The sequence below is a fragment of the Acomys minous genome (genome assembly GCF_964271855.1).
Source record: "Acomys minous genome assembly, chromosome: 8".
In the NCBI taxonomy this organism is placed as follows: Eukaryota; Metazoa; Chordata; class Mammalia; order Rodentia; family Muridae; genus Acomys; species Acomys minous.
The window spans coordinates 101191314-101335492 of NC_140489.1; the positions used below are offsets into that span (position 1 = coordinate 101191314).

Below are 144179 nucleotides of genomic sequence, written 5' to 3' on the forward strand. Positions count from 1 at the left end.
CCCACATGAAAAGCAAGATGCGTCAGAGCAAGCCTGTGATTCCAAGATGGGAGAGGTGGGGAGAAAGGAGAAGCCTGGGACTTACTAGTTAATGTAACTGAATAAGCGAACTGCAGGCTTAGGGAGAAACTGTCTCTCTTTTAAACTGCGCGTGTGTCTGTCTGCGCGCCTGTTCGTTTCTTTACGTTGCTCGGTGTCACGGCATGCACTTGGAGGTTAGAGGACAGCACGCCTGAGCTGGTTCTACCCAACCATGTGAGGCCCAGGGATTGAACTCAGCTAAGCAGGCTTGGTGGCCAGCACCTTTACCCAGCGAGCCATTTCCCCAGCCTGAGAGTCATTCTAAAACGATGAAGGTGGGGCGGGGGCGGGGCGGGGGCGGGGGGGGGGGCAGAGAATATGGATATGAATGTATCTGCCCAGTAGGTGGAAATGCTCTCCTGGGAGGTCTGTGCCAGGCCTGTGGGAGCCGCCATTCACCCTCCATGACAGCAGCCCCTGACCAGAATGCTGAGTTATCAGCTCACCTCTGAATTGGTGGGGGTTCCTCAGATTAGCTGTCAGGGATTAGACAGAAAATAATTTGTGGAAAGCACACACATGTGCCTGGCATGTGGGGAGCACTAAGTTCCAATACAAAACTAGTTTCCGAACTGGGTGGAGCTCACTGAGAGAACACAGGAGCACCATGCCCAAGGCCCTGTGTTCCACTTACAGTCCACAGAACAAACACAAAAGACCCAAGTCCCTGTGTGTCTGTCTTGGAGGGAATGAAAAGCACTGACTGAAAGCCTCTTGCCCCGCTTCACAAAGCAGAAGCACCAGTGAGCAGTTTCCGAACTGAGATTTTTTTTTTCCCAAAGGAATTTCTTGCCCCTTTGCTTTCAGGCCCGAGTGTCACCCTGGTGCTGGGGACATACGCCAGGGGTTACGTCGGGCCCTTTGAGAGAAAAAAATAAATCAAGGACTGGAGAGAGAGCTCAGAGGTTAAGAGCACTTGGCTGCTCTTCTAGAGGTCCCAAGTTCAATTCCCAGCAACCACATGGGGGCTCACAACTATCTGTAATCAGATATGGTGCCCTCTTCTGCTGTGCGGGTGTACATGCATGTAGAACGCTGTATATGTAACAAATAAAAAAATTTTTAAATGAAAAGAGGGGCTGGAGAGATGGCTCAGAGATTAAGAGCACTGTCTGCTCTTCCAAAGATCCTAAATTCAATTCCCAGCAACCACATGATGGCTCACAACCATCTACAATGAGATCTGGTGCCCTCTTCTGTCAGGCAGGCACACATGCAAGCAGAATATATATAAATAGTAAATAAATAAATATTTTTTAAAAAAATAAATAAAAATAAAAATGAAAAGAAAGGCTGGGAAGTGGTGGTGCACGTCTTTAATCCCAGCACTTGGGAGGCAGAGGCAGGCAGATCGCTGTGAGTTCAAGGCCAGCCTGGTCTACAAAAGCGAGTCCAGGACAGTTAAGGCTATGCAGAGAAACTCTGTCTCAAAAAGCCAAAAGAAAAGAAAAGAAATAAAAAAGGAAGGTCATGACTGCTCCTAGGTATGGTGGGAGAGAGGTTTATTGTGGATATGAGGGAGAACATAGGCCACTGGTGTACTTTTAAAATCTATTTTTATTTTGAATTCCTTATATATCTTTTTCCCTTCTCCCCAATTCCTTCAACACCCCAACATCAGGTAGGAGGTTATAGGGAGAAGGGGCATAGTTTTCCTTAACTACTTTTTTGGGTTCCTTGGGGGCAACTCCAATCTTCATTCCAGGATATCTCCGACTTCTCATCAAGAGCAACTGCATCAAGAGCAACCAGGAGCAGCAGGAGGGAAGCACCAACAGCCTTCTTCTTTCTTGAAGCCCCCAGGATCCCCCGATCTCTCTCTGTGTCTGGTATTTATTCCCACTGGCCAAGACCACGCCCCCGCACAAGGCAGTTCCCAGCTGACAAAGACCACATGCCCTCTCAGGAGGCAGCTGTCAGCAGTCGACAAACTGGAGCAGCCCCCATATCCCACACCTGGGATTAAAACAAAACCATGTTCCTTCCACAACACTAGGTAGAGACCAAGACATCTGAGAAGAATCCAGAGTGAATGTGACCCTGAGCCAGGACATGTGAGGGGAGAGGGGAGGGGAGAGGAGCTGCTGACCAAGACGGGTGGCCTGGGCCAAAAGACTTGCATAGCCAAAACAGCTGAATTATATAGGGTCCAGAAGAGCTGCGGGGAGGGAGGGCCAGCCCCAGTACCTGCACTGCACAGTTAAGGGTAGGGAGCTGGGTATGCCAGCCAGGAGGGCCCAGGTAAAGACTTCACTGAGCCATTTCACCAGCCTGAGATTCATTCGATTCTCATTTAAAAAAAAAAAGATTTATTTAGGGGTTGGAGAGATGGCTCAGAGGTTAAGAGCACTGTCTACTCTTCCAGAGGTCCTGAGTTCAATTCCCAGCAACCATATAATGGCCCATAACCATCTAGAATGGGATTTGGTGCCCTCTTCTGCCCTGCAGGTGTACACTATATACATAAGAGAGGAGAGAGGAGAGAGGAGAGAGAGAGAGAGAGAGAGAGAGAGAGGTTTATTACATATACCATGTTCTGCCTGCATGTACACCTACATGCCAGAAGAGGGCACTAGATCACATTATACATGGTTATGAGCCACCATGTGGTTGCTGGGAGTTGAACTGAAGACCTCTGGGAGAGCAGCCAGTGCTCGTAACCTCTGAGCCATCTCTCCAGCCCCTGATTCGTTCTCAAAAAGGAAAAGAAGAGACTGATTTTGGCTTCTATATGCATGCACACATTACCCTTACCACACACACAAGATGAAGGAGGGGAGAGAGACAGACAGACAGACAGACAGACAGACAGACAGACAGAGACAGAGAGAATGAATTGAAGGGATAACCTGGCAACCAGCATCCACTGTGATATTTTAGTGGGTATGTCAGTTAGCCATCTGTCCCAGGTTTGAGACCTCACACACTTAATACACAAATGTCTGAGAACTCTTCCCAGATAGGAGGTAATGTCACTGGCTCAGAAGAGAGTTGAGGAAATTGACAGCCTTGCCTGTCCACACAGTGACGGAGCTGACCCTCCTCACCCACAGCCTCTGAGCATACTGCTTCTCCAGCCCACGGGTTCCAAGGGAAACGTTTTTGTGGTAGGAAATGTATCTTCCAGCAGCTTCCTGCTGATGTGATCCAGTCACAGGCTCCAGAGAGGTGGGATCTCAATCTATAATGTGGCCTGATGCCCTCTTCTGGTCTGCAGGTGTATGTGCAGGCAGAGCACTGTATACATAACAATAAATCAATAAACAAATAAATAAATCTTTTTTAAAAATTACTAATTTTTTTTGTGTAAATGTGCGCGAGGCACACTCACCCACACACACATGAAGGTTGAAATACAAATCAAGGAAGCTGGTTCTCTTCCAACATGTAGGTCCAGCGGGTTGAACTCAGGTCATCAAACTTGGCAGCAAGCACCTTTACCTGCTAAGCCATCTGCACACAACTGATATTTTTTATTTTTATTATTATTATTATTATTATTATTATTATTATTATTATTATTATTATTATTATATTTTAAAGATTTGTTATTTTTATTTACATGTATGTGTGTGTATGCCTGCATAGGTCTATGTGTACCACATGCATGCAGATGCCGGGGGAGGCCAGAGGGCATCAGATCCTCTGGCACTGGAGTGACCTAATGTGGGTGCTGGGTACTGACTCCTGGACCTCTGCAAGAGCAACAAGTGCTTTTATCCACTGAGCCGTCACTCTTGACCTACAACTGATGCTCTTGACCACTGATGTAGGATAGCTTAGGACAAGTCTAATGTGTGCTTATTGTAGTCCCCTGGCTATTTTTCTTACAGAGTGGTCCAAGGGGTCCCTGCGTTGAGATGATGACCCTCAGTTGGGCACAGTGGCCTGTACCTGTCATCCCAGCATTAGGAAGGCAGCGGCAGGATCATTTCAAGTTCAAGGTAAAAGTGATCTACATAGCAAGGTCCAGGTGAGCCTGGGCTGTAGCACGAGACCCTGTCTCAAGAGAGCTAATTAGTGTGGGGCTGGAGGGACTGTTCTTGCTGAGGCTCCAAGGTTGGTTCTCAGCACCCCCGCCAAGTGGCTTACAACTGTCTTCAACTCCACCTTCAGAGGATCTAACACTCTTCTGGACTCCAAGGACGCCTGAACTCACCCATAAACATGATTAAAATTAATAAAAATAAATATAAAAAAGAAAAACCAGGGCCGGGCGTGGTGGTGCACGTCTGTAATCCCAGCACCCAGGAAGCAGAGGCAGGTGGACTGCTGTGAGTTCGAGGCCAGCCTGGTCTACAAAGTGAGTCCAGGACAGCCAAGGCTAACACAGAGAGACCCTGTCTGGAAAAAAATGCAAAAAAAAAAAAAAAAAAAAAGAAAAAAAGAAAAGAAAAGAAAAAAAGAAAAACCAACCAACCAAATATCCCTTCTCCACCCCACCCCCCCAAAAAAACCCCAGAAAGATAAGAGAAAACAGTCTAGAATTGGGAGATGGTTGAGTGAGTACAGTGCTTGTGCAAGCATGATAACCTGAGTCTGAGCCCCAGTACCCACATAAAAAGCCAGGCACTGGGGGCTGGAGAGATGGCTCAGTGGTTAAGAGCACTGCCTGCTCTTTCAAAAGGACCCGGGTTCAATTCCCAGCACCCACATGGCAGCTCACAACTGTCTGTAACTCCAAGATCTGACACTCCCACACGAATGGACATAAGTTAAAATTAAATTAAATATTACAAAAAAAAAAAAGCCAGGCACTGAGCATGCGTGCATTGTTAGCATTCGGCTTCAGTCGGCCTACCTGTGATGTCATTGCTTACCTGCCACGGGGGCGTGGCCCTGCCCAGGGGCGTATAAAAGAACAGCCCATCCACAAAGTCTTCTCACTCTTCTGTTTCTCTCTCTGGAAGCACCCTTACCCCCTTTCTCCCCCCGCCCATGCTCATTTAATAAACTCCTCTACAACATAATATCTGGTACCTTATACCTTATCTTACCTTATATCTAATTAGGTGCACGCCTATGCCTAGATATATGTCACACACACACACACACACACACACACACACGCACGCGCGCGCGCACACACACACACACACACACGCACACACAGGCATCCATGCAAGCGAAAGCTAAACTATAAACTGTCTAGGGAATCATACAGAAAAATGCATCATTGAGAAAGGACAATGCATAGAGGAAAGTGAAGTGGCCTTGGATTGAAAAGATCTTCAGCAGGAGGTAGTTGGTATACAACGGCCCCACTCCAGGCCCCAGGGAACTGGCAGCAAAGCAAGTTAAAATTGACCTCTAAGCAGGGTGGTGATGGCACACACCTTTAATCCCAGCAGAGGCAGGCAGAGATCTCCAAATTCTGACGCCAGCCTGGTCTAGAGAGTGAGCTCTGAGATAGCCAGGCCTACACAGAGAAACCCAGTCTCAAAAACCAAAACCAAAACCAAACAAAACTGACCTCTAAGTTCTCTTGGCTGATGCAAGAGTTCCAATGTCATCTCCAGAAAGAAAACAATTGATCTACTTTTTATTCCTTACCTTGCTACCTAGTAGCACACCCCCTCTCTCGGGATTTCTGACTGTCTTACTCACCCTGGAAGCAATGATTCCGGTCTCAGAAACCCTCTTCCATCCCTCCTGAGCATCCTCAGCAGAGGGCTGGGACAGCTCTCTTTGATGTGCAAAGCAGGCTGCCTCTCTCCTCTTTGTTACCGCTGACGTCAAGGCTGGTAGCTGCCATTGTTGTGACAATTTATAGTTGTTCCTGGCCCTTTCTCCTCATCAAATTAGACACATATGTTGATTGCATTTTGTTCCAGTTAGTGATGAAAAAAAAAAAAAGAGTCAGTGCAGAAGACTGAACAGAATAAACTGATTATTGCTCTTGGTGCCTAGCGCCCTCTTCACTCAAAGCACCCAGGGTTCCCCACTCCCAGCCACTGGAGGCCCTGGATACTTACCAGCCCTGTAGCTAGAGGAGCTTTGAGTCCACCCCTCACCCGGTTTGCTTTACAAAGGGAAATTATTCAGGAGGAGCCTCTGAAAACCTCCATTATTCTGGGTGGGGCGAAAGAGGTGGAGAGGGAGCCTGAGTGTGATATTAAAAAGGGAGTTAGAGAGAAGGCAGGCTATGGTATGCTAGGAGAAGTTTAGTAAAGCACTTCAATGAACATACTCACCCGCGCCAAGAAGCACCTACACAAAAGCGCAGAAAAGGAAAGAAAATGGAATCCAGTTGGGGGAATATTTATAATATTCCTCACTTCATCGGTTAAGTAGAAGATTATAATCATTCGTTTGTTTCACTGGTGGTTAAATGCCCATAATGTGAAAGGCTTTATGTTTTATGAATAGTGTTTTAGGCAGCATGTCCTCAGGTAATATTGTCCTGAGGCAGAAATTCCACTCTAGGGGTCCCAACAAATTGAATCCATCACCTAAAAAACAAACAAACAGAGTAATGGTGACAATTGGGAGGAGGGGAGGGTGAGATGTAGTGTAGCACGCTGAGGCTTGCTTACCTGGCACTTGGGAGGCCCTAGGTTTGATCTTCAACAGTACATACAACTGGGGGTGATGTAATACTTAGGCAATGCAGGCAGGAAGATCAGGAGTTCAAGACCATCCTTGGCAACATAGTGAATTCAAGGCCAGCTGGCGATACATGAGATCTTGTCTTGTTTCTCTGTGTAGCCTTGACTGTCTTGGACTCACTTTTGTAGACCAGGCTGGCCAGGAACTCACAGCACTCCTTCGTCTGCCTCCCAAGTGCTGGGATTAACAGGCGTGCGTCACCACACCCGGCTTAGGTTTTGTTTTTTGTTTTTGTTTTTGTTTTTTACATAGAGTCCTTCCTCTCTTATTAACCCTGGTTGGTATGGTGCTTTACTATGTGGACAGGCTGGCCTTGAACTTGTGTTAATACACATGTTTCTATGCCACAGGTGCTGGGATTACAGTGTGCACCCCCACAGCTGACTTCCTCATCCAGTCTTGACCAGAATATTGCAAGAGCTTCCTAAATGGTTTCTACCGTTGCTCTCACTCCTTGCCTGTCCTTCTCCTTCGACCCATCAGTGCTGTCCTCCATAGACTAACACATGACAGCCAGCCTTGGAGGAAGGTGCTGGTGCATCTCTGAGTTTGAGGCCAGCCTGGTCCACATGTGGAGTTCCAGGCCAAGGCTGTACATAGTGAGATCCTGTTTCTAAGAGCCAAAGAGAAAAGGGAAAATTATGTGATAGGGGAAAAGACATGTTATAACAAAATATTATATTTAAAATGTTGAGTAGAGGCTAAGAATGGCATTCAAGTGGTAGAGTACGTACTTGCCTAGTGTGCATTAGGCCCTGGTTTCCAGCCCCAGAACTCCTGAAGCAGAGGCAGGAAGGTCAGAAGTTCAAGGTCATCCTTTTCTACTATCAAGTTCCAGGCCAGTTTGATACAGGAGATCTGTCTGCTCTGTCTCCTGGTTGCTGTGGTCCCTTTTATCCCTCCCCAGACTCCCTCACTGGGCTCTCTCTCTCTCTCTCAGGATTTGTTTTATTATGTATGTGTGCTTGTGTACGTGTAAGTACAAGTGCTAAGGAGGCCAGGTGTGTCAGGTGCCCTGGAACTGGAGGTACAAATGGTTGTGAGCTACCTGATATGGGTGCTAGGAATGGGTCCTCTGCAAGAGCAGTACCTTTTCTTTTTTCTTTCTTTCTTTTTCATTTTGTTTTGTTTTGTTTTGTTTTTGTTTCTTTTTTTTTTTTTTTAACTTTAGACAGGGTCTCTCCGTGTAGCCTTGGCTGTCCTGGACTCTCTTTGTAGACCAGGCTGGCCTCGAACTCACAAAGATCTGCCTGCCTCTGCCTCCTGAGTGCTGGGGAGATAGTTTGTGTGTGTGTGTGTGTGTGTGTGTGTGTGTGTGTGTGTGTGTGTAACAGCCTTGGCTGTCCTGCAGCTCTCTCGGTAGCCTTGAACTCTCAGAGATTCACCTGCCTCTGCCTTCCGAGTGCTGGGATTAAAGGCGTGTGCCACCACTACCTGGCTGAGCAGTATACATTTTTAACCTCTGAGTTATCTGGCTGGTCTGAGACTTGCTAAGCAGACCAGGCTGGCCTTGAACTCAAGAGATCTGTCTGCCCCTGCCTTTTGGGCGCTGGAGTCAAAGGTGTGCACCATAATGCCTGGCTTTATAAAGTTTTTTTTTTATTATTATTACTTTTAGTTATGTGTAGGTATGTACACCTGAGTGCTGGTGCCTGAGGAAGCCAGAGGAGTCAGATCTCCTTGAGCTGGAGTGACAGGCAGTTATAAGCTGCTTGGTATGCTAGGAACCAGATTTGAGCCCTCTTCAAATACAGCAAAGGCTCCTAACCACTGAGCCATCTCCCCAGCCGTGATGGAGGGCTCTGTGGCAAATGAAAGGGAAGTGTGTGATAAACTTGGTATAAACGTGGAGGCTGAGAGTGGCGGGTCCTGCCTCTAAGCAGACAAGACTTTGGGCTTGGGTCAGCGCGCCATTTATAATAGCCTGCTGGCTCCCAGGTTTTAGATTGTTACAGAGCCAGGTGGCCTCAGAAAGCCAAATGAGGAAGGCAGGCAGCTGAGAGAGGATCTTGCAATGACATGCCTTTTTTTTTCCCCCCCCTGAGACAGGGTTTCTCTGTGTAACAGCCCCGGCTGTCCTGGACTCACTCTGTAGACCAGGCTGGCCTCAAATTTATATTGATCTGCCTGCCTCTGCCTCCCAAGTGCTGGGATTAAAGGTGTGCGCCACCATGCCTGGCTTTGCCCAGACATGTCTTAAGTTCAAGTTTGTCTTGTTCTGCTCACATCCCCCTCATTCTGTCCCACATCAATGCCTGTCTGGTATCAGGATGTCCAAAGCTTAGAGAAAGAGTTTCCTAACAAGATCAATGAGACGAGCTGACAGGGAGGTTCAGGGTGTGTTCTGCCATTACTGCTTTATAAGGGAGAGTGCAAGAGATGTTCAGAGTTGGGTACAGAATTGTTCCCTGGTACCAAATATTTTGAACTGACATTTCAGAATATCTTGGAAGGTTACCAGGATATAATTTCTGAGTGCTCAAAATTATGAAAGAGAGGCCAGGCATGAAGGCAGCACACACCTTTTATTTAGTACGTGTGTGGCAGAGGCAGGTATCTCTTTAAGTTCAAGGCTAACTTGGCCTACATAGTGAGTTCTAGGACAGTCAGAGCTTTATAGTGAGATCCTGTCTCCAAAAAAAAAAAAAAAAAAAAAAAGGCACTGTAAGACTTGTGTCGGGAGAGTCTTTTTCTGGAAGCCCCAAACGAGAGAGTCCGGAGAGTCCGAGATCGACGTAAACAAGATCCATGGCCAAGGGGTCTACCTGCCTTCGAGAAGGAGTAGACCCGGAGTAGCAAAGGCTGTGAGTTTTTATACCCTTTACAGAAGCAGACTTCCGCAACAGTGATTATTACAAACTTGATTGGCCAACAGGGTGACCTTTAAGCTGATTGGCTGCGTGACCAGGGCAAGGGGACCAGGGCCCGACCACAGGAGGGAACTTTTTGTTTGTTCTGGTCACTGACCTGTAGCTCTGATTGGTTGGCCCCAGCAAGCTCCTAAGAACAGTTGTTAGCTGTGTGTTTGTGGCTCTCCCTGGAAACTCCGGGTGTATATGTGTGAGTGTGTGTGTGGTGGGGGAGGGGTCAGGTGCTCAGGCCCTGAACACAAAATGGTCTTGATTTAGTCTCTACAGCACGGACTAGGGAGATAATGTAGTCAGTAAAAGTGCTTGCTTCATAAGCATAAAAACTTGATTGAGTCCAGGACCTGGAGAAATGGCTCAGAGGTTAAGAGCACTGACTTCTCTTCCAGAGGTCCTGAGTTCAATTCCCAGCAACCACATGGTGGCTCACAACCATCTATAATGAGATCTGGTGCCCTCTTCTAGCATGCAGGAGCACATGCGGACAGAACACTGTATACATAATAAATAAATAAATAAATCTTTATAAAGAAAAAAAAACAACAACATGAGTGGCGGGTGGTGGTAGCACACACCTTTAATCCCAGCATTTGGGAGGCAGAGGCAGGAGGATCTCTGTGAGTTCGAAGCCATCCTGGTCTACAGAGAGAGAGTTCCAGGACAGCTAGAGCTGCTACACAGAGAAACCCTGTCTCAAAACAAACAAAAAACAAAAATAAATAGACAAATAAACTTGAGTCCAAGGCAGAGGCAGGCAGATCTCTGTGAGTTAGAGGCCAGCCTGGTACAAAAAGAGTTCCAGGCAGGGATGTTACACAGAGAAACCCTGCCTCAAACAAAGAGACAACAACAACAACAACAACCACCACCCCCAGGGATCCACCTGCTTCTGCCTCCTGAGTGCTGGGATTACAGGTGTGCACCACCACCCCTGCCTTTGAGTTCAATTTTCAGGTAAACACTCATGTAAACAAAAGGGGTGGGGGGGGGCAGGGGGCGGGGCGGTGTGTGTTTATAATCCCAGTGTTGGCCAGCCAGCCTAGCCTAGCCTAGTTCAGGGCAATGAAAAGCTATGCTCCAAAAACAAGGTGGACGGCACTTAAGGAATGACATCTAAGGTGGCCTCTGATCTCCACAGGAGCACACACATGCACACAGACCTGCACGCAAACAAACAGATGAAGGTCCTGGTATGGTGGATAACACCTGTAGTTCCAACAGTCAGGGGACAAAGGCAGGGACGTCAGGAATTAGAAGCAATCCTGGGCTGCATGACAGAACTGTCTCAAAACAGGGAAAAAAGGAAGTTTTGCAGAAATGTGAAGATGAGCCAAGTTCCTGTATTTGGAATACAAGGAAGTGATTCTACCAGAGACTGACTAGATTTACTTCCAGTTTATTAGACCACAAGAGCAAAACTCATAGCATTTTGCATTAGGTGTGCAAAGTCACGCAGGCTAAAAATATCCAGATGCAATAAATGCACTTTAAAAGAAAACCTTAAAGGGTCAGAGTGGCTCAGTTGGAGAATGCCTGTATCGTGCACAAAGCCTAGATTGGATCCCTACCACATGATACCAGGCATAGTAACCTGTGATTCTGGCGCTCAGGAGATAGAGGCGAGAGGATCAGAAAAGAAGTGCTAGGTCATCCTCTGCTACAATGTGAGTTCAAGGCTAGCCTGGATTATACGAGACTACCTAAAACAAAACAAACAAAGCAACAATAAAAGCCGGGCATGGTGGCGCATGCCTTTAATCCCAGCACTCGGGAGGCAGAGGCAGGCGGATCACTGTGAGTTCGAGGCCAGTCTGGTCTACAAAGCGAGTCCAGGACAGCCAAGGCTACACAGAGAAACCCTGTCTCAAAAAACCAAAAAAAAAAAAAAAAAAAAAAAAAAAAAGAAACAATAAAAAAACAAAAGAAAGGAAGACAGACAGACAGACAGACCTTTAAGTTAGGTATAGAGGTATGTAACCATTTTCCTCCCTGTGCCCAGTTATTCCCTGACTAGCTCATAATTTATATTGCCTGTTCTATTCTGTGTGTGCCACATGGCTGATTACCTCTCCTCAGTTTCATGTGTCCTCCATGCTCAGAGTCCGGGGAGAATCCCCTGCTCCTGACTCTATCTCAGAGTTCCTCTCTTTCTCTTGGAACTCCCACTCCTATTTCCTGTTTCAGCTAAGAGGCCATCAGCTTTTTATTAAGAGGTGATGCTTCCGGGCCAGGCGTGGTGGCGCACGCCTTTAATCCCAGCACTCGGGAGGCAGAGGCAGGCGGATTGCTGTGAGTTCGAGGCCAGCCTGGTCTACAAGGCTACACAGGGAAACCCTGTCTCGAAAAACCAAAAAAAAAAAGAGGTGATGCTTCCATATAGTACACAGGAGTTCCACTGGTTGGCCTCGGGCTCAGCTGGGATTTAAGGCATGCATCAGTACTCCTGGCCCTAACAGCCTTTAATCTTAAATCAAAGATGGATAGAAATGGTATATTACTAAAATGTTTTTTGTATGTAATTTTAAAAAACATTTTATTAAGTGTATATGTGTGTACATGCACATGTGCCATGGTGTCTTAGGATTTCCATTGCTGTGAAGAGACCCTATGGCCAAGGCAACTCTCATAAAGGACAACATTTAATTGGGGCTGACTTACAGTTTCAGAGGTTTAGTCCATTATCGTCATGACAGGAAGCATGGTGGCATCCAGGCAGACACGGTGCTGGAGGAACCAAGAAGTCTACATCTTGATCCACAGACAGTCAGGAGGAGACTGTCCTTGGCAGGCAGCCAGGAGGAGGCTCCCTTCCACAAGGGGCAGAGCCACCCACTCGGTGACACACTTCCTCCAACAAGGCCACACATGTTCCAACAAGGCCACACGTCCTAATAGTGGCATCTTTGTAGGCCAAGCATTCAAGCACGTGAGTCTATGCGGGCCAAAGCTATTCAAACCACCACACACAGTATGTATATGAACAAAGGAAAACTTACAGGAGTTAGGCCTCTCCTCCAATGGAGTGGGTTAACAGGCTTGCTGGCAAGCAGCAGCTGGTCCACCCCGCAGCCCCACGTGGCATATTACTTATCTCTTCTCTAGGTTGCCAACTGTAGCAAAAGCAAACAGATTAGCTTAATTTTCCTTATTCCAATACAGGCTGCTTCTTTGTACAGCTAGCTAACATTTTTAGTATCTCTATTAGAAACTGCCACTCATTTTTTAAAAATATTATTTTTATTATTATGCATACAGTGTTCTGCCTGCATGTACACCTGCAGGCCAGAAGAAGACATCAGATCACATCAGAGATGGTTGTGAGTCACCATGTGGCTGCTGGGAATTGAACTCAGGACCTTTGGAAGAGCAGGTGGCGCTCTTAACCACTGAGCCATCTCTCCACCCTCTTTCCACTCTTTTTTTTTTTGTTTGTTTTTTGAGACAGGGTCTCTCTGTGTAGCCTTGGCTGTCCTGGACTCACTTTGTAGACCAGGCTGGCCTCGAACTCACAGTGACCCGCCTGCCTCTGCCTCCCAAGTGCTGGAACTAAAGGCGTGCGCCACCATGCCCGGCTTTCCACTCATTTTTTTTTTTTTTTGGTTTTTTTTTTTGGTTTTTTGAGACAAGGTTTCTCTGTGTAGCCTTGGCTGTCCTAGACTCGCTTTGTAGACCAGGCTGGCCTCGAACTCTCAGCGATCCGCCTGCCTCTGCCTCCCGAGTGCTGGGATTAAAGGCGTGCGCCACCACGCCCGGCCTTTTCCACTCATTTTTATTTACCATTGGAAACAACTGCCAGCCAGTTCTAGTTTAAATTCATGACTATGCAACTCTCTATGCTGCCAAGCAACCTTACTGCTTTCCCGCGCCCAGCCGCCGAGACGCTTTAATATATTTCCTCATGTTGTGGTGACTCTCCAACCACAATTTTATCTTTGTATACTTCGTACTCTTGTTACAAGTCACACTGTAATAATTCATAACTCTAATTTTGCTAGTTATCAACTGTAATGTAAACATCTTTGGAAATAGAAGTTTGCCAGAGGGGTTGTGACCCAAAGGTTGAGCACTGCTGGAACATTCCATGCCTTGCTCTGTGCAAGGCTAGGCCTTGCCATCTCTGTCTTTTGCCTCAATGTAACATCAAATTCTGAGCGGCTTTTCTGTGTAGCCGTAGCTGTCCTGGAACTCGCTCTGTAGACCAGGCTGGTCTCAAACTTCAGAGATCCGCCTGCTTCTGCCTCCTGAGTGCTGGGATTAAAGGCGTGCACCACTACCACTCAGCTTGTTTTTTTAACTTTTAATTCTCCTGAAAACTTCCTAGTGTTGAAACTAAAGTTGTGCCCCACCATGTTGGTTTTGTTTTGTTTCCTGAGACAGGGCCTTGAAGTGCTGGACTCAAGCCATCCTGAGTCACTGGGACTTCAGGCATGCATCACCATGCCTTGCTAAAAATAAATTTGGTGCTTTTGTTTGTTGGCAGCCAGGTCTAGTTATATAGCCCACCCTGTTCAGAAACTTACGGTGGGTGTAGGCCAGCTGGCACAGAACTCATAGCAATCCTCCTGCCTTTGCCTCCCTGAATACTAGGATGACAAGCGTGAAACATTATGCCTGACGTAAAAATGAATACTCATTGAATAAACCAGTCCGTCTTTTCAGAGATAACATTGGTGGCCAGCCTGAATAATCTAAAAGTCTTACTTTTGAACCCTAACAAAGATCTATGGGGAGGAAGAGGCAGTTTCCTATGCAGGTGTGGCGTCTGTAGTTGCCGCAATCCAGTGGATGGCCCTGCATCCAGAGTTGCACGGATAGCGTATGTTGGACATAATGGGTCTAAATAAAAAAAAAATACAAAGTTGGAGGAGCTTAGGGTGGTGGTGGTGGTTGGGGATCTGGGAGGAATTATGGGAAGAAGTTGGGTGTGACTAAGACCAAAATATGCTAAATGAAATTTTAAAAGAATGAAAATATCTTTAAAATTGTTTAAGTTCAATCAGTAAAAGACAAGGTCAGGATCAATCTAGGTTTAGGCTGTGTTTCCTCTCTATGTAAAAATCTATAATGAGTATATAAGAACTATTTTGGGGGGGGGGTAAAAATACAGTGTAGTTTAGAGTACTTTCCTAGCATGAGCAAGGCCCTCCATTCAGTCTCCAACACAACATACTGTCCAACTGGAAAATGTATTTGGCCTCTGAGTATTATGAAGAACATTTAAGACAACTTCAGAACCAACAGTCAGATTCCTCAGGGGTGGTGGGAGATGCTGAGGCCATCTGGCTAGACGAAGCCCATACTAACTAAGGAGTCACACAGCTGGGCTGGCCTCCAGGTCCTCTGCTTTCCTTCCTGTTTCCTCCAAGCCCAGAGCATTCAGCCACCTGCAATCCAGTCTGGTTGAAGTCATTGCTCAAGTTTCTCGTGGTGCCCCTGAGACTAGTTCATCCTTATATAGGCAATCAATTACGAAGTGCATCTGTGCTAGTGAGCCCGTGTCTCTACAAGCAATGAAACGAAAAGCATCTGCTTCCAGTAGGATGGCTCAGCTGGGGGAAGGCACTTGTTGCTGACGCCTTGAGCTTGATCTCTGGGACCCACATGATAAAAGAAGAGAGCTAACTCCTTTTTTTTTTTTTAATATTTATTTATTATGTATACAATGCTCTGCCTGCATGTACCCCTGCACACCAGAAGAGGGCACCAGATCTCATTATAGATGGTTGATGAGCCACCATGTGGTTGCTGGAAACTGAACTCAGGACCTCTGGAAGAGCAGCCAGTGCTCTTAACCTCTGAGCCATCTCTCCAGCCAGAGAGCTAACTCCTTAAAAGCTGTCCTCTGACCTCCACATGTGTGCCACTGCATGCGTGCACCCACCCACCCATACACAGAACAAATAAAAATGTAATAAAAGACATAAATAAAATCCTAACCATTTCTGTTTCATGGTGCTGCAAATACAATAATGACCAGGCAAACATGTCCCTGTTCCTCTCCAGTGTTTAATTCAGAGTTGAGAATGACTCTAGAACTTGTTATGGAGCCCAGTCTGTCTAGAACTCACAATCCTCCTGTCTCAGCTTCCCACTGTGTCTGGATTATGTCCAAGTTGTATTTCTTTTCTTTTCTTTTTTAAGATTTACTTAATTTGTATACAGTGCTATGCCTGCATGTACACCTGCACACAGAGGGCATTAGATCACATTATAGATGGCTGTGAGCCAAATGTGGTTGCTGGGAATTGACTCAGGACCTTTGGAAGAGCAGCTAGTGCGTTTAACCTCTGAGCTATCTCTCCAGCCCCTCAAAGTTGTATTTCAACAAACCATCTCTCTTCTCTTTTGCTCTAGGCTCCTGAAGGCCGTAGTCCCACATAAGCTAAACCTTGTTGCACTTAGTAGTGAAGTGGCAAAAAAGAGTGGGGATTTTGCACTTTTTGATTACAAGGTATAAAAAGATACAATCGTTCACATTCACTGACTTGCCAGGCATTTTTAAACATGCTCTCCTAACCAGAAACCAGATCTCTCTCTGTCTCTGTGTCTCTCAGTCTCTGTCTGTCTCTGTCTCTGTCTCTGTCTCTGTCTCTCTCTCTCTCTCTCTCACACACACACACACACACACACAAACACACTAGCAGAGAAAACTCAGCCTTGAAAAGGTGAAGTGGGGTTGGAGAGATGGCTCAGCAGCTAAGAGCACTGCCTACTCTTCCGAAGGACCTGTGTTCGATTCCCAGCACCCACATGGCAGCTCACAACTGTCTGTAACTCCAAGGTCTGACACCTTTATACCGATATACATGCAGGCAAAACACCAATGATCATAAAATAAAAACAAATAAATTAAAAAGAAAAAAAGAAAAAAAAAAAGGTGAAGTGGCAGCCGGGCATGTGGTGCACTACTTTGATCCCAGCACTTGGGAGGTAGAGGCAGGCAGACTGCTGTGAGTTTGAGGCCAGCCTGGTCTACAAAGCGAGTCCAGGACAGCCAAGGCTACACAGAGAAACCCTGTCTTGGAAAAAAAGAAAAAACAAAAAGAAAAAACGAAAAGGTGAAGTGGCACATCCAAGTTCCCACGTGAAATATATTCAGATGGGAATTCTGGCCTGGACCATCTAGTTTTGTCCTATACAGCCACTTGCTGTAGAGCATATTCCTTCCAATTGCAATATTTCCTCCAAATTGAAACATTTCCTCCAGGAGGGAAAAGGAAGCTCAGGAGCTTCAGATGGTAAACAGAAAGTCACGTGCCCAGAGAACAAAAAATCAAAACCAATCCCCCCAAAACCCAACTCAACCCAATCAATCAACAACAACAAAAAATCTTGAAAGATTCTTTTTTTTTTTTTGGTTTTGTGAGACAGGGTTTCTCTGTGTAGCCTTGGCTGTCCTGGACTCTCTTTGTAGACCAGGCTCCCCTCGAACTCACAGCAATCCGCCTGCCTCTGCCTCCCGAGTGCTGGGATTAAAGGTGTGTGCCACCACACCCAGCTTCTTGAAATATTCTTGAGGAGGCCTACCAATAGTACAACTGGGGGTAAACAGTTGCTGGGGGAAGACTGGTTAGAGGCCAGGTGTGGTGGTGCACACCTGTAATTCCCAGCACACAGAGAGGCAGAGGCAGGCGATCTCTCATGACTTCAAGGCTAGTCCAGGACAGCCAAAGCTACACAAAACAACAAATGAAAGAGAGCTCCAGGAGTACAGTTTTCTAAGGTGGCAGCTATGCTGGGCTGGGCTTTCTGGTGTGTAGCTCCTTTTGTCAGTCACCCTTGCTCCTTGTCAGCAACCACTAACCCACACTGTTTTTAGTAGCGCCAACACAAGACTCATTGGTTGGTCAAACTGAACATTGGTGCACTCCTTACTTTGGTCTGTTATGGGGTCTCTCTCTCTCTGGAGTGAGTAGATGAGTGTGTTATGTCTCTGTGTCTCCCCAGGAAAAGTCTGTCACCCAACACCACTGCTATTGCTCCACATAGGGCCAGAGGCATGGTCCAATCTATGCCTGTCCCCAGTCATGACCTGACTTTAGGCAAGCATGTTTGAGATGGCAGATTGCTCAAGAGTATGGCTAGGGACTCACACTCTTAGCAATCTTTTTTTTTTTTAATGAGCACTCTTTCTGCATGTGCACCTGCCTGCGAGAAGAGGCATCAGATTCCACTATAGATGTTTGTGAGCCACCATGTGGTTGCTGGGAATTGAACTCAGGACCTTGGAAGAGTAGCTAGTGAGTGCTCTTATCCGTTGAGCCATCTCTCCAGCCCAGCAATCTTCTTGCTTCAGCTTGTGTTGAGCTCCTCGAAAAAGGCACAGGCTTTGTACTGAGGGGATACGTACCGTGCATCTCTTCTGTACAGTGATGTTGAGTTAAAGAAGGAATTGCTGATAGGATAATATTCATGTCAGTTGCCTGAGTCCTGTGATCTGTAGCTGATGGTCTCTCAAGCTTTCTATAAAAAACACTTTTGTGTGTGTGTGTGTGGGTTCACATAACTGTTTTGAACAGAGGGATAAGGATGTCAGCTCAGTGGCTGAGCACTTGCCTACATGTTGAAGTCCTGGATTTGATCCCTAATACAAATAAATTTAAAAATTGAGGAAAAGGTTATCAGTCTTTTTCTTTAAAAAAAAAAAATCTGTATGTAGGATGGGTGTGGCAATATATGCTTTTAATTCCAACACTCAGAAGGCAGAGGCTGGTGATCTCTGTGAGTTCGAGGCCAGTCTTAGTTTACATATGAAGTTCTAGGACAGCCAGGGCTACAGAATTTTCAAAAAGGAATGCCTCTCTCTCTCTCTCTTTCTCTCTCTCTCACACACACACTTGTTGATGGTTCTTTTTTGAGACAGGGTCTCATACAGGTAAGGCTGGCCTGGGGCTTACAGACCTTGCAGAAAACCGTAAGCTTCTACTCTCCTCAGTGCTAGGATGACAAGGGTGCACCACAACACAGCTTTTGACAGAGAAAAATTGCCAATAGTTAAAAAAAAAAAAAAGGTGCTATGAACTGCTAAAACCCATCTAGGGATCGCCTATGGGCTGGGTAAGAGGCTGTCACTAGAGCTGTGCCTTCATTGTGAAGATCTGTAATCCTGGGTTCTGGAGGTTGTGCAGAGAGGACAGCAAGTACAAAGCCTGCCTCAAACACAGTCTGGATGATTTAGGGAGCCCCTGTCTCAAAGTAAAACCAAACCAAACCAAAAATGGCTGGGAGTACAGCTGAGTGGTAGAAGGCTTGTTCTAGGCTGCAGATTCAATCCATGGGAGGCAGGGATTTTTGCATTGGGATACATCCCTATGCCCTATGCATTCCTTCTATGTTGTTTACAAGAACAGAAAATCTGAGGCAAAATGCTGTTCTGGATTTTTCAGCAGGGTGTTACTGACATTATGAATAATGAACAGTTCCAGACTAGACATAGCTGAGTCATTCAAGAAATATTTACCGGATGCCTGATGCATACAGGCTCTGTGCCATGGGCTGAGTTCACTGAGATAAACGACAGTACTTTGATGACAATAATCTCATGTAATAAGGTAAATGTGGTGTCTCTTTAGTTTGAGAGGCAAGGCTTATGAATGAACTAACAACCTGGTTTTTGGTTTCTTCAGGTCCTATACTCAAGTTTGGTAAATCAATCTAACCTATTTTATCTATTAAACTGAGATTAATAATAGACGAGAACTGCTTGCTGTAAAGGATAAGCTTTGTAAAACTAAATTTAAGGGCATGGTAGTGCATGCCTGGAACTCCAGCAATGGGGAAACAACAGAGGGGCCGGAGTTTAAGGCGCGCCTTACGTACATGAGCCTGTAAAACGAAGTTTATTGGCATGGTAGTTGGCAAGATAAACTCAAGCGTCGGGCTCTTTTAAGTCTCCACGGCCGCTCCGCACACACGCGGTCAGCAACCGCTCAATCAGCCTTCCCCGGAAAGAGCAGAATCCGTTTCCGCCGGCACAGCTTCGCGGTGGGTGTGACCCGCTAGACTTCCGACTCACGGATTCTGGGCGGCCCTACGTCACGCGCATGCGCCCGAGGACATGCCTGAGACCGGAAGTGCAGGGGCGTGGCGAACCGCTCGAGACAGCCGGCTCTCTCGCTGAGAGTCCGGGGACGCGCGCAAGTGCGCGCTCGTTCGCGCGGCCGGCTGCGTACAGTAGTGACGGCCGCGCGGGAGCGGTCACATGACCACAGCGGCTGCCTGTACAGTAAGAACCCAATATGGCAGCGGCGGTAGCAGTGGCAACGGCAGCAGGACCGGCCGCCCTGTAGACCTCCCCCCTCCTCCTCCTCCTCCCCCCCGCCAGCTGCGCGCCTCCGCGGCCGCTTCCTCACTGAGTTGCTTCTCCGGTCCGACTTCCCCTTTCTCCCACCTCTCCCGGCACCGCGGGAAAAGCAGTGCAGGGCGCAGCAGGCAAGGGAACGCAGCCGGAGCCGGAGCACGGAAGCCTCCCCGTCAGTTCAAGACCCGACATGAGGGAAAAGGGCCGTAGGAAGAAGGGCAGGACCTGGGCGGAGGCCGCCAAGACGGTGAGGAGGAGGAGGGAGCAGAGGGGAAGGCCGGCAGGAGTTCATGGTCTCGCCCGCTGCCCGTCCCAGGGAAAGGGAGGTCACTTGGCCCCGCGACCGGGTGGAGGGGCACGAAAGCGCGCGCAGAGGGCGGCGGTTAGGGTCGCTTTGGGGAGCCCGGAGGAGCCCGAGGCGTCGGCGCGAGGGGGTTCGTCGCGCGGCTCCCGCTTCTCGCCGGGGCTGCGAGAGGGACTCCTCTGTTCTGAGGTTGCCTGTCCGGGGGTCATGTCGCCGTCGCCCCCACACTGCTTGCTAGCCCTTGTCTCGGCACCGTGTGTTGTGCTTGCCCAGTAACCGGTTCTTCTCCCTTGTGCGCCTTGGAGAGCCCGGATTGGATGCAGACAGGAGGAGGCTTGTGCGTGTATCCAGCCCCGGAAAGGAGAGGCGAGCGCTGGAGCTCGGTGGTGTTCTCCCGCCGAGGCAGACGTGCAGCCAAGACCCGGGGCCCCCTGCTTATCTGGCTCTGGGAGCCAACGGGAGGTCACGAGGCTTTTGTGTTTGCCATAGGAGCCGAAAGTGCAGGAGGTGTTTAGAAACGAAGTAACAGGTGGGACTTGGAGATTTTTTTTTTCTGTTTCCGTAGAGACCTACTCTGAATAAGGCAGCAATGCATGGTGGGACGTGTAGTTTACCCGGCTTTCACTTTTTTTTTTTAAAGCCAAAGTGAAGATGGACCGACGAAATTATGATTAGTGCTCTCCCCACCAGTTTTGTTATACGGAGTTTAGAAGTCACTTAATGAATATTAGTGAGAATTCTTGTTTTGAAAACTTTAAAACGTGTATTTATGAAGAAATGGAACCTTAAGCAGAAACTGAGGTTGAAAGTGTAACAAAAATAACAGGACATTAACCAGTAGTAGCATTTCAGCTTCTTTAATAGTGGACAACATATTGGGTCCTAATAAGTGAACCCTTAGTTATAAGGTTTATTTTCTTAACAGATGAGTGTGTGTGTATGTATGCATACTTTAGAGGTGGGGGATGTAGATGGCCATGGGGCACGCATAGAGGTGACAGGACAACTTGTAGGAGTTGGTGTAGGCTCTCAGGATCGAACTCAGGTTATCAGGCTTGGTAACCAGCAATTTTACTCACTTAGGAAATCTCACTATTCCTGCATTGTTTGTTTATTAATTTATTTTCTGGTTTTCTGAGACAGGGTTTCTCTGTGTAGCTCTGACTGTCTTGGAACTCTGTAGACCATGCTGGCCTTGAACTCAGAGATCCTCCTGCCTCTGCCTCCCAAGTTCTGGGATTAAAAGTGTACACCACTACTGCCCGTCTCCTGGTTTATTTTTTAGGTGAGACTCAGATTTCACAAGTAATGTTTAACGTGGGGAAATTTAGAAAGTTATGAAGAAAATAACTCAATTTACTCTTCTATTGCCTAGTCTTATTTCCCTAAATCTGAATTATATTCACTGTTTTGTTTTTGTAAGTCATGTGCATTTGTTTTGTTGAATGTTTTCCCTACATACATTTATTTATTTTGAGGCTGGCATCTCACATAAATGATTGCCTAAAATTTGTAGCAACCCTTCTGTCTTTGCCCCTTGTGTGCTGGGATGTAGCACTGTGCCCAGTTTTATGGGATGTTGAGGATAGAACCCAGGGCATCCTGCATTTTAGGCAAATGTTCTACCAATTGAGTTATACCCACAGCCTACCTTGTGACTATACTGGTAGTTTCCTTTAAAAGAACAACTCTAGAAATAGTTTTTTTTGTTTTTGTTTTTTGGTGGTGAGGAGTTTCTCTTTCACAGAAGTTTACTTTATGCTTCAGGGACACCTTCAGGACTGCTTCCTGTCAATAAAAGAGAAGAAATAATTTTAGTTAAAAAGTATGCAAATTCCAAAATTAATTATGTGAATTAACTTCAAATGTCTGTGATTTACTTATTTACTTATTTATTAGGCTTTAGTTTTTTGAGACTAGGTTTTATAGGCACCTCAGCAGAGTCAGTCTCCCCACTGGCCCCCCCTCCTCTGTGTGTGTGTGTGTGTGTGTGTGTGTGTGTGTGTGTGTATAGTCTCTGTAGCCCTTAATAGATATAACAGCCCATTGTATAGTCCAGGCTGGCCTTAGATCCCTAGAGCTGCTTTTATAGGCATATACTACCATGTCTGATTTCTACAGTACTTTGTGAATTATGATATTTTTGGGTTGAGCAGTTTAATGATTAGGAGATTGGGATAAATAGGAAAAACAATTTTGCACTTGTTTGATTTCTTACAATAATAAATTAGGGCATTTGTTTATTTTGTGCCCCAGCTACCAATGTGAAAAATAGTGTTTAAAAGAAAGTAGGGTAGGGAGATAGCTAAGTGGTTAAGAGCACTTACACACAAAGGCACCTTGACACAGCTATCTCACCAAAGGTCCCTCTTCTTTATTTAAACAATTCATTTGTTTTATGCTTTTTTTTTTTGTATGGAGGGATGTCTATGTGTCTGTCTAGATGTGCGTGTGGAGGCCAGGGGATGACGTTTAGTGCTTTTCTCAGTTGTTCTCCATTTTATTTACTGAGGGACAGTCTCTCACATGTGTAGCTCGCCAGCTTGCCCCCATCTCCACTCTCCAAGCACTGGTATTATAAGATGGGGCCCCCAGGTACACCTGGGTTTACATTTTTAAAAACAGTTGTATTATGTTTGTGGGTATTTTGTCAGCATCTGTGTCTTTGCATCACACGCATACTTGGGGTCAGAAGAGGGCATCTGGCCCCCTGGAACTACACTTACATATTGTGAGCTGAACCTTGGTCTTCTGGAAGAGTGCTATCTTTGTAGCCTCCCCCTCCCGTGACTTTTCTGTGTCTTTTGAGATCTGAACTCCGGGCCTTATGTTTGTACTGAAGTGCTTTATCCATTGAGCCCTCTTTCTGCCACCCTGTCCTGTCTTTATATTTTTGTCCTGAAAGCCCATATACCTCCTACATTGTTGAAGGCAAAAAAGAAAATAAAAATCTGTTCTGGAGCCCAACAGTGGTGGCACATGCTTTTAGTTCCAGCACTCAGGAGGCAGAGGCAGGTGGATCTATGTGTGGCTAGCCTGTTCTACAAAGTGAGTCCAGGACAGCCAGGACTACACAGAAAAACCCTGTCTTAAAAAACCAAAACAACAAACAAACAAACAAAAGTTTCTAGAGGCCACGTTGTGGCAGGGCTGTAATCCAGTATCTTGTGGGCAGAGGCAGGAATATCTTGATACCAAAGCCAGTTTTGGCCAGGTAGCCAGGCTGTTTTTCCAAACAAATATTTTTTTAAAAAATCTATAAATTCAAGTAGGATCATAAATTCAAGAGCAGCTTCAGCTACACAGAGCTTGAGGACAGCCTGGGCTATATGAAACTCCCTTAGAAATAAAAACACCAATTCTATAAAATGTATGTATAATCATTATTTTAAAAACAAGGATAGAAGTAGTTAATTTTAGATGAGTTTGGTCTACTGAAAAGTATGCATACTAAAATACTAACCGTGCTTAGCTTAGAGCTGAAGAGATGGCTCAGTGGTTAAGCACTTGTTTCACTTGCAGACGACCCAGGTTAAGTTCCCATCACTCACACGGTGGCTCACAACCATCAGGGGATCTGATGTCCTCTGCTGACCCTTGGGTACTGGTTACGCAGGAGAGATGTACATACACACATAGACTCAGGCAAAACACTCACACATACAAAATATTTTTAAAATGCTACTTAAGTTAGCTGTGATTGATATTTTGCTAAATATACAAGCAAATGGAGGTGTATATTACATAAAGTTCTATAATTTACTTTCTTTATGAATATCACGGGCATCTTTTCATGCCAATAATTAAATAGATGCCCCCTTCCCATTTTTTGAGGCAAAGTCTCATGGTGGCAGGGTTGGGGGGACGGGAGAGTGTGTAAGTGCTAGAAGGCAGTGCACAGGCACAAAGAAACAAATGGGACAAATGGCACTGTGGGACATGTGCCCTCTAAGGGCTTACTTTTTTTGTTGTTTACTGTTTTGTTTTTTTGAGACAGGGTTTCTCTGTTGTAGCTCTGGGTGTCCTGGAACTTGTCCTGTAGACCAAGCTGGTCTCCTCAGAGATCCACTTTCTGCTGTCTCCTGGGTGCTGGGATTAAAGGCGTGGGCCACCAGTGCCTGTCTAGGACATACCTTTTTTTCATTTTTAGGACATACTTCTTTAAACCATGCCCTGCCTCCTTCTACTGTTTTACAAGAAGGCTATCAGATTGCAGATCCATCAAAGACTTTATCCTTTGAAGTCATGGCTTCATGATCCATTCACTTTCCTGAACATTGAATGTCTCATTAGGAACCAATCCTTCAACATTTGAGCCTTTCAGGGAGACACTCTTATGTCAGAATATAATGGTATCTGTGTTGTCATGTGCTGGAAGTATTCATCACATGGTCATTGAGCACCTAAAATGGCTAGTGTGATTAAGAACTTCGTTTAACAATGTATTTAATCTTAACTACTTGTAAACAGCAGTATATGGCTAGTGGCTATTATTGGACAACACAGCTCTCTTTTTCCCCCTTCAGTTTTGTGAGACAGGGTTTCGCTGTGCAACAGAGCCCTGGCTTTCCTGGACTTAATTTTATAGACCAGGCTGGCCTCGAACTCACAGAGATCCACTACTTCCTCACTCCCCAAGTCCTGGGATTAAAGGCTTGCACCACCATGACTGGTCTGTCTTTCTTTTTAAGACATTTAAATTTTACCTTCCCAGTGTTGAAACTTCTTTTAAGTCAATTTCTAAGTGTTTTATATATAATGGTAATTAGCCCTGTGTTATGTTACAGATCTGTTTCTCTATCTTTCGAATGGACTCACGGGAATTTTTTCTTTCGTGTAAAAATATTTTTAATTTATGTTTAGTGTGTATGCCATGGCTTGTATATGAAAGTGAGAGGATAACTTGTGAGTTGGCTCATTCCTCTTTGTGGGTTCCATGGGTTTTGTAGATCAAACTCAGGTTGTCAGGCTTATTTGGCAAAGGCATTTATCTGGCCTCTGTACTGTGTGTGTTCTCAAGTGTGCACCCCCCATACATATATATTTAAGATTTAATTTTATTTATGTGTGTGTCTGTTAGTGTGTACCATGTGTGTGCAGTTGTCCAGAAGCCAGAAGAGGGCATTCGACCCATGTCTGGGAGTTACAGGTGGTTGTGAACCACCTGACTTGGGTGTTGGGAACTGAATTTGTTCCTCTGCAAGAGTAGGAAGCACTCTTAGCTGCTGGACCTGCACATATGTATTTAATGTTAATGTAACCAAGTTGATCAATCTTCACCTTTTCTTTCTAGTTTTGGGGACCTTATGAACTATTTTTCCCATTAAGAGCTTATAAATTGTAGTTGGGGATGTAGCTCAGACTGAAGAGTGCTTGCCTGACATGAATGAATTGGTTCTGTTCCAGGCACTGCATACACAGATTCATGGCATAAACTGTGTGTGTTGGCATACTCTTATAATCAAAGGGCTTAAGAGGTGGTGGAGATAGAGCCAGGTGTGGTGACGCACTCCTTTAATCCCAGCACTCTGGAGGCAGAGGAAGGTGGATCGCTGTGAGTTCAAGGCCAACTTGGTCTGGTCTACAAAGTGAGTCCAGAACAGCCAAGGCTACACAGAGAAACCCTGTCTCGAAAAACAAAACAAACAAAAAGGTGGAGATAGAGTCAAGGCTTCTCTGTTATTCTCTGCTTCATAATGAATTTGAGGCCAGTCCGGGCTTGAGACCCTACAGGGAGGAGGTGTGTATGTAGGAGATTAAGTCATTTATTTATTTAGATTTTGAGGCAGGATCTCATGTAGCCTACACTGCCTTCAAACTTGCTATATGAGGATAATCTTGAACTCTTGATCCTGAGTGCTGGGATTACAGGTGTGTGCCACCACGAAAGGTTTATGTGGTGCTGGGATGCATGCAGTGCTGAGAATGAAATCCAGGGCTTCATGCATGCCAGGCAAGCAATGTACCAGCTGAGTCACATCCCCGAGCTTCCATCTGGAGTCTAACTTGCTGATGTTTGAATTATTCAATAGCTGGTTTAGTGAGAATCACTTTCAAATAAATTGTTCCTGTGGACGGTATTGGCACTTTCCCCTCCCTTTCTTTCCTTAATTTTTTTGGTTGGTTTTGAGATAAGGTCTTTCTTTTTTTTTATGTTTTTTGTGTTTTTGGTTTTTTGAGATGGTTTCTCTGTGTTAGCTTTGGCTGTCCTGAACTCTTTGTAGCCCAATCCGCCTGCCTCTGCCTCTCAAATGCTGGCATTAAAGGTGCGCACCACCACACCTGGCTTAAAGGTCTTTCTTTTAAAACCATTTAGAATTTACTATGTATTCCAGGTTGGTCTCCAGTCCAACAAGCAGACATGAGCCACTAACCTGACTCAAATGAAATACATTAATGTGCTGTGAAGTTTTCTTTATTGTATATATTTTGTATCTTTATGTAAAAAGATAGGTAAAATAGAGAAATAATTTTTTATCTTAGTGGGTGTGGGGTTAATACTAGACAGGATGAGGAAGATTTGCCAGGAGTTTGGAGGTCAATCAACATGAATTATAAATAGTAAGTTTTTGGACAGACTGGATATATTGTGAGATCTTGCCTTAAAAAACAGAAGCAGCAAAATGGCCATGTTGTGAACTGTGTATGAAAGAGGACAGGTGGCAAGGAATGGCAGGCAGCCTTTAGGAGTGAGTATTAGCTAAGTGCCATCAGTGACTGGATTGTGGACCACAAGAGGAGTCCATATTCTTAGTGCACTTTGGTTTTCACAGCTTGGTCTGATTTTTCAAAACAGGTTTTTCAAAACAAGAGTTTCACTGTGTAGCCCTGGCTGTCATGGAACTCACTTTGTAGACCAAGCTAGCTTGGAACTCAGAGATCCACCTGCTTCTGTCTCTCCAGTGTTAAAATTAAAGGCGACTTGGTCTGATTTTAAGAGGGCCAACTTACTTGCTTGTAATCCTGGCACTCAGAAATTGTGAGATAACTGTGTATTGTTTTAACCTAAACGTATATGACTTTAGCCTAAATTTGATAATAAAATATATAGTTATGAATAAGAATAAATATGTTGTTGAAACTAGTGGTAAACTAATAAAACTTGAGAGTGCTCAAGGAGCAAGATCAAAAATTTTTGTTTGTTTGTTTCCAGAACAGAGTTTCTTTGTGTAGACTAGGCTGGCCTTGAACTCACAGCAATCTGTCTGCCTGGGATTAAATGTGTGAGCCACCACCGCCCATCCAGCAACGTCAGTTGTTTTTATCTACACAGACAGAGTTTCTCTGTGTAGCCTTGGCTGTCCTAGACTCGATTTGTAGATCAGGCTGGCCTCGAACTCACAGCGATCCTCCTGCCTCTGCCTCCCGAGTGTTGGTATTAAAGGCGTGTGCCACCACTGCCTGGCTAGCAGTGTCAAATTTAATAGACCTCAGTGTTTAAAAATTATGGGTAAGGGCTGGAGAGATGGCTCAGTGGCTAAGAACATGAAGTGCTCTTATGGAGGATCCAAACTTAATTCCCTAATTCCCAGTACCTGTCAGTTGAGCTTCAGGAGGGTCCGACCCCCTGAGACACCTGCACTCACGCGTATATACATACACATGAATGCATGCTGACCTACCCATAAAAAGAAAATAGCAATCTTAAAGATGAGGGATAAAAGACTTACAGGTGAGTAATATGTAAGATCATTGCAAAAATGAGGTGCAAGCTGAGAAGAAAGACTAAAAAATATTGCCTATTTACTTTATCTTTGGTACTGTGAAATATGTTTGAAGAGAAAGGCTTAAAAGGTAGTTGAAAAAATTGATCTGACGCCGGGCAATGGTGGCACACAGGCCTTTAATCCCAGCACTTGGGAGGCAGAGGCAGCAGAGGCAGGCAGATTGCTGTGAGTTCAAGGCCAGCCTGGTCTACAAAGTCAGTCCAGGACAGTCAAGGCTACACAGAGAAACCCTGTCTCAAAAAAAAAAAAAATCTGCCATATGTTTTTATTCTAGGAGTTACTACTTCTTATGCAGGATGTAACATCTATTTTAGGTCTGTTGGGGCATGCGTGGGATTTATAGAGGTCTGGAAAGTCTAGTGTGACTGGCTGTTTAATTTTTTTCTGTGGACTTCACATTGTTTTCACTTTATATTTCTTCTACCCATATGTATTACACATCAACTTCTTATGTTCTGCTGGTCTCCTAATGTGTGAGGAGGTTTAGTGCAGCCCTTTCACACAATAAAATTGTACCATTTCTTTATTTCCATTACATGTTTTTGTTTGTTTGATCCTTGCAATGTAGCTCTTACTGACCTGAACTACTCAAGGTTGGCCTTAAGTGCTGCGCTTGTAGTTGTGAGCCACCACGCCTGACTTGCTTATCTTCTTTATTGACGTATATTAAGTATACATAATAATGGGTTTCGTTACATTATTTTCATACATGTACATGATGAATTTTTGTCATTTTAATCCTCCATTATCTTTTCTTGTCCCTCCTGCGCTTGTTGATCACCTTCCTCTTCCCAGCTACTTCCCTTCTACTTTTTTTTTTTAAGACTTATTTATTTATTTACTATGTATACAGTGCTCTGCCTGCGTGTACACCTGCACACCAGAAGAGGGCACCAGGTCACATTATAGCTGGCTGTGAGCCACCATGTGGTTGCTGGGAATTGAACTCAGGACCTCTGGGAGAGCAGCTAGTGCTCTTATCCTCTGAGCTATCTCTCCAGCCCACTTCTACTTTTCTTTGTTAACAGTTTGGTGGCCTGGTGTGTTTTCATTTGTGTTGATAACAGGTGCATGGATGAAGGGTTATTTACAGGATTGTAGGCACTTTCCCAGTGTAGAAAATTCCTCTTACTCCTTCCAGCAATCATTAACTGCCAAAGATTCCCAGAAAGGGTTGTGATCTTAGGAGCCACTCCCCACTTATTTGGTTCTTTGAGACAGGGTGTTTCACTCTAGTCCAGGCTGATCTCAAATTCCTGTTATCTTTCTGCCTTAGCCTCATAGCCTGTGCCTCACAGCCTCAGCTATGATCATAGATTGAACCACCATATCTTCTTTTTAAATTGTTTCACTTGTGTTTTTCATCCTCTCCATTGCTCTAGAAAATACAGTATATACCTACTTCTCTTCTCACGAGGATGTTTAGAATTACTATTTTACTTATCATCATATAGTTAGTTGCCTTTACTATAACATGAGTATATTGCCACTGTCTTATGACACTAGAAAATGGAAAGTCCATGAGAGATTATAATTTATAATTTTCACATTTCATCATGGAAAGTACTTTTTAAAGTTAAATGAGAATAGCCTATTATGCTGCTTATCATATATTCTTTATTATTTTAAAAATTTATTTTATTTTATGTGTATGGATGTCTTGCGGGTGTGTGTGTGTGTGTGTGTGTGTGTGTGTGTGTGTGTGTGTGTGTGTCTGTATGTTTGTATACAGTGTACAAGTCTGGTGCCCTTGGAGGTCAGAAGACAGTATTAAATCTCCTGTAGCTGGAGTTATAGACAGTTGTGAGCTGTCATGTGTGTGTGCTGGGAATTGAACCAGAGTCTTCTAGAAGAGCAGCCAGTGCTCTTAAACCTCTGAGACATCTCTTAAGCCCCTTTTCTTTTTTCTTTTTTGGATTGATTTTGTTTTTGTTTTTTCAAGACAGGGTTTCTCTGTGTAGCCTTGGCTGTCCTGGACTCGCTTTGTAGACCAGGATGGCCTCAAACTCACAGAGCTCCACCTGCCTCTGCCTCTCCAAGTGCTGGGATTATGGGTGTGCACCACTGTGCTCAGTGTAATATATTTTTTGACACAGTTTCACGTAGCGCATACTGGCCTGGAATCCCTGTGTAGTTAAGGATGATCTTGAACTTGAGATCCTTCCACCTGTGCCTCTGAAGTGCTGGAGTAGGGCACTGTGCCTGGCTTTTTCTCTCATTATTGTTCAGATTCTTTGTGATAGTACTTCTTTTCTGCCTTAAACTTGCTGTTCTTGTAGAGCATGGTTTCTTAGCAACAAGACTCTCAGTGTCTTTTGTGGGGGATCCTGATAACCACCTCCAGGTTTGGTGATTCTGTAAGACACATGGGGCCCAGCTTTTAGTCATACTAATACTTATAATTTATTATGGCAAAGATTTCAGTTAAAAACTGGGTATGGTAGAAGCAGGGCATGGTGCATGGGCTTATAGTGTCAGTACTTGGGAGATACTGGAAGCAGGGTTTCAAGTTTAAAGTACTTTAGGCTACATGGGACCTTGTTGCAAAACAAGGCTGGGAAGATGAAACAGTTGGTCAAGTGCTTATTACTCAAGCATAAGGAAGGACCTGTGTTTGGATCCTCAGCACCCACACAGCTATCCCAACCTAATTGGTGAGCCCTAGCCCACAGTGAGAGAATGTCTCAAAAAGGAAGGTGGAGGGCTGCTAAGGGCAATGTATTTGAGGTTGACCTTTGACTTCCACCCTCAGGCACACATGAATGTGTATGTACATGCAGAAATTTCAAATTGAAGTGAGCATATGGAAAATATGCTTGAGGTGAAATTTGGAGGAGTGTTTCATGAGTTTTCTGAGTAAGATCACACTGTGCTTAGTTCCTCAAGGATGAATTATAACAAGGAATAAAATGTCAAACAAAGAGTTTTTATTGAGAGAAGTTCCTGATTTCTAGAAGGAAAGCAGATGTTCACATAAATCATATGCTTTATACAGGAATATTTCTCTTCAAATCCAAGTTCCCATATACCAGCCAATGGCCAGTTCTTGGAGCTAGGACAAAATAGAGCAATAGTCCTAAGTTGTAGTGGCACACATCTTTAGTCACAGCACTCAGGAGGCAGAGGCAGGTTGATTTCTGAGTTTGAGGCCAACCTGGTCTACAAAGTGAGTCCAGTACAGCCAAGGCTACACAGAGAAACTCTGCCTTCAAAAACCAAGCAACAATAAAATGTTGTTCATTTATTTATTTATTATTCATTGGTATTTTCAAGACAGTTTCTCTGTAGTTCTGACTGTCCTGGAACTTGTTCTGTGGACCAGGCCAGTCTTAAACTCACAGATCCACCTGCCTCTGCCTCCTGAGTACTAAGAATAAGGTGTGTGCCACTGCTGCTTGGCAAAGAATAACTTTTAAAAAATTATTATTATTATTTTAAAGATTTATTTATTTATTATGTATACAATGCACATCAGATCACATTATAGATGGTTGTGAGCCACCATGTGGTTGCTGGGAATTGAACTCATGACCTCTGGAAGAGCAGTCAGTGCTCTTAACCGCTAAGCCATCTTTCCAGCCCCCCCCCAAAAAAAATTATTTTAAGTAAGTGTGTGTGTGTGTGTGTGTGTGTGTGTGTGTGTGTGTGTCTACTGTTTGTATGCCTGCTGCAGAGGTCAGAGGCATTGTATCCCTGGAGCTAGAGTTATAGGCAATTGTGAGCTGCTTGACATGGGTACTGGCAAGGGAATTTGGGTCTTCATTTCTATAGGAAGTACAGGAGCAGTTTGTGCTTCTTACACTGATGCATTTATCCAGTCCTAGAGTCTAGCTTCATTTTACCTTCATTCTGGAAGGATGTTTTGTTTTGGATAGGGTCTAACCCAAACTGACTCTTACTGCTTCAGCCTTTTCAGTGCTGGGATTCTAGACATGTGCTGCCATACCTGACTGGATATTTTTGTTGGGTATAAATTTTAAGGTTGGTAGTCCATTTCTTTCAGTAGTTAAGAAAAAATTGATGATCTCCCAGCAGATCAGCAGGAGGCAGAGCCAGGTGGATCGCTGTGAGTTCAAAACCAGCCTGGTCTACAAAGTGAATCCAGGACAGCCAAGGCTACACAGAGAAACCCTGTTTCAAAAAAACAAAATTACTGATCAATTGCCTTCTGACCTTTCTGTTTCCAGCCAGACACATCTAGTTATATAGTTTTCAGTTAACTTTTCCAAATATGTTGTGTAGTTTTTCTTGGTTATAAGTTTTTTTAAAAAGATTTATTTATTATTTATGTAGTATTGTGCCTGCATGTAGGCTAGGAGAAGGCACCAGATCTCATTATAGATGGTTGTGAGCCACCATGTGGTTGCTGGGAATTGAACTGAGGACCTTTGGAAGAGCAAGCAGTGCACTTAACCTCTGAGCCATCTCTCCAGCCCTTGCCTGGGTTTTTAAAATTAACATGTTTATAAAGTTCTTTAATACTGTAATTTTTTATGGCCAAGGATTATTTCATCATATAAATATATGCTCCCTGCTGCTTATTCATCAGTTGGTGGATCTTTGGAGGGTTTGTATATTTTTGGCAGTTATAGAACGTTTTTGTTGTTGTTTGTTTGTTTTATGTTTTTAGAGACAAAGTTTCTCTATGTTTATGAGCATGTCCTGGACTTGCTTTGTAGACCAGGCTGGCCTTGAACTCACAGAGATCCACCTGGCTCTGCCTCCCTGAGTGCTGGGATTAAGGTGTGTGCTACCATGCCCAGCTATGGAACATGTTTCTATGTGCATGTTTGCATAGCTCTTTGTCTCAATACATACTTTTAGTTATTTTTATTAATAATAAATTGCTGGGCCATAGTTTTAGCTTTTTATTGTTGCTATTTTCTGAGACAGGGGCTCATGTAGATCAGGCTGTCTTTGAATCTCGATGTAACCATGTGACCTTAAACTATTGATCTGTACTTCTATGTGCTCATATTATGGGTGTATTACCATAGCCAGGTTTTTGGGTATTGAGGTTCTATCTTAGAGCTTTCTGCATGCTAGGTGGGCAAGCATTCAATTAACTGAGTGAGCTCCATAGGTAAACAATATCTAATTTTTATATAGGTTTTTTTGAGACAGGGTTTCATGTAGTCCAGGCTGGCCTCAAACTTGCTATGTAGCTGAGGATAGCTTTTTTTGAGACAGGGTTTCTCTGTGTAACAGAGCCCTGGCTGTTTTGGACACTCTTTGTAGACTAGGTTGGCCTTGAACTCACAGAGATCCGCCTACCTCTGCCTCCCAAATTCTGGGATTAAGGCATGCGCCACCACCGGCTGGATTTAGGATAGCCTTAAGCTCCTAATTCTGCTGCCTCTCCCTGCTGCGATATAGGTATGTCAGTACACTTAGCCTCATTCTCAGTGATTTACAATTCCCTCTAAGCATTGCTTTTGCACTGTTAAGTTGTACTTTCTTTTGGTTGAAAGTATTTAAAAATTTCTCACGATTTATTTGAATTTTGCATTACTTAGAAGTATACATTTTCCCTCTCTGTTGCTTTTCTTTTGATTTATAGTTTAATTCTATGGTAATCCGAGTTCAGATTTCTGTTCTTTCAGGTTTGTGATGTAGCATTTTATGGCCTAGAATGTGATCTTTGTGAAGATTTCATGTAAGCTTGGGAAGACTCCATTTTGTTTATAGTTCTCACCTCTGCGCTTCTTGCCCAGGCTTTGTAGTTACTCACAGGAGTTAGAGGATTTTCCCAGCTGGGCGTGGTGGTGCAGAACTTTAATGCCAGTACTCCAGAGGCAGAGGCAGGAGGATCTTTCGAGATTGAGGGCAGCCTAATATACATAAAGAACTTCAGGACAACCAGGATTACATAGAGAACACCTTGTCTCAAAACAACAAAAATTGCTACTTATATCTAACCTAGCATTGCAATTTAGCCTTATTTTCTTGGAATGATTAGAATTACATTTATTTATAATTTGCTTAAATTTTTAAAAAGATACATTTATTTTGTGTTATGAATTGTTTTTCTGTGTGTGTGTGTGTGTGTGTGTGTGTGTTGTGTGTGTGTGTGTGCCATCTGGTAACTGAGGATGTCAGAAGGTACCTAAGGATCAGATTCCTTGGAACTAGAGTTAGAAGTGGTGGTGAATCAGCATGTGTGTGTTGAGAGTTGAGTGAACTCTGTCCTCTATAGGAGCTGCCAGTGTTGTAACTGCTGAGCCAGTGATGTGTTTCTTGATATGTTGCTATAGCTAAGGCTTTCACCCGTTTGTAGCTGCCAACAGTGCACGAGATAACTGTTTTTGCCATAGATATTTTCTGAGGCTAATATTACAATTTTTTTTGTTTCTCTAAAAGTATGAGAGCTTTGGTGTTCAATTATGATTAAATATTACCATCCATAAATTTGCACTGTAAATGTATTTCTATCTGAAGTTTTTCTTATAAAATTCTAATTCTTTTTGTTTTTGATTGTGTTTGATTTATCAATATTTCTTCCTTTTATTAGTTTTCTTCTAAATTTTAGGGTTGTGTGTTTTGCTTGTTTTTGAAACAGTCTTGCCATATTGTGTAGGTTGGCCCGGAACTCAAGACCTTTCTGCCTCAGCCTGCAATACTGAGTTCATTTATTCCCGTTGCTACCCCTCCCCCAACTCCCAGACAAGGTTTCTCTGTGTCTACAAGGCTGTCCTGGACTTGGTTTTTTTTTTGTTTTTGTTTTTTTTTTAAAGATTTATTTATTATTATGTATACAGTGCTCTGCCTGCATTTATACCTGCATGCCTGAAGAAGGCATCAGATCACATTATAGAGGGTTGTGAGCCACCATGTGGTTCTGAGAATTGAACTCAGGACCTCTGGAAGATAGACCAGGCTGCCCTAGAACGCACAGAGATTCGCCTGCCCCTGCTTTCCCAAGTGCTGGGATTACAGGCGTGGGCTGCTGTGCCGGCTGCCCTGTGCTTTCTTTTAATAAATGTTTTCTTGTTGGTTTTGTTTTGTTTTGTTTTGAGATAGGGTTTCTTTGTATAATAGCCCTGACTGTCCTAGAACTCTGTTTATAGACCAGGTTGGCCTGGAACTCACAGAGATCCACCTGCCTCTGACTCCTGAGTGCTGGGATTAAAGGCATGTGCCACCACTGCCCAGCTACATTGATTTTTCTTAGACAACTTTGTGTGTGATAATGTTTTCCAGTTTTCTTCTTGGTTTTTCTTTAGACTATGTTTATGAATGCATGCGTATTACTTTGCATAGTACCAGCTTTATCATTATTATGTTGTATTTGCAAGAACTTCATGTGTCTCTTTGTAAAGTAGACTTAATAAAGGTAGAATTTATCAAGGGGAATATTTGTTTACATAAAGCAGAAAGCTCTAGGTTAAAGTAAAAGCTGTACATAATAAGAAATACAGAAAGGATAGTCAAGGAGAAAACCTTTTAATCTTCCCACTCAGTGGCAAGTGTTGTTCATAGTTCAACTTTTTTTTTTAAGGTAGTGTAGATAACCTTGCCTTATTTGTGACATCCTAACTATGTAAGGTAGTCACTGACCTTGAAGAAATAATGCTGGTTACTTTGTAAGGATAAGCGCTTCTTACTTTTTTAGGGTGAAATCTAGCATAGCTCACTATTTGACAGTTTTTCTTCACTTGGTGTTAGGCATTTTTTGTAGCACAGACTTCCTAGCTTTTCTCACTCAGCATGTGTCCTTAGTGATCTCAGTGGCCACAGAAGTATTAGTTAGTACTAGTTAAGGCTTTTAGGCCAGAAAATACTTTTTAAATTTAATTAGTGTGTGTGTGTGTGTGTGTGTGTGTGTGTGTGTGTGTGTGTGTGTGTGTGTGTGTGTGTGTGTACAGACCTGGCTGTCTTGGAACTCAAAGAGATCCCGCTGCCTCCTGAGTGCTGGGATTAAAGGTGTATGTTATTAACATTTTTAATGTAACATGAAATAATGTAGATTCTACAAGATTCAAACTCTTCATCCATCTTTGCTCTTAATGATCACTGATACTTCAGTACTGCTTTTTTGCTTTGCTTTGTTTTGTTTGAGACAGGGTTTTATTGTGTAGCCATGGCCTACATGAACCTTGCTATGCAGACTAGGCTGGCCTGCAGCTCACAGAGACCCAGTGCCTGCCTCTGCCTCTCTGCCTTTTTGGGTACTAAAAATAAAAGCCTGTACTACTACTTCTGGCTAAGGAGTAGTATTAGTAAGTACTTTAAGGATCTTATCCATTGCCCTTGACATGTACCATTGGCTTTTAACTTTTTTTATGGTTAATCATATTGTCATAAGAATAATTTGTAATCTGGGCTGTGTTGGCTCATGGCCTTTGATCCTACACTTGGGAGGCAGAGGCAGGTAGATCTCTGAGTTTGAGGCCAGCCTGGTCTACAAAGTAAGTCCAGGACCACCAAGCCTACACAGAGAAACCATGTCTCAAAAAACAAAAACAAAGCAGTCTGTAAAAATTGTGTTATACAATTTGAACAGTTTAAGTGGAGTGTGTGTGTGTGTGTGTGTGAGAGTGTGTGTGTGTGTGAGAGAGAGAGAGAGAGAGAGAGAGACAGAGACAGAGACAGAGAGAGAGAGAGAGACAGAGAGAGAGAGACAGAGAGAGAGACAGAGAGAGACAGAGAGAGAAACACTGCCCTCTTGTGGTTAGAGTAAGGTAACTTTTGGAAAACTGCTGGTCTTCTGTAAATACATGGTAAAATAATATAATATGCTACACTGCTGGGCACGGTGGCACATGCCTGTAATCCCAGCACTCAGGAGGCAGAGGCAGGTGGATCTCTCTGAGTTCAAATCCAGCCTAGTCTACAGGGCAAGTCCAGGACAGTTAAGGCTACACAGAGAAACCATGTCTCTAAAAACCAAGCCAAACCAAACCAAAATATATGGTATGCCTCCCTTGGGATCCTTCCCACTTTCAAGAGTTTTCCTTACTTTTCCTTAGCAAATCTACACATGCTTTTTTTTTTAAGTGATAGTTTAATATAGTGTTTTTGCTCAGAACTATTTTCAGAGTCCTTCTCAGGTTTCTCCAGTATATGCATATGTTTTTCTCATTCTTCTGTATGTTTTCTTAAGGGAATTCAGATAATCGTCCCTTTTTGTTATTACTATTTATTTGTGAGTGCATGTGCACATAGTTCAGAAAGCATCATACAAGAGCCACGTTTCTTCCTTTTCCATGTGGGTCCTTGTGGATTGAACTCAAGTTATTAGGCTTGGTGCCAGGTGCCACCAGCTGATCCATCTCACTGTCCTGGGTCCTGTTCTTTTATCATATATTTTTATTTTTTTTTGGGTTTAACAGTGTTTCTCTGCGTAGGGCTGACTGCCTGGAGCCCTATAGACCAGAGATCTGCCTACCTTTGCCTCCCAGAGTACCAGGATTTAAAGGTGTGTGACACCACTGCCTGGTCTCCCAGGTACTGTGTTTTTGTTTTGTTTTGTTGCCCAGACTGTCATGGATCTGATTATGTAGCTCAGTAGCTGTAGTCTTCAGTCTCTCTGTAAGTATAGGTACAAACCAGTTTGAGGGAGACAGACTCCGCATATGTAGTCTGAGTGGTCCTTTTGCCTCACCCTCTATAGTGTTGGAATCACAGTCACATACTGTTCTGTCCAGCTTAATGAAAGTGCTGCTGCATGTAAGCACAAGTGCTTTACCCATGATTTCTTATTCTTGTTTTTTCTTGTAGTATAGTGTAGTTTCTGAATAGAGGAGTGGCTTTTATGATGAGTTTTGGAACTTATGATTGTTTTCTATTTCTGTGTGCTTTTGTTTTATTAGTAGAAATTAATATGTCTTGAGTTATTTGTGGTGAAAACTTTAGAAAAGCATGTTCTTTTGTTTACTTTTATGAAGCTGATATCAGAAATAGGATATGACACAGATTTTTGGTGAGCAGGGCAATACTGTTTCAGCATTCTGAGTACTGGGGTTAAAGACATGCATTACTACTTCTGGAAGCATAGCTGCTTGTGTCTTATAATTTTAACATTTGCCATTTTGGGTCTGTTATTTGTAGTTTGTCTTTTGTGAACTTTAGAGTGATTTTAGATCATATATTTGACATTTTGATGCTGTTAGGATCATACAGCCATGAGGGACTGGGGATAGGTCTCATTTGGTAGAGTGCTGCATAGCATAGAAGACACCCTGGAATCCATCCCCGGCATAAACTGGGTAGATGTGGTGTGTTTGTGCTAGCACAGGAGGGTCAGAAGTTCAAGGGCATTCTTGGCTGGATGAGGAGTTATGGGCCTGGGCTGGAGAATTTGTCCTCAAACCAAACTAAACAGACTATCAAATGTTCATTTAAATCATCTGGATACAGATGGGTGTGGTGGTGCACGTCTTTAATCCCAGCACTCAGGAGGCAGAGGCAGGTGGATCTCTGTGTCTGTGAGTTCGAGGCCAGCCTGGTCTACAAATTGAGTCCAGGACAGCCAAGGCTACACAGAGAGACACTGTCTCGAAAAACCAAACAAACAAAACAAAAACAAAAACAAAAAAACCATGTGGAGACCTTTGTTTTTGAGATATGGTCTTACAATATGGTCTTCACCGGCCTTGAACTAACAGAGACCTGTCCACCTCTGCCCTCCAGTGCTAGGATTAAGGGATGTGCCACCATTCCTGGCTTTAGTTTCAAAGTTTGATATTGGTCTACAGCTACTGCTATGCTGTCTAAAAACAACTTGGGAGAATTCCCTTCGCCTGTGACATGGGTTAGGAAGGGCTCCCTTTCCTGTGCTTCAGACAGAAACGACAAGACTGATTTTGGAGCACTTTCTCCATCAGTGTGCTCTTTGGTTTCAGGTTGCTGTTGAGTCTGGGCCAGAAGGTTGTGTGTTTTCTAATTGTGGTTTCCACTTTTGAAGTCCTCAAGCAACTATTTTAATCCATTTTGCCCTGACATTTAGTTACATTTAATGGGAAAGGCAGAACAAACTATGCTTATTGTCTTTATTGCATTCAAAACATGGATACAGTTTTTTAAAAAATATTTTATTTAGTTTTAATCTATGTGCATTGGTGTGAAAGTGTTAGATCTTGGAGTTACAGACAGTTGTGAGCTGCCATGTGGGTGCTGGGAATTGAACCCGGGTCCTTTGGAAGAGCAGACCAGCCCCCCCCCCTCCTTTTTTTAAGGAAACATGGATTTAATTTAACTTGAAATTCATTATGGTGTGGGGACACATGGGAGGGGTATGAGGTCATGTTACATTTGCAGTCAGAAAGCAAAGAGATAAGTGTTCACCAATACAATTTTAATGTAGCTATAGATGTATGTTCATTTATGTCCATGCAGTAGTAGCTTTTGATAGAATTGTAAATACAGATTTTTTTTTTTTCCTTTTTGAGGCAGGGTTTCTCTGTGTAGTCCTGGCTGCCCTGGAACCTACTCTGTTTTTGTTTTTGTTTTTGTTTTGTTTTGTTTTGTTTTTTTGAGACAGGGTTTCTCTGTGTAGCCTTGGCTGTCCTGGACTCGCTTTGTAGACCAGGCTGGCCTCGAACTCACAGCAATCCGACTGCCTCTGCCTCCTGAGTGCTGGGATTAAAGGCGTGCGCCACCACGCCCGGCTTTTCTGTTTTTGTTTTTGTTTGTTTGTTTTTTTTTGAGACAGGATTTCTTTGTGTATACTTGGTTGTCCTGTGCTCACTTTGTAGACCAGGCTGGCCTCGAACTCACAGAGATCCGCCTGCCTCTGCCTCCTAAGTGCTGGGATTAAAGGCATGTGCCACCATGCCTGGCTCTGGAACCCACTCTGTAGACCAGGCTGGCCTCTAATTATCTCTGCCTCCCTAGCCCTGGGATTAAAGGTGTGTGCCATTACACCCTGTTAAATGAGATAATCTTAAAATGTGCACAGTGGTAGGCCACAGGTTGAGAAAACAGACTAAAAGTAAGCAATTCTGTACTCATTAATTCAATGTTAGTTTTAATTTAAATTGTAATTTAATTCAAATTTGATTGTAACTCATATGTCAATTTTAGCCTTTTGATCCATTTCTGCTTCAGAATTTGACTTATTGTTTGCTATTGAAGGAAAAGAACTGGGTGAAGTCTCTAGACATTTATGTTTTAGATCTAATTATTGACATAGTTATAAGACAATTATCAGAGTGAGAACTTAAAATAAGAATTAATTCATTGTTATTATTTCCTTGTTTCTCAGGTCTTAGAAAAATACCCCAATACACCTATGAGTCATAAAGAAATTCTACAAGTTATCCAGAGAGAAGGACTAAAAGAAATCAGGCGAGTTATTAAAATATTACTAGTCATAATTGTGTTTGGTTAGAGTACTTAATAATATTTAGTATATATTGGTATTCTTTGTCCTAAACATTGATTGATTAGTATGATATACTTTATAAACTTTGGGCTTATTTATCTGTTAATCTTTGGAGTTTTTTAAGACATAGTACTTATAAAATAAAAAATAAATAAAACGAATTCTTTATGAGAAGGTAAGTAGCTATCTTTCAAAGCCCATGCACTTTAATTCTTAGGAAGATCTAGAGTCATCTTTAAGCCGTCACCTATCACTTTGTACTTTTGGTATACTGAGCTGGTAATTATTGAATAAAAATTACTATGTGTCTACTTTAGAAGTAGGCAGTGTGAGAAGAAATAAGATTTGTTAAGAAAAATGAACTGGCCGGATGTAATGTGAATAAATTTTAATTTAAAAAGTGAACTGGAAAAGATCTACTATGTGTGTCAAGAGAAAGTCATTGCTGGATATTATGACACATGCCTGTAGTCTAAGATGCTTGAGAGAGGCTGCTTGGAAGATCACTTGAGCCCATAAGTTCTAGACCAACTTGGGCAACATAACAAGATCCTCTCTTCAAAAATTAGTAAAATAGAGTTGCCAAGATACCTCAAGGACTTAAAGCACTTGGCCGGTTGGATGACCTGAGTAGAAACAGGGAGATGACTTCTGGAAATTGTCCTTTGTTCTCCACACATTCTGTGTCTCATACACATTTAAAAATAATAAATAACTGTTTAATCTTCAAATGTAGTGGTATGTGTTAATCCATAAGATTCTACTTCTAAGTGTGTCTTGTCGTTAGCAATATTAATCATTGCATAATTAAGACTTTTTGTCATTAAGAAATGTTAAAATTACATTACTTATTCTGTATATTAAGACAGATCTGGCTGTCTACAGCCATTATGAGAATGGGGATTCTCATAAAGATAAGAAATTTAAGAGCCAGGCGGTGTTGGCGCATGCCTTTAACCCCAGCAGAGGCAGGCGAATCGCTGTGAGTTCCAGGCCAGCCTGTTCTACAAAGCGAGTCCAGGACAGCCAAGGCTACACAGAGAAACCCTGACTCGAAAAACCAAAACAGAGAGAAAGAAAAAGACAGACAGACAAACAGACAGACAGACAGACAGACCAAAGGGGAATGGGGAGGGCAGGAAGAAATTTGAACCAAAAAATGTTAGGTATGGCAAGCAACACATTTGCAACCTCAGTTGCAGTCTTCAGGAAGCTGAGACAAGTCCTGGAAGTTTGAGGCCCACCTCAGTTACATACTGAGTACCAGGCTGACAGGACTACTCAGCGAAACTCTACATATTACTTTTTCTGTGGCTGGGATAAAACATCATGGCCAAGGCAACTTACAAAAGAAAGCTTTTAATTGCGCTTACAGTTACAGAGGGTGGTAGAACAGCACTTGAGAGCTTACATCTTGATTTACAAGTATGAGGCAGAGAGTAAACTGGGAATTAGGAGGATTTTTGAAACCTCAGCCCCCAGTGATACACCCTCCGAGAAGGCCACACCTCTTAATCCTTCCCTTTCAAGTATATGAGGCTATGGGAACCATTCTCCTTTATATTACCACACCCTGTCTCACAACACCAAATCAAAAATGCAGATATAACATTTGTGGTGCTTTTATGGGAATACAGAGTTTATTGTCTTTACTTTATAAAAGAAATCATTATTACTGCAAAGTACATTTTTTTGGCTATTTACCAAGCTAAATTGCCCAAAAGGGGGATTTCATTAGCAAGAACTCAATTTAAGAATGAAGAACATTTTGTGCCCGTAAGGTGACTCACAGGTAAAAGCGTTTGTTTGCTACACACACCTAAGTTTGACCTCTGGCTCCCATGGTGGAAGGAGTGGAAGGGGAGAACCAACTCCCAAAAGTGCACATGAGTGTTTTGTTTTTGTTTTTTTAATTAAGGTAATAACACGCTTTTCTAAGATTAGCTCCTGCCTTTGTGGTTAAGCCTCTCTTCTTAGTGGCTAGTCTGTTGTCAAGCCTGCAAACTTGGTAGGATTGTCAAGCAGAGGAATAATTTGTAAACAGAAACAAATGCTTAGGCATTGATAGAAAAAAAGTTGTTTTTCCCCCTTCTTTTTTTAGGGGGCAGGGGGATAGAGGTAGTGAGGGATAAGTGGATCTCATAATACCCAGGGTGGCCTGGATGTTGAACCTTGTAAATAATGAGATTATAGGTGGACACCACCTCTCTCAGCTTGCTGTTTTGTTGTTTTTGTCTTGAGCCAAGGTTTGCTAAATAACCCATGTTGCCCAAGAACTCATAAATCTGAGAGTACAAGCATGCGCCTCCACACCCGGCACCAGCCACAATTTTATCTATTTCAGTTAGCATCAAATTCCATTATAGATCAAAGATAAGCAGATAATCCAAAGGCTATAGATGATGGTTTTATGATGACTCCTTGTAATCAAAACGCATGGGAAAAGAATGCTGTAACAAAATTCACACTTAACTCTAAGCCGCTCTGATACTTACACTTTTCGTAGAGTTCAAGTATTTCACTTGGTTTTCTAAAGCAACTTAGACTGTGTAGCTGAATTTATATGTGCAATTTTAGACGGATCTTTTGGACTAATTTTAAAAATTAACGTTTTATGTAGCAAAATCTGGATTGTTACTAATTTGAAGATCATTAGTATTTCTGGAAGATCAAGCTTAATTTATTTGGGGGAACTTATTGTTACTTGTAAAGAAAAATTAAAACCTTTCTTTTCCCTCCTCTTGTTTTCTTGGGGTGCATTCCAACTCCAGAAGGTAAGAAGTATTACTTTATTCTAAATGAGTATTAAACAGTTATAAAACACTCTTTAGAGGTTTTATCAAGTGTGCCTTTGTGTGCATGATTTTTACTTTATAAAACTAACTGGTTTAGAAGTGAAGAAATAGTGGTAATATGTAAATGTTAGTCACTAAATGTGCTTTTTTGTTTGTTTCTTTATTTTTATAGTTTGTAACCATTACATGGCCATAATTTTAGAAGTTGTTGACATTAAAGTTTATCAAAATTGTCATTTGCCTTATAGCACTGTAGTACAGTCTAGCATGGCAATGAAAATACAAGATAGAGCGTGTTGCTTATTGCCTATGAGACTGAAAATATATTTGCTTGACTGATACTGAGAAAATATTGGTAAATTGTCTACCTAAATGACATTTACTTTAAACCAGGCAGAACAGAATTAAAATCCACAGTCTGAGTCTTTCACTGAATTGGCTTCTTGTGTGTATTTGCATGTTACTTTAGGTAACCTTTTGCTGTAGCAATTCCCTTGTGTACAGTATTGTCTTTTGTTTTTTTCAGCTATATGACTTTCACGTGAGACTTGAGAACAGGGAACTATATCTGTGTTTTTATGTCATGGCATGCCGTTTGCTTATAGCTTGAGATTAATCTTTCTTCAGTTAGTACTCTGTTAAGTTCACTTATAGTATCGTAATCGTTTTTAAGTAATGTGATACGTGAAGCTTAATTAAGATTTAATATTTTAAATTATTTTTGTGTGTATGGTGTGTGAGCGTGTTGCATTGTGTATTGTGATGCTCTTGTGGCAGGACCTGTGATTGGTGTGGTGGATACTTTGTAGGTGGTAGCAGTGCTCTTTGAGGGCAGAGTGACTTAGTTCTGGTCTGGTTTTTATTGTTTTGTTTTGAACAGAGCCTTAGTAAGATCTGTCTCCAAAATGCTGGGCTTAGAGATGTGGGCCACCATGCCCAATTTTCTTGTGGTTTTACGCCAAATGCATGATGCCACCTAATCATTCCCTCCTGTTTTGAATTTTATTTATTGTATATGAGTACTTTATCATCAGATCACATTATAGATGGCTGTGAGCCACCATGTGGTTGCTGGGATTGAACTTAGGACCCCTGGAAGAGCAGGCGGCACTCTTAACCACTGAGTCATCTCTTGAGCCCCAATTCCCTCCTATTTTAATATTTGTTTTTGAGTTTGAAGTCAAAGCCATTTAATACAGTCTAAGATTTACCATAACTCTAAGTTACTTCCCCAAGAAAGAATTCCTGATAGAAAATATTAGGAATTGTTTGAATGGTTGGGTCAGATAACTGCTTAAAATATCAGATTTTCAAAATCCATATCCACGTCTGGCATTATAGCTCAGACACGAAAGCAGAAAGCCAAGCCAGCCTGGAGACAAAGTTCAACAGTTAAGAGCACTTACTGCTCTTGCAGAGGACTCAGTTCAGTTTCCAAAAAGTAAGTTTCTTGAAAGATGCAGAAAGCAATTATAACAGCCTTAGCTATTATAATACAAAACTGCATTGTTAAGTGAATAACAACTACCCAATAGGACAGTGATATATTTTTATCTGATGGTGCTGGAGAGATGGTTCATTGGTTAACAGTACTGACAGCTCTTCCAGAGGTCCAGAGTTTAATTCCCAGCAACCACTTGGTGGCTCACAACCATCTGTACTGGGATCTGATTCCCTCCAAGTGGTGGTGGTGGTGGTGGTGGTGCTGCTGCTGCTGCTGCTGCTGCTGCTGCAACTGCTGCACGCCTTTAATCCCAGCACTCAGGAGGCAGAAGCAGGCGGATTTCTGAGTCAGAGGCCAGCTAACAAAATGAACTTTAGGACAGTCAGGGCTACACAGAGAGACCTTGTCTCAAAAAAAGACAAAACAACAACAACAACACAACAAAAAAAAAAAACCCAAAACAACAAAAAAGAAAAGCTTTAAGCATTCTAATCATCTGTAGTAAGATAATAAATAGATAGATAGGTGGTACTCTAATCACAGAAATGGAGAAGCAATCAGTTTCTCTCAAAGCTACCTTTAATTTTATTACCTGTTTATTATGGCCTGCCTGCCTGCTTTTCTTTCTTTCTTTCTTTCTTTCTTTCTTTCTTTCTTTCTTTCTTTCTTTCTTTCTTTCTTGTTTTTCGAGATAGGGTCTCTCTGTGTAGCCTTGACTGTCCTGGACTCACTTTGTAGGCCAGGCTAGCCTCGAACTCACATTGATCTGCCTGCCTCTGCCTCCCAAGTGCTGGGATTAAAGGCGTGCACCACCATGCCCTGCTTATTGCCTGTTTATTACAAGATTTAAAAAAGTTAGATGTTGGGGCTGGAGAGATGGCTCAGTGGTTAAGAGCACTGCCTTCCAGAGGACCCATGTTCAATTCCCAGCACCCACATGCTATCTGTAACTTCAAGATCTGACAGTCTCACACATACATATGTGTAGGCAAAAACTACACACACACACACACCCTTAGGTGTTTTAATGAACTAGTATTTGAAATGACCTTGGCTAAGATAGGAGTTAGTTATTACATCTGTATTATGTTTATATAAACCCTTAGGCATCTTTGTCTCATAAAGACATTGAAACAGGAGCCAATTGCGTAGCTAGTTAGTGATAGAACTTAAGCTCATCTTTGTTGTCTCACTTTTGTGTAAAAGGTAGGTGATTGATTGGGCAAGGATCTTAACTTGGCCTACTTGGTAATGGGCATTGAACACAAGACCCTTACAAGGCATAGTAGGCAAGTAAGTATTCTGCCAACCCTTGGACAAGGAAGTGTTTTGTTGGGTGCATTTTTGGGGGAAGGGGTTGGTTTGTATGTGTGTTTTGTTTTTTAACAATTTCAGCTGGGCTCTGTGGCACATGCATTTAATTCTAGCATCCTTTGTGTAATGACCTTCTCCCTGGGTGTTGATAGGCCACATTATCACAGCTCAGAAAAAGTATGGACACATACCCATTAGAGACATCCAAGATATTTCATAGATTCCTTTATGTGTTTATTGTATGTGACTTTTTTTATTATACTGATTCTTTGGGTGTGGTGTATGTACATGCTTATATGGGTGCAAGATGTGTGAGTATGGTGGTCAGAGGTGGACATCGAGTGTTTTCTGCCTCCCCCTCCCTCATAGCTTTTCTGTTGGCTAGGCTGGCTGACCAGTGAGCTCCAGTGACCTGCCTCCCCCCTTCCCTTTGTTTCTTGAGACAGGGTTTCTCTGTGTAACAGAGCCCTGACTGTCTTAGACTCACTTTATAGACGAGGGTGGCCTCGAATTCAGACATCCTCCTGTCTCTCCCTCCCTAGTGCTGGGATTGAAGGTGTGCGCCACCATGCCGGGCTAAAATAATGCATTTAAATTTTATTTTATGTACATTGGTGTTTTGCCTGTATGTGTTAGGGAGTCAGATCCCCTGGAACAGAAGTTAAGACAGTTGTGAGCTACCATGTAGCTTCTGGGAATTGAACCTGGGTCCTCTGGAAGATCACCCAGTGCTCTTAACTGCTGAGCCATCTCTCCAGCCCTTTGTACTCTGTCTATCTTAATGTCAATTCCTCCAGTTCTGTCCATGTTCCTATGGCCCCTATAGTAGATTTGCTTTGAGGTTTTGAGTGGCACCAGCAGAGAGCTGAGAAGATGATGAAGTGTGCATTTAAGTTGTTTTGTCCCTTAGTAATTGTAAGAAACTTAAAAAACAAAAATAAAACAAACCAAGAATAGCAAAAACTGCTTAAGGAGTCTCCAGGCCATTCCCTGACCCTATATGCTTTCTTGTTGTTGTTGTTTTGTTTTTTAAGACAGGATTTCTTTGTATAATAGCCAAAGCAGTCCTAGACTGACTAGACCAGGCTGGCCTCGAACTCAGAGAGATCCACCTGCCTCTGCCTCCCGAGTGCTGGGATTAAAGGTGTGCGCCACCACGCCCAGGTTTCTATATGATTTTTTTTTTCTTTTTGGTTTTTTGAGACAGGATTGTTTTGTGTACTTGAGCCCCAACTGCCTAGGTTCCATAGAAACTTTAGGTGTACTTTCTTGCTGCTTCTGTTTTCCTACGCTACCTGAATGTGTTGCTGTAAGTATTGCAGCGCCAGAGCCAGGCATGGCGTTCCACACCTGTAACTCTAGTGCCTCAGAGACTACACTAGGAGGAGTGCTTTGCGTTTGAGGCCAGGCCACACCCATCTAGAGTTCCAGCAAATTCAGGCCCGTGCTACACAATGAATTCTGTCTCAAAAACAAAACATCCTACCAGTCATACAGAAAAAGTATTAGTGTATTTTCTTTAGTATTGTATAGCCTTTCATCTTAGATTGATAACTGATTTTTAGTAATATTCCTACCACAGTTTATTTTCTGTATTTTAATGCTGATATTAACTTGATCCTTTATTTTACTTTTTAAAAAATTTATTCAATTTTTGTTGTTGTTGTTGTTGTTGTTTTGTTTTGTTTTTTGAGACAGGGTTTCTCTGTGTGTATCCCTGGCTGTCCTGGACTCACTATGCAGACCAGGCTGGCCTCGAACTCACAGAGATTTACGTGCCTCTGCCTCCTGAGTGCTGGGGTTAAAGGTGTGCACTACTATGCCTGGCTGAAGCTTTTATTTTAAGAGCTATTTCTTAGTCTTTTTCTGTTGCATGAAATCTACAGGCCTAATCATCTTACAACATAAATTTTATTTATTTTTGGTAGGCAGTCTGTAGTTTGATTTTCAAAAGAGAAATTTTTTTTTTAATCTATGTCTATGGATTTGTTTTTGAGGCACAGTTTCACAATGTAGCCCTGGGTGGCCTAGCATTTGTTATGTAGACCAGATTGGCCTCAAATTCAGAGATCCACCTGCCTTTGTTTTTGAGTGCTGAGATTAAAGGCATGGACTGCCATGCCTGGCATGTATCACTATTTGGTGTGTGTGTGTGCATATACACCACTTGTATGTCTGGTGTCTGCAGAGGTTAGAAGGGAGCATTGGATCTCCTTGAACTAGAGTTGAAGATGTTTGTGAGCCACCATGTGGGTGCTGGGAATTCAACTTAGGCCCTCTGCAAAAGTAACAGGTGTTTTGAGACATCTTTCTAATCTCTACAATGTGATATTTTATAACACAGGTTTTTGTTTTGTTTTGTTCTTTTATTGTTTTGTGGTTTTTTTGCAAGTCTTTTCAGCTAATATAGAACATTTTTTATCTGCCTCAACCTTTGGAACCGTGGTTCTCAAATGGTAGGTAAAGAACGCTTGCCAGGCTGGGTGGTGGCAGCGCACACCTTTAATCCCAGGACATGGAAGGCAGAGACAGGTGGATCTCTTAGTACATGGTCAGCCTGGTCTACAAAATGAGTCCAGGACAGCCAAAGCTACACAGAGAAACCCTGTTTCGAAAAACAAAACCAAACAACAAAAAAAACCCTTGACGGGGTCTGGAGGATAATTCAAATAACCTTTCTTAGGAGGTGGCCTAAGGCTATAAGAAAACATAAATATTTACATTATGATTCATAATAGTAGACAGTTATGAAGTAGCAGTGAAATAATTATATAGTTGGGGGGTCACCACAGCATGAGGGTATTAGAGGGTTGCAACATCGGGAAGGTTGAGAACCACTGCTATAGAGGTTTGATTTTTGAATATGAGTTACCATGCCCAGGGGTACTCTTTAATGCTCCTGAGTTTATGCTTAAAAAATACATTGCTTATAGTTCGCTTTCCTGTTTCTTTTCTTTCTCTCTCTTTTTCTTTCTTTCTTTCTTTTTTTTTCTATTTTCTTTTTTAAAGACAGGGTTTCTCTGTGTAGCCTTGGCTGTCCTGGACTCACTTTGTAGACCAGGCTGGTCTTGAACTTGCTCTGTAGACCAGGCTGATCTTATACTAAGAGATCTGCTTGCATCTGGCTCCCAAGGGCTGGGATTAAAAGCATGTGCCATTGCACCCTGCCTCCTGTTTGTTTGTTTCTTTTTTTTCTTTCTTTTTTAAAAAAAGATTTATTTATTATGTATACAGTGCTCTGCTTGCATGAATACCTGCACACTAGAAGAGGGCATTAGATCACATTATAGATGGTTTTCAGCTACTGTGTGGTTGCTGGAAATTGAACTCAGGACCTCTGAAAGAGCAGTCAGTGCTCTTAACCTTTGAGCCATCTCGCCAGCCCTCTTTCCTGCTTCTTGCTATATAAGGACTTAACAAAAGAAGCTAACATTAGACTTAGAGTAAAATATTAGTCCCGTTTTCTTAATGCAATGACAAACCAAGATACGGATGCTTGTTAGTGAATTTTATTGGCTTTATTATTTTTTTTTAGAAATGCAATTTGGGCTGTTGACAGTTGGAAAAGAATCTTTACCCCTTAGGAATTTGCTTTATAGTAGAGGGTGGCATTGAACTTGTGATCTTTTTGCATCAGTCTCCTAAATTGTGGAATTGCAGTTGTGTGCCATCATGCCCCACCCACAAATTTTTTTTTATTTCTAAATAATAAGTTATTACATATTTAAAATTTTACAAAATGGGAAAGAAAGCTACCATAAGCAATATAAAAAGTCTGCTAAGTACCTTTTATAGTGATCTCCAGATAAGTTTAAGGTAGGTACAAAAAACCATGGCAATTTAGTTTTAAAGATCAGATTAAGTTTAGTGAAGCAGCATACAGGAAGATAAATCTTGGGGCTGGAGAGATGGCTCAGTGGTTAAGAGCACTGCCTATTCTTCCAAAGGACCCGGGTTCAATTCCCGGCACTCACATGGCAGCTCACAACTGTCTATAACTCCAAGATCTGACACTCTCATACTAAGCCACATTAAAATTAAATAAAATATTAAAAAAAGACGATAAATCTTGAATCTGTGTGTGTGCGCATGCACTCCACTTCTCATGTACACTTGTAAAGTTTCATATATAATTAAATTAGATTTTCAAAATAGTTTGATATTGCTATATGTGGGTTTTTTGTTTTGCTTCTACTTACGTTTTACATTAAGAATTTTCCCCCTTTTATATACTCCAAGATGAATTTTCTATTTATATTCTCCATGGCAATCTCTTTCTATAGTGATATACTTTATCCTTAGTAAAAAATTACTTATGGAAAGTAATGCTGAAGAATTAAAAAATTGAGTTAAATTACAAAGGATATTCAGAGATAAACTAATCACTATGTTCGCCTTCTTTTTTGTAGTGGGACTTCCCCTCTTGCGTGCTTAAATGCAATGCTGCACACAAACTCCCGAGGTGAAGAGGGCATCTTCTATAAAGTCCCAGGTAGAATGGGAGTGTACACTTTGAAGGTAAGTTGTTGGGAAGACAAGAAGTAGTAAGTGACAATACATAATAATTGAGTCATAGGGACAGAATTCTATTCTCGAGGAATTAATTTCCACGAAGAAATAATATTCAACCCTAAGGTAAGTAAGTAAATTTTGGGGAGGAGGAAGATCTTCTGGGAGTTGAACTCAGGACCACATGAATACTAAAAAGGCACCTTCTGTATATATTCTTATTTAAAATACTTTTTTTGAGATTCATTTTATTTTATGTGTATGGGTATCTTGTTTGTATGTATGTTTGCCACATACATGCAGTACTCATGGATGCCAGAAGAGATTGTTAGATCCTCTGGAGCTAGAGTAAGAGTTGGTTGTTAGTTTCCTTGTGGGCCTTGGGTATTGAACCTGGGTCTTCTGGAGGGGCAACAGTCAGTGCTCTTATCTGCTAAGCCCTCTTTCTAGCCCCTTCTTATCTTAAAGAGCCTCAAAATATTTAAATTACAAATTAGGTATTACTTTGGAACATACTGCCTGAGCCATATATGCTTTACTTTATTCATGAACTTTCCCACTAAAACTTAACAGTTATGGTTATTATTCCTGTTTTAATGATGAAGAAGACGTTACTGGTGTTGGCTGTATGGTATCAGAACAAGACTAGGAACTCTGATCAGACTTAGCGCCCACATTTCTTCTTCCATAGCTAGCTGGCTAATATTTAGTTTGTCAACAGAAATGGTGGCCTTTCCTCATCAATATCCTTTCACTTACAAGTAGGAAAACAAATCTAAGTGATCTTAGTAAGAAGGCTAGATGATTTATTAACTGATACAGCTAAACATTCGTGGGAAATCCAGGCTGGCTCCAGCTGATTAAAAAGATGTCATCTGGTCGTGGTCTCTGTTCTTTCTTTTAGCTTTATTCTCAGTCAGCCTCTCCTCATCGTATATGAATTCATTCCGCGTCTCCATTCTACAAACTGTAAGTCTAGAGAGACAAGAGTCCAGTAACTAAAGCAAGAGGCTTCCATCTCATTCAGATATAACTTAACTTGGTTTGGCTGAGCCCATGTGACAGTATATATGAATTATGGCTATTATCAAATGTATAGAGTCATTATTACTCTTGATGTAAGGTTGAGATTAAGCTTGTGACAGCCTGATAATTAAGGAGAGTAGTTGTTTCTTCAAGGAAGCTTATCGGTAAGCCAGAATGAGTGTTTGGCAGACAGTTACACCTAAAGTGACGTATCCATAGGCACCTGTGTCCTTTTACCTCTGAGCTGCTTACCACAATGCTCAGCGGTAGTGTGGAGTCCACTAACATTAAAAACATCTCACCTGGGGTGCTGACAGGGATCAGCATGTAAAGGCACCAACAACCTGTTTTTGATGCCCCGGGCACATATAAATGTAATGAGAACCAACTCCTACAAGTTGTCCTCTAGCTTTCGGATGGATGCTATGGCACACTGGTGCCCATACTTACACACTAAATAACATCTTTCAGGTGTGGTTGCCATGCATGGCTTTAATCCCAGCACTCAGGAGGCAGTTGTAGGGATCCCTGAGTTTTAGCCAGGCAAGCCTGTGATGCACAGTGAGATCTTGTGTTAGACAAAACAAAAGAGGAACAAAACTCCACATCTAGTGGCTGAATGTGGTGGTATATGGTTATCAATCATAGCACTCAGGAGACCAAGGCAAAAGGGTCATGTCCAGCTCTGGACCACCTTGAGCTTTATAGTGAGTTCAAGGCCAATCTATACAACATACATCTTGCTTTTTAATTTTAATTTCCTCTGACTCTGTTTGTCTGCAGTGTTTCAGATTTGTGTGTTAAGGGACTTGAATTCCAAATGAAACTTTCACTTTGTTTTTTGATATTTTAGCTATTCTAAATCTTCCATGATTTTAATTGCATTCCTTAAGTGCTGACTGGGATGTAGAAACAGGGGGGAAACCTTCAAAATGTATGTTTTATTCTTAATACCACTTAAGGACAGTTCTTTGATACCAGGTGTGTGTGGGTTTCTCCAGTACATCAAGTAATTCTCCTTCTGAAATCAGTGAGATGCCCTTTAATTTAACTCAGTTTAAACATTGTCTGGCCATTGTGTTAGGCTAAGGGCCCAGTACCATAGATTACCCTTCACTTCAGATACTACTTTCAGGTCTTTGGTTATAACCTAACCTCTGATAAACTAGCTATAATTGTTTCCTTGTCTTTCTTGGTTTTAACTTTCTAGGACTTCTTACAAAAGATGTTAGAGAAAAAAGTTTGTTTTTCATTTATTTAATTTGGATAAAAGACATTCATAAAATGAGGTTTGGTCATGGATATGGAAGTTGTTGTGTCATATCAGCCTCCAAGCACAAACACGATTTTAACCATCATTTTTTAGCCAACATTTAGCGCTGTTCCAGCCTTGTATGGAAGATTTCTGATACAAGCATGATTCTGTATTGGCCATCAACTCAGTCTTCATCCTTGAAAAGCTGGGCTAAAAGTTCCAATTTTCTAATCACATAATTGTCTCTTTTAGAAGTCAGCTGCACTCTGAGGCAGGTCATTCAGGAGCCTACAGAGTCATCTTATCACAGCAGGATCCTCTTCTCACTCAGGAAGTGCTAACTCACTCAGGTGCCCATTTTAGGAACTAGAGTCAAAGATCAAATAGCAGAACAATAAGTTTTCCTAATCCCACTATTGATCAGAACAGTATAAGAAGAGTCTTGGTGCTGGAAAGATGGCTCAGCAGTTTGAGTGTTTGCTGATATTGAAGAGGAGTGGGGCTCAGTTTCCAGCCTGTTGCTCTCCCCTGGCCGCCACAGGCGTTGTATACATACATGCATGCACGTAAAACATAAATTAAATCTTTAAAGAAAAAAGAACTTAGAGTTCAAATAATGTTGTCTTGTATCATGTTGTCAAGTCTATGCCAGAATTAAAGAGACTAAGATGGATATACTATAGTTTTGAGCTCTTTAGTACTCACATTTTTGGTATTAAAATACTTCATATTTATAAAACATACTGTGAAACTCCACCATAGTAATGAAGTGAAATACAGGTTTGTTTTGAACAAAGGGATCTAGAAAGTTTGTTATTTGCTGGTAAGATTTAAGATGGACTTGAACATATACATAAGAAGAGTGAAGGCCTTTGAGCAGCTCAAATGAAGGGACAGATGAAATTCAGGATGGATTTAAAAGAAAAAATTAAATTAAGTGATAATCACCGGAGCCAAGGTAACTGATAAACATTAGTTAACAATTAAGTTGACCCTGACTGAGCTCCGTGTGTTTTGGGTGGGGTGTTGAGTGGCAGAGGTCTTCAGGGAGAACCATGTGATGAAATCTGTTTTAAGAAGTGAAAAGGTGATTACAGTTTGAAGGAGGAACTCAGAGTAGTAAAAGAGGTCGACCCAAGAGACATTAGAGAAATAGAACACATTGCATTTGGGAGGGATAATACAGTGGGTGAGAAAGATTCAAAGATTTGGGGCATGAGCCGTTGATCCCAGAGGGATCACAAGTTTTTTGCAAAAAGAAGATAATTATATTTGTATTTCAGATACTTGTTGAACCTACAGGTCAAGATGTCTGGCTGGCAACTAACTCTATAAAAGCTGTCCTGCATTTTGAAGGAAGGAATATAAAAATATGGGGTCTGTATTTTAAGAAAGTGTATAACATAAGAGATGGATTAGAGAGAAATTTAAGTGGAAAATAATTGTTCTTACTTGATTGGACTTAATGGTCTTGGGAATATGTCATGTGCTGCCAGTTAGATGTAGGATCAGTTTTTTTGTGTCAGTTCATTTTTTAATGTGAGCATAAAAATATGTGGGACTCTAGAGTACTGATGGAAAGAAAATACATAAGAGAAATAACATTCACTAATTCATTTATTTGCATATGTTTTGTGCTATGTAAATTCATAGTAACTAATATTGAGCTCCCATAAAGGCACTATTTGAAACATTTAATATTAATTAGCTCATATAATTTGTGTGACCTTTAAGGTAGGTACTGTTACCCCATCTTAGAAACTAAAATAAGGCACAAGAGATTAATTTAGATTAAGGCTGTGTAGTTGGGAGAAGATAAAGCCAGAAAGCTTTATTTCTGTAGCTTTTGATATGCAACTACTTGGTCATATTTTTCTTATACTAAATGGACATAGTTATACTTTCTAGTTAACATTCTCATTATTCAGAGCTGACACTAAAGAGAATAATGCAATTCTTTAAAAAAAAAGAAACCAAATAATACTCCTTTTCTTACTGCTACTCATTAACCTATATTGAGGACCAGTTATCATTAGCTTTTAAACCTGAACATTTCCTCTTTTACCTGGACTTATATCTACCAGTTTTGATGTATTTTAAACATATGTTGTGCCTTCATATGAATGTTGTATATAATTTTTATCTTTGGATATAGATGGAAAATTAATTTGTTTGACCCAAAAAAGGGAAGTATCAGGATTTCAGCAAATATTGGTGGTTTTACTGTTTTATACAAAAAGTTAATCAGTTAATTATTTATTGCATTATATATTAGAAATTTAGTTTCATTTGCTAAAATGGTAACAATCCTAACAGGATGCCTACATTTTCAGAAAGATGTGCCAGATGGAGTGAAAGAGCTGTCAGAAGGTTCAGAAGAAAGCAGTGATGGTCAGTCAGATTCTCAGAGCTCTGAGAACAGCAGCAGCAGTGATGGTGGCAGCAACAAAGAGGGGAGAAAGAGCAGGTGGAAAAGGAAAGGTAATCTCCAACTGCTGCAGGCAGTGCCCTATCATTCCTCTCAGACCACAGTTTCTTCTTTCCCTGATAGTTTAGTGCTCTGCAGTAGTTTTCCTGCAGGGATCCTAGTGTTTGTATGTAACCTGTCAGACATCGGATAACACTTACTAGCCTCATGGACCTCTCTGACTGTGTGACTAAGAAAGTTTTGTTCCAAGTTTTTTTGTTTTTAAAGATTTATTTATTTATTTTATATATATGAGTGCTCTGTTTTTTGTTTTGTTTGTTGTTGTTGTTATTCCCCTCTCACTCCCCTCCTCCCAAATGTTCTGTTTCCATGCATACCAGAAGAGGGAATCGGATTCTACTACAGATGGCTATGAGCATGTGATTGCTGGGACTTGAACTCAGGACCTCTGGAAGGGCAGCCAATTATCTTACCCTCTGAGCCGTCTCTCAAGCCCCTACTGAGGAATTTTTAAAAATACTCTTTTTTGTTAGGGACTGGGAGATTGCTCTGTGGCTAATATACAGATTTGAGTTTGAATCCACAGCACCCATATGCATATGTAACACCAGTGAAGGAAGGGGATGAGGGACTATGAATTTCTTGGGGCTCACTGGTCATGCAGCTTAACCAACACTGTGCTCCAGAGTCAATGAGAGATCTATTCTCAAAAAGTGTGATGGATAGGGAGTGGGGGGGGGGGGGGGAGACTAACTGGACTTTGTGGATTATCAAAAGCAAAACCAAAAAGCATGACGTTGAAAGAGGAGTATGTTGTGTGTGTGTTGGGGAGTATGATGGGGTCTGTAATAGGGAAATCTATAAAGTTTAAGCATAAGGACCACAATTGAAACCCCCAGAATGTAAAAGTTGGACAGGCATGACAGCTGCCAGTAATCTCAGCCATCACTTAAGCGAAGCTAGGATCACTTGTTAGCTAGACTAGCTCAAGTTTGACAGGCTCAGGGTTCAGTGAGAGATCAGCTCCTGCACACATGCCATCTACACTACATATGCATACGCAAAGGGGAAAGAAAACCCATGGAGAATATCAAGGAAGACTTTTTAAAAACATTTTAATTTATGTGTATTGCTGTGAGGGTGTGAGATCTTGGAGTTACAGACAGTTGTGAGTTGCCATGTGGGTGCTGGGAATTGAACCCCGGTCCTTTGGAAGAGCAGGAAGTGCTCTTAACCACTAAGCCATCTCTCCAGCCCTCGAGGAAGACTCTTAATGTGAATTTTGGTCTCTTTATGTACATGCACATGTGAGCATAGCCTGCACACAATGCACAGACACTCAGATACACCCACCCACACATAAAATGTCCTTTTGCAAACACTTTTAGGTTCAAATCTAGTGGAAAGTACAGTGTTTCCACTTGTTTCCTTGTACAGATTTGCTCATATTGGGTTTTGTTGGTGGTTTTTTTGCTTACATATTTTTTTGTTCTTGGCGTTTTGGGACAGGGTCTCACCAGGTAGCACTGGTTTATAACTGGATATATAGACCAGGATAGCATTCAATTGAGTAATCATCCTGCCTCTGTCTCTTGAGTGCTAAAATGATAGTCTGGGAGCCATGCTTTGGTAGCTGTGCTGTAGCAGTCATGTTTGTCCCATGTCCTTTTCTTCTTTCATCTGAGCTACATTTGTTACTTGTACTTCTGATCTTTTCTACTGTTTTCACAGTTTTGCCTTTCCAAAACTGTCATAAAATTAGAATATATTCAGATGGGCATTGGTTTCAAAATTACCGTATTTTCTGGCATATAAGACAACACCCAACCTTAACTTTTCTAGTTAAAATACAGTTTGTAATATACTCGCCATAGGAAATTACTCCTCTTATACCCTGTGCAGCAGACTGGGGTTGCAAACTCTATATTTTAACTGGAGGGCGTTGTCTTATATGCTGGAAAATATGGCATATTAAAATTTTTTGTGGTTGGGCAATGTTGGGACACACCTTTAATCCCAGCTCTTGGAAGGCAAAGTTAGGCAGATCTCTGTGAGCTCAAGGCCAGCCTACTCTACAATTATACGGGACAGCCAGGGCTACACAGTGAAACCCTGTCTTGAAAATCTTTTGTAAAAAATTGTGTGTAGGTGCACATACATAGCACACTCACACATGCACGTACACACCTGCACTCACATGTGCAGTAATGTCATTTATACAGGGGTCAGAATTCAGTTTACAGGAATTGGTTCTCTCCTACCCATGTGGGTCCTGGGCTTCAAACTCACATTGTCAAGCTTGATGGCAGGGTCTTGATCCACCAAACCACCGTACTGGCTCCAGATTGGCAATTACTCCATGTGTTTTCATGGGTTTCTTACATAGCTGTATAGTATGCCATAATTTGCAAATAGCCATTCACTAACTAAAAGATATATTTGTTACTTCATATTTGGGCAATTATTAGTGAAAGCCTCTATGAACTTTGCGTGGAAGTTTTTCTGTGAGCATGTGCTATCTCTAGTAAATTCACAGAAGTGCAACTGCTGCATTATGAGGAGAATATGTTAAATTTTGTAAGAAGCTGACAACACTGCTGTAGTGACTGTGGCTCTGTATGTCAGCTGCTGTTGCCTTACATCCTTACCAGCAGCTTGTGTTATCTATCAGTCTTCTAGATTTTGGCCATTTTAGTAGATGCACATCAGTATGTCACTGTTGTTGTCATTTGTGTTTCCATGGTTGCATGTGACAAAGAAGCCTTTCTGCATGCTTGCTTTTCATGTGAATATGTTCTTTGGTCAGAAGGGTTCATAGATTCTTGGCCCATTTTCTGTTAAGGTTAGGATGTTATTTGTTTTGTTTTGTTTTATTACTGTCTTTGATGACTTCTTTGTTCATTTTTTTGTTTTTTGTTTTTATTTTTTTGTTTTTGTTTTTGTTTTTTGAATGTGTAAGGTTTGCCTGTATGTATGTCTGTATCATGTGTGTAGCTGGTTCCCACAGATGCCAGAAGAGGGCATTGGATGCCCTGGGACTGGAATTATGGATGGATTTGAGCCATGATATGGGTACTGGGAATTGGATCTGGGTCCTCAGCGAGAGTAGCCAGCTCTCTTTACTGCTGAGCCAGCTCTCTACTCCTGGATTATAGTCTTATATTGGGTAGCGGTTTTTTGTTTGTTTGTTTTAAAATATATTTTCTCCAAAACTATAGTTGTGAGTTTTTGTTTTTTGGGGTGGGGGAGCAGGAAGGGGTTGTTTGCTTGCTTTGTCTTGTTTTTAATTCTCTTGGCAGTTTTCACCCCTCCAGATGTGTGTGTGTGTGTGTGTGTGTGTACATAAATATGAGTACAGGCTCACATGCGCCACAGTTGTCAGAGGACAGCTTTCAAGGGGTCGGGTCTCACCACTTACATCTGTTGTGAGGCAGAATCTTTCTTATTTCTGTCACCACCCTTAGGCTTCTGGGTGGTTTCTCCCGTTTTGCCTTAGGAACACTGGGATTGGAGATAAGTGCTTCTGGATCTGGCTTTTCCTGCATTTCAGGGATCTGAGCTCACATTGTCAGGCTTTTGGCAAACACTTCCATTGAACCATCTCTCCAGTCTTGGCTTTGGCAGTTTCTGTTTACAAAGCAGAATTTTTCAAATTGAATGTAGTCCAGTTTACCAGTCCTTTGTTTTGTGGGCTTGAGCCTTTGGTATTGTATGTAAAAGTCATGACCAAACACAAGCTCACCTGTATTTTCTTCTGTATCTTCTAGAAGTTTTATAATCTTGAGTTTAAATCTTTAACTAGTTTTAATTTTTTAAAGATTTAGAGATGTATGTGGGGTGTGTGTGTGTTTAGGGGGACAGACAGATACTGGCTGTATGGGGTCTACACCATGCGTGCATGTGTAGGTCATAGGACAGCTTTGTGCATCTCCCACCTTTATTCAGGTTTTGAGGATTGAACTCAGATTTTCATGTTTGTGTAGTAATCACCTTTACTTTCTGAGCCATTTCACCATTTCATTTTGAGTTAATTGTTATGCTAAATCTGCTTCTTGGAGTTAGCTGGGCATGGTGGTGCATATCTTTAGTCCCAACACTTGGGAGGCAAATGCAGACAGATAGGAATTCAAGGCCAGCGTTGGATACATAAAGGGATCTTACCTCAAAAAAGAAAAAAGATATACAAGTTTTATTTTTATTCTAACTTGGTTAAATGTGTTGGACAATGTTCTAAATTTTACCTTGGTTTATTCTCACCTTATGGCCATCATAGAAAACACTTACAATTACTTATTTTCAACTCGTCTCTAATTCTGTCTTCTAGATGTGGAGCACTTACTGTTCTCAGCTCTCTCAGTACTAGGAATAGAATGTTCATTACTACTAGCAAACACCAGATGCAGTCCGCCTGTCTTTGCTCTCATACCATTTATTTGATACTTGTTTTATAGCTAACCCAAGACACTTAAGGAATAATGGGTACATCGCAGCCCTTTTTCTGGAAGGGATTTTCCTGTTAAAGATAACATTTTGTCATCTGTTTGTATTAGTTATTCTGTAGCTTTTTGTTAGCTTCTGTTTGAAGAGGAAATTTTTTTTTAAATCCTCATATTTAAACAAGCTATATGTGGCAGTAGAAACGTTGGACTACCTTCCAAGTACCTTATGGAGGTATTGATGTTCCTGGGTAAAGTAGACTTTTAGAGTTTTTCTCAGCTTGAATATCTTCTAAATTTGAGTGATAGGTAAACTACTTTAGACCTTATTATTATGCTTCCTGTAATAACTTGTTAATTTTTACTACCTCGAGAACTGTTAGTGTGGCATATCAGAAAAAGAGCTCTGATTTCCTACCCCCATACCCCCCTCCATCCCCATGGCAATGATTGTGCTATTCTTGGGGAGCATAGGAGAAATTCGTCAACTCGTTTATGTTTTCTGGTATAGATACTGCACACACAGTTCAAGAAAACTAATCAGATAATCTTAGTGATGTTTACAAGCTCATTGGAGAGGCATCCAGACTTCAGTTGTGAGATACAAATGAGAGGAAAACAATATGAAGTGGAGCCCTTTGTTGCAAATCCTTCATGAATAATTTCAGAATAATCCCAGATAGTGAAGAAGAGCAGCTATGCCCCAGGGTCTTCTATTCTTCAGATACATGAAGCACCGGCTTTGGGAAATATAAAGTGAAAAGGGCTTTTCTGTTTTCCACTTCTCTCCAGTTTAGACCTTTTTTCTTTAAGTTTGAAAATTGTAGATTAGGAGCAAAGCCAAGGCATTAACCAAAGGAAATTACTACTAAGATTCATGTCATCCTAAACAAAGAGATCCAAATTAAGGGTGACCTAGGCTAAACTGAAGGAAAAAAAATCAATATCTTGGAATATATTGGAACATTATTATTTGGGGGGGGCGGGTGATGCGCTCACAGGGTCTCCTAGCCTAGGCAAGCCTGGAACTGACTATTTAGATGGAGCTGGCTGTAAACTCTTAGTTTTCTTGCCTCAAACCTCAGCCTCCCAAGCGCTGGAGTGACGAGCATGTTACCACATCTGGCTTTGTTCTTGCTTTCTATTTTTTGAGACAACGGCTCACTGTGTAGCCCTGGCTGGCCTGGAACTCCCTATGTGAGATCCATATGCCTGGCTCCCTTCTACCATGTAAGAGCCACCTACACAGGGGCCGAGGAGATGGTTCAGCATTTAAGAGCACTTGTTGTTCTTACAGATGACCCAGGTTCCTTTTCCAGTGCCCACATGGCAAGCTCATAACTGTAAGTTCAATAGGGAATAGGCCTTTGTGGCCTCTGTGGTTCCTAGACACCACACAGCGTACATGTGTACCGTACAGGTAGACAAAACACCCATTTATGTAAAATAAAGGTATGGGATTTGATTGTTTTAATTTTAAGAGAAGTTACACAAGCTGCAGCAGCCTTTCAATTAGTGGCTCTTGCCAATGCTTAAGTGATGGTGCTTTTTTGCTCAGAAATTATGTCTGTTAATGGTCATGTCAAAGAATTTTGAGTAAATACATTATGATACAGAAGTATCTTAAGTAATAGTCATAAAATTCCTTGTCAGTAGCTCCACTGGTCAGTTTGAATAGTATAAACTTACTCTACATTTTACATAATAATAGAAGGCCTTAATAACTAGTTAATAACAAATTTGTCTTTGTTTTTGATCTGCCTTTGTTTCGCATGTAGAAAGAGGTACAATATTAGCTATTTCTCCTTGAGTTACACTATGATGAAATAGATATTCTCTGAAGTTACCTATCTGTAGATATTTACAAGGCTGTGAGGAGAATGGTTTGAAAGTGAGAAGTGTGCATGCAACTCATTTACTTGAGCAACTCTGATATTCCTTAGAAATGGATAAATAATTGATAAATGCTGAGTTACCAGTTACAAAGAATAACTTGGTCTTTCTTATAATTTAAATGTATTATTTTTGGATCATTCAAAGCATAGTATCCTATCAAATATTAGATAAGTATTAGGTATTTATACATTTTTATATTCCTGTGTAAATAAATGTGGCAGGCCTGTAGCCAAATAGGAATAGCTGGACCATTTAACAAAGCAGTTTTGAGTGTAGCTGGGGCAGGGGGCCTTTGGATTGTGATCCATCCTGGGCCACTACACATGACCCTGTCTCAAGGAGGAAAAGTAAACAAAAACAAAAGGACCGGAGAGATGGCTCATCAGATACTGAGTTTGAACCTTGGGACCTACACAGTTGAAAGAGAGTGCTGACTCCTCACAGCTGGCCTCTGACTTCCACAGACATGCTCCTACACACACATAAATAAAGGCAGTTTTAAGCTGCGAGGTGGCACACATCTAAAATTCTAGCATTTGCCAAAACGGAAGCTGGAGGATTGCAGCAAATTCAAGGTCAGTCTGGTCTACAAAGTAAGTTCCAGGCAAGCAAAGGCTATACAGTGAGACACTGAAAAGATTTCAACAAACACAAATATTAAAAAGACAGTTCTGCTTATCAGTACAACAAACTAATTGTGGCTGTTCGTTTTTGTTATTTAGAACTTTGACTCTCAATCTGACACAACTATTGCAAATGCATTATAAGACAGGAAGAACCTTGAGATAGTATCAAAACCCACTTCCTTCTTATGTGCAAAAATAAAGAGCTCTGACAGCAAAACTGATACTTTGAGTTGAAATTTGATAGAAACTCTTGATATTTGTATAGTCTTTCAGCCAAATAAGAGCAGACTAGAGCTTTGAAACTCAGTCCAATATTAAATCCAGCTTATTGATTTCTATGTAAAGTAGAGGAAATTACTACTTAGTAGTTTTGTTTCTTAGCTTTCAGACAGGAAACATATTCAAAGAAGAGCTTTATGGAATTTCAAGTCAAGGTAAGGTGGAATAATGTCAGAAGGACTGTTAGTAAAATCAGTTATCTCTCTTACTGTTTTGTAGTCATAACTAAAGGAAGTCTCTGTCTTTTCCTCAAAATATGTTGTAAATGCTATAATAAAAAACAACTGCACGGATAGTTTTTTTCCCCCACAGGGAGACAGGGAGACAGAGTCTCTTTTATGTAGTCCTGCCTGTCCTGGAACTCATTATGTAGACCAGACTGGCTTTGAACTCACAGAGATCCTCTTGCCTGTGCCTACCAAGTGCTGAGATTAAAGATGTGTATGGATATAGCTTTTATTTTATTTTGTCACAAGTAGCAGTTGTGGGATTTGGCTTGCTTTTTTTTTTTTTTTTTTTTTTTTTTTTTTAGTTGAGTTACATGAAATACTCTTTTGCTCGTAAGGAATCCCTGTCTCCCAGAGCACATTACTGTTAACACATGTTCAGACTGTTTTTATCAGGAGTTCGATACCTGAATTATGTCTGGAGTTAGAAAGAACTGTAAATCCACCAGCCCTGTAGCATTCTTATGTACTGATGTACTGAATGGGGAGGATTGGGTGAGTTCTCTTTGAAAATGTATCCTAGAAGTGAAATGTTCGCCAAGGTTAACTTAGGCTGAAAGACTTGTGTTGGTAGTGGCTGAGGTGAAGAAGGTTGGGTATGCCCTGTGTTAGATATGGTCTCACTATCAGGTGTGAGAAGCCAACAACTATTCAGATATGGCCTTTCCTGTAGGGAACTGTTTAGGGAACTCTTCAGGACATAATAAAAAACGTGGCCATTTGGAATAGATGATCATTGTGTGAAAAAGGACTTACTACCAAAATTGGTCATACAATTTAAAGATTTTTATTTATTTTGTGTTTGAATGTTTTGTCTGCATATATGTGAGTATGCGTGCTGAGGTCAGTGCATCCCCTGGAACTGTAGTTGCAAATGGTTGTAAGCGGCCTGTGGTTGCTAGGAACCAAACCCAGGTCATCTGAAAGAACAGCAAGTGCCCTTAACTGTTGAGCCATCTCTTTCTAGCCTCAGGTCATACAAGTTAAAACTATTCTCAAAACTCCATTGGTTACAGTCCATTATTAATCTCCCAGGTATCTAGATCAGCTGCCAAAGGGAACAAATACAGGAAATAAGCTTCATTTTCTGTTATTCAAGCATTATTCCAGTGAAATCTTTTTACTGTGCTTTTCTAGTTTATTGTCTCTGCTGCCACAATCTTGTTTTTTTTTTTAAACATTGTAATCTTCTTTATTAATGGCAAAGGCTTATTCATAAAGGGATTAGTGCCATCTCTATTCCCTTAGGTTTGTGCAGATACCTTCTCTTTTGTTTTCAAAACTATTCTATCATTTTGTGTAAGAAGTTGGGAGTCGATAAAAGCCAAACCCAACATTTCCATCATGTTTCTCTCTTCTTGTATTTGACATAATGGGTTTTCCTCGACTGTTATTTGGGTGGAGAAGGAGCTGATATATATGTGTATGCATTCATGTTTAATATTCATATATGCATTGCAGCACAAATTTAGTTATATTAAAAGTAACTTCTCTCTTTGGTCATTATCTGGTTGCACTATAACAGCTAGAGACTCTAAGTCTCTAGGCTCTAAGACTCTAAGGCTCAAAATAGTAATCTGCAGCGCTTGGATGAGAGCAACATGTGTGTTTTATCTCTGGTTTCTGTGCTTTTCTCACTTTGTACTCTTAACATTGAAAACCACCCAGTTCTTAGAAGACATAAGCTCTTTTGGGGGGAACTTTAACACTGACTATAAGCACACCTGATGTCCTCCTGTAGCCACTGTGCGCACATACAAATGTACATGCAAAACATACAGAAAAACAGTACAGGATAAGTAGTATCAGAAAAGGACCTTAGACTTCCACGATACACTAACGTTATACCTTCACATGATTACTTTAAAGGTTTAAATGAACTACACTCTAGAAATACGAAATAAAGCAAACAATTATTTAGTATTTTTAAAAAAGATTTATTTATATATTATGTATACAGTTTTCTGCCTGTATGTATACATGCCAGAAGAGGGCACCAAATCTCATTATAGATGGTTGTGAACCACCATGTGGTTGCTGGGAATTGAACTCTGGACCTTTGGAAGCACAGCCAGTGCTCTTAACCACTGAGCCATCTCTCCAGCCCTATTTAGTATTTTTTGAAATATTTATTTATTTTATACATGAGTGCTCTGTTTTCACACATAACAGAAGAGGGCACCAGATCTCATTATAGATGGTTGTGAGCCACCACATGGTTACTGGGAATTGAAGTCAGGACCTGTGGAAGAGCAGCTGGGTGCTCTTAACCACTGAGCATCTCTCCAGCCCTATTTAGGTGTTTTGTTTTTAACATAATAAGTTATAACTGTTTTATTGTAGCTGCAAGGCATGTTCACCAGACCCAGTTGAACACATGTTTTTGACATGTTTGAGGCCAGAGTAAAAATTTAACTGACAGTCCATTATACGTAGGGTTTTTGTTTTTCTTTTTTCTTTCTTTCTTTCTTTCTTTTTTTTAATGTTATTTGGGTTTTGTTTTTCAAGACATGATTTCTCTGTATATAGCCTTGGCTGTCCTGGAACTCAGTCTCTAGACCAGGCTGACCTCTAACTCAGAAATTCACCTGCGTCTGCCTTCAGAATGCTAGGATTAAAGGCTTGTACCACTGCTCTGCTCATACTTAGGTTTAATTTAATATCAAAATATGATTTTAAATTTAGTTTGAGAGAAGTTGTTTGAGACAGGGTCACCACACAGTGTATAGGCATGCCCAAAACTCTGTATATAGTCCATGCTGGCTTTATATCTTCAGTCCTACAGGAATGAGTCATGGCTTGTTATGCTTTATTTCCTTGTTCACAGAAACCAATGGTAGCAACGGACAAAAAGTTTCTCATGAGCTGAATGTTGTTTTTAAGTACCATTTCTGTCTTTAAAAAATTATTTTCATTTTCACGTTCATAGGTGTTTTGCCTCCATATATATCTATGTGAGGGTGTCAGGTCTCTTAGAGCTGGAGTTAAGTTATAAGCAGTTGTGAGCTGCCATGTGGGTGCTGGGAATTGAACCAGGGTCCTCTGGAAGAGCAGTCAGTACTCTTAACTGTTGAGCCATCTCTCCAGCCCTAAATACCATTTCTAATTAAGTAGTATCAAGACTTTTGGGGGAAGTAATTTATCTAACTATAAAAGTATTTAGTTCATCTGTTTGTGCCAGGCAGTGAGGAGATAGTTGAATACTACTTGTGCCATGTTCAGAGAGACTCTTCTGTTCACTGTATTTTCTAGCTTCCTGATATGGCTAACTAACTTATATTATGGCCACTTTATTCTAACCCCTGGCTTTTCTTCACCTTCTCTGAATCTGTCTTTACTATGTCTTTTATGTGGCCAGGCCAAGTGGCTCTTGCTTATAATCCCAGCACTCGTGGAGGGAGAGGCAGGCGGATCTCTATGAGTTCAAGGTCAGCCCGGTCTACAAAGTGAGTCTAGGATAGTCAGAGTGACACAGAGAACCTTCCCCAAAAGAAACGAACAAACTTGTTGTGTGGGATGTGTTGGCACACAATTTTAATACCAACGCTTGGGAGACAGAGGAAAGTGGATCTCTGTGAGTTAAGGCCAGCTAAAGGACATAAATTAAGACCCTGTCTTGAAAAATAAATATTTTCTTGTTTAAGATTGACTTACGTACTCTAAGTAGTCTAATCAAAAGATTCAATAAAGCACATTCACAGGCTCTAAGAATTAGGACATGCACACATATTTTTAGTGGTCCCCATTGTTTCTAGGTACCTAGTCATTATTCTTTAATGATTTAAAGATTTAAATCTTGACTTTGCTCCATACTAGCTTTGTATCTTTTCTCAAGCTATATTCAGTGTTTTGATGTGTAAGTAGGGATATTGACAACACATAAAGAGCTGGTATATATGCATCTTTGTATCTTTCATTTGCACAGAAAAAATGTTATGATCCAAATCCAATTAATTAGTTATCTGTGGAAATAGAATTTTAGGAGTTTGGAATAGAAAATAGAACTTACCTGACTTTAGAGGATAGAATCAAAGTCTTATCAAATCTATATAGATTTAGGCACAAAAAATGTATGCTTGCTGTTTTTAGCTTGTAGAAGGAAATATTAAGAGAGAGAAGCTTCTCAACATGTGTTTAAGTCTTGTTGTTCTTTCAGGTTCTCAGGCATTAGTATTTGAAATGAGTAATGTTTTAAAGTTTATTGATACTTAGACTAGAGCTCTCATCATTTCAGCCCTTGGTAGTGAGTGCTGTAATTTGAGTAGGCTTAGTGACAGGTTTGTGCTTTTTGTTTGTTTGTTTTTGTTTTGTTTTGTTGTTGAGACAAGGTTTCTCTGTAGAGACCTGGCTGTCCTGGAACTTGCTCTGTAGACCAGGCTGGCCTCAAACTCACAAGAAATCCACCTACTTCTGCCTCCTGAGGCAGATCTCTGTGAGTGTGAGGCCACCCTGGTCTACAAAATGAGTCCAGGACAGCAGAGGGTTGTCACACAGAGAAACCCTGTCTAAAAGCCCAACAACAACAACAACAAAAAGGCACATTACTAAAACATACTGACAGTTAGGTAAAGATAGTGGAATGGTCTGTCATTTCTACTGGAATTGTAATCATTTTTTGTAAAACAGCTTGTCAATTCCTCAAAAAAATTCAGCCTGGAGTTACCATAAGACCCTGTAGTTTTCTTTTCTGGATTGAATTGAAAAAGGTTGAAGGTTGAGAAGACCATGACCTTAAGTTCAGGTTCCCAAAGCCCAACGTTTTTTGTTTCTTTTTAAATTTTTTTCATGTCGTATATTTTGACCATATTTTTCTCACTCCCCAACTTTTCCCAGATCCCTCCATCTTCCCTCCCTACCCAACTTGTCCACCCACAGACCCACCCACAAAAGCACGTAAGAAAAAAAGCAAAGGTCAAAACAAACAAACCCAGTAAAACAAAACAACAAAAAAGGTAACAAAAAAATGAACAAAACAAAAATAACAAAACTTGGAGTCACAGGCAGAAAGAGAGCAGGAAAGAATGTCTAAGAAGTTGAACCAAGCATGTTTGTACCCACCTTTAGTCCCAGAAATACTGCTAAGAGTTTGACAGACGGCAGAGTGAGATCTAGGGTGCAAAGTACGACTGTTGAAAGGGGGGCGGGAAGACAGGGGAACCCCACGTTGAAGGTATAGACATACATACAAAGAGAATGTTATTCACAATATTGTTCTTTATTGACAGAGCAGAGGAAATATACCAATTGGCAACTATAAACAAAATGTGACATGCCATATAAACAGAATTCAACAACAAAAATAACTAGTTTGTCATAATATAGATAAACCTTCAAAGGATTACAATAGTTGAAAAAATTCACTCACAAAAACATACTTTATTATTCCATCATATCAAACACAGAGCTTAGATAGCTCCATAGAGAGAAAAGGTAGTTGGCTAAGATTAGACGCAAGGCAGAGGGGTGGAAGAGTGGCCACGCAACAGGCGTGAAATTTGATGGAGGTGATGGCCACACGGTTTTGCAACTATGCTAAACACATTAAATTGTACACTTTAAGCAGGTGAGTGACATGTATTTTTGCCTCTTACAGTTTGTTAACATCTAATACTACATTGAGGCTACATTTTCCTTCTGCTGAGCAGTTATCTCTATATTAATCTAGCTCATTTTTCTTAAAACATATTGTATGTGTTTGTTTCTATGTGTACATTTATTTATGTATGCCATGAAGGCCAGAAAAGAATATTAGATAGCCTGGAACTGGAATTATATATATGAGCCACTTTATGTGGGTGCTCTAGCAGCAAGCATTCTTAATTGCTGAGCTGTCTTTTGGGTTTTAACTAATTTTTTTTTTCTTTTCCTGTCCTTTCCTTTTCTTGTGCGTGTGCGCGCGTGTGTGTTAGCTTACAGATGTGTTGCTTTCTGTTTTACATCAAGTTGATTGTCAGTTCTTTCTCATGTACATAAACATGACATTTATGAAGACGAGGATTCAGAGCCTAAGTTAAATTGTCTTAATATCAGGACATGTAAGAGTAAAGTGCTATGTTGGACTCCAGGGGTTGCATATTCCATTGTGTATATTCTCTCTTATTGTGTGTCAGATAGACATCCAGCAGCACATACTTCATGTATTTTACCAGTCAATACCATTTTGCTGTAAATATTTTCAGGACAAGTATTTAAAAAGAAGACACGAGGCAACGTGTATTCTTCAGGAGTCATCACTAGGTTGTTCCTCTCTCAAGCTTGAACTGCCTTGCTCTTTTGTCTGTATTTAGTGGACTTGTAGAAGATATGACTTTATAACTCCAGCACCATAAGGGCTGATTCTGACTTTTAGCCTCTGTGGATACACACACTCTCTTTTTTATTTTATTTTATATTATTTTATTTTTTAATTGGGGCTAGAGAGATGATGGCTCAATAGAGTACTGGCTAGTCTTCCAGCAGACCTAGATTTGATTCCTAGCAGTCCCATCGCAGCTTACAACTGTCTGTACCTTTGCTCCAAGGGGACACCACACCATCTGGTCTCTATGGGCACCAGGCCTTGCAGATGGTATACAGACACGCAAAACAGCCATATATGTAAAGTAAAAATAAAATTTAAGATATACTCAAATAGTGTTAAACTTTATAGAACATAAAGATTTCAATGTGGTCAATCTCAGGCTACACAGAACATAAAATGATGAAGAAGAAGGTGGTTGTTTCTAGCAGAGAAATCTTCAAAAAAATCTCTGTTGTACTTACAAGCCTAAAGCTTGTGACAAGAGGGAATGGTTAAAACAGCGGTAGAATGTTAGAGTGGAAATGTCCTTACTTTCTTTTGAATTAAACTTATTCATGATTTCCACCATATTGTGCTGTCAGTATTTACCTTCACGTTTACCTTAGGAACATAGATACTGAACACAGCCTTAGGACCTTATTCTAAGTTCTAATTTGGTAGCATGGTTTATACTTCTTCTTTCTTTAATCACTTCTAATATTTTAAGCAATGAGAAGTAATATATACTAATACTCGCCCCTTCCCCATCGTATCATCCTACACTAGAACTTTCTGAGGAAATAAACTGAAAAGGGAGACTGTTTGCAGTACAACTCCAAAAAGAAGACCCTTCCCTAAAGTGTTTGGTCACAGTTCTTAACAGGTAGCAGCATATGACCTGGGGAAGGAATGGTGCTTGAAATCAACGCTGATAACATAATTTTTCCTTGTCAATTTATCCTAGTATCATCTAGACTGTCACAGCCATCTTCTCCCCAGTCAGCCTGCCCATCACCCACCATTCCAGCAAGTAAAGTAATTTCTCCATCACAGAAGCACAGCAAAAAAGCATTAAAGCAGGTAAGCATTGAGTCTCTGTTTCTCTCTCCAGTTAAAAATAGGAGAGCCTCATGGTGTTTCATGCTTTTCATCCTGTTGTGTAATGGACAATAATGTATCAAGACCTTATTTCTTTTTTGTTGTTGTTGTTTGTTTTTTTTGTTTTTTGTTTTTGTTTTTGTTTTCAAGACAGTGTCTCTCTGTGTTAGCCTTGGCTGTAGACCAGGCTGGCCTCGAACTCACAGCGATCTGCCTGCCTTTGCCTCCCGAGTGCTGGGATTAATGACATGCACTACCACGCCTGGCAAGACCTTATTTCAATAAAACACTGCATCAACTCTTCTCTCACCGAAATTTCTTGAAAGCTTTTGGAGTTATGTCCTTACAGGGTAAATGTTGTCTCTCTGCTAATTTGCCGCTAAAAATTTGTGTGCTGTGCATAACATACACATTGTAGGGTTTTAGGAAATCCTTTTTAATACGGTGTTTTTGGGGGTGGGGCGGGTAAGACATTGTTTCTCTGCGTGGCCTTGGCTGTACTGGACTCTTTTTGAAGACCAGGCTGCCCTCAACACAGTGATCCTCCTGCTTCTGCCTCCCTGAGTGCTGGGATTACAGGTGGGTGCCACTTCTCTGGCTTTGTCATGTTTTTGAAGACCCAGATTTGTTTCTAGTTTACTAAGGTGTCCGTGTGCGTGCTGAGTCATGAGTTGGTGCTTACATTTTCAAGACATTTTTATGTGTCTGGTTGTTTTGGAGGTGCTAGGTTGAAACCCGGGTGTTTCTGACACTGAGCCCAATCCTCAGGTTTGTTTTCTTTGTAACTTACTGTAATAACCAGGGGGCTTTTTACCTAATCTACTGTATATATTACATTGCTAGATTTCCTAATATTACAATAATTGAAAGTTTTTACATACATTGTACAGATTTTTTTCCCTAAATTATAGTTTGTAGTTGGATATTATAGCACATACCTGTAATCCTATTTCTGTGGAAGGAAGAGTTTGAAGCCAACCTGGCCTGTACAGTAGATCTTGCAGCATTCTATCGTAGTGCAGTTTTGAAATGAATAAGTTTCTACCATTATAACATTAACTGGGTAGTTATTTATTTTTTTCTAGACTTGGTGGGAAAGTTGTAGAAAATATCTTTATTTACCTAGGTTTAATGATGCTTAAAAATCATTTTTCTTTCATTATAATGTTCTTTGTTGTTGTTATGTTAGTCAATTGAATTTTTTTTTTTTCTCCTTTGAGATTTTCCCTAGAAATCTCCAATGGTCCCTTTCTGGACAGGTGTGGTTGCTTAGCATGTAAAAGCACTTACCACCAAACCTGAAAACTTGCATTGATTCCTGGAACCCACATGGTGGGAAAGAAAACTGTCTCCCTGGAGTTATTCCTGACCTCCACATGCATGCCTCCTCAACTCCATAATATATACAATAAATAAATGTTTAAAAACAAGTAAATTGTCCAGCATTCAGGGAGGCAGAGGCAGGTGGATCTCTGTGAGTTGAGGCCAGCTTGGTCTACAAAGTGAGTTCAGGACAGACAAGGCTACACAGAGAAACCCTGTGGTGGTGATGGTGGTGGGGTAGTAAAGTGTTCCTTTTACCTAATTATTGTATTTGGTGCTGTAAAGTTATTTAATCCCTGTTCATTTATTTGTTCCTAGTACTAACTGCAAATTGGGTTTTCTGTTTCCTTGAAAATTTCAAAGAACTAGCTTTTATTTTGAGATAACACATCACTCTATTGTTTGGATTGGTTCAATGTGTGTTCCAGGCTGTTTTTTGTTTGGGTTGGTTTTATTTGTGGTGTTTTCCTCCCCCTGCCGCACTTTCATCTTTCGTTCTTGAAATGCTTTGTCTGGTTGCACAGTTACATAATTTAGGTACTTAGGATGCTAAGGCAGGGGCATCCTAATTGCAAGGCAGCCTAGGTTATATAGGATGACACTGCCTAGCAACCCTCTCCAAGAAAAAGCAAATGATCAATAAATACAAACTGGGAAGTAGGGCTGGAGAGATGGCTCAGTGGTTAAGAACATTGGTTGTGCTTTCAAAGGACGGAGTTCAATTCCCAGCACTCATAAGTGAGCTGGCCTCGGTTGTGCATGTCTGTAATCTCAGCACTTGGGGAGGCAAATACAGATGGATCTCTATGAGTTCGAAGCCAGCCTGGTCTACAAAGTGAGTCCAGGACAGCTAATGCTACACAGGGAAACCCTGTCTGGAAAACAAAATAAAAAACAAAAATCCCAACCTACCCCCAACTGACATATAATTAGGAAAAGATTGAATAACATAATTTGTATTCTCATAGTTTTGTGTAGACTAAGAAATTTTATTATACCAAGAGTTGAAAAGTAAGATGAAGTTGGCTACTCATATACTGATGCCGTATAATACAAAAACAATTATTAAGTACAGATGATTGAGTTTTATTGGAGAGAAATTTTATGTTATCTATTAAATATTTTTTAAAGATTTATTTATGTATGTATATGAGTGTTCTATTTGCATGTATGGCCATAAGACAGAAGAGGGCATCAAATTTCATTATAGATAGTCATGAACCTTCATGTGGATGCTGGGAATTGAACTTAGGACATCTGGAAGAACAACCAGTGCTCTTAACCACTGAGTCATCTCTCCAGCCCCCTATCTATTAAAATTTACATGTGCATGCATCATTAACATGCAATTAAACATTTAGTACTTATGTTAAAGAAAGATATACAGAAAAATATTTGCATAAAAATTTGTTAATAGTAAGAAGTAGCCAATGCCTAACATACATTTTATCATATATCATTTGTATATGTTATATATATTTATTATTCATATATACCTGAGCTAAATCAATTAGGGGATTATATAAACAGCCATAAATATAAGGTCTGACAAGTATATAGAGGATTAAAAGTTATGTTGTAAAAGGTGTGGTGCTAAGTAGTTTAGATGTGAAAAAGTCACCAAAAAGATGCTGCTCTCACCGAAGATCCAATTTCAGTTTTCAGCACCCACACTGTGCTAACAGTTGCTTATAGTTCAGCTTCATTTGTATTCTTTGCAGAAATAGAAAAACAAATCTTAAAATTTATATGGAAACATAAGTCCCTAAATAGTCAAAGCAGTTGCAGTAAGTAAGAATGCTGTGACCGCTGCCAAGTGTGGTGTTGCATGCCTTTAATCCCAGGCCAGCCTACAGTAAATGCTAGGACACCCAGGGCTGTTAAACAGAGAAACTCTGCCTCAAAAGACGATCATCAACAACAACAAAACTAGGAACATTACTGTAATTGGTTTCAAGTTCTATCACAAAGCCATAAGAACAAAAACATGATGCTGACACACAGAAAGATCGGTGAGACTCAGTAGAGGACACACAACATAAATCCACATGGCTATAACCCTCTGACTTTTGACAAAGCATTTTGACAAAAATAGATGATGAAGAAAAGGCAATCTTTTCAACAGGTGGTTCCTAGCAAAGGAGGCTTCCACGTAAAGAAGAATGAAACTAGGTGGGTCCCTCTCAGAAATCCTAACTCCCACTAGATGGAAAGACTGTAATGGAAGGCCTAAAACATTCAGAGCAAAACAGTAAGAAACAGTTCCAAGGTATATATCTAGGCAAGGGCTTTCTGAAATAAATAGAGGATTCTCAAAAAGTTAAGGGACTAGAGAGATGAATCCAGCAATTAGGAACACTGGCTGCTCTTGCAAAGTACTGAGATTTGATTGCTAGCACCCATATTGTGCCTAACAACCAACTGACACTCCAGTTCTAGAGGGAGTGACACGTGGTACATTGACACAAATGCAGGCAAAACACTCATACACATAGAATAAAATTAAATCTTAAAAAAAAAAAAAGTAAAAAAAAAGATTTACCATATAACCCAGCTAAGCAGCTTGGTATTAACTCTTTAGTTGCTGTGGCGGCATATACCTTTAATCCGAGCCCCAGGGAGGCAGAGGCAGGCTTGGTCTACAGAGTTAGTTCCAGAGCAGCTAAGGCTACACAGAGAAACCCTCTCTTGGTTGGCAGAGTGGGGGAGCTATCAAGAACAACTTACGGAAGGAGGACTTACTTTGGTTCACAGTTTACAAGTCTACCATGCTGGCTCTTATCACATTAGTGAACCCCGTCTAGACACTCTCAGAGACCTGTCCAACGTTTGTCTCCTAGAGGGGTCTGGATCCTGTCAACTTGACAGTATTAATCGTCACAAACCCTTGACTATTTAGTCCAAGGACTGTAGGGTTAATACCTCACAGGAATACCCACACACCAATGTTTATTGCAGCAGCACTCACATGACTAAGGTATGGAATCAACCCAGGCATTCAGAGAACCAGATAAGCAAGTGTAAGTACAGTGGTTTTTTTTTTCCCTAGCCATATAAAGAGCAAAGTTAAACCATTTGCAGAAAAAAGGAATGCATCTGAAGAAAGTAAATGGACTGAGTTAGTCCATGAAAAGCGAATACTATTTTTTCTTTATTTTTGTCTCCTAGACTGTATATAGATATAAACCAAGGTTGTATGTATAATATGCAAACAGATATAATACTGTCCAAGGAACTAAGAGGCAGAAGGTGTATGGGGTGAAATATGCTTTACCCACCACAGTACATACTTATATGAAAATGTTCTTATGTAACATGCTTTTGTGTGTAATGAATATATACAATAAAAATACTTTTAAGTCCTAAGGGCCAATGAGATGACTCACTGGATAAGAGGCATGCACGGCCAAACTCAGTGGCCTGAGTTCTGTCTTTGAGATCCACATGGTACAGGAGAACACCAGCTTCAATAAGTTAACCTCTGTCTGACCTTTACACACATTGCCCTATGTATACTCTTAAATAAGTTTTACTACGGTATGTAGGTAATAGTGCTGTTTGCAAAATGTACAGTAATAATGTAAATATATTTTAGTAGCGATGGGAATGTATGAAAAAGAATAAAGTTTAATAAGGGAAAATAAATTGGCCATAGTTAATGCTTGACGATTGTGTACCAAAACTTAAGTGACAGTAAAAAAGGAACTTAGCTTTGAGTTCAAATAAATTTTTTAAAATAAATTTTTTGTTTTTACTTATAAGTAGAACTCATACTTTTAATTTTTTAAAAGATCAATTTATTTACTTATTTAGTATATAGTGTTCTGCCTGTATGTTCACCTGAATGCCAGAAGAGGGCACCAGATCTTATGATGCTTGTGAGCCACCATGTGGTTGCTGGAAATTGAACTCAGGGCCTTTGGAAGAACAGCCAGTGCTCTTAACCTCTGAGCCATCTCTCCAGCCCCACCCTCCCACTAATTTTGATTATTTTTGAGACTGGGCCTTACTATGTGATGCTGGCTCACCTGAAACTTAACAGAGGTCTTCCTGCTGCCTCATCAAAACTACAGCAAAAGATGAGTGCTACCACTCTTTGCCTAGATCCCATAAACATTTTAAAGTATGTGAGTTAAAAAACTTTTTTTTACATTTATTTATTTTATGTATATGAATGCTCTATTTGCATGTACACCTGCATGCCAGAAGAGGGCATTAGATCACATTATAGATTGTGAGCCACCATGTGGTTGATGGGAATTGAACTCACGACTTCTGGAAGAGCAGCCAGTGCTCTTAATCACTGAGCCATCTCTCCAGCCCCAGTTTTTAAAATATCGAAGCTAAAAGTTTTTGTTAAAAGTTGTTTATAGGACCAGGCATGGTGGTCATGCGCATGCAGTTGCGAGCTGCCCTGGGGGTGTTGGGAGTTGAACATTGTTCTCTAGAAGGGCAGCAGATGCTCTTAACTGCTGAGCCCTCTCCCTTTTTGTGTGTGCATGAGTGTTTGCATTCATGCATGTTTGTTTGTCTATGTATGCATACATGCTTCCATGTCTGTGGTCATACAAAGGTAGGTACATGTTCATGTCTCTACATTTTATATCCTGTAAGTGATCCTGCCTGCCTCTTCCTCCCTGAGTGCTAGGATTAAAGACATGCGCCAAACCTGGAATAAGTTGGATAATTTAGTCAAAGCCATACATTTCTAAGATTTGGAGAGGGGAATTTTTGTTATTGTCGTTGTTGAACTTTTGGTTTTATTTGTATGCATATGTCTGTCTGTCTGTCTGTGTCTTTGCATACACATGGAAGTCACTCACAGAACAACTTTTGGGAGTCATTTGTCATTTTCTACCTTGTGGGTACTAGGGATCAAACTCTGGTATCTAGGTTTGAAGGTGTGTGCCTTTACCAACTGAGCCATCTCACAGGCCTTCTTTCTTTTAAAATACTTAATCTAAATAATATCAAGTTACCTCTATTAATGAGAAATAAAAATGACCTAAAATATCTGGAAGGAACTAATTGCTGTTATTAGAACCTATATTGCACAGTGTCCCTTCTTCGCTCCTTATTGCATTGCTTTAAGGTACTGAGACTCGGGCATTTGGACAGGTCTCATTGCTCTTACTCATGCCAATTTAACCTCTGCAGCATAAATAATACAAACATTTGCCTTTTTTATACAATCAGTGCAAATTGACCTTAGAATTTTGTTTTCAGAAATGATAAAAGTATGTGTGCAGTTCTCCAATTAGGAGATTGTAAATTCCTTGCTGCACTGCTGATTTTTAAGTTCTAGAAAAAAATATTTTTTTTAATTTTTTGGTTTATTTTTGAGCAGAGCCCTAGCTGTCCTGGATTCGCTTTGTAGACCAGGCTGGCCTGGAACTCACAGAGCACTCCTGAGTACTGGGATTAAAGGCATGCGTCCATACCTGGCCGTCTGAAAAATTCTAATGATATTTCCCTTGCATTGTATATAATGGAATAATAATCTTGGCCTACACCCAAAATACCTATACTCAAAGGCTTTACGTAAATTTTGTTTTGATTTAAGCTTTTGTTTGCATTGAGTAGATTTCAGAATAATTTGTCACCATCTAAAATGATGGCACTTAGTTACTGAAAACCAGTTTTCTTGTTTGTTACTGTCAGTTTTTTCTTTTTAGGCTCTGAAGCAGCAACAACAGAGGAAGCAGCAGCAGCAGCAGCAGCAGCAATGCAGGCCAGGCATGTCCATCTCTAACCAACACCTCTCTCTGCAGACAGTCAAAGCCAGTGACTCCACACCTGCCAAACCTGGTAGGCAGTCTGATCATGACCCTCCCCAATGGAATGTTCTTTTTCTCAACATAATTTGTACTTTTGCTAGTGTGAATTTTTGTACTGAATTATTTTTTTTAATTGGTATATTTATTACCATAATATTTTTGGTACCATAATTACCAGAAAACTGATACTAAATATATCAACCCTAGTAACATTTCGAGACTAAATTGGTTAACTTTATAAATCAGTTGTCAAAGTGAACTCTTTTCCTCTGTGCGTATATGTAGGCAGGTGTGTAGGTCTGTATACACAGATTGAGTTCAGAGGACAGCCTCAAATGTCATTCCCCTGTACCACTTACCTGCTGGTACTTTCCTTTTTTGTATTATTTTGGACAGGGTCTCTCACTGGCCTGGGGCTAGTGGTTTAGGTTGAACTGGCTGATCAGTGAACCTCAGGAATCCTCCTGTCTCTGCTTTCCAGCCCTGGGATTACAAATGCTCAGTACTCTGGCTCTTCATGTGGTTTCTGAGGATCAAATTTAGGTCCTTAGCAACAAGCACTTTTTGGATGTAGTCGTCTATGCAGCTCCAAAGTAAGCTCTTTATCAATACTCTCATTTAAAATATGTAGGTGAAGCACGCCTTTAATCCCAGCACTTGGGAAGCAGAGGCAGGTGGATCTCTGTGTTTGAGGCTAGTCTACAGAACGAGTTACACAACAGCCAGGTTTCTGTACAGGCTATGTACTGCTCTTTCAGAGGACTTGGTTTTGATACCAGTCACCCACATGGTGGCTCACAACTACCTGTAACTCCAGTTCCAGGGGATCTGAGTCTATCTTTTGGTATCTTTGGACACTGGGCATACAGGTGGGACAATAATATACATACAGGCAAAACACTCATACACATAAAATCAAAATAAATTTAAAATCAAAAGTTGAAAAATTATGTAAGCTTTTTAAAACTATGTACTCTTTGGTTCCCATTGGACATGTTTTATGGGCTTTGGGTGTTTATTATTGCTTGTTTTTTTTTTTTTAAGATTTATTTATTATTATGTATACAGTGGTCTGCATGTACCCCTGCAGACCAGGAGAGGGGCAACACCTTCTTTTTATAGATGGTTGTAAGCCACTATGTGGTTGCTAGGAATCAATCTCCAGCCCTTGATTTGTTTTTTATCGTTGTTTTGGCACACGTAGACTTTGATTTGTTTTTTATTGTTTTGGCACACGTAGACTTTGTTTTGCATTAGATGATGTAATTGAACCCATAAGCTGATTCTATGGACTACCATAAAAATCAGAGGTCTGGGGCAGGAAAGATGGCTCAGAGGTTAAGAGGTCTGACTATTCTTCCAGAGGCCCTGAGTTCAATTCCCAGCAACCATATGGTGACTCACAAGCATCTATCATGAGATCTAGTGCCCCCTTCTCGCATGCAGGTGTAAATGCGGGCAGAATATTGTATGTGTAATAATAAATCCTTAAAAAAAAAAATCAGCACCTTAGTGGTTAAGAGTACTGGTGGCTCTTCCAGAGGACCCAGGTTTAATTCCCAACACCCACTTGACCGTTCACAACTGTCTATAACTTCAAGATCTGACACTGTCACACCGACATACATGTAAGAAAAACACAAATGTACATGAAATAAAGATAATTTTTTTAAAAAAATCAATGGTCTTAAGTCTTAAAGAACTTTCATTTTTGTTAGAAAAGATTGCAATTGGAGATAAATAATGTGCAAGAAGATGTAAGGGATTTTATTTTACAAATAATTCAAGAGGTCTACATTTTTTTCATTCATAAGTCCTGTAGTTACCATGGAATACAGTGATTTTATTTTTTTTTTTTAAACTATTAGACTTATTGGGGTCTGGGGAGCAAATGCACATGGAAATGTGAGGATTACTTGTCTTCTCTCAGATAGAATTCCTTCTCTTTTTCCACTATGTGGGGCCCAGAGATTAACTCAGGTTGTCGGGGTTGGTAGCAGCTCTCTTGCTAGCCCCTTGATGGGCTTTTGTGTATGAACCTGTGTCACTTGTCTTCACATTTTTCCCCCTAGCCCTGTGGGAAGGAAAGCAATCGGATGGACAATCAAGCAGCCCCCAGAACTCAAACTCCAGCTTTTCTTCCTCAGTGAAAGTGGAAAGTTCTCTGCTAGGCTTGGGGAAAAAATCTTTCCAGAGGTCTGACAGACTCCACACAAGTAAGTTAGTTGCAAAGACTAGTTGCAACAGTGTGTCTGTAGTGTGTTTGAAATCATCAGCCACTGGCTTGAGTTTAATGTATAATTTGAATTTTATTTTTTAAAGTCAAATAGGATTTCTTTCCTTCTTCTCTTTTTCTTTCTTTCTTTTTTTTTTTTTTTCGTTGTTATTTTTGTTTTTTGTTTGTTTCAAAACAGGGTCTTACTGTATAGCCTCAGCTATCCTGTAACTCACTCTGTAGACCAGGCTGGCCTTGAACTCAGAGGTCCACTGGCTTTTGCCTTCCTAAAATTGTGTGTCACTATGCCTGGTCAGACTTTTTTTTTCTAATTTGGTTTTTGTTTGTTTTGTTTTTGAGGGGCTGGAGAGATGGCCCAGCTGTTAAGAGCACTGTCTGCTCTTCAACAGGTCCTGAGCTCCATTCCCAGCAACCACATGGTGGCTCACAGCCATTTATAATGTGATCTGATGCCCTCTTCTGGCATACAGGTGTACATACAGATAGAGCGCTCATATACATAAAATAAATAAATAAACGAATCTTTTTAAAAAGTCCTTAATCCCCAGTTTGTCATACTATTTATTGCGTCTTTTTTTTTTTTTTTAAAAGACAGTGTGTTTCACCAGTACAGCCTTAAGATATCCTAGTATGGGCCTTTAGCCTGTAAGCTCTGGGCTTCACTCTCACAATTGATGATATTATAGGAAACACCTTTCCCTTTATTCATTCTATCTTTTTATCTTTCAACTCTTGTCTTCATATTCTCCTATTCATTCCTCATCAAACTGTTTCACAGATGTTACCAGTCATTTTGTGATTTATCTTAGTACCAATAGGTCCTACATTGTTTTTGTTTCATTTTTATAGATAAAAAGATAGACGGGTGGACTAGAGAGATGGCTCAGCTGATAAAGGCTGGGCTCACAACCAAAAACATAAAAAGAGGGGTTTATAATTAAATACGATAAACTGAACCCCCTTGGAAGTCCCACTAAAATGAGAATGTGGACAAAATGATTTAATCAGTATGAGTGAAGAAAACAAGGGGACAGCCTAGTGGGCAGGTGTCAGCAAAGGTTGAAAGATGAAAATTGGATGACGTTGAAAAGGAACTGTCATTAGTAAGCAAGCTATGGCTACACACCATGAAAAGGGCTCAAGAACTGGAAAGATGGAGGACAGAACAGAAAGGTGAGGCGTAGGGTTGACAAAAAGAACCTCATTTAAAAATGGAGAAGCGTTTTGATGCTTAATTCTAAGTAGAAGACAGTTTATCATATGGTGAAATTGAATAAAACACCCTCAAATGTAGGAATGTCACATAGAGCTGCAGGCCAGTGATGAGGTGCTGTGTAGTTTGATCATTGCCATAACAGAATACCTGACAGGAGCAACCTGAGGAAGTTGAGTCATTTATTTCGATTCACAATCCAAGGTAATAAGTAGAAAAAGTACAACAGTAGCACCAGTTTTTGTGTCTGACAGTAGGAGTAGGCTGGTCACTTGCTTGTCGTCGAGCAGGGTTAGAGTAATCCACTGTGCCTGCCATGCTGCTTGACAGGGGTATTTCATATGCATATCTTCATAGGCACTGTTCTAAAGCTTGGGGAATTAGGTCAAATACAAATACCAAAATGTTACTTTTCTGCTTGACTTCCAGAATGCTTAGTAGAACATATTTCAACCACCACTATGTCCTTCCTTTCCTCCTCCTACTGCGTTCCTGCAGATCAGCTGATCAGTATCTAAAGAAATAGGAAAGCTCAGAGATAATAGTACAGGAACATTTACACGTTCCCAGATCTATTAGATTCTTTTAACTGCACATGGTGGTGTAAACCTATAATCCTACCACCTGGAGACTGAGGTAGAAGTGTTACATGTTGTGTGTACTGTGTTACACACTGAGATCCCCCTTTAAAGTATCTTTTTCTCCTTCCCTCCATCTCTGTTTTGACAGTCTTTATCTCTTGGGTGCTGTTTATTATCATTTGGTTTGAAAATATTTTTTTAAAACTAATTTCTTTGTCTAAGAAAGTATTGTGTAGTTATTTTGATTTCCATAGATATTGATATAGATATACATTTTGTTATGAACTTTTAGCTGAAGTATCTTTTGGACAAAGGATATATTATTTTATGTATTATTATTATTATCATAAGCTACGATACCTGTACCTGTGTGGTGTAGTGGTAAGCAACAGACTGAAAATTACCCAGTTCTCTGTGCACAGCAGAATGTGCCTGTGAGAAGTTCTGTAGAAGTTTAAAGTCATCCCAGGCAGAGTAATAAGATCTCATTTCAAAAATAAGTTATAATAGTAACCATTATTTGCTTCATGGAGTTGTATGCAAAGAAAGCAAGTTAATATAAACAAATGCTCAGAATAGTGCTTGGCACCTAGTAACCCTTAATAAATTTGTTGGTGATGTTAATTTGGTAATTGTTTCTATTGGTATTAACTTGAAATATACAGACATGGATTTTTAGGCTTAACAGAATTGTAGTCCTACTTGTTCAGTAAATTCTGAGTTTATTGAATCAAGGTTATTAATCTAAAATAATGAACTCTCTGTCTGGAGTGATGGCTCAGGAGTTAAGTGTCTGTACTGCTTGTTACAGTATTTTGTATCCGTTCAGCCTACAAAGCAAATAACTAACACAGAGAGACTAAAATGTACTTTAAAGCTGCCAGCACTTTGCTGGGCAGAGTCTGAACTGATTCTAATCTACTCGTAAACTACACAAACTACTCTAAACCTTATAACATAACATATATTCCAGACACTTGCCACTATGACCCCTGGGCCAGTCTGTGTCCGTCATCCTCCATGATCAGTGTCTTGTTGGATATTAATGAATGACAGACAAGCTGTATGGTAGTTAGATTTTGCCTTTGAGGTAGATTGATCCCCAACTTTCTGAGCAGCCGCCATACTAATTTACATAGCAGCTGTACAATTTTGTACTTCACCAGGAATGAAGGAGTATTCCCCTGGCCAGTACAAGCTTTCACGGTTTCTGACAGGTCTAAGATAGGATCTGAAAGTAGTTTTGATTTGCATTTCCCTGATGGCTAAGGATGTTAAACATATAAGTGTTTCTCGACCATTTGAGTTTTCTCTAATGAGAATTCTGTTTAGATCTGTACTCCCAGCACTCGGGAGGCAGAAGCAGGCGGATCTTTGTGAGTTCAAGGCCAGCCTGGTCAACAAAGCAAGTCCAGGACAGCCACAATGACAAGAGAAACCCTGTCTCAAAAAAACAAACAAACAAAAAAATAGATCTGTACCCCACTTTTTAGTTGGTTTATTTGTTTTTGTTTATTTGTTTGTTTTTGTTTTTTGAGACAGGGTTTCTCTGTGTAATAGCCCTGGCTGTCCTGTAACTCTCTTTGTAGACCAGGCTGGCCTCCAGCTCACAGAGATCTCTGAAGTGCCACGCCTAGCCTTGGGTTATTTGGTTTTGAAATCAACTTTCTTGATTATATTTTGGCTATTAATCCTCTATCAGATATTTAGTTAGCAAAAATTTTTTCCTGTTTTGCAGGCTGCTGCTTTATCTGAGTGACAGTGGTCTTTGCCATACAGAAGCTTGTTAGTTTGATGATGTCCTGTTTATTAATTAATACTCTTTTAATGCCTGCACTATTGGTATTCTGTTCAGGAAGTCTCTTCCTGTGCTACTTATTACTTCAAGGCTATTCCCCACTTTCTTTTCTATCAAGATTCTGTGTACCTGGTTTTAAGTTGAGGTCTTTGATCCATTTGAAGTTGTGGTTTGTGCAGAGTGATAGGTATGGATTTATTTGGATTCTCCTACATGCTGACATCCAGTTTGACAAGCAGTATTTGCTGAAAATACTTTGTTCCAATGTTTATTTCTGGCTTTTTTTTTTTTTAATAAAAAATGTGGTATCTATAAGCATGTAACCTGTGTATGGGTCTTCAGATTGGTTCCGTTGATCATCTTGTCTGTTTTTGTTTATGCTGACACCATGCTGGTTCTATTATTATAGCCTCGCCATACGGCTTGAGATAAGTTCCAGTGGGGCCTCCCTCCGTTCTTTTATTATTCAGGATTGCTTAAACAATCCTGGGTTTTTGTGTTTCCGTAAGAAGTTGAGAGTATTCTTTCAAGATCTGTGAAGCTAATCTTTGTCTTTTTATGTGTATGGAGTACAGGGGAAATAGTATAGTTTTCAAACTCAAGATCCCCCTGCCTCTGCTTCACTAGGATTTTAGGAATGCCCTCGTATTGTAGGCCCCATTCCCACAGTGTTCGAAATAGAACCCAGAGCTTTTCACGGGCTCGATAAGTGCTGAGCTATATCTCCATCCCTCACTGTCTCAGATAAATATTCTTCTTCCCCCTTAGGGTTTTAAAACAGGGTTTCCCTCTGTGTAACCCTGGCTCTCCTGGTACTTGCTCTGTAGACCAGGCTAGCCTCAAACTCAAAGAAATTCACTTTCCTCTGCCTCCCAAGTGATGAGATTAAAGATCTCAGCAGCCCAGCTGATAAATATTCTTATAAATTTGGTTCACACAAAGGTTTCTTTTTCTAATTGGAATATATATGCTCTTAATCCTTTAGCTGTTTTTATGTTTCTAGTAATTTAAGAGAATGGGAAAGGAGCAACATTTAAAGAAGTAAGTTACACATTTATTAAAACTGTAACTTCTTGGAGCTAGACAGTTGTCTCAGTGGTTAAGAGCACTGGCTGTTCTTCCAGAGGACCCAAGTTCAATCCCCAGCCCCCACATGGCATCTCACAACTGTCGGTAACACCTTAACATAGATGTGCAGACAAAACAACAGTGTACATAAAAATAAATAAATCTTCAAAAATAACCAGCCAACCAACCTGTAACTTATTTAACTGTTTTTTTCTTCCTTCTGTCTGTTTGTCCGTGTGTGTGTGTGTGTGTGTGTGTGTGTGTGTGTGTGTGTGTGTGTGTTGGGCGGGGGTGAGCATGGAGGGTGTGCACCATGCCTTTTGTCTTTTCCTACCACTCTCTGTTATTCTCTTACGACAGGATATTTTACCAGGTCTGGAGTTTACAGTGTTTCAGCTAGACTGGCTGACCAGCAGACCTCCGGGAGTTCTTCTGTTTCCCTACCCTCTGCCTCCCCTGGCCCTCCGCCCCCACTCAATCCTTGGGGGTTGTATGGATGTGGGCACACCTTACTTTTCATGTGGATGCTATAGATCTGAACTTAGCCAGTAATCTCTCTCTTCAGCCCCAAATTTCCAATTTTTATCTCTAGTCAGGTATATGTTAAACTTCCTCTAAACTTTTTTTGTCCTCCTCTAAACTTCTCAAAATAGTTTACCTTCCTCTTGTACTCTGGAGAAATTTCTTGACTATATATTTTAAACTAATTCTTTGTTTGTTTGTTTGTTTGTTTCTTTGTTTGGCTTTTCTTGTTTTTTCAAGACAGGGTTTCTCTGAGTAGCCTTGGCTGTCCTGGACTCACTTTGTAGACCAGGTTGACCTGGAACTCACAGAGATCTGCCTGCCTCTGCCTCCCGAGTGCTGGGATTAAAGGTGTGCACCACCATGCCCGGCTGCTTCTAATTCTCTGCTTAATAATATAATTTGGGGGTTGGAGAGCAGGCTTAGTGGTTAAGAGCATTGGCTGTCCTTCTAGGGGACCTGGGTTCAACTCCTAGCATCCAAAATTTGTATGTAGCTGGTTTCTCTGTAGTCCTTGATGTCCTGGAACTCACTCTCTAGACCAGGCTTGCCTAGAAGTCAGATCCACCTGCCCCTCCTGAGTGCTAGCCTTTAAGGCATATACCACCATTGCCCAGCTGTATGCAGCATTTTTAAGTCTGATGTTTTGTTTTTTCCCTGTTTTTAAGTATAATTTATCTTTGGAGAATTTAATAATTCATCAACACCTCCTCCCAAGTGATTTCCCCTAGCAACAATCTCTCCCACTTTCAAGGCCTGTCTTTTTAAAATATGCCTCATTGAGCCCAAATAGTACTGCTCATGTATGTGTGTGTATGGGAGCATTTACTGTGGAGAGACTATCTTTCTCTTAACAGCCTTCAACTATAGTAGCAAAACAAAGCGCCACAGCATTTTAATTAGCACCACTAATATTGTGTACTAATATATGTATATCTTGTTGCTTCTTTTTTAAAACAAAAATGCAGATTATTCGAGCCTTGAACTCTGAGACTTTCTGCTTCAACCTCCTTAAATGCTGGGATTTCAAGCTTGTACTACCACATCTGGCTAGGATTTTCTATTTAAAAATTCTTTAGGGGTGTGTGTGTGTGTGTGTAGTGATTGTGTTTGTACGTGTGTAGGCATGTTTGTATCACAGTGCTTATATGAGGTTCAGAGGAAAGTTTCAAGTGTTGGTCCTTATCTCCTACGTTGTTTAAGGCAGGGTGCCCTCCCCCTTGTTTATTCATTTGAACATTTTATATATAAATACAACTTTCCATTGATTTAACACTTCTCCCTCCCAACTTCATGCCAACTTTTTTGTTGCTGATTTGATTTGTTTTGTTTTTAAAGACAGGGTTTTTCTTCTAGCCTTCGCTGTCTGGACTCGCTTTGTAGGCAAGGCTGCCTCGAACTCACAGAGATCTGCCTGAGTCTTCCTCTCAAAGCTGGGGTTACAAATGTGCACCACGACCAACCAGCACCATCATATTTTAATTAGACTTGGTGGGCTATATGCTTTGGGGGGGGGGCATAAAGTTGCAAGGTCTCTGCTATTTGTCACTGCAAACATCAGGTTAGCTGGCCCATGAGCTTTCTGTCTTTACTGCCCATCTTGTTATAGAAGCCTTGCGGTTATAGACATGTGTTACCACATAGAGCTTTAAATAGGTTCTGGAGATTCCAATTCAGACCCTTGTGTTGGCATGTCAAGTACCTCTGCACCATCTCCTTAGCCAGAGTTTCATTCCTTCTTTTTTTTTTTTTAATAAGATTTTTTTTTTTATTCATAGTATATGGGTGCTTTCTGTAGAAGAGGGCATCAGATCTCATTGTAGATGGCTGTGAGCCACCATGTGGTTGCTGGGAATTGACCTCGGGACCTTGGGAAGAGCAGCCAGTGCTCTTAACCACTGAGCCATCTCTCCAGCCCCAGAGTTTCATTTCAAAAGAAGTTTTTATGTGTATGTGTGCTTATGTGGGTTTATGTGTGCCAGTTGCATGCAGATACCTGTGGAAGTCAGAAGAAGGCCTCAGTTCTACTGGAGCTGGAGTTGCAGGCAGTTGTGAGCTTCCACATGATGCTTATAATCAAACCTGGATCCTCCACATGAGCAGTTAGTGCTCTTAACCACTGAGCCATCTCTCCAGCTCCAATTATCTACTTTAAAAAAAAAAGAGCATTCTGTATGTGTGCAGTTTGTCATTTTTTCATAAACTTGCTTATGAGGGGAAAAAAGATATCTGTTAGGTATGATGAACAATTTTTACTTTTAGAGATCTATTTTTGTAGATTTTTTGTTTATTCTTTATAAATGATCAGAATTTATTTTCTTTGCTTTAGAAGACATTTCTAAGATCTTTAACTCATTTTTTTTTAGATTGTAATATTTAATTTTCTTTCATTTTTTACTTTCAGTACTACAAGCTACAGTTAGGAACAAAACTTTGAAAGGGGACCCAAGTGATAAATTTTTATTTTCTGCATTTTGTAGGACAAATGAAAAGGACTAAATGTGCTGATATTGATGTTGAGACACCTGACTCCATTCTGGTTAATACTAATCTTCGAGCACTGATCAACAAGCACACCTTTTCAGTTCTTCCTGGAGATTGCCAGCAGCGCCTGCTTTCACTGCTTCCAGAGGTGGATCGACAGGTGCGTCATATCAAGCATAAACAATTCTCCAGCTGACTGAGGCGCTCATTATTATCTTTATCTCATGCTTTCTAGGCTGTACTTACCTTTCTATGTAGCTGAAGATGTCTTACACTCTTAGGTTTACTTCCTGAGGCTAGGATTACAGATGTGTATCACCATCCATGTTGTGTGTATCTGTTGCTAGGGTAAAAGCCAGGGCTTTTTGTGTGCTAGGCAAGCACGCAAGATTTTTAAAGATTTTATGGCCAGACAGTGATGACAGGGATCAACCTTGTCTATAGTGCCAGTTCCAAGACAGCCAGAGCTACTCAGAGAAACCATGTTTCAAAAAAACGAAAAAGGGGAAAAAAAGCCAGGCAGTAGTAGCGCAGGCCTTCAATCCCCGTGCTGGGGATGGACAGATGGAGGCAGGAGAATCTCTTGAGTTTGAAGCCAGCCTGGTCTACAGAGCGATTTCCAGGACAGCCAGGGCTACCTGCAGCCAGAGAAAACCTGCACAAATAACAAACAAGTAAAAAAAATAAGTATGATAATAATAATAATTTTGTATGACTTTCCTTAGAAAGGTATGAACAGATATACCAGGTAAGGTACCACCAACAGAAGAAACGGTTCCACCAAGTTTAGCTTAGTCAACCAGTGAGTTTATTGACATTACTTTACAGGACTATGGATTACTCAAGTAGAGCTGGATTGCAAGAAAGTCTCCCCTGGCATTGTTGATGACTCAGAAGCTGCATCTCTAGAGCTCTCCATCCAATGAGCAGTCAGCCTGCCCAGCTGCAGAGTTTATGGCTTCAAATGTGGGCTTGGGCCCGGTGACTTTGTAAGTTTCAGGAGCCTCTAGATCAGTGGTCTTCAACCTTTCTCACACTGTGACCCTTAAAATCAGTTCATCACGTTGTGTAACCATAAAATTACTTTTGTTGCTACTTCATAACTGTAATTTGCTCCTATATGGAGATTTGCCAAAGGGGTTGCAACCCACTATTCTAGAGTCTTGTCTCCTTTGCTTCTGAAGCTTTGAAAGTGTCTTAGCAGATGAATTTTATAAGCCTTATTATAAGGGAGATGGTTGGACTCCCTTACTTGAAGATCAGAAAATAGGGCTGGAGATAACAAAGGGGTGATACGATGCTTGTCTAGAGTGCAAGAGCCTGAGCTTCATCTCTAGTGACACGAAGAAAGAGATAGAAGGGCTAGGGGAGGAAGAAAGTAAAGAAAGACCACCAGGGTAGGGGAAATGGAGGGGCAAGGAGGGAGGTGGGGGGAAGATGATTGAATGATTTTCCTGTTTGAGATACAGGCATCAATGAATAGAGTTTAGTTCCAGTGTTCAGTTGCCTTGTTCCATTATTAGCAGGATAGTGCCTCAGTGAAAGGTGAAGGGTTACACCAAAGATAGGAGTTCAGAAAAATATATACAATTAGAAGTACATAGAATATTAGTGATAGAGTTAGGGATGTTGTCTTTTCATTGAAAAATATTTTTAAGGCCCCGAGCATGGTGGCGTAGGCCTTTAATCCCAGCACTCGAGAGACAGAGGCAGGTGGATCGCTGTGAGTTCAAGGCTAGCCTGGCCTACAAAGCAAGTCCAGGGCAGCCAAGGCTACACAGAGAAACCCTGTCTCAAAACAAACAAACAAACAAAATCTTTTTAAAATAAGCATTTGGTTTTTTTCATAATAAAGAATTTAAGACCCAGAATGAAAGGGAGGGGGGAACTAGGAAGAATAAATACCAAAAGAAGTTTGGGAACTGCCAAAATAGTGATCAGGAAGACTTTGGTTTAGCCTAGCTATAAGGTAAAGGTTTGAAAATGCTCTTGTCAAAGAAAATGATTAGTAAGTTTTACTCCTGTGTCTCTTTGCATGTATTCTGTGTGTACTAGTGCCCACAGAAGCCAGATGTCAAGAGTCCCCAGAGCTGGAGTTACAAGGATTTGGGGCCTTGACATGGGTGCTAGGAATCAAACTTGGGTCCCCTGGAACTGCTCTTAACTTCTGAGCCATCTCTCTAGTCCTTATTCACCTGAAATGTGTGTATGTATTTACTTTCTACCAGGCGTGGTGGTAAGGCCTGTAATCTCGTCTAACTGGAAGAACGAGATTAAAGGATTCCAAGTTTAAGGCCTCTTCCTACTGAATTGCAAGTTCCAAGTAGAAAAGATCCCTTCTCATGATAAAAAACAAAAAAATTAAGTTAGGTGAGGTAAAACATACCTCCCAGTACTTGAGATGAAGGTAGGAGGATCAGGACTTTAGGGCCTGAGACTTGTAGGTCTCAAAACAAACCTACAACAACACAAGAGGCAAGGGCTTGACTCGATGACTCATTCAATAAACAGTTGCCTTGCAACAGATGCACAGCACCCACTTAAAAGCCAGGCATGGCCATGCACCTGTAATCCCAATACTGGGCAGGAAGAGACAACAGTATTTCTCGGTCACCCATTCAAGAGAAACTGAGGAATTTACACTTACTGAGAAACCCCATCTTAAAAATAAAGTGAAAAATGATTGAGGAAGATATAACACCCCTCCCCAACACATACATATACCGTACACATAGGCATACACAAACACAGCAAACAAAAAAGCTGAATATAGTTAGTTCAGCAGTAGGCAAGTTCACTTCCTTAGCATGCATGAGCTCCTAGTTCAGTCTCCTTCCTTTTTAATCATTATTAAAATCTGGATATGGTGACACATACCTTTGATCCCAGCACTCAGGAGGTGGAGGCAGACAGATCTCTGTGAGTTCAAGGACAACCTGGTCTACAAAAGCAAGTCCAGGACAGCCAGGGTTACACAGAGACACCTTACAAAAACAATGTTAAAGCCCCAGCATGCTGCACACCATTAACGCCAGCACTCAGGAGACAAAGACGTGGGATCTTTGTGAATACAAGACTAGTCTGGTCTACTGAGCAAGTTCTAGACAGCCAGGCCTGTTGTCTTGAAGCCCACACCTCCCAAGATAATGTGACAGGAAGGCATTTTCTATAGTTTGTAATAACATACTATATTTCCTAATTCACAGTAAGGGATTCACAAGGTAAACTGTACAAATCATAATAGCTGATTGACTACAAAGTCAAAGTGTTTCTTGTTCTGAATTCTGTTTTCTTTTTTGCTTTCTTTTTTGAGACAGAGTTTCTCTGTGTTAGCCTTGGCTGGCCTCGAACTTGCGATATATAGACCAGGCCAGCCTCGAACTCAGACATCTGCCTGTCTCTGCCTTCTTGAGTGTGGGATTAAAAGTGTGCACCACCATGCCAGACTTGAAGTCTGTTTTCTCTAAGACTTGCTTTGATGCCAGTTTCTTAGTGCTATAATCAGTGCCCATTAAGACAGTTCAGAGTCCTTTGGATAGTTCAGATAATCAGATATCCTTCCAGGAGTGTGACTAAAGGAAAACTGTTCTTAGTGACTCTTTTACTGCCTTATCTCTTCAAAAAAAAAAAGTTACTTTGGAGAATGTTCATTTGGTTAATTCTTTTTGGAGTGTTTGGTTTTTTTGAGACAGGATTTCTCTGTGTAGCCGTGGCCATCCTGGAACTCACTCTGTAGACCAGGCTGGCCTCAACTCACAGAGACCCACCTGCCTCCCTGAGTGCTGGGATTAAAGGTGTGAGCCACCACCACCTGGCTTCATCTAGTTAATTCTTTTTGTTGTTGTTGTTTTGTTTTTTGTTTTTGTTTTGTTTTGTTTTTCCAGACACAGTTTCTCTGTGTAGTATCCTTTGCTGTCCTGGACTAAATTTGTAGACCAGGACAGCCTTGAACTCAGAGTTTTCTGCCTGCCTCTGCTTCCCGAGTGCTGGGATTAAAGGTGTGCACCACCACTGCCCAGCTACATCTAGTTAATTCCTTTTTTTTTTTTTTTTAAGATTTATTATTTATTATGTATACAGTGTTCTACCTGCATGTAACTACTGCAGGCCAGAAGAGGGCACCAGATCTCCTTATGGATGGTTGTGAGCCATTATGTGGATGCTGGGAATTGAACCTGGGACCTTTGGAAGAGCAGCCAGTGTTCTTAACCTCTGAGCCATCTCCCCAGCCCATCTCGTTAATTCTTGATAGGAGAAAAGGAGATTGACGTTTGAGCGTGGTTTTTAAGGGACTTGTTGAATTCGTGGGGTATTTTCGTGTGTATATCTTCTCAAGTCCTGTGTTTTGTTTTATTCCTACCCACCAAGTGCAGTGTTAGGTACTAATAGGACAGAAATAATATATGAAGCATAACTAATAGCCTGTTTATGGAAGGAAGTCTGGTCTGCAAAGTGAGTCTAGGACAGCCAAGGTTACACAGAGAAACCCTGTCTCAAAAAAACCTTAAGGAAAAAAATCTTTTTAATGTCTATGTGTGTTTTGCTTGCGTATATGTATATGTGCAGTACATGTGTACCAGGTGGCATAGGTGGCCAAACGAGGACTCTCCATTTCATAGAACTATAATTGTGACATTTATAAGCTATCATGTAGGTGCTAGGAACAGAACCTGGGTCCTCTGCAAGAACAAAAAGTGCTCTTAGCCACTAGTCAGCTCTGTCTGTCTTCTGTCGTGTGTAGTTTTAATAAAAGGGACATGAGGAGTTTCTAGTTCAGCTTCTTGCAGAGGGCAATCCTACAAGTTTTTTTTGTTTTGTTTTTTGAGCCAGGTTTTTTCTGTGTAGCCTTGGCTGTCCTGGACTCTCTTTGTGGACCAGGCTGGCCTTGAACTCAACAGAGATCCGCCTGCCTCCGGCCAGCGTTTGTTTTTTCAATATGAGCTATGAATAAAATAAGCAAAGTGAGTGATACTGAAAAGACACCATTTTAGTTAAGTGAACTTGTAGCTTAGGTTACCATGTAATTTAGTGTGGATAATGTTTACATTGAGAATACTGTAAACAAAGTATTTTTTTGTATGTGATTTGTGTGGAGCTTTTTCATACTATTTTATATAAGAGTTAATGCTTTTTAAAAACCAAAATAGAAAACTCAGAATCTAGATGCATAATTTTTTTTTTTCATTTAAAAATTTTCCAATGTCCTGTGAAGTACTTTAGTGGGTAAAAGGATTTGCATCAAACCTGACAACCAGTTGTACCCTAGGACTCAACATGGTGAAAGGAGAGAGCCAACGCCTATAAGTTGTCTTCTGACCTCCACACAGATATCACTGCACACCGTGGGTGAGCGCGCGTACAAACACACACACACACACACACACACACACACACACACACACACACACACACACACACAAAATAATAAAGAGCATCCCGCCTCCACCACGTGCTTTGCACTCTACCCTGGAGATAACATCCCAGCCCATAAGAAAAGGAGTCAGACCTTTTGGCAAAGCATCAGAAACAAACTTAGTAAGCACACATGGGAAAACAACATCTGAAACCATGCATTAGATGGGAGCATGCCTCACAACTTGATAGAGATAAGCAGCCTAATAGAAAACCAAGAAAATGATAGGAAGTAACACTTCATAAGACCACCACAGACCTTAGTGGTTAAAACCCTGCAACAGCAACAAACAACAAAGAGTCAGGTAAGCAATCATCTACCATTTCAAATCCATCAGGTCCAGCACTCGGGAGGCAGAGGCAGGCAGATCGCTGTGAGTTCAAGGCTAGCCTGGTCTACAAAGTGAGTCCAGGACAGCCAAGGATACACAGAGAGACCCTGTCTTGAACAACAACAACAACAACAACAACAACAACAACAACAAAAATCCATCAGGTTGTCAAAAATTAAATTACATGTTGATACTGTTGGCAAGGAAAAGAACATTGTATGTTCATATATTGCTTGAAGTGTTAACATTTTAAGAAAGTACCTATTAATTGTGTTTTGTTCTAGGAATGCATTCCTTAGGAATAAGCTCACTAGTACAGCTGAGCAAGATGACACAGTCCTGTAATCCCAACCCTTAGGAGGCAGACCTCTTGAGCTCAAGGCCAGCCTGCCCTATGTAGTGACGCCCTGTTTCAAACAAAGAAGTGAAAATTTAAAAAGCACTAGTACAGTCATCTGTGTCAGGATCTTTGTTGCACTTTTATTAATTATGGGAAAACAGTAGTAGCAAAGTACATGCTTACCATTAGGAAACTGGTAAATTAATTAAAATATAGTCATACAGTGAAATAATATGTAACAATTTCAGAAAAGCTAAATATATTCCAGTTGACAAAGAGACTTGCACAGTGTAGTTTGTTAGAAAACTACATTATAGTGTGTTGTTTTGTTACCAAATAGTAAAAGAGATACGGATTTAAGTGTCATTCAGTGAACAGTCTTTTTTCACCAGTGTGGAATGGAATTCAAAGGGGAGAAAGGAAAAGAGGTACATGGGAAAGGATTTGTTTATTTATTTATGTGTTTTTGGTTTTTTTCTTTTTACGACAGGATTTCTCTGTGTAGCCTTGGCTGTCCTGGTCTTGCTTTGTAGACCAGGCTGGCCACTGTTCCTAGCCCAAGCTTTTTTTTTTTTTTTTTTTTTAAGAGAAAATGGTATTACAGTGTTTTTTGTTTTTGTTTTAAGATAAAAAGATGGAGCTATCTGTGTTTCCATAGGATGGATTCTGCATAATGTTCTCTTCTAACATGAAGTGAATATCTTCACTCTTTGAACGTTTTCCCCTGGCTTGCTCTTTGATCTAGGTTGGTCCGGATGGCTTGATGAAGTTGAATGGCTCAGCCCTTAACAATGAGTTCTTTACTTCTGCAGCCCAAGGCTGGAAGGAAAGACTTTCAGAAGGTAAGTGTTCTGCCATGTGGTTGCCAGGGTCTGCACAGGTGTACCTCACATTATGAGATACTGGAACAGGTTTGGAAGGTGATCCGCTAGAGGAGCAGAACTTATAAAATGAATATATACATATATATGTGTGTGTATATACACACAGACATTCACAGATGGAATGTACACACAGAGAGAGAGAGACAGAGAGACTGTTCTAGTTGGCAATGGGGCCTGAGAAAACGGATTTAGGTAGGCTGAAGTCTCATGCAATAGACAACTTTATTCAGAGCATTGGTCAGTATATATTCTGAGGGTTTAGAGGAGTCACATGAGCAAAGTGTCCAATTAAAGGGCAAGCCACCCACTCAAAATCAATGTTTTTCCATAGAGGCATATAAACAAATAATAATAACTAGTTGTAATGAATCATCTGAGATAAACTCACTCTTATCTGATACACCCAGGATGGGCAGGACAATTCTGTGTTTTTGAGGAAGCTGAGGTTCTTGGACGTTCTTGTAACCACTTTGAAATCTCACACAACTCCGTTCTTGGCACTGTGTCTTGACACACATTTATTAGTTTCATTCCATTGGGAAATAAATTAGGAATTTGATGTTATAGGTGAAAAGAAACCTGCCTGATAATATATTTGTAACTGAAAGAAGACACTTTGGAGAGCAGGCAGGGAACAAGTACTGTGGGCCTTAGCTGTGCATTGAAAACTACAGGGTAGTTTGTGACTATGTCTGTACTCCACCTAGTGGTGTTTCTATCTCCTTTCTGGCTGGGTTATTTGGGAAGTTTGTTGCTTTGATATGATAGTATTCTGTCCGGTATGAGTTATGATTGGAATCTATGAATAATGCTTTTCTGAGTTTTTTTTTTGTTGTTGTTGTTGTTTTTGTTTTTTGTTTTGTTTCTTTGTTTGACACATTGCAGGTGAATTTACCCCTGAAATGCAGGTGAGAATTCGGCAAGAGATTGAGAAGGAGAAGAAAGTAGAGCCATGGAAGGAACAATTCTTTGAAAGCTACTATGGCCAGAGGTAAGCTAAAGGAGCCTGTAATGCAGACATTAATTCCTACACTGGTCATGTGATGCCTCCATGTTTTCACCTTATTAGAAAGTCTAATACCTAGTTTCCTGTAATTTTTTTATTACATGAATTCTTTTTCATTAAGAACAGTAGCCTTGAACCAGACATGGTAGCGCACGCCTTTAATCCCAGCACTTAGGCACAGGCAGGCGGATCACTGTGAGTTCAAAGCCCGCCTGATCTACAAAGCGAGTGCAGGACATTCAGGGCTACACGGAGAAACCCTTTCTGCAAAACAAAACAATAACCTTTTGTTTTGTTTCTATTTTTAAAGGATCATGGGTGTATAGAATTGTATCACTCATAGTCCTTGATTACATTGTAAACAGAGTGGGTTCCTCTTGCTTAAAAAAAGGTTTGAATTTTTTTCTTCTTTTTTAATCTTAAATTGCAAAAGACTGGCTCCTAGTAATTTAATGAGATAGAATAATACTTGAGAGTTCTGTGCATTTTTTACAGTAACTGTCCAAAATGTAACTTAGTCAAAAATCAGCCAGGAATCCTAAGAATCATGTAATGTGGGCCATTATACCAAACATGCGATTAAAGTCCTTCCTCTGCAACTGGGAGATGTGCATCACTAAATCAAGACACACACTTTATTTTTAAAGGGCCTCAGTCTGAAGCAGCTTTTTTTTTCTTTTAAATTTTAGACCCCCCCCCCCCAAAAAAAAAACAAACAAACAAACCTCAAACTTAAATTTTACGGGAGACATTTAATAGATACTTGGTTTGAATAGGATTACATATTCCAACTCCTGTTTGTTAGTCTTCCTTCCTTCTGCATATCAGTAAAAGCCAATGAGAAAACTTCATCCACCACAGACTGAGAGATTAAGGGCTTTTTCTTAGCTCCAAGTATAGTATTTATTGATCCCCTTCAAAGTCACTTAAGATAGATCCCTATTAAAATTAAGAGTCTCCAATTCTGAATTTTCTGCTTTGAGATATAAAATTGATGATGAGTATACTATTATAAGTTACAGTATTCCTATAGGTGCATATGCCACAGTGTGCGTTTGGAAGCCTAAAGATAGCTTTTGAGAGTTTATTCTCTTTAGCATGTGAGTTCCCAAGTTCAAACCTAGGTGGTCAAGGAAGCACCTTTTTCTGCTAAGACATCTTGCTGGCCCTGAATTCTGTTAAGGTTCCAGAGAAAGTTTAATTGATTGTTTCTTGTTAAGTAATATTATAAAACATTAAAAAGAATCACTGGTTAACCCTTAAAAATTAGTTTTACTTTTTGCTAGCCCTCAGTACAAGTCCCAGCTTACTCTTACCCTCAGATAACTCAACAGCACACAACCTCAGAACTTTAGACCTAGACTAAGTGAAATTTAAACACGATCCATACAAACTCAGTTCCAATTCTTAGCTTTTGGGTGCTGTTTTTTTTTTTTTTTAATTTATTTTATTCAGTTCTTACATCTCCCACTCTTCTCCACATCAATCCCTTCCAATCCACCAACATTAGGAAGGTGAGAAAGAAGGTTAGAGGGGAAAGGATATGGACTTCTGTAGGCTACTTCCTGCTGATTAGGGATGTAGAGTTCCTTGGAGCAAGCCCAATCTTAGTTTGACAGGGTATCTCCAGTTCCTTCTAGTCAAGCCACAACTACAGCCACCAGGAGCAGCAGTGGGAGGCAGACATCCCTCTGGGCTCTGCCATTTACCCCATGTCAAGAGTCCTCAGAATTCCAAATGTAAACTCTCTTCAGCTGGCAAAATCACGCCCCTGCTGGAGCACAAGACACATAGTTTGCTGCTGTGGACAATCTAAAGCAGCTCCACATCCCACACCTGGGATTAAAACAAAAACATGGTCACATAGCTGGGCTTTTAAAGAAGCCAAAATTCTCACTATATTTGGAGAACATTAATTCTCAGGTTCCCTTAGAAGTCTTGGGCCAACCTTTCCACAAACAATAGTAAACAGAGTCGATCTCGGTTCTGATCTGAGTCTCGAGTAAAAGCACTTCGCCTTTCTTTAGGTTCTTGTAGGTCGCCTGTGAGTCTCTAGGCAATGTGACTCCTATATAAGCAGAAGTGACAATAATGCTATTTTTATTGTGTGCCAAGTGAGTACTTCACATGGAGTAAGCTCATCATAGCAGCACTGCAGCTGTTAGTTCCAGTGTACAAGTAAAGAAACTAAGATGCATAAGCCTAGTCAGTCAGTCTCTTGTCGAGAATTGGTATCAGAGCCAGGATTTGAGTTTAATTACTTTGGCTCAAGAGGCCTACAGAAAAATACTTTATGTGTCAGGGGTTTCCTCATTATTGACATAGCTTATATTTCTTATGTGTTCAGTAATATGAACTGTTTCTCACCTAATAACTCCTTGTTTTTTAGTTCTGGTTTAAGCCTTGAAGATTCACTGAAACTGACAGCTTCCTCTAGTGACCCCAAAGTAAAGAAAACCACAGCTGAGCAACCAAAATCCATACTTCCTTCAGATGCCTCTCCTGGCAGAATCATCCCAGTAGTTCCTCAGTCAGAGTTTAAAGAAGAAGCAGTGCAAATACCATCACCATTCAGAAAAGAAGAAGAAAGCCAAGATGAGGCACAGCCAAACTCTGGGTCGTCAGATCCTGTGCTTGCATCAGCTAGCAATAAAAATGAGCTTAGCACCGTGAAGCCCATCAAGTGCCCTAAGGATGAGGGTCTCTTAGAGCAGAAGCCAGTTGCCTGTGCTGAACAAGAGTCTGAGAAAGAAAATCATGTCACCACAACTTCTAATAATAGCAAAAGTGAGAACCAAGAAGTGTTAGCTATATCCCCAAGCAAATCCAAAAATGCTGGGTTAGAAAAACCCATAGCAAAGCCTGTTGCAGAAGCCAGTCCCCTGGACCCTGAAATGAAGATGCCTCCAGCAACCCTTACTGATCAGATCCCAGATAGTCTCAAGAGGAAATCTTCTCTTATCCAAGAAGAGACCACTAGCAGCTGGGAGAAAAGACCACGCATCACTGAGAATCGCCAGCACCCGCAGCCATTTCAGGTCTCTTCACAGCCCTTTCTTAATAGAGGGGACAGGGTCCAAGTGCGAAAAGTCCCACCTCTCAAGGTGAGAAAGTGCTTGTACCCACTGAATTTCATAACTGGTGGTGTTAACATAGAAGCAGTCGCATACATTTAGCATATGTATAACTGTGGTGTTATATAAGTAAAATTAGTAATAATCAGCCTTTAGAAATACTTTCCTATAGTTCTTTCTTGATATTTGAATAGGAGCCTGAGTAACCAAACCACTTGACACTTAACTACTCACATCCTAGAGGCAAAGATTTGCTACAAAGCACAGGCAGGCACTCAATTCTCAATCTTTCAGTTGCTGCTGCTTGAGTGCTGCAATTATTGACCAAAAATTTTTCTTTAGTGAGTGTCAAATCAGAGAGAAATTCTCAGCCTTGGAACTGTGTTACATTTTAGCTTAACCTAGAGCAATTCTACAATGAAAGCTTGAATCAATTCTGACCAGATGTATAGAAATTTTCTTGTCATTGGATTTTCTCAAAAGTTGTTTTAGTTACTGTTTTATCTTATACCCACAGCTTAGTGTAATTTATAACAAAATAAAATGTTTTAGCCAGTTTGTTTCTACATACCTATAAATAACTGGAAAGATAACTGGAAAAGATAAGGAATTGACTAAAACATTGATGCCTTGTTTCAAACCATAACAAAAAGGGCTTTTAAGCAATCGAATTTTAGTAAAAGTGTTGCAGTCGGGTGTATTTTGTTTGGTTTATGTTACTTTTAAAAGTAACAATCTAGCCCAGCTGTAGTGGAGCACACCTTTAATCCCAGCACTCAGGAGGCAGAGGCAGGCAGACCTGGTTTACAGAGTGGGTTCCAGGATAACCAAGGCTACATAGAGAAACCCTGTCTTGAAAAACAAATAAACAAAAAAGTAAAACAATGTAATGACTTTGCTTATCATGTGCCTAATCAGTAAGTTATATTGTTATTCTTTCCACCATTGAATGGTTTATATTCTTCTAGTCTTAAAAGCAAAATATAACATCTCATTAATGCTTCATAAACACAAAAAGTAATTGAAATTTAAGAGTACAAAAACTGGCCTGGTGGTGGTGGTGCAGACCTTTAATCCCAGCACTTGGGAGGCAGAGGCAGGCGGATCACTGTGAGTTCGAGGCCAGCCTGGTCTACACAGCGAGTTCCAGGAAAGCCAGGGCTACACAGAGAAAACCTGTCTTTAAAAAAAAAAACTTTTAATTGTTTTGTCCTTGTTTAATTTCAATGTGTAATACTGATGACTTTTAAGTCATCTTATATTATGCTAGGTAGGGTGATACCCTTAAGTAGTGGTTTTATGAGCCTGGCATGGTAACACATAACTGTAATACCAAGGAGGGTCACAAGTTTGAGGATAGCTTTGGTTGGTCTGCGTAAGTATACTCGTCACTCAAACGCACACCTCAATGGATAACTGGCTGGTGTTACTAGGCTTAGTTAGGAGTATTTTTAAATACGGTCATTTGTCTCCAAACAAATTTCTTGTGTTTTATTTTCCCTAGTTTTATCTATTTTGTCCTATAGTCTCCTCTCTATATTAACAAGATACAATGATAGCGTCTTTCTTAACCACACATCTTTTAAGCGTTTATGTGCTGAGTAAATAATGCTTTCTAGGCTTTTAGAACTAAGTATTAAACTTGCTTTTTTAAGTACGTCAATTTTATGACAACTGGTACAAAATACCACACTGATTTTTGAAGTATAGAGATTTGATTTTTAGTACTTTTGACTTTTTGAGTAATGAAAAATACTGACTTTACAATTAACTTATAATTGAAGAATTTATAGAAAGATGGCTTGCTTTTCTTAGAATTTGATCACTTAATTTTTTATTTTTTATTTATTTATTTTTTTAAGACTTAAATTTATTTATTATGTATACAGTGTTCTGCCTGCATGTACACCTACCCAGCAGAAGGGGACACCAAATCTCATTATAGGTGGTTGTGAGCCACCATGTAGTTGCTGGGAATTGAACTCGGAACCTCTGAAAGAGCAGCCAGTGCTCTTTACCTCTGAGCCATCTCTCCAGCCCACTTAATTTTTTTAAATACTCTAGAATGTTAACAGTTTTTTGCTCCTTTAAACTTAGCCAGACTGAAAATACTCTGTAGATACAATGTAGTTCATTTCCTTAACTTCTAAAGTCTTATTTAGGACAAGAATCAGATTATTTTATGATATAAAAAAAAAAAACACAGTGGTTTCAGTTGGCATAGTCATAGCCACACATACCTTTTTTACCTTTAGTAGCAGAGGCAAGGGATCTCTTTGAGTCCAAGGCCAGCCTGGTCTACATAGTAAGACCCTGTCTCAGAAATGGGGGGGGGAGGGGGAAGCAATGGTTTCAAAGTTGGTAGTTTAGCACTTTTTAAAATTGTTGTCTGTATTTTTCTAGCCATTCTGAGGATAGGACCCAAAATCACATATTTTTTTACAAGGTTACTTAAGTAAATACAGTATTCACCAGGTGTAAAAATGAGTGGCAGGCATTATGCACACGATTCCTTAGGTGGGTGGGTAGAGTAGGGTTGAACCCTAGACACAGTGTGTGTTTTCTTAGTCATAGAGCAGCCATGTGTGTCATGGATGCATTGTGTTATCTGCTCTAGTCTACAGCTGAAAGCTGATCTCTGCTTTCCCTCATACCTTCCTTTTTTCAGATCCCGGTCTCCAGAATCTCCCCGATGCTGTTTTCTACATCGCAGGTCTCTCCCAGGGCTCGTTTTCCAATCTCCATCACTAGTCCTTACAGAACAGGAGCCAGAACTCTGGCAGACATCAAAGCAAAAGCCCAATTGGTCAAAGCACAGAGGGCAGCAGCCGCAGCAGCCGCTGCAGCTGCTGCAGCCGCCTCAGTTGGAGGGACCATTCCAGGCCCTGGCCCTGGGGGTGGACAAAGTCCAAGAGACGGTGGTGAAAGGAAAACTGCTGGAGGAGGGAGTCCAGGCTCAGACAGAGTCAGTACAACTGGAAAGGGTCCCACACTGGAACTGGCAGGAACTGGAAGCAGGGGAGGTACGAGAGAGTTTTTACCCTGTGATCCCCAACCTGAGACCAATTCACCAGGCCAAGCACAGCCTCCTGGTGTCCCTGGAGCACAACTACAGCAAACCTCCTCAGTGCCTGCAGCACTTGCCGTCAGTGGATCATGCACAGCCATCCCAGCACCAGCCCACATAGAGATCTCAAACAGTGAAAAACTGAACCCCCACAAGGCAACAGCCATAGCAGCCTCTTCTTGTCACCCACAAGACCTTAGTAGTTGCAGGCAGGAAAAAGCTCCTTTTCCAGCAGGGCCTGCCTGTTTTGTAGCTGATGGCACAATTGAGCCCAAAGCAGGTTCTAATAAGAATGCACCAAAGCCTTCAGCCTCAGCCAAGACAACTGTTTCTGCTCCACCGGATATGACTTCCTCCCCTGTAACATCTTTATTGACAACAGCCGGTTTAGAAAAACTCCCTGTGCCCCAGATGAGTGGAGCTCCAGCGTCTACTGGATCAGCTCCGTCCTCCAGCACTTTGCCAGTAACTTCTAGCCTTAAAACCCCAGGAACTTCTGCAAATATGAACGGGCCCATTTCAAGACCAAGTTCTAGTATTCCTGCTAACAATCCTTTAGTTACTCAGCTGCTCCAGGGCAAAGATGTTCCCATGGAGCAGATTCTACCCAAACCTCTCACCAAAGTTGAAATGAAAACAGTTCCACTGACTACAAAAGAGGAAAGGGGGATAGGAGCATTATATAGTAGCACTAGAGAGGAAGCTAACGGCAGGCAGGCCCATCTGGCTGTGCAGCAGCGAGGGAAACCCTTGCAGGGTAAGCAGCTTTCCCAGGGTCCACGGCCAGTCTTCACAGCCAAGGACCCAAGGGACTCTTGCAGCGACACTCACCAAGGAGGACTCAGTAAAGCAACGCAGGAGCAGCTTTTTCAGACTCTAATCCAGAGGGCTCAGAGACAGAGTGTTCTTTCCTTTGTGCCCCCCTCTCAGTTCAGCTTCGCTCACTCAGGTTTCCACGTGGAAGACATCTCCACAAGCCAGAAGTTCATGCTGGGCTTTGCTGGCAGAAGGACATCCAAGCCTGCAATGGCAGGTCACTATTTGCTTAATATTTCCACCTATGGCCGGGGTTCAGAGAGTGTTAGGAGGGCCCATTCTGTAAATCCTGAGGAGAGATTTTGTTTAAGTAGCCCCACTGAAGCCATGAGAATGGGATATGCAGATTTTAAAAACACACCTGGAGAAGGCAGCAGCAGCAGCAAAGACGGTGAAACTGATGAAGAGAGTGTCAGTGACGAGCAGGAGCCTGTGTCCGTGAAAGAGGAGCCCTGGGCTTCTCAGAATTCTGGCAAGCATCCCCATCGTGGGGAAACTCCATCCACCAATGATTGTTTAGCTAGCAAGAATGGTAAGACTGAGGTACCAGTGAGTGAGCAAACCACTTTAGGCAAGGAGAATTACATACTCTCTAGAGGCCAAACATTTGATGAAAGGACCCTAGCCAGAGATTTTATTCAGGCAGCACATAAGCAAATGGCTCAGGCTGTGAGAGGTAAGAAAAGCCCTGAGCTTTTCAATTCTACTGCTCTTTCTCTCCCTGCAGACAGTCCCACACATCAGCCTCTGCTCCTTCCACCACTGCAAACCCCCAAGTTGTATGGGAGCCCCACACAGATAGGGCCGAGCTATAGAGGTATGATAAATGTCTCCACATCAGAAACAGACCGTAACTGTGCTGGACCAGGTAGCCAGGTACCTAGCAGTGTAGGGGATGTCATGTCGTTTTCAGTGACTGTCACTACCATCCCTGCTAGCCAAGCTATGGATCCCAGCAGCTGTGGCCAGACAGTTCCTGTTCAGGCTTTTCCTGATGAGAACAGCATCGAGGACACACCTTCAAAATGTTACTGCCGGTTAAAAGCCATGATCATGTGCAAAGGATGTGGAGCTTTCTGCCATGATGATTGCATTGGCCCCTCCAAACTGTGTGTTTCCTGCCTCGTCGTTCGGTAATAAGACTACAGTGTATGTGAAGGAGGGAAGGGTAGGCTTAACAAGTCCTGTTCTTGCACCCTTTTGAAATCACAGAAATAAAGTTTCAGTTGTCTCAAGAGACGTTAATCAGGAATACAGAGTGCAGGCCTTCATGTTTACAGGAAGAGCACCTTGTATAGAAGTCTGACTATGAATTGGTGACAAGTTTGCACTTAGAAAATCATGTAAATAATGTCACAGTTTCTTTTAACATTGTTTTCCAAGTATTTAGGTAATGATGTGTTAACTTTACATTCAGATTTATGTTCCATTTCTTTTGACTCAGAAAAGTTGAATGGTATGCATGGAGAAAGGAAGCTGTCTGACCTGGCCTTTCCCGGGGCTGGGAGAAGGAAAGAGTGTCAGGACGCGACCGTCATGCTGATTAGTCATGTCTTCACAGACTGGCTGCAGGTTCTTCGCAGATAGCATGGTCTTTGTGGGGTTTAGATTGGGGTTTACTCATCTCTTTACTTTAGGTGGAACCATTTTCAGTGGAACTTTAGAAAGGTATTAAGATCCCAGACAGTGTTTTTGACCCTGACAGTCCTGGCTTAGTTTTTGAAGGGTCTGCCTCTAAAGGACTCCTGTGTTAGTCTAGTGTGTACGTGGCAATAGTTCCAGCAATAATAAGTAATACATCCTGATGCTGCAGCATCCATGGGCTCCCACAAACAGATCTCAAATTCCAGAGGAGTGAGGTGTGTGTGTGTGTGTGTGTGTGTGTGTGTGTGTGCGTGCGCGCGCGCGTGCCTTGTTGGGAAAGAGGAATGAAACTGAAGAAACTAAAACTTCAAGGAATTTGAAAGAGTGATTTCAACACTGGACATAAAGTACTCTTCTTTCCTGTTCTCTCAAACCATTTTAGGTAGGAAAGGTCCTTACCAGTCCTTCTGTTCTGCTGTGACATAACAAGCATGAAGGATGGACACAGTGCTCTCACGCCATCTTATAAATGGTTTACCCACATAAAATACAGGAAGATAGTTTACTGTTTTAGAAAGTGCATCTATTATTCTAGAATTTTTGTTCTCTGCACATCCGGGATGCCTGATGTGAAAGGGCATTCATTGTAAATGACTAATGGAATATCTGGATGTGAAATTTTGCTTTTTCTTTCTTGGTTTTTATTTTTAAAATCCAGCACTCCAGAGGCCGACCAAGGCCAGCCTGATTTTCATAATGAGTTCCAAGACAGCCAGTGGTATCTAAAGAAATCCTCTCTCCCAAACCTAAACAAACAAAGACGTCTCTGTTAAAAACCAAAATACTTTAGTTGGTAGACATGGTGACACACCTTCAATCACAGCACTTGGGAGGCTGAGGCAGGTAGATCTCAGTGAATTCAAGGCCAGTATGGTTTACATAGCAAGTTCCAGGGTACACAATAAGACACTTTTTAAAAACAAGCTAGTTATAAATTTTAATTAAATACTGCTTAAGTCACAGCTAAAGCCAGAATTTAATATTTGTATTGTTTGATTTCAAGTCTCTTGATGTGTGTGATGTAATATTGCAACCCAGTATCGGTGTGGTTCAAAAGCTGTTTATAAAACCCAGGGCACATTCCAGATGGGGAAAGGGGACAGTAATGTGTTCTCCTGCCTTGTGATGCTTACCCCTGGGCTGCCCTGCTTGTATCAAACACTCGGAATGTTTCCTCAGTCCTTGCTCCAAAGTCTGAAATTCACTTCATTTTTCTTTCCTGCTTTTGTGGCCCTAAGCAATTACAGGCTTAATTCCTGTGTTTTGGTACCAGTCAAGAGAATCTGATATCCTTCTGTCTTCCCCCCTTTATTCCAGTAAATGCACAGCTAAGAGGAAAGAAAGGCTGCAAGGATTTAGGGTTCTGAAGTGAAGGACCAGGAGGGAATAGAAGCCAGGGTTCTGCTTCCACCTTCAGGACCATGGGTCGTCCCCGTGGGACCTTACAAGGCCCATGTCTGAGTAGTCTCCTTGTCTAGGCTGCTGGAGGAGCTGAATGGTTCATGTTGTCAGTGGCTAGCTTGTAAGTGGTGTTTCTACTTTCTACCTTGCTTACAAGAAAGGTTTTGCTCGGTGATTCCCTTAATCTGAAAATGGGTTGACAGGAGAAAGGCAGTAGGGACTGTCCGCTCCATTTAAAGAGGAAACCACATTGTTCCTCTTCTTGATCCATACTCAGGCCATATAGGTCCTAAGGATTGCTCTTCACCAGATTCCACTAGGTAGTACCCAGCTGATTAGCAGATTCGAAAGTCAGAACTTACCAGCTAGGTACACTGGTTCGGGCTTAACAAGAAACCACCACCACCACCACTTAGCTCAGAGGTTAAGTTAAGAGCACTGTCTGCTCTTCCAAAGGTCCTGAGTTCAATTCCCAGCAACTACATGGTGGCTCACAACCATCTATAATGTGATCTAATGCCCTCTTCTAGTGTGCAGGAGGACAAGTGGGCAGAAGACTATACATAATAAATAAATCTTTTTTATTTTTTTAACCCAACATGGTCTTAGAAGAGGAACATTCATCTTATAAATGAACAGGAGGAAAACAAAGCCTGGCCCTTTGGCATTCCAATACCTATTAACACAGTGTTCATTATAGCTTTTCAGTTATTTTACTTTCAATTCTGAAATGGTTCAATAAGTACTAAGCTTATTTCCTGGGTTTCAGGTGGCAATTTTTAGTGAGGTTTTAAAATATACCTAATGCACATGTCAGTGTGCCCTCTCCAGCCTTGAAGTAACCACCTCTGCACACCTCCTCTCAGAGAATTTCTGTAATGCATCTTCTCTGTGTGATTGTTAAGTGTTTGAGTTGCCCAAGTAGAACACTCCTTGAATCATATAGGGTTGGTTTTTTGTTATTGTTTTGCTTTTTTTTTTTTTTAAATCAGAATCCTATATCCCATTAATTTAAAGGAGAGGCACAAGTAGCCTGGGGTGGGTTGCCCTGGTTCAGTTCCTTAACCTCTGTGCTCAAGACACTGATGCTATCTTTGGTGTTCTGTGACATTTCTTTCTTAAGAGTAAGAGCCGGCAAATGAGGTAGCTTTTCTTGGGATGGGAAGGCTGCACTTCCATGTGGATACTTGAGAGTCTATCTCAGAGGTAAATTAGTAGCCAAAGGAAGACCTCGCTACCTTCCAGGTGAAGGTGCAATGTCCTATGTAGAACAGGCCCATCAGTTACCATTCTGATTGCTCTGTACTGCTTTCGTCCACTGTAGAAAATCTTAAGGAGTTCTTTGGTTAAATGGTTTGTTAGAGTGAAGGATTTCCTCTGGTCATTATACTGCTGTTTACTTAAGAGCTCATTGTGAATGAGCAGTGTCAGAATTGTTTTCCCTCTGACTTCACATCATAACTAGGAGAAGAAAGTCTCCCATTGCGTTACAACAATGTATGCTAAGTGAAACATTTGTCCATGGTTAGTTTGCAGCTCAATTTTTAGAACAGTCCAAAGAGACCTTGTGAAACATGATGACAGGCAGGGACCTTTTCCTGTGTTTCAGTACCTACATACCTATTGAACAAAGCAATAGGTAGACATTTCCTAAAGTGAAGCAGTAGCTTCATAGAGTCTTGGTTACTTTATTTTTTTTAATGCTTTACATTTGATACAACTATTAAAGATCAATTTAAAGATAGCTTTCCAGTAATATATTTTAAGTAATATATATTTTAATATCTATGTAAAAAGTGACAGTGGAAGACTGAATTTCTCAAATGGTATGTTTAATGTAGGATCTCACTGTAAGGCACAAATTATTTCAAAGGAGTTACTTTAAAAAAAAAACAACACTCAGATTTTTTTCCCAAAAAAAAAAAAAGGAAGAAAGAAAGAAAGAAAGAAAATGCAATAATGGGAATGATTTGGGGCTTTTATTTTAAAAGAAAATTTACTTACGACAAGCTATTTTTCCCTCTCTGGTGATAAGGTTTGTACAGACTGGTTTGGTAAATGCTAAATTTTTTGTGTCTTTTGCCTTTTTAAAGGAATTGTTAACATTGGTATTGAGGGTATGTACAGAGAAGTTGGTGTGGACGCCATTTAATAAGTCATATTTTTTCACAATAAGGAAAATCATTTTAATAAGAATTTTAAGTATTTGCAATAAATATATGTATATAGATTGTATGTATTCATATATTATTTTTCATTTTATTATTAAGTAAAAGATAATTAAAAGTGAAATTAAAAGCCTTGTAATTTTTGGTGAATCTTGAGGTCTGACATCTGAATGTGACATGGGGAAGGGCTCTCAAATAAGTTGCCTTATACAATTATGGGAAGGTCACCACAGACTGGGAAAGAAAACATAAACTAAGGAACTTGGCTATAAGTCAGGGCAGTGTATTTCAGAACTATGTAAAAATATTAAAACTTAATAGCTTGTCTATCTTGTGTTTTTGCCATTTTCTGTTCTTTCTCCTAACCACCTAATGACACTGGGAGAGGGAGGAGAACCAGTAGTCTCTTCTAGTGTGTCTGTGGTTTGTTCTAACTCCGGGGAAGGTAAGGAGGTATGTTAGGGGAAACAGACTTTTCTTCATGGTGATTGGTGCTTTGTTAGATGTTGCTGCCACTATACTTATTACCAGGCTCTGGGAATGTTGAAGATACTGAAGACTTGTTTTCTCTCAAGCTTCTCCAAGGTCAATTTCTTAGGCAAATTCATGTCCTGCTTTGGTGATCTGGGCAGGTGAAAAGCTAGATCTGCATCAGAAGCACCTGTGCTTTATTTAAGTTGTGTTTCTTTGTTTTTTAGTTTTTCAAGACAGGGTTTCTCTGTTGCCTTGGCTGTCCTGGACTCAATTTGTAGACCAGACTGGCCTCGAACTCACAGTGATCCGCCTGCCTCTGCCTCCCAAATGCTGGGACTGCAAGCATGCACCAGCACGCCCAGCTAGGTTGTGTTTCTATATAATTGTGAAGATGGCTTTTGTTAAGAGCATTTAGGTGGGCTGGAGAGATGGCGCAGAGGTTAAGAGCAAGGGCTGTTCTTCCAAAGGTCCTGAGTTCAACTCCCAGCAACCACATGTTGGCTCACAACCATCTAAAATAAGATCTGGTGCCCTCCACATGCAGGTAGAACATTGTGTACTTAATAAACTTTTTTTTAAAAGTGCATTTAGGGAAATGAACAGTGGGCAGAATATTTTAAGTTAATTTTTTTGGTCCCACACCTGGATTACTGTTGAATCAAAGAACTCTCTTGTGGTTGTAAAATAAATGATTTTGGGATATAATGGGGAGAACAAAATAATCTACATTGTCTTAGAGATCCCCTGTTCTGTAAAATAGGTAATGTTCAGTGATAAAATTGTTCACCTTCTCTTCCTCCTGAGTGCTGCGATTAAAGGCATGTACTACCAAGCCAAGCTACATAGCTGCTTTTTTTTTTTCCTTTTTAAGATTTATTGTGCATACAGTGCTCTGTCTGCATGCACACCTGCAGGCCAGAAGAGGGCATCAGATCATATTATAGATGGTTGTGAGCCACCATGTGGTTGCTGGGAATTGAACTCCACACCTTTGGAAGAGCAGCCAGTGCCATCAGCCTGCTATGTAGCTTTTTTAAAAAGTAACTTAGTTTCCAATATCTGAGTTATATAAAAACATTGAAGTTAGTCTAGCCATCCAAGAGATAGTGTTACAGATTTCATCTGAAAGTACTATTTCTAAAACAAAATTTTTAGGACCATGGAAGAGCTCAGTCAGGAAAAGTGTTTGCTGCCCAAGTGTTGTAGCAGTTGCCTGTAGTACCAGCTCTGGGGAGGTGGAGAAGGGCTAATCTTGAAGGTTCCCTAGCCACTTAAACTCAAGGTCAGTGAGAAAACCTTGTCTCAAGGTGAAAACTTGATTGAGGAGAACATTCCAACATGAACCTTTGTCATGTCCATGTGCCGTGCGGGCAAGTGCACTTGAATTAACTCAGGGAACATCTACATCATAAGTCCTAGTCATGATAGGAATGAAGGTGAAGTTACCATTAAAAGACTACCATTTCCATAGTAGTACATATTTTATCATTTAGCTCAGTTACTTGGTGAGGAAATCCGTATTCACATAGAGGATTCTATTTACTTCTCAGCATCTTAGAAACATGTTCATTGCTTTTTACACTACTCAACTGATTTTCAGTCACAGCGAACATTTCTTGACCTTATACAAATCCCATTACTTAAGTATTGGGTACTGTTCAGCCCTGGCAAAAATGTTGGTTAGGCAAGGATAAAGAATTTGCTTAAACAGGCCGGGTGTGGTGGCGCACGCCTTTAATCCCAGCACTCGGGAGGCAGAGGCAGGCGGATCGCTGTGAGTTCGAGGCCAGCCTGGTCTACAAAGTGAGTCCAGGACAGCCATGGCTAACACAGAGAGACCCTGTCTCAAAAAACCAAAAAAAAAAAAAAAAAAAAAAAAAAGAATTTGCTTAAACAGTTCTTCCTAAAATCACCACCTTGCTGCACTGGCTGTAGTTTTTAGGGGTCAGTTAATCAATGCTGTTTCCCAAAGAATGAGCAAGTTGCAAAATTGAATCATTGAGCCCAGGACCAAGCAGTGACATAAAAGGTACTGCTCCTAGATGAAAGCAGCTAACATGGGCCTGAGGTGCTACATTAATGAGGTGTTCCTTTTGGGGGTCACTGAAAGGCAGGTTAAACAGGTGGTGTAAATGCAGCTTTAGGGAACTTTTAAACAGTAAGTTTCATATTCTTGGCAAGAAATTGAGTCCCTTTACTTAAATTTTTAAAATTTTATTTACTTACCTTTATTTTATGTGCATTGGTGTTTTGTCTGCATGTATGCCTGTATGAGGGTGTCAGATTTCAGAGATACATACAATTGTAAGCTGCCATATGGGTGTTGGGATTTGAACCCAGGTCCTTTGGAAGAACAGTCAGTGCCCATAACTCATAAGCCATCTGTCCAGGCCCCCTTTATTTGAATTCTTGCATCCTTGTTTTTTCTTTATAATGATGGAATCACTTTAGTAAAATTTTTTTTTCTTTCGTATTAGGCCCTAAATTAAAATGCACTTCAGCTGTTTTTCGGTAGGCCCGAGTCCTAATTCTTTAAAGACTTTCTGGGTGGTATGAAGTCAGGGTCAGTACTTGCTCCTGAATTTTCCTTACCTCTTGTTTTTAAGCAGGTGTTCAGGTTCACAGCTTGCTGTGCCAAAATATGTGTATTTACTCTTCAAAGGGCTGCTCAGTATGTTTCACCAAGAGATGTTTTTTTTCCCAGCTCTATCCTGTGACCTTTCACAGAAGATAGAGACTATAGACTGAGGAGTACTTCCATATAAAATAGCTTTCACTCTTACTTACCCTAGGAAGGGGACTTCCCAGAAGGCTCTTAACAGCAAAGAGAAAACCTGAAAACACCAGATGATAGGTTGTGGAGGCCAGCTGAGATAAGATGGTGGGATCTCCCAAAAGTCAATTTCATTTTTCTTTTTCTCAAAACTCAAACTGAGGGATAGAAATAAAAATTAAAGCTTAATTTTCTTCTTAACTAAAATGTAAAGGGTCCCTTGGAGAGAGAAGTGTAAACCTGACGTGGTTTTCAAATGGACTTAAGTAAACTGAGTTGAGTTCCTTACTCTTTTTAAAGTACTTTTTTTTTAAATGCAGGTTCATTTAATGTGATTCACCATTAGTGTAGCATGGAATTTGATTTGAGAAATGTACTAAAAGAATAGTTTTCAAGCCAGATGTGATGACACACACCTTTAATCCCAGCACTGGGAGTCAGAGGCTGGCGGGTCTCTGGGTTTGAGACCAGGCTGGTCTACAAAGTGAGTCCAAGGACACAGGCTACAAAAGATAGCCAAGGCTACCCAGAGAAACCCTGTCTTGAAAAAACAAAACAACAACAACAACAAAAAATTGTCTTCTGTGAAGTATGACAGCTTTGGCCACAAATCAAGAGTTTGGTGCTGTGTGCCTGTATCTGAACTTTACTGGGTTCATGAACTCAGTGTGTGTGTGTGTGTGTGTGTGTGTGTGTGTGTGTGTGTGTGTTTGGACAGAGTCTCTCTCTGTGTAGCCTTGGCTGTCTGGACTGGCTCTATAGACCAGGGTGGCCTGGAACTCACAGTGATTGTCTACCTCTGCCTCCCAAGTGCTGGGATTAAAGGCCTGAGCCACCACTCCGGGCCATGAACTCTTTATTATGCCAACCTGAGCCAAAACTCAATTAAATTTAATCAAGATTCCTCATTATTAAGTGAGTCCAGTGAGAAAGTGCATTCACTCATAAGAATATCTGAAGATGTGTTAGAGTTATTTTACGCATAGCCTCGGTCCTTCATGTGGAATATAAAATTATTTTTAAAGCCAGAATGTAATATTTTCAGATAACATAGAGTTTAGAAATGAAATTGGAGTTTCATCTTCAAGTTAGCAGTTCTTTTCCAGTTAGGTTAACATTCAAAGACTTCAGTAGCGACCCTACTAAACCCTGTATGTCATCACTTAACACATCTAAATTGAGTTCTTCCAGAGTCTCATCTGACCACCAGTGGTCAGAGGGGGAGAGAAGAGTGTGGTAACATGCCTGAAGTTGCCAGCAATTGGCAAATGAAGATTGGAAGATGAGTTGAAGGTCATCTTCAGCTATAGCAAATTCAAGGTCAGACTGAGCTTCATGAGACCCTGTCTTGAGGAGGGAATGTCCCAGGCTGGGAATATGATAGCTTAATCAAAGTTGTTCTGGAAAAATATAGGAAAGACCTACTTCGTGACAAATGAATCTCTAGGGATTAAAAAGCCTCTGTAGCCGTAAGTGGTTTGATGCATTTTGAGAAATCTTATGAGTTCCCTACAGCACACCTTTGACTAGCACCAAGAGAATCAGAGTGAAAGACGACCTTAGCGTTATCTGCACCTAGGCCTTAGCGCTTTGGCAGATAAGCGGTCTTTCCACTCCACACTATCCTCTCACTTTCTATTCTTCATTTTATTGGTACTACAGAAACTGTCTTCTAAAAGTTGAATGTATGCTGGGTGCAGTGGCGAACACCTTCAAGCACTTGAGAGGCAGTGGCAGGCGGGTCTCTGAGTTTGAGGCGGGCCTGGTCTACAGAGCAAGTCCAGGACAGGACAACTAAACCGGCACAGAGAGACCTGGTCCCCACCCCCATCCCCGAAAAAAAAGTTGATAGTGGTTCTCTCCTGATGAGTCGTGTTGAAAAAACCCATCCCTACAGTTTTACTCTAGTTGCTGTGCCTTTCCTGAAGGAATGGAACACATGGGGGCGTGGCTTACCGGCTGCTTGGCCGTTCCCTGGTTCGTCACTAAACTATAGTGTTTCCTTGAGATCCATCCAAAAGAATTTCAGAGACTTAGTTTGAGCGCAAGTCTGTCTTTCAAAAACAACATTAAAACCATTTAGATCTGCTTATTTCACCACTGAGGTTTTTAATCTTAAGATTACAGTGTTTTTCTAAACTGACTTGTAGAAGTGTTTGGAAGCTTTGGCATACTGTCAAGTGGTCTATCATAAGTGCTTAATCTAACCTTGACCCTGAGTCCTCAGGTCTCCAGTGATAAAAAAAAATCATCCCCCTCGAGATTGTACATGCTCACAGCCATAAACGTTAATAAAGGACCCTTACAACTTGACTCTCAGCTGGGTGGCGGCGGCGCACGCCTTTATTCCTGGCACTCTAGGTCTCTAGGCCCTATTTTATCATAGTAACATAAAAGTAAACTAGGACATTTCCCTCTACACATTTGCTATTGAAAATGAAAGCATTTGCTTTTACTGCAAAAATTTGAAAACCACAAAACATACATCTTGAGCCAGGCATGGTGGCACACGCCTTTAATCCCAGCATTTGGGAGGCAGAGGCAGGGGGATCTCGATGAGTTCAAGGTCAGCATGGACTACAGAGCTAGTTACAGGACAGCCAGAGCTGTTACACAGAGAAACCCTGTCTCAAAACACACACACAACACACACACACAAACAAAAAACCCAAACCAAACAACTTGACTCTCAACCCTAGTACCAAGCTCCCTCCCCTCTACCTGAAAGTTCACCTCAGGTTTGAGATAGGGAAGACAGGGGAATGGGGTTGCAGGTGTGGTTATTGTGGAGATGTCGAAACTGAGGTATATCCTAAGTCCCAGGCGCCCTTGCCGTAAAGACAGCCAAGAGAGTTGGTTGTGAATGAGCTCAGAGTGAAGCAGGAAGGGTGATAGCTATTGAATCTGCCTGCAGGTGTGTGAGTCGTGAGAGCTTCAGCTAGAAGAGGGACTGCTGACGGCAGGGTTTTAGGTGTAAGTCTTAGACTGTTTTTTTTTCCTGAGAGTCATTTAGATGCAACAGAGTTTAAAAGCTAGGATGGACTATACAACAATGACTTTGAATGCCCAACGTGTGATGTGAGAGCTGACATTTCTAGCACTTTTGAGGGGAGTGATGTATGGCATGGAATGTTTTCCTGCTTTGATACCAGTAATTGACAATCTGCATAGTTCGATTTTACATGAATGTCCCAAGGAATTTCAAGTATGCTCGTGTACTATTAAAAAAAAAAAACCCAGTAACTTGAAGGAATATAAAGAAAATATTGGGTAGGTTTGTCACAAGAAACCAAGATCTATGCGCTCTCTCTCTCTCTCTCTCTCTCTCTCTCTCTCTCTCTCTCTCTCTCTCTCTCTCTCTCTTTCGAGACAGGGTTTCTCTGTGTAGCCTTGGCTGTCCTAGACTCAATTTGTAGACTAGGCTAGCCTTGAACTCACAGCGATCCCCCTGCCTCTGCCTCCCAAATGCTGGGATTAAAGGCATGTGCCACCATGCCTGGCTCAAGATGTATGTTTTATGGTTTTCAAATTTTTGCAGTAAAAGCAAATGTTTTCATTTTCAATAGCAAATGTGTAGAGGGAAATGTCCTAGTTTACTTTTATGTTACTATGATAAAATAGGGCCTAGAGACCAGCCTGGTCTACAATGTAAGTCTAGGACAGCCTTGACTGTTACACAGAGAAACCCTGTCTGGAAAAACCAAACCAAACAAAAAAAAAAAAAAGGTGAAATTTAGTTTAAGTTCTCAGACCCTACATGCCTGAAACCAGGAAGGTTCAATGCTTGGTGTTTAGAGTAAAACAATAGATGATAAATGCATGTTCTGCTTAGGTTAAGGATAAATTTAGAGTTAAGACTGCAACACGCTGCAATGTTCCTTACTCCTAGAGAGCAGGAAAGCCCCCAAGAGCTCCCCTCTAAATCCCAGCCAATCAGCTTAAAATGCCTTGTCTAGCCACCTGGATACATTGTGCTCAGAACAATGTATTCATGTAGATGTGTGTATATAGTTCTTAATTTTTTTTTAAAAGAGAAGGGGGATGTGTGGGAAAGATTAAGCTTTGTCACAGGTGGAAGCAATCTTGGCGGGCTTTACCCTTGGGGCACCCCATGAATACCTTGTGACAGACTGAGTGGAGCCATACTGGGCCTGGAATTCAGGAAGCAGACCTAGGAACCCCACCTGGGCTACTGTTTTCCTAATTGACCCTCAACGGGAGAAGGAGACCGCCCTTCCCACATGACTCAGGTAGGTGGGGAGGAGAAAACAACAGGTTCCGCCCGGGAGAGAGCGCGTGGGGAGCAGCGACCAGGCCGGACCAGCACTCGGGCCAGAGAGACACCTAAGGACCCGTCCCGTGGAACGGATACCGGAAGGTTCACTCTTTTGTCCCTTTAACCTTTTTTCCTTCTTGTGTAAGCTAGTTGGGCTGTATAATAAAGTTTAATTGTTAAGAAACAGAGCCAACATATTCATCTTGTGTTAGCTAATCAAAATGATGTAATGTTGCCCCACCCCTACCCCCTTGCTTCCTACCTGGTTGCCTGGTTGATAACTTTTTTTTATCAAAAGCCTACCTTAGAAATAGACCTGTCAGCAGTGGCACATGCCTTTAATCCCAGCACTCAGGAGGCAGAGGCAGGCAGATTACTGTGAGTTCGAGGCCAGCCTGGTCCTCAAAGTGAGTCTAGGTCAGCCAAGGCTACACAGAAAAACCCTGTCTCGAAAAACCAAAAAAAAAAAAAAAAAAAAAAAAAAAAAGCGGCTGGAGAGATGGCTTGGTGGTTAAGAGCACTGACTGCTCTTCCAGAGGACCCAGGTTCAATTTCCAGCACCCACCCACATGGCAGCTCACAACTGTCTGTAACTCCAAGATTTGACACCCTCACATAGACATACATGCAGGAAAACACCAATGCACATAAAATTTAAAAAAAGGAAGTCGCCATGGGGCAATACCGCCCATGGGCATATGACCATGAGGGCTGGCCTGATGGAGCAGACAGGAACAATATGGCAAGTAATATTGGGAATCATGCCTGGGAAATAGCAAAATAGCTTAGAGGGTTGATATATGCCCAGGTTTGGTGCTTTAAAGCTTATTATAAATCTAATAAGTTTCTGTGTCTTTTATTCAGGAACTAAATGGTCTAAAGTGGGGTTGAAAATGCTAATTGATAATTAAAATCAAAAGGGGGCATACTAACCCCCCCCCAATAATTCTGATTCAGATCTTAAATGGCATCTACAGGTATGAATGCTGCCAGACATCCGTAGATCATCTTTTGTGATGTGTGCGGTATTTGGTTTTGTTTTTTTGAGAAAGGGTTTAAAGGGTTAAAGGCATGTGCCCCTGCCACCATCACCTGGCTTTTTTTTTTCTGGAGGTGTGAGGATGTTGAGGAAGAGGAGACAGGAGGAGAAACAGGAGGAAAAAGGACTGCACCATGGGTTAGAGAAAGGGAGAAGCACATGGCTGGCGTGGATGGAGATTTGGCTCAGATGAAGAGCATTAGCAAGTATTTGGGATTATGGATGGGAGGTAGCTTGACAAATTATTAGAAGCAGATGGCATGGGATAGGGGCAGGTATCCCATGCTAGCTGGCTAGAAAATACCACCATAATAATAATTATAAGCCTTATAATAAACATTATTAGGCCATACTGATAAATTAGCTACAACAGGATGTGGCAGTTAATTTTAGACACAGTGAGAGGTATAGATCAAAGTACTTGCATCTTGATTTCCAATTGCTCTGGGTTTTTTTGTTTTTTGTTGTTGTTTTGTTTTTTGAGACAGGGTTTCTCTGTGTGGTCCTGGCTGTTCTGGAACTTTCTGTGTAGACTAGGCTGGCCTCGAACTCAGAGATCCACCTTCTGCACATTTTAAAAGACTAATTTTTCCACAGAATGGCTTTTATACCTCTGTTGAGAGCCAGCCTTGTACTATATTTGTGGGTGAACTTATTTTCTGGACTCCATTCTTTGTTATTGACATAGTTGTATATCATTGAATATTATTACATTGCCTTAATTACTGTAGCCTTATAAATCTTGGAGTCAGATGGTGTTATTAATCTTTCAACTTTACTCTTTATTTGTGAAATTGGGTAAGCTGTATTAGAGGCTTTATTTCTATATGAATTGGAGTATCAGATGACCAAAGTGAGTTTTTATTGGAATTTGTTTATTTACTTACTTATTTTGAGATGAGGTCTCACTCTGCACTCCTGGCTGGGCTAGAATTTACTTTGTACTCTAGGATAGCCTCCAACTCATAGCAGTTGTCCTGCCTCAGCCTCTGGAAGTCTGGGATTACAAATGCAACCCCAAATTCAGATTATATTTAAGGAATGCAATAGTTGGAGGGAATTGACGTCATAATATTGCTTGATGATCTATCTTTTTAAAAAGATTTATTTATTATGTATACAATGCTCTGCCTACAAGAGGGCATCATATCACATTAATAGATGGTTGTGAGCCATCATGTGGTTGCTGGGAATTGAACTCAGAACCTCTGGAAGAGTAGTCAGAGCTCTTAACCTCTGAGCCATCTCTCCAGCCTGATCATCTATCTTTTAAAAAAATATTTATTTATTCACTTATCTACTTACTTATTGTATATGAGTGCTTTATCTGCAGAAGAGGGCACCATATCCCATTATAGATAGTTGTAAGCTACTATGTGGGAATTGAACTCAGGACCTCTGGAAGAGCAGGCAGTGCTCTTAACCACTGAGCCATCTCTCCAGCCCCTTGAACATCTATCTTATGATGTATGATTCTTTAGTTTCATCAATGATAAATTTTCATGAATATGACTGCCACATCTGTCAGATTTACCCTATATGATACGATAGTAAAAATCAATCCTAAGTGTATTGAAAATACAAATTAACACTGTATATTACAAATATATAGCTTTGGCTATCCTAGAACTCACTATGTAGACCAGGTTAGCTTCAAACTCACAGAGATCTGCCTGCCTCTGCTTCCCAAGTGCTGGGATTAAAAGTGTGCGCCACCACTATGCCTGGTTTAAGTTTTTCTTTTTTTTCTTTCTTTCATTTTTTTTTTTTCAAGACAAGGTTTATCTGTATATATCTCTGGCTGTCCTGGAACTCTGGCCTTTAACTCACAGAGATCCACCTGCCTCTGCCTCACAAATGTGGGGATTAAAGACATTTGCCGCCACCAACTGGCTTTTTCCCCCTGGGGGTGTGGAAGCATAGCAGTTAATTTTAGACACAGTAAGAAGTATAGATCAAAGCACTCTCTGCATCTTGATTTCCAGTTGCTCTAGCACTGTCTTTGTACTGGTTTTGTTTCCTCTGTGTTGCTAATCTCAACAGTTGTCGTGCCTTCTTTGTGCAGACCTTTGGATCTTTAGGAACAGAACACATTTTTCTCAAGTTCTCCCTTCGCTGGACTGCACTGGGTCTGACCTTACAGAAAAACATCTGGTGTTTCAGACCAAGTGTGATGCTTACCCTAGGTCTCCACAGAGTCTGCAGCAGCCTCACAATGCTCTCTTACATTTCCTGCTGAGAGCACATTAAGCACACTGCTTTAATCAGAAAGGTGAGCTACATGGTGTGTTTTCTGGGTCTGTCCAGACACTTGACTCTGTTAATGCTAAATTGTCTTCCGAATTGCAAACCAGCTTTGAATTTACTGGTTTTCTATTTTCTGTTTTTGATTCTTACTTGGATATTTGCTATGATTTCATACCTTCTGTTTAGTTTGTGTTTTACTTGTTCTTGTATCATGTTGAATTTTGAGAGCTGATGTCATTAATTTGAAACATTTTTATTTTTTTGAGGGAGTGTCTTGCTCAGACTGGTCTGGAAGGATTTCAGATGTGTGCCAGCACACAGTGCCTTCTTTTTTTAGTAAAGTTTTATTTTGTTATGTGCATTTGTGTACATGTGCACATAACTCACAATGAGCTATAACTCAAACTCCAGAGGGATTGGAAGCCTCTAGCCCTGAGGGTACTTACACTTACACACACACACACACACACACACACACACACACACACACACACACACATCATTAAAATCCTATCTTTAAAAATGGTTTATTAGGGGCTAGAGAGATGGCTCAGTGGTTAAGAGCAATGTCTGCTCTTCCAGAGGTCCTGGATTCAATTCCCAGCACCCACATGGCAGCTCACAACTGTCTGTAACTCCAAGATCTGACACCCTCACACCAACGCACATAAATTAAACATAAAATATTAAAAAAATGGTTTATTAGGAAATACATATTTTAACTTTTTTTTTTACAGCTTCTAAGTACTTGTCATTTTAGTATGTATAACAAAATGAGTTTGCTCATGAAACACTTTTTGTTAGATGCAAGGCATAGTAATTATTTTGGCAAAAATTATTTACATGACTGAACCATGAAATATGCTACGCTTTCATCATATAATACCATTTAGGACAATGATAGCCTTTGAAATATAGCCTTTAGGTTTGGGCATTTCTAGAAAGGAACAAAGTCCCCCTGTAAAACAATGGGTATTGTTTGTTTTCAATGGTGAAATTTGAGCTTTTAAGTCAGAACAAAACAATAGCCAAAAAAAAAAAAAAAGGTTTGCCACCGTGAACTTGGCAAATTTCTAACATTTAAATTTTTCTGAGAAATTAAAAATACAAAAGACACACCCACATGCTTTTAATGTTATATAATGAATTTGAAAGCCACACTAGAGTGCTCTCCTGCCCTCCTACCTTGTGGGGATACAGCAAGAAGGCCTCCAACAGATGCCAGCTACTCAGGGACAGAGTAAGGACTGAACCCCACTTCCTGAGCTGTCCCACGATGCTTCCCTTCTGAGCATGTCCTGCTGTGGCTAGCCAGACTCTTCTGTACTGTTCCCCCTCTGGCTTACTGTCTACTAGGGAGGAGTCCAAGACTGCTAAGGGGAAGAAGGCGCTGCAATTAGACTAAATATAGCTGGGAGAGGCTGTGTCTCATTTGGCCTAATTATCCTGTCACCCATCAGAGAACAAAGAGTGAGGAATTTTCAAGCCTCATCATCTCCATTCCTTTCACCAGCTTGAGCCTTTATGTAATGGGCCTGACCCTGGGGCCCGGAGACAAATGCTAACTTGATCAGAAATGCTGGCTGGCTGAGAGATAAATGCCTGGGCTGTTGAGGACAACGACTAAGTATTCCATCCCCAGCACAAGGACTGTGTGAAAATGGTGGGGGGGGGGGCTGGGATCCCTCACTACTTGAAATGCATGGATGATAGCATGGTGAGTAACCTGGCCAATGGGCAATCACAGTAACTCACAGCAAAATAGGCAACCACAGTACAGCTGTAACTCATTCTGCAGTGTCCTCCCATTCGTCAACCTGACAAACACCGAGCACCTGCTGTGCACACTTGTACAAGCAATTGATCATCTACTAAGCAATAAGGAAGCCAGAGAAACTCCCTGAGTCTCTAGGACTTGAATCCAAAACAGATTAAAGAAATTCAAGGGTTGAGAAAGGATAAGCCATCAAGGTTTGGGATAACAAAGACTTTTATTGTTGGGTTTGTTTTTGAGATAGGGTCTCACAGTCCTGAACTCACACTATGTAGACCAGACTGGCATCAAAACTCACAGAGAAAGGAGCTGGAGAGATAGCTTAGTGGTTAAGAGCACTGCCTGCTCTTCCAGAGGTCCTGAGTTCAATTCCCAGCAACCATATGGTGGCTCACAACCATCTATAATGTGATCTGATGCCTTCTCCAGCAGATAAAGCACTCATATACAATAAACAAAATAAATAAATATTTTTTTTAACTTACAGAGAGGGGATGTAGAGATGGCACAGAGGACAAGAGCACTGACTGTTCTTCCAAGTTCTTCCAAAGGTCCTGAGTTCAAGTCCCAGCAACCATATGGTGGCTCATAACCATCTATAGTGAGATCTGGTGCCCTCTTCTGACATGCAGGCAGAATATCGTATAAACAATAAATAAATCTTAAACACACACAGATCCACCTGCCTCTGCCTCTGCCTCTGCCTCTGCCTCTGGGGTGCTGGGATTAAAGGCGTGAGCCACAACACCCAGTATGTATGTTTGTTTTTTGAGACAGGGTCTATAGAGCCTCGGCTGGCCTAGAGCTCACTATATAGACCAGGCTGGCCTTGAACTCGGAAGAAATTTGCCTGCTTCTGCCTATTGAATGCTGGTATCAAAGGTATATGCCACCGCATGTAGCCAATGCTCCCCCCCCCCATTTATTTATAGTTAATGTGTACCACATGTGTGCCTGTTGCCCACAGGTGCCAGAAGAGGGCATCGGACCCCCTGGAACTGAGATTATTAGTGCTTTTGAAGCACCTTTCAGGTCCTGGGAGCCAAAGCCAGATCCTCTGTGAGAGCATCCATCTAGTGCCCTTATCCACTGAGGCATCTCTTCAGCACCAAGTTTAATTCTTTTACTAGGTTCTTATTTGTATTGATAAAGCACTGTAGAACCGTTATAATCAACCAAAATAAAAGAATTAACCAAGCCAGGCAGTGGTGGTACACACCTCTAATCTCAGCACTCGAGAGGCAGAGGCAGGTGGATCTCTGTGAGTTTTAGGCCAGCCTGGTCAACAGAGTGAGTCCAGGACAGCCAGAGCTTCACAGAGAAACCCTGTCTCAAAACAAAAACAAAAACAAATAAATCATACTTAATTTAAAAAATGTTAGCCACAAGCATTCCAAATGACTCGCTGGCTGGCTTCTCACTTTCACTTTGTGACTTTATTGTGCTAAGAGACATCAGCGATGGGCTCAGAAGTTGTTACAAATGAAAAGCGCAGCAGTGAGAATCTATAGTTTAACATCTGTAATAAATTTCAGATAAAACTGTAATGCTAACAAAAAAGAATTCACCTTTTCTGCAAATGGGTCATACACTACAGAGCTCAATGGATTCTCACCACCACTTGAGTTATCAGCCAAGCGAAGTGTGGAGACAGCTCACTTGCCTTATAAATGGAAGCAAGTGGGAAACACTCACGATGCATCTGGCACATAGCAGCTGGGGACAGTTCCTGCTGATGCCCTGTAACCACAGGCAAATGGACAGGCCAGAATGGCCTCACTTCCCCTCTGCAGGCACACTCCTTCAAGATAGGACTCTGCTTCAGAAGGCAGTATGAGACCAGAGCTGCCCCGGCAGCCAGCCGGGAAGCAGGCTGGAACTGAGCTGAGTTCTGGAGAGCGTGCAGGAAGCAAAGGAGTTGGGGAAGCAGGGCGCTTGAGAGCAAGAGCTGGCTGTTCCACTGTCCGTGCCTTTCTGGGCTGGCTAGCTTTTACCCCCTTGGTATGTTTGTTGTGTCTCTTGCTCCAGCTCACCCCCTCTCTTGCTCCTACTTCAACTCTGGCCTTATTTGGTTTAACCTCACTCTTTCCCATCCTCTGTTTTGTCCAAAACTAATTGTTTTGCTGGACATACGTGAGAAGAGCAGCTATCAAAACCAGTCACTCTGGAAACCTGGGCCACCCTAAAGACCAAAAGACCAAATTGTATCAGCTGTGCTCCAGCAAGCTTTTTGTTGTTTGTTTGCTTGCTTGTTTTTCGAGACAGAGTTTCTCTGTGTAGCCTTGGCTGTCCTGGACTGGCTTTGTAGACCAGGCTGGCCTCAAACTCACAGAGATCTGACTGCCTCTGCCTCTCAAGTGCTGGGATTAAAGGCGTTCACCACCACATCTGGCTCCAGCAAACTTTTAAAAGAGAGAAAAACAAAGAAATGAAGTGAAAATTTGGATCCAGTGACCTGGTGATGGCTTGGTTTATTTGCATATCTTGGTAGAGCTTTCTAAGGGTAAATTGGACATGGTTTCTTCTGCTTCGCTGTGTTTGAATAACCTGTCAGTGTAAGAGACTTGACCCCTTCCAAGGCCAAGAGCACTCTGACATAGCACTATTATGGGTTATACTATCTGGTGGCTTCTTAGTACTTCTTTGGCCTATCTATTCACTCTCCTCTGTTAAGGACAGCTGACATGGGATAAAGAAGACCCAGCTTTTCTAAGACTTTGGAGTAAAATGTGATTCTGTCTGAGTATAGCCCAAAACAAATGACTGCACTCAGAAGTTTCTTACTAGACCAGTGGTGTTTCTTTCCCTCTCCCTCCCTCTCTCCCTCTCTCTCTCTCTCTCTCTCTCTCTCTCTCTCTCTCTCTCCTTCTCACCCCTCCCTCTGTTTTTCTCTCTCAGTTTTTTGAGACAGGGTTTCTCTGTGTAGCCTTGGCTGTCCTAGACTCACTTTGTAGACCAGGCTGGCCTCGAACTCACAGAGATCCACCTGCCTCTGCCTCCTGCGTGCTAGAATTAAAGGTGTGTACTGCCGCTGCCCAGTATGACTAGTGGTTTTCAACCTGTGAGTCCCAACCTCTTTGGGGTCGAACAACCCTTTCACAGGGGTCACCTACATTAAGATTCACAACAGTAGCAAGATTATAATTAAGAAGTATCATTAAATAGTTTTATGGCTGGGGTCACCACAACATGAGAAACTATATTAAAGCATTAGGGAGGTTGAAAACCACTGTTCCAGACGATGGTTTCTAAGCCTGAGCACTGTTGAAATCTGGGGAGCTGACATTTGAATTCTAGGATGCTTACAGCCTCCCTGGCTTTAACCCACTAGATATCAGCAGCAGACACACAGCCAAGATGACAACCAAAACATCATCACACATTGTCAAATGTCCCTCGAGAAACAGAACTAGTGCCTGTGAAGGTGACTGCTCTAGAGACAATGGTGGGATGCCATGCTCCAAAATACACGTATTGGCTTGTGTTTTTGAGGAGTTTGAGGAAAGATGATTCCCATTCTAGGTCCACTTCTGCCCTTGGGAGCATCCAGACACTATTGCGCGCCAGACTGGACCAGAAGGAGTGAAGTTCCCTAACCCTGGTGGGTCATGCCAGATCTCTGTCTGGTGGTTTTCAGTGAAACAGCTCTCTTTACTGGGGGAGAATAGGGCTATCTAAACCTTGGGGAAGTGGGTAGGGTTTGGGGGTGTGAGTGTACATCATTGGCAGCCCCCCCCCCCCCCAGGTACTGGGAATGCTTCATTTGCGTGGAGAGCAATTCCAGGTGCTAGCTGGGCAAGTCCTTATAAGGAAATAGGAAGTTTTACCTGAAACCTGGCCACCAGGCTATGTGACTACTACCTTCAGTGTGGTAGAGGTGGGGTCACAAGGCTACCTGAACATCCAGGCCCAGAACAGGGAGAGAGCAGTCCTTACCCCTGACGGTCTCAAGATGAGATTTCTGGGCACATCTTGGCTCCTGGCTGGCTCCCCCATCACCTGACTCCCTTGCCCCACAGGTGGTTCTTCCATGTCAGCTTCCCAAATTCTGAGATTACATATGTGAACCACCATGGTGGCATCTTTTTCTTAGAGTCTTAGGAATGAATTGAAGTGCCTACTGACCAAAGACTCGGTTCCCTCTATTTCAACATGCCCAGGCGGCGTTAAACCACACATGGTGCTGGCAAAGACTTGAGTCACATAGTCAGACCCCAGAGATCCAAGTCATGCTAATTTTTCCTTCCTTTCCCTTTTCTTTTTTTCCTCCCTCCTGAGACAGGGTTTCTCTGTGTAGCCCTGGCTGCCCTGGAACTCACTCTGTAGATGCTGATGGCCTCAGACTCACAGCAATCCACCTGCCTCTGCCTCCTGAGTGCTGGGACTAAAGGTGTGTGCCACCACACCTGGCTCACGTGTTAATTTTTTAGCAACGCATCCTTGCATTTTACAAGGCTGACCTGACATGGTGAGGTTGTGTGGTATCAACTCCATGCATGCCAGAAATGGAAAAACTGAGGCCCTACAACGATCAAGCCACAAAGATGCCGTGGTGACTCACGGTTGGAACCATACAAGGTTGCTGACTCTTTCCTACACAATTCCAGAAAGGAGCGAGGAAGACCATGCCCAAGTTTCGTGGATTCTAATTCCTGGAAGATTTTGAGTGAAGGGATCACATTCTCCATGGTGTGGGCTTGGAAGGGGCAGAGGAACAGAACCTGGTGTGGAGCCAACAGCCCCTAAGCTATGCCAAGCCAGTGTGGCAGCAGGAACACAGGATGAATAGCAGGCAGGATGGGACTGGCCTGGTCAAAACAGGCAGAGGCAAAGCAGTCAGCAGTTATCACAGAGCTGAGCAAGATGAGGCAGAACCCAGGACCTGGCGGCTGTCTCCACTCCAGCTGCAGACATAGCTCCTCCAGATAAGTCAGGGTACCTGGCAGGCTGCCCACCAGTGTCAGGGAGCTTGTGTGTTAAATTGCATGCCCACTCAAGCATTGATTTCTGCAATGGGCAGAAATCAGACATTGTAGAGAAGTCAAGTCTTTTTTGTTTTTTGTTTTTTTTAATTTTTTGAGACAGGATTTCTCTGTGTAGCCTTGGCTGTCCTGGACTCACTTTGTAGATCAGGCTGGCCTCGAACTCACAGAGATCCATCTGCCTCTGCCTCCCGAGTGCTGGGATTAAAGGCGTGCGACACCATGCCCCGTGAAATATCAATATTCTTTATGCATATTCTTGCACATTTTATGTGACTCTTTCACTGTTTTGTTTTTTGAGACAGGGTTATTCTGTGTAGATCTGGCTGTCCTAGAATTTACCTGTAGACTAGGCAGGCCCAGCCTGCCTCTGCTCCCCAAAATACTAGGATTAAAGGTGTGCACACATATGTGTGGGTCCTGATTCTGTCTCAAAGCCTCTACCTGATAACACTGCAGGTGCATGTGTGGGAAGCCAGAAACTATACAGAAGTTACCCAGGGAGACGCCATGGAGCTTCAGGGGTCCTATCTCCACCCGTCCAACTATTTCTCCTGTGTCTTTTCTTGGGATGTAAGCAGAGCCTACTTCCATCTCGCTGCGTCACTGATGAACTGGAAACTGCCACTGCTGGGCTGGCATGGGCAGACCTCACAGGGCAGTCCCTCACCATCGATAAGGAGCAAATGAGCACACAAGGCATCCAACGAGGCACTAAGCACCTCTGAGTGCTTACATCCCAGGGCCGAGGACAAGTGACATTTCCCCTGCCCGTGCAGTACAGCATATGAAACTGCAATAGGAGGCTAGGGAGATGGCTACATCAATAAAGTGCTGGCTACATAGGCGTGAGGAGCTGAGTCCAGCCCACAGCACTCATGTAAAAAAAAGCCACGCCTGGCAGCACGCGCCTGTAATTTCAGCAGCCTCCAGGGAGGTGGAGACATGAAATCCCTGGAGCTCATTAGCCCTCCAGCATATTAGAATACATGAGTTCAGCCTGGGTGGTGGCACACGTCTTTAATCCCAATACTCAGGAGGCAGATCGCTGTGAGTTCCAGGTCAGCCTGGTCTACAAAGCAAGGGCAGCCAAGGCTACACAGAGAAACCCTGTCTGGGAAAGAAACAGGAAAGAAAAAAAAAAAAGCCAGGTGTGGTGGCGCACACCTTTAATCCCAGCACTCGGGAGGCAGAGGCAGGCGGATCGCTGTGAGTTCGAGGCCAGCCTGGTCTACAAAAGTGAGTCCAGGACAGCCTAGGATGCATAGAGAAACCCTGTCTCAAAAAACCAAAAAAAAAAAAAAAAAAAAAAAATCCATTAGTTCCAGGTCTGGTGAGAAACGATGTGTCAAAAAATAAGATGGGGCCAGGCGTGGTGGCACACGCCTTTAATCCCAGCACTCTGTGTGTGTGTGTGTGTGTGTGTGTGTGTGTGTGTGTGTGTGTGTAATGGCTACTCCACTGAAGAAAATGTCTCTCCCTCCCCCATCGACCATTAACTGTCTATACATCCACAAGGAGCTGTCTGCCATGAGCTCACCTCTGAATAGGACTCACCACCTACCCGAGTTCCTTAAACTAAATTCCTGTGAACTAAAGGCAGCAGTGCAAGGCACCAAAGCCCTGGTGAGAAAACAGAAAGCGGCAGCAGCAAAGCAGATGTGCAGAGAGAGGCAAGAGGGGTATAAAATGACCCATGAGCACAGGCACTGCCCATCCTGGTGATTGCCAGCTTTGCATCTCAAGCCTTCTAAGGATTTGGGTCAATCTGCTGCCCTTGGAGCCACAGGATTCCTCTCTGTAGTAAAATTTCCTTTATTGAAAATAATTGGCTGAAATTCTACCCTCAAAAGGAAGCCACCGATCCACTCAACTGGGACAAATCTGACTGCCTGTGTCAACAGTCCACATTCTTGCCGTTCTTAATGGTTAAGTGGCCATCCTGAAATGTCAAAGTATTATGGCCATTTCACAAGGTCTTGGGTCATTTCCAGCTTTTCCTGCTTATTGACGGGGCTACAACTGACTTATGGAACAGTTAATGACTCCTCCGTAGATAAGATCAAAGAATACCTCGGGATTTTTGTCTATTTTCTCTTGACTCCCCTCCAACTCACTGACACCAGCCCTAGCAGGGCATCTATTTTCCTACTTAAACCGGGTTTTATTTTTATTTCATTTGTATAATGGTGCTTTGCAATTACTTAACTGGTGCTTCTAAATTGCTAGTTAGATTCGGTGAGAATTAAGTTGGATAATATACAAAGGCCTGACATACAGGAAATTGAATTTTAAATCATTCTGAACTATTATTTAATTAAAACTTAGATATTGATCTTATTATAAATTTTTTCTTTAAAAACATCTCTCTCTCTCTCTCTCTCTCTCTCTCTCTCTCTCTCGTTTTTCAAGACAGGGTTTCTCTGTATAGTCCCAGCTGTCCTGGACTCACTTTGTAGATCAGGCTGGCTTCGAACTCACAGTGATCTGCCTGCCTCTTCCTCCTCTAATGCTGGGATTAAAGGCGCACACCACCACACAGGCTGTGATGGGTTCTCTTAGCTGCCCTGGAGCTCAGCCCTCAGTCCCTTTTCCCTTCCGTGCTAACTGGTAGGGACGTCACTTGATCTCATGACTGTAATGCTGCTACATGAGGGAACGCTCCAGTGTGTGTCTCAGATGCCTCTCCACTGTGCCCTGAGCACATCCATCTGTTTGTTGGGTCTCCCCACTCTGTCAGGGCTGAATCTCTGCTCCCCATCTCAGCAGATGCCAAGTGATCCCTCCAGACACCTTTGAGTTACTGCTGCCTTGATCTGCCTTACCCTACATCCAACCTCCATATCTTATTTGACATTTTATATTTATTTTATTTTTAATGTTTATAGATGTTTTGCCTGTATGAATTTTGTAGCACTTTATCTATTTTTAAAAATTTCTTTACTTATCATACATACAGTGTTTTGAATGCATGTACACCAGAAGAGGGCACCAGATCTCATTATAGATGGTTGTGAGCCACCATGTGGTTGCTGGGGATTGAACTCAGGACCTCCAGAAGAGCAGTCAGTGCTCTTAACCGCTAAACCATCTCTCCAGCCCATAGCACTATCTCTAAAATATATACTAAGGGCTTGAGAGGTGGCTTGCCCATTAAGACCACTGGTCGTTCTTTTAGAGGACTGGGGTTTGGTATAGCATCTGTGTAGCAGCTGACAACCATCTATAACAACAGTTCCAGGGGATCTGACACGTCTTCTGACCTTTTTGGACTCCTGGGTGCACATGGTGCACATACACAGACACATATAAAATAGAATAAAGTAAAACAAACAAACAAAACATATGCTAAACAAAGTGCCATCTTAAAGTCCCAGCAAGGTCTCGCCCGTCCATCCTCACCACCCTGGCCCAGACACCATTGTCCCTCAGCTGGAAAGCTTTCTGACGGGCTTCCTTCCACCTACAAGGATCTAGAATGCTATCTGGGACCTCACTGTCCTCTTGCTCATGAGCCCTGCTCAACAGTGACGCATCACAAGGTACAGGTTCTGAGGAGACTGTGCAATTGAGAGAACCACCCCGCAGGTCTCCCCCAGAGCTCCCTCACCATCCCTACTTCCAGAGGAGTGGATTGCTGGCTGGCTCAGGGCCAGTCAGGATTTCTGCTGGTCTGCAAGTGTTGACTGTTGTTTGTTAAGGAAGACGTGTGTGTGTGTGTGTGTGTGTGTGTGTGTGTGTGTGTGTGTGTGTGTATGTGTGTGTGTGTGTGTGTGTGTAAATAATGTAGGTGTCTATATAGGTGAGAGGTCATGCTCTTGCTATGTAGCCTAGGCTAGCATTGAACTAATAACCCTGCCTTAGCCTTCTAAGTGCTGGGATTATAGGTGCACATCACAATACCATGTCTACCTTATACTTTGGTTTTGGTATCAGTATAACACTAGCCTCCAGGTGAACTAGGAAATTGTCACTCTCAAATACCTTTTGGAGAAATTTGCGAAGGATTTTAATTATTATTCTTTAAAGATTTTGCTTTACAGCTGGGCACAGTGACACACTCCTATAATCCTGGCACTCAGGGAGTTCCAGATCAGCCTGGTCTACAAAGCGAGTCCAGGACAGCCAAGGCTACACAGAGAAACCCTATTTCGGAAAAAAGGAAATGTTGCTTTGCTTTTAAAAATTATGCATGTACTGTGGGTCCCTGTGTGGATATGTGCACAGGTGACTGTGGAAACCCGAGGTGGGCATTGGATCCCCTGGAGTGGTCGAAGGCCACTCCAGTCTGCAGGCTTTCAATTCTTCTTGGAAGGTTTGGCAGACGTCACCAGTGAAGCCACTGGAGTGGCTTTTCTCTGTGGGCTTGTCTGGAGACTGAACTCAGCAACCTCATCCATGTTAGGTGAGTGCTGTGTCCTTGGGGCTTTACTCGCAACTAATGAAATCTCTGTAGCCTTGTTGGTCTATTTGGTTTTTTGTAGTTCTTTTGACTCAATGTTTTTGTCTTCCTGAGACCATGCCTACTTGGTCTTTGTTACCTAATTTGTCGGCACACAATTGCTCAAGATATTACCTGTGATTCTATTTCTGGAAAGTCAGTAGTCATGTGTCCTCTTTCAGCTTCGATACTAGTAATGAAGTCTTTTTTTCTTGGTAAGGCTAGCTAAAAGTTTATATTGCTTCTCTTCTAAAGGCCAGTTTTTCTCTGGAGACAGAGGCAGGTGGGTTGCTGTGAGTTTGAGGCCAGCCTGGTCTACAAAGCAAGTCCAGGACAGCCAAGATAACATAGAAAAACCCTGTCCAAGGCCAGTTTTTACCTCTGTTGATTTTCTGTCCTCTCTTTCTGCTCTCTATTTCACTGATCTCTACCCTGGTCTCCCTCCCTCCCGTCCTTGTGATTATATTGGCTTTAGAGTCTCTGACTCTTCTTGATTTGTTTTCCTTCGCTTTGCTACTAGCGATTGAACCCAGGACTTTGCTCTATAACCGAGCTACATCCTGGCACCTTTTCCTTGGCTTCAAACTCAAAATCATCTAAGCCTTAAGTACTGAGATTATGTGTACCACCTCACCTGGCTCGTGTGCTTGTGTGTGTGTGTGTGTGTGTGTGTGTAGAAATTGACATTGGCGTTTCCTATTTCTTCCCACCTTATTCTTTGAGATATATGCTGTCACTGAACCTAGAGTTTGCTGATTTGGGTAGACTAGTAGGTCATCAATCCACAGGAATTCTCTGTCTCTCCCCTTCCCATCACAAGTGCTGGGGCCATAGGCATACACTGCTATGCCCAGCTTTTCACCTGGGTGCTGGGGACCTGAACTCAGGTCCTAAAGCACATAAAGTACTTTTATTAACTGGGTTATATACTCAGGCCCCTAGTTTTGTTTTTGTGAGACCATCTCAGGTGGCATAGAAGTCCCTACATAGCTGAGAATGCCCTTGAACTCTCAATTGTCCCACCTCTGACTCCTAAGTGCTGGGACTGTAGGAATGTGTCATCACCTTCAGCTTGTGTTCCTCATATTTAAAGAGAATAATGTATTGGTTAACTTGGTAACATAGTAGCCATGAACTAACAATTAAGTATCAAAGCTGGTACATGCTTGTAAGGTAGCACTGGGGATGCTAAGGTAGGAGGATGTAAACCTGAAGTCATTTGGCCTATATAGCAAGACTGTCTTAAAAATACACATTAAGGGGCTGGAGAGATGGCTCAGAGGTTAAGAGTACTGCCTGTTCTTCCAAAGGTCCTGAGTTCAATTCCCGGAAGCCACATGGTGGCTCATAACCATCTATATATGAGATCTGGTGTCCTCTTCTGACATTCAGGCAGAATACTGAATAATAAATAAATAAACATTTTTTTAAAAAATACATACTAAGCCGAACATGGTAGAACATGCCTTTATTCCCAGCACTCAGGAAGCGGAAGCTGGTGGGTCTCTGTGAGTTCAGGAAGCCAGCCTCATCTACAAACTGAGTCCGGGACAGCCAAGGCTCTGTTACACAGAGAAACCTTGTTTCAAAAAACACACAAACCAAAACATACTAAATCATGTATATTTAGGGTATACAGAGAGAGTCTAAAGGCTTTCTTTCTTTCTTCTTTTCTTTTCTTTTCTTTTTTCTGAGACAGGGTTTCTCTGAGCTCTGGCTGTCCTGGAACTGGCTCTGTAGTCCAGGCTGGCCTCAAACTCATGGAGATCCACCTGCCTCTGCCTCCCAAGTGCTGGGATTAAAGGCGTGCGCCGCCGCCGCCGCCGCCGCCGCCGCCGCCGCCTCCACCACCACCACCAGCACCCAGCCTACTAATTTCCCCTTTTTGGTTGTTTATGCCTTACTTAAGCATGGAGACAACAGGGTTACAGCGTGATCCCCTGCAGATCTGAAGTGACTGTGCTGGGAGGAGGCAGCTTCCACAACTATAGCCTTCAGAGCAGACCTCTGACTTGATGTTACACTTCGGGGGCTTGCTGTTTTACTTTTCTTTTTTTTTTTTTTTTTAATCTGCAAGGCAGCCACTTCTTGATTAGTTTATTGCCTTTCTTAAGAGACAGAGGATTAGAAAGACAGGACTGGAAGCAGGGCTCAGTGGTAGAGCGCTTTCCACGTGTGATGAGTGATCTTAACAAATCCATGTGCTCTGGGATCACCCAGGAGGCAAGGCTCCTGGCACATCTGTGAAGGATTATTTCCGTTAGCCTCTGGGCATGCCTGTGAGGGATTATCCTGATTAGGCTGAAGGCCGGTAGCACCATTCTCTGGGCTGGGGCTCTGCACTACTTTTAAAAAAAGAAGCAAGGGGCATCTCTCTGCATGATAAGCTGCTTCAAGCTTCTCCTACCAGGACTCGCCTGGCCTGATGGCTTGTCCCTTGAAATGTAAGCCAAAATAACCCTTTTCTCCTAAATTGCTTTTGTCAGGGTACCTGCGGACTGTGACAGCATGCGTAGAGCCCTGGGTTGGATCCCCAGCACCATGTAAACAGAGCGTGGTGGTCCAGCCTCTCAGCCCTAAGGAGGCAGAGAGAGGGAGGAGGACCAGGAATCAAGGCCAGCCACACAGCAAGTTGGAGGCCCTACTTCTAGTAAAATAAAATAAAATAAAAAGAAAGCTATCCATAAAGACTGCTCTTTGCCCTGTCCCTCTGAAAATAACAATTGTCCTTGACACCCCCCCCCACACACACACACTTCACCTTCACCGTTAGGGCACTAACCCTGTGTCAGAGTCTAAGTATTGCCTGTAGATCCTGCCCACCCCCTCCTTGCTCCCCTAGCCTCCCACAAAGCCCTCCCGATTTCTCCTCAGCCTCAGGAGCCGGCACTCTTTCACGGTTCCCTCAGTTTCTCTGACTGCGTTTCCTCGAATAGCCTCAGTTCGTGCTATTGGCAGCTCAACTTGCCCAGTCATCTCCACCTGGGTATTTATGGGTTGCATCGCACCTCCCGTCTCCTCTCAGGATTGTGCGGAAGTTAGCACTTTCAGATTTTCTTCTCCTTCCATCCTCACAGAGAATAGCTTCCGCCCATCAGGAACACGAGACAAAGCGTGAGTCCACTAAAAGTGTGGTTCCATCAGAAATATAAGCGAAGATGGATTTTGAGCCATCCTCTCAACTTACCAAGGGGGAAGGGAGGCCTCAAAGTACAGATAGGGTCTTTACCAGTGGAGACACGGGGTTGCCGTAGGGCCTAGCAAGGACCATTTTTGACCACTATAGTGGAGACATGTGAGCGAGACTGCTTCCTACAGCATCGACAGGTGCTGTGGCCAGGTCGCTGTCAGTGTTTCTCAGGAAGTGGGGCTCCTGCTGGGCTCTGCAGACCTCTCCAATCCTGCCTGTCTGGCTCACAGATTCCTGTTCTCTCTGCTGCTCCAGTGTGGGTCACAGCCATAGCATTACAACCATTGTCATGGTGACTAGCTGTTGGGGGACTCAGGCGACATTTGATGTGAAAAACCAATCTGCAGGCTCTCCTCTGTAAACACCTTCTCTACAGCACACACGCTGACCTCTGTTTAAGGTCCTCTCTTCCCCGGTCCTCCCCAACCCTCCTCTCCTCTCCCCAGCCCTCCCCTCCCCTCTCCTGTCTTGCTAGTCACTCCGGAAGTGCCGCCTCCATCCCACTACCCAGGCTTGCTTATCTCCCAGCTTCTCTCAGCTGAGCTGGTTCTGCCTCTGGAAAAAAATAGCTCTGCAGTCACGACCCAAGACAGATGGGCCTGGAGCCATAGTGCGCGACTCACTGGCAGCAGCTAAGCGTTCTGCTTCCCATCTCATCAGTCTGTCAGAAAGTCAGTGTCCATGTCGTATCTCACCTTCCAGCAGCCGGAGGACCACCTGCGGCTGATTACAGCTTCCCGGCTCCCCACTGTGCACCTGTCTGGGGTCTTATGGCAGTTCTGGGCTTATAAAATTCCAAGCTGCCCCGTTCAATAGCATCTAGTTGGTCCCAGTTATAGCTTCTTCATCACCGATTAATGATGGGCAGGAAGCTAAATGTACAGAGCTAGCATTGTAGCCAGTCAGACCAGACGAAGGGCAGCATCATTAACCTGCCTGGTCATCACTGCCATGTGGCATTTCACCACAGACAGCAAGCAGTAAAGCTGTAGTTAAGTGGTATCTTGCAGATGACTCAGATACGTATCTGTAAATCAGATCTGACCTCTGACTCATAAGCCAATAAAAAATGAACGCAGAACTCAGCATAAACATCTGCAATGTGCTTTTTTTTTCCCCACCACTAGAAAGTACAGGGCAGTGTTTTGGCCTGTTTCTCTTTCTGGAGGAGCTTCGAGCTGCCCAGCAAAGTGCCAGAGAGTGAAGGGGTCCCAAACACTGAAAAAACGGTGGAAAGCAAAGGTGGATGCCACTCACTGATAGTCTGCTGTGTGCGCCACTGCATGGGATCCTTTTAGCTACCTGTGCTGGCTAGTTTTATGTCAAGTCATCTGGGAGGAGGAAACTGCAATTAAGAAAATGCCTCTAGGGCTGGAGAGATGGTTAAGAGCATTGGCTGTTCCTCCGAAGGTCCCAAGTTCAATTCCCAACAACCACACGATGGCTCATAACCATCTGTAATGAGATCTTGTACCCTTTTCTGGCCTGCTGGCTCACATGCAGGCAGAGTACTGCATAAATAAATAAATAAATAAATAAATAAATAAATCTTTAAAAAAGAAAATACCTCCATAAGATTGGACAGTGGGCTCAGTCTCTGTGAACCACCAACCAAAGAGTATGCATGGCCTGGACCTGACCCCTTACACATATGTAGCGGACGTGCAGCCTGGTCAACATGTGGGGCCCCTAACAATGGGAGTAGGGGCTGTCTCTGACTCTGTTACCTGCCGTTGGATCCCTTTCCCTTAGCTGGGCTGCCTTGTCTAGTCTTAGTGGGAAAGGATGTGCTAAGTCCTGCTGCAACTTAAAATGCCAAGGTGGGTTGTTACTCCTTGGGGGCCTCCCCTTTTCTGAGAAGGAGAGGAGCAAGATGGGGGGAGGGGCAGGGGGCATGAGAGTGGGACTAGGAGGGGCTTTGGTCATGGTGTTTCATCACAGCCAATAGTAACCCTAACTAGGACACCTAGAGAAGGAGACTCAGAACATGGTGAGCAAGTAGAGTAAAGCATGCTGGAGGGCTGGGTGTGGTGGCGCATAGTTATGGTTCCAGCCCTTGGGAGGCAGAGGCAGGAGACTGTCAAGTTCTACATAGTTCCAAGCCAGCTAAAGCTGCAGTGATACAAATAAGAGCCAGACTGAGAAAGAGAGAGACAAAGACAGAGAGACAGACAGACAGACAGAGACAGAGACACAGAGAGAGACAGAGAGAGACAGGGTACAGACAGCTTGTAGCAGGAGCTGGCTGGCTCCAAAGCCTGTTTTTTCTGATGCATGTGCACCAGAGAAGGAAGATGGGCAACTTGCTTTTATTTTTGCTAACAGCCAGCTCCACCCTTGTCCATGCCAAACCCTGGCTGGTGTGTAAGGTGTGCTTCACACAGCTGTGTGGGTATGTTGGTCCATGGGAGTGCTTCCAGAGCTTGCTGGGGGCTTCTTTCTGCTTAAAAAAAAATTTTTTTAAAATCTCTTTACCTTTATTGTGTGTGTATGTGTCTGATGGGTTGGGGTGTGCACGAGTTACCACGGCACATGAAGGCAGAGGACAACTTTATGGAGTTTTTTTTCTTCTTCTCCCACCTTTACATAGGTTACAGGGATCAAATTCAGGCTGTATGGTTGCATGGCAAGGTCTCTTACCCACAGAGCCATCTCACGGACCTGGTTTCCTTTGTTCCCCAAATTAAAATAGTCAAGTGTAAGATCAATCCAGCCTTGAAACCTAAAGGACTCCCCAAACCCCAGATGGCTCCAGAATGGACATGTGTGAAGTCACCTTTTTCAGGCTGGGTCACAGTATCCAGTTTTCCCTTGAATCTAGCATTCCACTGGCCAGCATCATGCATTCCCAGTCAAAGCTACATTTGTCTGTTTTTTGTTTGTTTGTTTGTTTTTAATTTTACTTCTGTGTATCACTTAAAAATATATTACAGGGCTAGGGAGATGGCTTAGTAGGTAAAACCCTTGCCAAACAAGGCTGACAACTACTGTGCGGTGATGGTGCATGCCTTCAATCCTGGCACTTGGGAGGCAGAGGCAGAGGGATTGTTGTGAGTTTGAGGCCAGCCTGGTCTACAAAGTGAGTCCAGGACAGCCATGACTACACAGAGAAAACCTATCTTGACCTCCCCCCCAAAACAAAACCAAAAACAAACCAAGGCTCACAACCTTTGCGTGACCCCAGAAGCACACAGAGGAACCTGGATGCTGTGCCATGCATCTACAGCCCCACACATGTGTAGCAAAATGGAAGGTGGAGATAGGAGAATCCACCAGAAGCTCTCCTAGAAAGTGTGGTGACAGAAACAAGGGAGACTATGCCTCAAAAAACAAAACATGGAAGGAGAGAATCAACTCCCTTTTAAAAAGTTGTCCTCTACAGGAACCAGTGAGCCATCCCTGCCCTGATGACCCGAGAGCAGGAGAGCAGCCAGCAGGCCCTACCCTGAGGACACAGGAGCAGGAGAGCCTTCCCTGCCCTGATGACATAGGAGCAGGAGAGCAGGCCTTGCCCTGAGGACAAGGGAGTGCGCCCTGATCCAGGGCTCTGAGTGAACCTCACCCCAATGTCTACCCCATGTATGAACTGCTAGAACACATGAAGGGGGCTGGACCTGCAGATTCAAAGATTAAGAATCTCCTTGACACATAGCAACAATGGGATTTCCAACAGCAGTCCCAGTGAGGATCCTGTAACGATAGTGTAGGCCTCCAACCAGACCCATGACTGGACATTTGAAAGTAAACATATGTGGACAAAAGGCTATCCTGTGTGATACACTACAGCTTCTGTGACAAGATTTTTTGTTTGTCTGCTTTATCTTACAGGGGGGAGGAGAGGGATTTTGGTGCATGACGTGTAAATCATAGACATTCAATAAAAGTAAAAAAAAAAAAAAGTTGTCCTTTGTCTGAGTGTGGTGGTGCACTGCTTTAATCCCAGCACTCAGGAGGCAGAGGTAGGCAGATTACTGTGAGTTCGCTGCCAGCCTGGTCTACAAAGCAAGTGCAGGACAGCCAGGGCTACACAGAGAAACCTTGTTTCGAAAAACAAAACAAAACAAAACAAAACAAAAAGTTGTCCTCTGACTTCCACATGGGCACTTCTCACACATGCACACTCTCCAAGTACAAATTTTTGAAAAATTTAAACTATTGGCTGGAGAGATGGCTCATCAATTAAGAGCTCTTGCTCTGCTTGCAGAGAATGTGGGCTCATGTCTCAGCACCCACGTGACAGCTCACAGCCGTCTGTAATTCAGTTCCAAGGATCTGAGACCCTTTTCTGGACTCTGAGAGCATGTGGTACACTCATTGATATACATGCAGGCAAAATACTCATACACATCAAAACTCTTAAAAATTTAACAAACTCAGCCTGGTCTACAAAGTGAATCCAGGACATCCAAGGCTACACAGAGAAACCTTGTCTCGAAAAACAAACAAACAAACAAACAAAAAACGTATTTAACAAACTGAGTTTGATCGGTAACGGGAGTGGAAAGCGGACCCCAGGAAGCCCTGACACCAAGTGTGACATCACACCAGGGAGGAGCTGCAGCCATCACTACTGGCCTAGTCACCACCACCGCAGCCATGAGCAGCTAGCCGGAGACCCAGGGGTCGCCGCTGCCCTCATCACCGCCAACACCAAGCCTGGCTCCACCGGCCAGTGGCCCGGGTACTGGCAGCCTGGGTGGCCTCACATATTGGCAGTGCCCACCAGCGGGGACAAGAAGGTCATCGCAACGAAGGTTTTGGGAACAGTAAAATGGTTCAAAGAACCCTCGGTCACAGACCTAGGGGAGGGGAATAGGGTGGAAGCGGGAGGGAGGGAGGAATGGGAGGATACAAGGGATGAGATAACAATTGAGATGTAATCTGAATAAATTAATTAAATAAATTTTTAAAAAGAGAAAGGAACGGATACGGTTTCATCAACAGGAATGACACCAAGGAAGACACATTTGTACACCAGACTGCCATAAAGAACAGCCCCAGGCAGTACCTTCTCAGTGTGGGAGATGGAGAGGCTGTGCAGTTTGATGTTGTTGAAGGAGAAAAGGGTGCGGGGGCAGCCAATGTTACAGGCCCTGGTGGAGTTCCTGTTCAAGGCAGTAAATACCCAGCCGACCGGAACCATTATAGACACTATCCATGTCGTTGGGGTCCTCCACGCAATTACCAGCAAAACTAGCAGAATAGTGAGAGTGGGGAAAAGCATGAGGGATCGGGAAGCGTTCCTGAAGGCTGACCCTATCATAGGCGAAGGCTCCCACCTTACTCCATGCGGAGACCCTATGGGCGTCGACCACAGTATTCCAACCAGCCTGTGCAAGAAGTGCTGGAGGGCCGGGCGTGGTGGCGCAGGCCTTTAATCCCAGCACTCAGAAGGCAGAGGCTGGCAGATCGCTGTGAGTTCGAGGCCAGCCTGGTCTACAAAGTGAGTCCAGGACTGCCAAGATAACACAGAGAAACCCTGTCAGTAGCAACGTCACCATGGAATGAATTGTCAGTGGCTTGTCTTTTCAAGCTTGTGTGCTTACTGAAGGCAGCCAGAGTCGCACTTGCCCTGACACGAGCTAGAAGCCTTAGCATGGGGCTTTAGACGGGGCCAGTTCTCCCTAGCATGTCCTTGAAAGCTCGAGAAAGATTGACATCCCAGCCTCCCACAGGAATTGCTGTGTCACTGCCCAACCTGGATCATCACTTTCACAAGCTGCTCTTGCTCGGGGCTGCCAGCATCACCAGAGAAAAGCAATGTGGCAGCTGCCTGCACCGCATATTCACGCGCTCAGCTCTGCAGGGACTTCCGTGTTGCTTGGAAATCCCGTTCTTCCCAGGTCATTTTTGCCTGTGACTCTGTGAAACTCCCTCTCTCTGCTTTCTTTAAATTTTCACTTTGTCAATGCCTCCACCATCCTCCCCTGTCAGCCCCCTTCCCCCCCCCCCCCAGCCTAGCTTCTCTCCCGTCCTCTCCACTTTGCTTCTGTCGCTGTGTTGCAGAGCTTTTTACTGCCACACAGCCAGGCCGACCATCTAAGGTACACGCGCTGGGAGCTCTGGTGGCCTGTTCCTACCAACCCTTTAACGGAGGCCTCTGCCGTTCTCCTGCCTGATTAGCTGGGCCGCTTCCCCGGACACCTATACCTTTTAGCTCCCGTGGGCCAGACAACCTGAAACACCTTCTCCATCAAGACCAGACAGGAGTCATCTCTTCCAGGTAAACACAATCTGGTGGCACCTCATTCTCATCTGTTAAATGTTCTGCCTTTGGACCATGGTCCTCTCTGTCCCTCCTGCTCCCCTTCCACCTGCCAGCACTTAGGCTCCTTGTCATGGCTCTGCTTGTTCACACTTGGGGATGTCTCAGGCGAGCGGCTGCTTCAGGTGGAGAATTTATCTCCCCTTCAGATGAAGGTGAGGCCGGGCCTCTCCTCTTGGGGACTTCCCTCTGGTTCCCACCAACAATAGCACCTGGGTCAGGTCTGTCTTAGCAGCTCAGGTTCCTTGTGTTTGTTGGTCTCCTTGCCAGGGTCATCTCAGGCGAAAGGCAGGATACCGCATAATTTTTCTGAGTGGTCTGTTTCTCTTTCTGCCTCCTCTTCTTTGATCTGGCTCCCTGTGGCCTGGATTCTCCTCCTTAGTACGGGATCTTTCCATCTTGCTCCCTGAGGGGCTTCTTAAATGCTTCCTGGAGAGGCTCCTGTTTGGGTCTGGGCTCCAGAGTTTGTGCATCAGCAACAGGAGAGCCAGTGAGTTGGACTCTTGGTTTTGACCCTATAGGAAGGCCAGGAACATTCCTACACAAAGGACAGAGATGTTAGAGAATTGTGGCAAGGCCAGTCTAATAAGAAAAAGACAGCCAGGTGAGGTGACGCATGCCTGTAATCCCAGCATTTGGGAGGCAGAGGAAGGTGGATCTCTATGAGTTTGAGGCCAGCCTGGTCTACAAAGCAAGTCCAGGATAGTCATGTCTACACAGAGAAACCCTACCTCAAAAAAAATAAATAAATAAGAAAAAAAGAAAAAGAAAAAGAAAAAGATTTAGAGTCGGGTGTGGTGGCACACACCTTTAATCCCAGCCCTTGGGAGGCAGAGGCAGGTGGATAGCTGTGAGTTCGAGGCCAGCCTGGTCTACAAAGCAAGTCCAGGACAGCCAAGGCTACACAGAGAAACCCTGTCTCCAAAAAACAAAAGAAAAGAAAAGAAAAACAAACAAACAAACAAACAAACAAGCAAATCCAAAGGAAAAGACCTAGAGCCAGGCATGGTGGTGCATGCCTTTAATTGCAACACTCAGGAGGCAGAGGCAGATGGATCGCTGTGAGTTTGAGGCCAGCCTGGTATACAAAGTAAGTCCAGGACAGCCAAGGCTACACAGAGAAACCCTGTCTAAAAAGAAAGAAAGAAAGAAAGAAAGAAAGAAAGAAAGAAAGAAAAAGAAAAGACTTAGGTACACCCTCCCCTGTGATCTCATCTCTTTCCTGCTATATCTCCCATCCCCCACCCTCCCGTCCCACACCCCCTCCCGTCCCACACCCCCACTCCTTCCCACCCCGTGATGCTGGAGTCAAGCTCAGGGGTTGCACATGGTAGACAGGTACATTTCTAGTGTCCTAGAACTGTGTTCACACTTTCAACCTTTGTTCACATAGAGGCTACTTTTCCATTCATTATGAATCATGAGTCTATAGGTTTCATAATTATCCTTGTGATGACTATACACTATTGATTTTTGTTTTGTTTTGTTTTTTTGAGACAGGGTTTCTCTGTGTAGCCTTGGCTGTCCTGGACTCCCTTTGTAGACCAGGCTGGCCTTGAACTCACATTGATCTGCCTGCCTCTGCCTCCGAGTGCTGTAATTAAAGGCGTGCGCCAACAATATTGCAATGTGAGAATATATATATATATATACACACACACATATATATATACACACACACATATATATAATTTTTTTGATAATTGTCTTAGTTCTACATATTGATCCACAGTCAACAGAATGGGACTGTGTGCCATGCTAGGAGTAGCTTGAGCATAGGAGACCTCAAAGTCCCCACGGTGACACTCTTCCTCCAACAAGGCCACATCTACTCCAACAAGGCCACACCTCCTAATAGTACCACTCCCTATGAGCCAAACATTCAAACACATGAGTCTATGGGGCTATATCTATTCAAGCAACCATAATAATTTATGTTTTTAGTTAGGTATATACATTCTAATTTTTTTTTTTGGACAGGATGTCATATAGCAGAGTATGGTCTCAAACTCAAGAAGCAGATGATGGCCTTGAACTCCTGATCCTCTTGTCATCACTTTCTGAGTGCAGAGGTCACACCCAGTGTACACTCTGATACCCAGTATATGTAGATCTGGGATTGAGCCAGGGAGTCCTTCCTGCATGCTGGCCAATGGTCCACCAACAGAGCTACATCCCGCCTGATCTGTTTGCTTTTTTGCTTGGAGGGTATTTCATAACAAGGTTTCTCTGTGTTGCCCTGGCTGTCCTAGAACTTGCTTTATAGACCAAGATGACCTCAAACTCAGAGATCCTCCTGCCTCCTATGGCCTCCAGACTTCTGGGATTAAAGCCATGCGCCACCAGGCCACCACATCTCTTTGCTTGTTTGTTTTTGAGACAGGTTCTCACTAAGCAGCCCAGGCTCAGGCTGGTCTCAAATACCTGAGAATTTCCTGTAATACTGGGATTACAGGTCTGCGCCCTGGTGCCAGGATGTTGATTCTAATCTTATTTTTATTAGAGTTGGTGAATATGAATTTGATCATGTTTAATTATTTTCTTGGCATAACACTCCAAGAACGGCATTGAAAAGGGTAGGAACAAACATGTTTATGGTGCTTGAATCTCATCTCCCATGCAGCTTCCTGAAAAATACCATATCAATTTATAGATAGCAGATTTCAGTACTGACATAGTCCCACTTGTTCCTAATGCTGATGCATACTCAACAAACACACTGATTTTTGGGGCTTATTTATGTAATGAAGCCCCTTCCTAGAGCCTTAGATTTTTCAGAATTGGAGAACATCTGCCTGTTTTACAAATCAAATGAGACCCAGAGAAATCATGTACATTTCCATGCAGGCAAAGTTTGAAAACATCAGGGTATATAGTAAATGTGTATCTGTAGCCCACAAGTCCTCTGCACGCCCCTGTGCCTGCCTGGTGCAGCTTGTGCTGTTTATTTCTTGTTCAGTGCTCAGCAGAGAAATCACAACCTACATTATCCTCCAGCCTAGCAGCATCCTGAGTTGCTTTCTTTCTTTCTTTTTTTTTTTTTAAAGATTTATTTATTATGTATACAGTGCACATTAAATCACATTATAGATGGTTGTGAGCCACCATGTGGTTGCTGGGAGTTGAACTCAGGACCTCTGGAAGAGCAGTCAGTGCTCTTAACCGCTGAGCCATCTCTCCAGCCCCCTGAGTTGCTTTCATGATGGATGTTCAGGCAGCAGTTAAGAAGTGGGAAAGAGGGCTGGAGAGATGGCTCAGCGGTTAAGAGCACTGACTGTTCTTCCAGAGGTCCTGGGTTCAGTTCCCAGCAACCACACGGTGGCTCACAGCCCTCTATAATGAGATCTGATGTCCTCTTCTGGGGTGCAGATGAACATGCAGATAGAGCGCTCATATACATAAAATAAATAAATACATCTTAGCTGGGCAGTGGTGGCACATGCCTTTAATCCCAGCACTTGAGAGGCGGAGGCAGGGGGAGCTCTGTGAATTTGAGGCCAGCCTGGTCTACAAAGCTAGTCCAGGATAGTCAAGGCTACACAGAGAAACCCTGTCTCGAAAAACAACAACAAACAAACAAAAAAGTAGGAAAGTGGGAAAGAGGGCTGGAGAGATGGCTCGGCGGTCAGGGGTACTGACTGTTCTTCCAAAAGTCCTGAGTTCAATTCCCAGGAACCACATGGTGGCTTGAAACATCTCTAATGGGATCTGATGCCCTCTTCTGGCCTGCAGGTGTATATGTGGGCAGAGCAATGTGTACATAAAAATAAATAAATAAATCTAAAAAGAAAAAAAAAAAGAAAGAAAGAAAGAAGAAAAAGAAATGGGAATGACCCCTCAGCTGCTCCATGGTGCTGCTTCTCAAAGGAGACGACCCCTCCACTCTCTCCTACAGACTGTGGCCTCAGAGGCCTCCCTGGCGCCCGTCACTCTGCCCTTCCTTCCCCACAGGCCTCTGCTGGGGTTCTATGTCTTGGCTTCCATATGCTGACAACACTCACTGTTCTAGAGCAGCTCCTGCGAGATTTGTGTCAGTCCTCTGAGTGCCTGCCGCCTATCTCAGCCTAACAAAAGATCCTGACGGTTTCCACATAGACTAATAATGACTTAGAATTACCCACGGTTCTGCAGGGCATTTGTGTAGCTTCTTTTTCAGTTTGAGCAGAAAAGTACTCAGCTTGTAACTATTTGGCAGTTAATAGTGCCTGACATCTGAACCACCCATTTTTTTTCTCTGCTTTTTTATTTTCTTCCTCCTCCAATTTCCTTTCTGTAGTCCATATATAAACATGTTTTTGTTTTGATCCCACGTATGGGATATGAAACAGACTTGTGTGAGGGCGTATGGTGTTTGGCCCCTGGAAACAGACTTGTGAGAGAACTCAAGTGTGTCCATTAGAAGAGGAAATGCCTCTTGCAGGTATGGTCTTTGCCAACTGATAAACGTCTTAGTTCAGACTCTGAGAGGAGACATATATGTGAGCCCTAAAACAAGAGGCTTGGTTACTTGGTCCTATTGGCTGTTCATTGCTCTGCTCTAAGACGCTCCTAGAGAGGAATGCTCCAGAGAACACTTCAAGGTTCTGGGTTCCGGTTGCAGTCACCTTTGCTGAATCCTGCCGACTACGCCAGTGGAATCGCTCCAAGGAACTGAGTCTAAAAAGATCTATTTCTCCTGTTCCCCTTAGCCCCTTTTCTCTCCTATCTAGGGTAGGTGAGTTGGGAGGGAGGAATGAGCATTAAAAACTCCCAAATAAAATAGGTTTGAAAAGTTCAGAGCCTACAGGTGGCACCCAATGTGAGTGACAATTGTTGGGGGTTTTGTTCGTTTGTTTTGTTTTGCTTTTTTTTTTTTTAATATAAAACTGTGTTTGTTTCTCTTAGCTTATTTCTTAACCTGGCTATCACACAAATAACTGAGACTCTTATAATACAAGGCTTCACAACAGAATCTGAGCAGTTTGAGTCTGTTCTTACCCCTCTGTGCTATTTTGTTTTACTCCCAGCAAACATCCCAGTGATGCTTGCACTTTGTAGCTTTCCTTGGCTCCTTCTTCCTGATCTTCCTTGGACCTCTAGCTGAATCTGAAACTCTTCTTCCTTGCCTGTTTCCTTCTCCCCAGCTGGCAGGAAGTCCTCTCCCCTGCTCATCAACTGGCTGTAAGCTGCTTTATTGACATAACATGGGGATGATTTAGGAACAGAGTTTATACAACATTTAGACAGGAAAAACAGAATTTAAACTACACAATAACCTTATGCTGCCCCTTCTCCTCCTCCTCTTCCTCCTCTTCTTCTTCTTCACAAGGTTTCTCTGTGTAGTGTTGGCTGCAATCCCTGTAGTTGGAAGGCTGAGGCAGGAGAATCACTGTGAGTTCGAGATTAGTTTAGACTGTATGTATAGCAAGTTTTAGGCCTAGGACTTGGAAGACCAACCATACAAGGTCATCCTCAACTCCAGAACAAGTTTGAAGCTGGCCTAGGCTATGTGAGACCCTGTCTCAAAAAATAAAAACCAGCTGGGCGTGGTGGCGCACACCTTTAATCCCAGCACTTGGGAGGCAGAGGCTGGTGGATCACTGTGAGTTCGAGACCAGTCTGGTTTACAAAGTGAGTCCAGGACAGCAAGGCTACACAGAGGAAGCCCTGTCTTGAAAAACAAAAAACAAAAATATACAATAAAATGTAAAAAAGAACACGTATCAAAAGAAGAAGAGTCCATGTGTGGTGGCGCACACCTTTAATA

General features: G+C 42.1%; 1 protein-coding gene across 4 annotated transcripts; it reads left to right on the top strand.

Moving 5' to 3' along the window:
* The first annotated feature begins 19312 nt into the window (after positions 1 to 19312).
* Positions 19313 to 103011, top strand: ASXL2 (ASXL transcriptional regulator 2). Of its 4 annotated transcripts, XM_084792589.1 has the most exons (12): positions 19316 to 20104; positions 40094 to 40176; positions 50176 to 50284; positions 54890 to 55037; positions 69693 to 69808; positions 76825 to 76957; positions 78999 to 79142; positions 86825 to 86988; positions 93658 to 93754; positions 94682 to 94787; positions 97192 to 97906; positions 100545 to 103011. In XM_084792589.1, the coding sequence occupies exons 1-12, from the start codon at positions 20048 to 20050 to the stop codon at positions 102894 to 102896; spliced, it is 4224 nt and encodes a 1407-aa protein (XP_084648715.1). In that variant the 5' UTR covers positions 19316 to 20047; the 3' UTR covers positions 102897 to 103011. The 4 variants fall into 4 exon arrangements, with proteins under 4 accessions (XP_084648716.1, XP_084648715.1, XP_084648717.1 ...); XM_084792590.1 differs by lacking the exon at positions 78999 to 79142 and having other exon boundaries at positions 19313 to 20104; XM_084792591.1 differs by lacking the exon at positions 40094 to 40176 and having other exon boundaries at positions 19855 to 20104.
* The last annotated feature ends 41168 nt before the right edge of the window (positions 103012 to 144179 follow it).

What these genes read in the sequence shown, in the direction of transcription:
- ASXL2 (XM_084792589.1), top strand. Translation starts at nt 20,048, where the DNA reads ATGAGGGAAAAGGGCCGTAGGAAGAAGGGCAGGACCTGGGCGGAGGCC. An exon ending in GTCTGACAGACTCCACACAA is followed by an intron (nt 79,143 to 86,824) that starts GTAAGTTAGTTG and finishes TGCATTTTGTAG; the next exon opens with GACAAATGAAAAGGACTAAA. An exon ending in GAAGGAAAGACTTTCAGAAG is followed by an intron (nt 93,755 to 94,681) that starts GTAAGTGTTCTG and finishes GACACATTGCAG; the next exon opens with GTGAATTTACCCCTGAAATG.